This window comes from Danio aesculapii, chromosome 21 (genome assembly GCF_903798145.1).
Source record: "Danio aesculapii chromosome 21, fDanAes4.1, whole genome shotgun sequence".
In the NCBI taxonomy this organism is placed as follows: domain Eukaryota; kingdom Metazoa; phylum Chordata; class Actinopteri; order Cypriniformes; family Danionidae; genus Danio; species Danio aesculapii.
The window spans coordinates 24,666,573-24,810,751 of record NC_079455.1 but is presented as its reverse complement, the minus strand read 5'-3'; the positions used below and the strand labels follow the sequence as shown (position 1 = coordinate 24,810,751).

Genomic DNA, 144,179 nt, shown 5'->3' with positions numbered 1-144,179 from the left:
TCAATACAATGCTCTTTGAGTTTCGTTGCCAGTTCAAGATGGAGTTCAGACTTGATCGTTTAGTAGAAGTAGAAATGCTGCTCTCCAAAATGAACATTCATGTCCTTCCAGTGGCTGATGGAGCTGCTTTAATTTCACTGGAAAACTCTATTCCGGTTTAGTTATTCTGACATTCGTCAGTCAGTTTCTAGTTCATAAGTCTAACACATTTTCTCTGTAGGAAATTAGATTTTTGCAACCCAGGCTCATTCTGAAAACGTACCTCTATATACATCTTTAAAGACCTCGAAATACGTCCTAGGAGGTAGGGTTTTTTTTTTCTTTTTTTTCTGTTTCTTGTTTTTTTTTTGCAGTTTTTGCCATTTTTGTTCTTGCCTAAACCCACCAGAGGCCATTGTTGACTGGCTGTTTGACTGACTGAATGACTGACTGACTTACTGACCAATCCACTGACCCACCCTTCTCCTTCCCTAAACCCAACCATTTTTAATGGATTGATCCGCCCACCCACTTTCCTAAACCCAACCAAAAATTTTCAAAAGCAATCCAGAAAAAGAAAAGCTCTCATCTGATTTTTACCACGTTTTCAGATTTTACCCCTTTTCTCATCCTGTTATTTACTTGTTTATTTTAGTTTTTGGATTCTGTTTTCGTCTAACCTGCTTTCTGGAACCGTTCTTCACCGGACTTGAACCCCATCGTCGTGATCAACTTCTCTCTGCATCTCAAGTCCAGCGAAGTACATGGCGAGCTAACTGGACAAACTGGTTACAGCGGGAAAGCTGTTCATACGGAGGCAAGCGGTAAGCCGGCAAGCGCAAAAAGCGTCATACCGCCCCATAGCTTTCGTTTAAAAATTGAAATTCAGCCATACGTACCTCTCCAGAAACGGAAATAGAACTGCGTTTTCAGAATGAGCCTGTGTTTCATTTTTAACAGTGACTTTTAATGGAATAGTTCACACAAAAACTGTCTGATTTTCTGTCTTCAACATATCTTTGTTGTGTTCAACAGAAGAAAGTTGTAACATATAACCATTGACTTCCATAATATTTTGTTTTTCCTACTATTGAAGTCAATTGTTACTGGTTTTCAGCTTTCTTCAAAATATCTTTTGTGTTCAACAGAAAAAAGAAACAAATAAATGTTTGGAATCACTTCAAGATGAGTAAGTAGTGTGTAAATGTTTATATTTGGGTGAACTATTCTTTTACAGACAAACTAGATGTCAGTCCGAAATAATTCACCTTATTTTTTAACAGTAGAATTTCTAAAGGAAATTTTGCATTGGGTATAATTCTACAAAGGGAATTTAGCCAGTTAGAGAACAGAACAAGAAAATTACACCATAATAAAATTCACTGCTTTAATTGCATTGTGTTGATTACCAGCAGCACTATTGAATACTTAAGAAGTGTTAACTATAGGTGTGATGAGCTGAAAAATGATATGTGAAGAGAATTAGCTGCACTATTAGAAAGTACACTCAAAAAGGCTGCTTGTTCAAACTACTTATTAAAATTTAGCTAAAAAACACAATTCTTGACTTTTTTGGGACAACTTAAGTGTTTTGTGTTAAATCCACTTCAAGTTCAATTCATTCCCTTATGTTGTCCCAGCACGAATCCATTGTTTGGAACCCAGCAATTTTTTTTACACACTGTAAAACCCAATAAGTTAAGGCAACTTAAACCGTTTTAGGCAACCGATTGCTACAAACCATTTGATTTAAAAAAATCTAATCTATATGAGTAGTGTGAACTTAATTTAAGTTGAATTGAGATATTTAGTTAACTCATTACCTTCAGCACTGAGTTCAAAACTCTTATCAAATGAGTAGAATTAACTTTAGTAAATTTTGAGTTAACTACACTCCTTTCATTTGATAAACTTGGCTGTTGGGTTGTACAGTGCAGTTTATGACAGTGTTTGTGTAAAGCTGCAGTCTCTGTAAATTATTACATATTAGGCTTTGAATTAAGTGTGGCTAGCTGTAACTATGTTGCCAAAATGCTGCCAAAATTTTAATATGATAAGTCACCAAAGAAGATTATCTTTGAAGCTTGGTTCTAGTTTTCCTAAATTATTTCTTAAGTAGTTGGGCTAGAGGGCTTATATTTTATTGAAAATTTGGCATGTAAATGTGTTGTGTTTAGTAATAACTTGTAATAACTAACTCATACCTGCGTATTTCAAACTTTTAATAGATTGTTTATTAATTTTTTAGATTGTCGTTCACCATGATTTTAAAAGTTTCAGTTCAGGCACATTTTAGGCACTGGTATGGTTTTAAAAACATTAATATGTCCGTGGTATTGAGGAGAAAATAAAAACCTTATTTGAGTCTCCAGCTTTATAACTCTTCAATAAAAACTTCTAATGAAAACAGCAATGTTTGAATTTACTTCTGGATCTAAAGCCACAGAAAAATTGGGCAGGGAGTAATGCAATTCATACTCCTGATTAATACACGTCTCTAAAAAACTTGATTCTAATTGGTCATCTTGTTGAATTCAATGGTCAGATATAGATATTTCAACTCAAACTCACTAGAAATTATATATCTTTTGGCAGAATAGTGGCTAATTCATGTAAAATAATACAAAAAAGCAACTCTAACTCTGTCCATAAACATAACTATTACTACAAAGAGTAGCTTCAAAACAGATAGTCAGATAATATAACAGTTTAAATGTTTTATTTGACATTTGCACCATAAATGTCATTCCTTTTTAGTTTTCAATTGCTAGTTATTGAGGCATAATAGCTGTTGGGTTCATTTCGTAGCATTTTTGAGCCACATCAAAACACACTTTAATACACTGGAAATGGATTTTCTTTCTTGCTTACTCAGTTCTCCAAATATTGAATTTAATTTACAATCATCAGGGAGCCACTGTCAATATACAGGCCTGGGCCTTCTGGGAGAAGTGACATGTCTGCTATTATCACATTTGAAATTTCTTTAATAAAAAATTAACATAATATTGTTGCAGTTTTCGTCTTGTTGCTGGAAGGTTGCTTTTTACATTTTTCTCTGAAATTAAGGAATTACTTTTTTTTCCAAGAGGTTGAGAATAAAGATACCAATCAGAAATTTGTATCGATATGTATTGTTGAACACAAATAAGGCCTTTAATGTATGTTTTTGGTTTATTTTTCTGTGACTGGTTACATTTCAGACACTACACTGGCCTGGATGTGTTTTTGTAATTACAGATTATTCACATTAGAGTTGAACAATACACTACCTGACAAAAGTCTTGTTGTCGATCAGTTGTAAAAGAATAAGTAATAACTTGAGTTCTACTTGATAATTTGGAAAAGTGCCTGAAGGTCTTTTTTTTTTTTTTTTCCCTCCAATAAATCATCTGATGAACTGCATCCCAATCATCACAAATACTGCAGAAGACTTACTGGAACCCGCATGGACCCAAGATTCTCAGAGAAATCAGTCAAGTTTGGTGAAGGAAAAATCATGGTTTGGGGTTACATTCAGTATGGGGTCATGCAAGAGATCTGCAGAGTGGATGGAAACATCAACAGCCTGAGGTATCAAGACATTTGTGCTGCCCTATTACATTATAAACCACAGGAGAGGGCAAATTCTTCATCAGGATTCTCATATTCTTTTCATACTTCAGCCTTCACAAGTTCCTGAAAGCAAAGATGGTCAAGGTGCTCTAGGATTGGCAACCCCAGTCACCAGATATGAACATTATTGAGCATGTCTGGGGTAAGATGGAGGAGGCATTGAAGATGAAAACAAAGAATTTTTATGAACTTTGGAAGTCCTGCTTTCTTTGCCATTCCAGATGACTTCAGCAATAAGCTATTTGAGTCATTGCAGAGATGTATAGATGCAGTCCTCCAAGCTCATGGGAGTCATACACAATATTCATTCTTTTTCCACTGCACCATGACTTTATATTTTATAATGTACATTATTTCTGTTAAGTGACAAGACTTTTGTCTAAGCAAAGTCAGACCTTACTGTCCTAATTAAATCATTAAAAATCAAGGCATGATCATATTTAATTTTGGTAAAATAAGCATAGAGGCCTTTGCCTTTCATATAAGCCACTTCTGAAACCAAATGATCAACTAGAAGTCAAGTGATTATTTGTTTTTCCTAAAACTTGGATCGGTGACGAGGCTTTTGTCAGGTAGTGTACATCGTTTTGAGCATTGATATTGTGATGTATCCACAATAGTCACATCACATGATTAAATTGTTTATTAAGTATTACATTATTAAATATTAATTTTTTATTATTGTAAAAAAATATTTAAACAATGATGACCATGTTATTTTACATTCAATTGTTTTTTTTTTTATGCTCTTAGATTCCACAGAAAATCTGTTTGCTCTGTCATATTTAGATATCATTGTAATTTATTATATTTTATAAAGATCACGCCAGTCGATCTAAATTATTGAAATATTTTCATATAAAGCTATTCAAATCATCTGGTGAGATTATATTCATATCACAATATATATAGAAGCAAAACAAAAAAAACACAATGTCAGATTTTTTTTCAATATCATGCAGCCCTAACTCGCATTAGCATTGAACTGCAGATATCATCAGATGCTGTTCATAAAACGTTTGTAATTAGAATTTATACATAAGTATTTATGTATATTAAACATCTTTTTAGTGAAAAGTCTGAGAAGTTCTTCTAACATGCGGTATGAATGACCTCTATGGCTTTATTCTTCAAACGAGAATGACTTTGGCTGCAGCTTTCTGTTGTACTACACACAAAACAAACAAAGTTGATCAATATAGGTTAAACCTATATATATATATATATATATATATATATATATATATATATATATATAGACTGTAGCAGAGTACAGTACTGTGTGTGTGTGTGTGTGTGTGTGTGTGTGTGTGTATATATATATATATATATATATATATATATATATATATATATATATATATATATATACAGTAAAGCAGATATGTTAGGCTCAGTGCAGTTTTGTCAATGCAATTCTCTCATTAGCCCATCAAAATGATCTAATCACTTTCTCGTGTATTTTACAGATGTTCACGTGTACTTAAATTGAGTGGTAATAAATTTCACACTCAAGCCTTTATTGCCTTAAGGGTCTCCGAAGAATTATGATGTAATGCAAGACTAAAAACTCTTATTTGGGATTTTATCACGGCCCTCGCTGCGTGCACCTCACCCCCCACTGCGTCTCGTGTGAATGTGTGAGTAATTTATGATGCCCAGGCTTTAAAAACATTCCTCACTGTAAATGAACGGATAGATTTCAGCACGGTAATAATGGACCATCAGCATATCGTTTATCGGAATATGAAATATGCAACAAGTTTGCATTTGTTTTGCTTCCATTTGTCACCGGTGACACATTGTGGCGCTCGGAGCTCTTGAATATATTAACAAAGCAAAATGTTGGGAATAATGGCAATGCGTTTTTAATGCTCGACTCCTCAGGCAAACGCAGTATTGAGTGCACTGTGATGAATTAGGAGCAACAAGATGATAAAACAGTATTGTTACGATTCTGCTGGCAATTGTGATATGCAAGTTGGATAGCGAATCATTTCAGCAAGCACATAAAAACAAATGAGGCTATTAAGTTTCTCTTTATTAGTTTCCTCCTAAATGCTGAAATTTTAAAGCCGCATACAATATTTGTAGATTACACAACAGGTCAAAGCGTTGTTTTCTCCATGTTTGCACTTCAAACGCCCGCTTCTAAAAGCCTCTTGTGAAAATCAAATTAACATTCATCAAAGTTTTCCTTGCAGTTCAGAACCATTGACTTTTAAATGTCTCTAATCAAGCTTATAAACGCTGCCGTTTTGGCGGCCTCATTAGACAACCTGACCTCTGTGATGTCAGACATTTGCTTCAGGACAGAAAGAAGTCATCAGGCTTTATTTATTTCATCATTTAGGAAGCGGATGCTTTTGCGACCCCCTCTTTGCATAATTTGCTGGTAACATTATTAGCTCACATTATGTGCATAATCATTTTCTTTTGGTCCAATGAGGCATCTGGCATGGCCATGACATTCTCAAGGGTTTGCTCGTGGGCTAACTTGCTTGATTATGCGTAACATGTTTGAGTGTAGATGTGGATTAGCAAATATGACTTCACTTCATCACTATTATAGATTCGTATACAAGTTAGCTTTTAAACAGCAGCAGTTTTAGATGTTTGTTACAGCGCCCAGCAAACAATTTTGTGTTTAATAGACATCTAAACATAGACAGCTTGGCTAAAACAAGGCTAAACTTGGGGTGTCAGTGAAAATCTAATAGACATCTAAGAATAGCCCAAAACTAGATTTGTCGTCAAATAGACAGATTAGACAGACTTTAAATGTCAGTAATTTCTGTTTATTTGATGACTGGTCTAGTTTTGAGCTATTCTTAGTCTTCTATAAGATTTTCACTGACAGCCCAAATTTAGCCTTGTTTTAACCAAGACGTCTATTAGACATCTATTGCACATCTACTAAAAACCATAAGACCCAGAAACCAAAGTTAGCTTCTTAAAGGGCATTTTGGTTTACTTAACTGCACCACAATGAGCTTGAACAGAGTATCAGCAAAGAGACGTGGGTTTCTTCTTTTGAAAGTCTTATGGAAAGCAGCTGTTGTTAGTCGTCTTTAAAATTGATTGTGTCAACATGCACAGTACTGGCTGCACAATATATTGTTTCAGCATCGATACTGCAATGTGTGCGTCCGCTATTCACATCGCTGGATCTGCCATATCAAATATGGATTATTGTTGACCAGGAGCTTGTAGATTAATGGCAATATGTGGATTTAAAGTTTATTATCTGCATTTGTTTGGGTTGGTTTCTGTTAAACATACACATGTAAAAGGCGATTCGTTGATTTTGCTCAAAAAAGTGAGTAAACACATTGCCTTAAAATTATTAGGTAAACAAACTATTGTGTATGTGTAATTGTGTAAGCTAAATTGTCCGTAGTGTATGTGTGTGAATGTGAGAGTGTATAGGTGTTTCCAAGTGATGGGTTGCAGATGGAAGGGTGTCCGCTGTGTAAAACATATGCTGGATAAGTTGGCGGTTCATTCCGCTGTGGTGACCCCTGATTAATAAAGGGACTAGGCTGAAAAGAAAATGAATAAATGATAGTATCATTTTAAATTAGATTTTTAAATATCTGTGTGCAACTGTCATTTAGACTTAATAGACAAATATAAAGAACTTTTATCCTCTAATTTGTTTTCCATCCTAAAAATTTTAGTTTAACGTTAATTTAAATAAATTATGTAGATGCACTCCCCTATAAAAATCACCGCAAATGTTCTGAAATAGTGAAAAAAGTTATTCAGTTCATTTGGTGAAATATATTTCATATCGCAATGAATATCGCTAAAAAAACGAAATATTGCAATGTCTTTTTTTGCAATATCGTGCAGCCCTAATGCACAGTTTGACTGTAAATGGCATTTTTTTATATAAGACTATACTGTCTAATGCCAGTATACCATTATAATATCCTTGATGTGTAAACATGACATTGTTTTTGTTGAACTAAATTACATTTTCTTGTCAGCTTGACATAGATCAGTCAAATTAGCTTAATATTAAGCTAGAGTTTGTATCACTAAAATCAATTGTTGTAACCTGGTTAACGTATTAAAATTAATAGTATAAATAACAAAATGTTTTCTATGACACTTATTTTAGTAACAAATACATCAAAAGATCCTCCTCATTCTTCAGCCCAGTCCAGTCACCAGATATGAACATTATTAAGCATGTCTGGGGTAAGATGAAAGAGGCATTGAAGATGAATCCAAAAAATCTTGATGAACTCTGGGAGTCCTGCAAAATTGCTTTCTTTGCCATTCCCGATGACTTTATCAATAAGTTATTTGAGTCATTGCAGAGATGTATGGATGCAGTCCTACAAGCTCATGGGAATCATACACAATATTCATTCTTTTTCCACTGCAGCATGACTTTTTATTCTATACTGGACATTATTTCTGTTAAGTGACAAGACTTTTGTCTAAGCAAGTCAGACCTTACTGTCCTAATTAAATCATTAAAAGTATATCACATTCTGTTAGCCTTCAATTGTATTTAATTGCAATAAAGACTATACACTGATGTTTTAATGATTCAATTTGTGTACCAGAATACTGCTAGACTTCCAGAAAACCATAAAGCCCTGTTTATTCAACACAATTCCACAGTAATTTGTAACATTTTTATTTAGTAGCTTATTCATATTAATTTGTATAGTATCATTTGTACATTGTAGTAAGATTCGCTCATCCCGCAATCAGGGGTAGGTTTAGGGGGTGGGATTTGGGTGTAAAAAAATAGCTTGTTTTCATATGAAAGAAGTCGTATGAATTCGTACAAATTAACCCCTTTTGTGACAATCCGTAAAATTGTTACGTTTTCTTGTGAGATAAACTGGTTTATTTCATTTTTATCTTATTGCTCTGTTGTATTTATCAATGCTTGTGATTGGTTTCTAATATTTTATGCAGATCCACACCCCTATCTCAATCTAAGATGGTGAATTCTTTTCAAATAGAGCTATTCATTTCATCTTCTTCAATCCAGATTTCGTTTAAAGACTGTCAGCCCCCATTGCCCTCCAGAAAGGTCTTTCTAGTTGGAAAATGTAATGCGTATATAAATTCTCCTCCCTTTCACGCCTGTCATGGAAAATTTATGTTTGGAATTTGCAATTTAAATAAACTGTATATCTCACATAGTACAGCATGGAGTCTTTATTAAATATATATTATGGATTTCTTAATAAAGCTTCAATAAGGCAGATCTCTTGAATGCATCTGATGACTTTAAGTTATATTTCTATATGCAAATAAGTTTCCCTTAGATCATCTACTCGTTCTCTTCTCTGTGCATCCTTAGCTCCACTATTCTGGAATGTGAGGAGCGAAGAATGTTTTTAGGCTTTATTTATGAGTGCTTTAGTTGTATTTTGGAAAAAAAGTGATGCAACAGTCTCACCATCTTATTGATGTAGGCTGTATTTCAGCCTTAAGCTTTTGTTCAAAAGTAAATGTCATGAGACAAGGCAACACGCAGAGTGAAACTGTATTCTTAATAGCATGCATAGATGAAAGCAAAAATCATTTCAATGCAAGGAATGCATGAAAAAAAAATATTTACACATTCGAAATGCATGACATTTATGATGTCACACATATCTGGACACTCATCATTCCAGATGCCCTTGTTCCCGTCTGATCCACTGCCCTGAAAACATAGCTTTACCGCTAGATTTGCTTTTTTTATAGCCGACGTCATCCAGAAATGAAAGATGATAATTTTCAGCAGGCTGCAGTGGTACGATAGCTGTGGTCCATGTGTACTCCCACACTCAGCTTCAATACAGCACACCACAAGAATTCATTTGATCTGCTGCTCCATCAAGGGAGTCTGATCGGCTGCTTTGGGATTTGAGGCTTGGATCATAGCCAGTTCTGGCAGAATTCTTCAGTTTGTTGGTTAAAAGGAACAAAAAAATAAATAAATCATGAACAAAAATCTCAGCAAATCAGGAAATTTCATTTAATGAGCAATGAACTCATGATCTCATTCATAAGCTTTGTATGTTCTCTGAAGGACTGAGCAACAACAGGGTTGTCAAAACCTTAATCTTAAAAATAAAGGTCCCACTAAAGGTGTTTTTGTGGTGACGCCATAGAAGAACCATTTTTCTCTTCCAAAAGTCCCTTTCAATGAACAGATCTTGCCTTAATTACACTTTTGAAGGTTTTTAATTTCGGTATGGACTTCTTGTACAAAAGCTTTACATCTATCAGTGTCAAAAGAGTCTCTCGGTGTCTGAAAGGTTCCTGCTTCTCCAAGTCCCTCCTTTGTGAGACTATGCTCTGCTCTGATTGGTCAGATGAAGCTCAGTCTGTTTGCTTACAGTGCATTTATTCATTCATTTTCTTTTTGGCTTAGTCCCAGTGGTCGCCACTGGAGAATGAAATGCCAACTGACCCAGTCGAGGCTTGAACTAGTGACCTTTTTGCTGTGAGGCGACAGCGCTACCCACTGTGCCACCGTGCTGCCCACATACAGTGCATGTTCCAGAAAAAAAAGTCAATTACATTATCTGAATTTCAACTTCAGAGGTTTCCTCGGCACCTGTAAACGCTAATGATGCCGTTGGTTTTACCCATGTTGTTTTTTTCTATAGAAATACGCAAGCTGAGTAGTGCCGCAAGCTGCCTATTTGCTCTCAAAGAAGCTTAAAAAGGATAGTTCACCAAAAATGAAAATGCTGCTCACCCTTCTTGTCACAAACCTGTTTGAGTTCCCTTTTTCTGTTGAACACAAAACTAGGAAACCTGTAGCCATTGACTTCCATTGTATTTTTCCTACTGTGGGTGTCAGTGGTTACTGGTGTCCAACATTCTTCAAAATATCACCTTTCAACCAAAAAAAACTCCAATTTGACAGAATCTTTAGAGAAAATGATGACAGATGAACTCCCCTTTAATGGTTGTGCGACAGACAGAATTTAGTTTCATGATTTTGGGTTTCATTGGGTTCATTTTTCATTCTTCTACTAGAGTACTTCCAGTCTAACCTTCAAATAATGTAATGTTACATGACTGTTGGACGTGTACTGTAAAATAAAAAAAGATCAAAGACTTGTTCACAGAAGAAGTGAACAAGAAGTTGAGGGTCAAAGAACATGCTCACTGGCAGTCAGTGAATACCATAGGTGGGAATTACATAAATCTTTTATATATTATGTGTTTGTGCGGGCAACACATACTGAAGACTCATCTCAAGCAGTTGAAACTAAATCTGTTTGTTTTGGGGGAGACATTAATGCCATTTATCAAATACTTTAATCTTTAAAAGTTTCACATTCACTATATTACATGGAAGGAATAAATGAAAAAAAAACCATAATGGTGCCCCTTAAAATAACATTTTAATGAGACAAGAAATGTTTCAAAAATCTAAAAAGACTTGAAATGAAAAATTTTCATGGATTTTGAAGGTTCAGCTGGGATTACATATGAAAATACTGAGCCATTATTTTAGGAGAGTATATTAACTATATATTTTTCTGTTTTAGTGTGGCATTAGCATGACATAACAGGTTACCACTATGATTTAATCTGTTCACACATGTGAATTTTTTCTATGGTTGAGTTTCAGGGAACTCTGTGGTTAGCTGCAGTGTTTTTGTAAACATGTTGGCATATAATAAAGGCGATGGTTAAGTTTGACTACCATGTAATCATTCGGACTAGCTGGACCACACAGTCTGAAAGATACCACGAGGTTACTGTATTGAGTGGCTTACAGTGGCCTAAAGTAACCACTAGATGGAGACATCAATACAGACATCAACATTCTGCTCTCTTTCTTTACTATATTCATTCATCAATTTTCTTTTTGACTTAGTCCCTTTATTAATATGGGGTCGCCACAGCATAATGAACCACCAACTTATCCAGCATATGTTTTACGCAGCGGATGCCCTTCCAGCTGCAGCCCATCACTGACACTGGGAAACACCCATACTCTCATTCACACACTTACACTACGTACAATTCAGCTTAGCCAATTCACCTCTAGCACATGTCTTTGGACTTGTGGGTGAAACCCACGCCAACACGGGTTGATCATGCAAACTCCACACAGAAATGCCAACTGACCCAGCCGAGGCTCAAACCGATACCCGCTGCGCCACCACGCCGCCCTTTACTATATTTCCCATAATGTTATTTTTTTATGTAACATTATGGGAACTAACATTATGCTCTTATGTTGTTTAATTTTTTATTACATTATTTTAATGTGCACAACTCATATTTTAATTATTTCAGGGTAAATGCTGTTGTGAAATATGTTTATGTTTTTATTGTACAATTATTCTAGCAGCCACAGCTGCCTTTTGTCTGTAAAAAAGCACATATTTACTGTGTATTTATGCATCAATTACATGCAGTAAATTAAGTTTTAAAGTACCACGAGAGGGCGCCCTAAGTACATCTTTATATGTGTAGATCAGGGGTACCCAAACATTTTTTTTTTATGAAGGGCCAAAACCCAAACTTGATTGAGGCTTTTGAGCCACAGGTAAACATAGTTGCCATAGATAATTTTATAATTTATTTACAATGTTTAATAATGAAAAAGAAAACATTGCTTTATAATAAATAGTACAGTAATTTTTGAAATTTTATAATGAACTTATTTCTGTAAAAACAAAACAATCTCATTTATAACAGAATTACACTAGTCGGTAGCACGTTGGTAGCAAGAAGGTCGCTGGTTCGAGCCTCGGCTGGCTCAGTTGGCGTTTCTGTGTGGAGTTTGCATGTTCTCCCCGTGTTGGTGTGGGTTTCTTCTGGGTGCTCCGGTTTCCCCAACAAATCCAAAGACATGTGGTACAGGTGAATTTAGTAGGCTTAAATTGTCTGTAGTGTAATTGTGTGAATAAGTGTATGAATGTTTCCCTGTGATGGGTTGCAGCTGGAAGGGCATCCGCTGTGTAAAACATATGCTGGATAAATTGGCGGTTCATTCCGCTGTGGCGACCCCAGATTAATAAAGGGACTAAGCCAAAAAGAAAATGAATATATGAATGAATGAATAGTAGTAGTAGTGGTGGTGGTGGTGATAACAATATTAAGTTTGTTATTGTTTATTTATTTATTAAATAAATGCTATAAGAGATTTATATTCCAAAATTTTTTTTGGCTATGTGATAATTCCACTAATAAATCACCCATCAAATCTGATTTAAAATGCACTTGTTGATTAAAATATGCATTTTATTTTAATAGACATGCAAATAACTGTATTTTACAGAAACACCACTAGATGGTGTACACTTTCTGCGTTTTTAATTAAACAAGATCTGACAAGCTTCTCAAAGGCGCTTTGGATTAATTATCATGGCCCTCTTTAAACTTTATCTCAAAATAGTGTTTTTGACTTTCTCCTACGCCCTCTCCAAAGCAAAGCATTATAAATGTGCTGCAGACTTTTCAATGAAGTATTGTTAAACTTGTTTGCACATTCCTGAAGTTCTGCTTATGTTATAAAGAACTCTTTTAAACCTAAATGCGTTCCCCTGATAAGAATATCAAAACTAAAGTCCTCTCAGCTGCACCCACTTTTGCATTGCACAAGTTTTCCTTTGAAGGGAAATAAACTCATAAATACCCCAAAGCTAAATATGAAGCCAAGTTCTTAGGGGTTGTTTAAGCCGTGATAAAAGCTACCGGTGATTTCCAGACAAAAGCAGAGGATCCTCTGCCCATATGGCTGCCCTGTGGGACTCTTTTGTGGAGTGATGGATATACTCACTTTAAAAGTTTTTTTTTTTAAAGACCACAACACCTTCCCCCTTTTCCTCCCCGCCTCTCTTCACTGCCACGAGATGCTCGTATCTCTAAAGTGTGCCTTTCGTTTGAACACAAATCCTCAATGCCCCTTGTCCTCTACATTACCCCCACCGGTTCCAGACTTTGTGTTTATGAAAGGAGGGCATCTCAAATGTCCTGTGCAGGCGCAGCAGCTGCCACTGCGACCACGCCATCCTTTTAGAAGTTCCACAAAGGGAGGGCAGCTTTTTCTCTCCTTTTTTCCCTTTTGACAAGAGGCTCTGTGCACTTTTGTGTTGAGCCCCCTCCTTCTCCTACTTTGAGGCTTTGAGTTTAGGAGGCTGCAGCTTTTGTGTGCTCCAGGATGGAGAGGGGGGCTCTGCACCTCCTTCTTTCAACCATCTGATACGGCTCTTCTGCAACCCTCGGGGCCCAAGCGGAGCCCGACAACACACAGCACAGCTGGCCACAGCAGACAAACTCCCTGACCCAAACCCCCTGCCATACACACATGCACGTACACACACAAAATAAAAAAGTAACCAGCCCTGAAAGTGTGACCAAAAGGGTGGCGAGCCTCCAGCGCTCTTCAAGAGCCATAACAATGTCTGGCAGATAGAGCTGCATTTTGTCAACAGTCGCAGACCCTTGATCTGGTGCTGATATGAGGCTGACATCTCTGTAATGACACAATGGGCTGCGTACACTTGCAAACACGCTTTATTATCAGCGCAAGTGGAGACGGAGACAGCTATGCAAATTAGCAGTCAGCACCTGTTTATGGGACGGTTTTATCTAAATCTGTCATTCCACACATTTTCTTTCATCTGTAGAACACGAAGGAAGATGTTTTGAAGATGGTGTTATTTTGATGATGCAAGGAAAGTGAATGAGGTGCAAAACCACACTGGAGCCTGTAGATTTAGTTAGATATATTAGATTAAGAGTGGGTTTTTTTTTTCACTCCTTTGGTTCATTTGGTTCGTATCAAGGGCAATCAATGATATATTATAGCAGATTTCTATGGTTTTGGTTTCTTTTCACACCACACTGATTGTTTTGATCTAAATCAGTTGAAACAAACCAAAATGCAGTCATGTGACAACATCCACATCATTTGTTGGCCAGATACGTCACCGAACGCATTTTCTAAACTGCTTTTCAATTGGTCAAAATTAACAAGTGCAAATATTCTTATGGAACTTCCAAAAGTAAACATGGAGAGGAAGAAAATCCAACTTGTTAGTGTCAAGAGTTGGCTTAGTTGGTAAAGAGTTGCTAGTTGGTTAGAGAGTTGTTAGCAAGTTGTTAGAAAGCTGCTGAAACATCTCAAGAATGATCAGTGGAAACAGAATGTACCTGAGCTCAGTTTAGAGCTTCACGGCAAAGGCTGTGAATTCTGATGGACATTTTATTTTTTATTTTTTATTTTATGTTTTTTATTTTTTTATAAATTTGCAACAATTTGGAAGAATCTTTTTTCACATTGTCATTATAGGGTATTGTGTGTAGAATTTTAGGAAATAAATTAATCCATTTTGGAATAAGGCTGTAATATAAAAAAAATGTGGAAAAAGTGAAGCGCTATGAATACTTTCCGGATGCACTGTAGTCCAAATACTGTACAGTACTATTTGCCTTCGAGTTTGGATCATGTTCTCATAACAAACAAACCTCTCCAGTGTTTGTTCGAGAGTGTACTGAGAGCACTTTTATAAGCAGGTTTCTGTACACTTGGTTGGTCTTCTTTTGGTTTGATTGCAATTGCTGCATTCACAACTGCCCAAACAAACAACACCAAACGGGAAAATGAACTGTAGTGCATTTCTACCAAATTAAATGAAGTGGTTTACAATTTGTGTAAGGGTAAATTTGAGAGGTGCTTGATGAATCAGGGAACAGTACCCAATGATTGTGATTGTAGATGACTGCACCTCGGTTTTCCAACGTCTGAATTTCTGTTGGAATAGGAGTTCCAACAGGGTCCGATGCTGGAGTAGTGTAGACACCAGGCATAACAGTTACGAAACTTAACATGGATACATTTTTTAAATGAAAACACACTAGTGTAAGCAGCACTTATAGACTGAAGCTACTTTTACACTAATGCCCTACATTTCAACAGCAAATTGAATACTTTTAATGTATTTGTTGTCAATTACTTGACAACTGCAAATTTGGGGGCCTTGGATAAACATTTAAAAAATGATTGCACACTGTCTCAGAGATGGGTTGCAGCTGGAAGGGCATCCGCTGCGTAAAACATGTGCTGGATAAGTTGGCGGTTCATTCCGCTGTGGCGACGCCAGATTGATAAAGGGACTAATCCGAAAAGAAAATGAAATGAATGAATGAAAATGATTGCACAGTATATTAACGTCTCAAGTGAAAACAACGATGTCTTGTGCATTTGAATTAAGTGTTTGACCTGTACGCACGCATGAAAACAATAATAGTGGACTATGCAGCGGTTCCCAAAAGGGTGGACCGGGCCCACAAGGGTGCCTTAGCGAGCTCTATGGGGGGGGCACGTCATATTTTGAAACCATTTTATCAGTGGACAATTAGGAGAACGATTATGTTGACTTTTTTAATACTATTTAGGATGAATAGTATGCAAATTGGGACACAGCAATAGTAATAAACATACTGTTTGTTTGAAAACAACATTTTTTGTCATAGGCTACCTACTGCAAACTTATATGAGCGATAATATCATTAAACAGGGAAAAAGGGGGTCTCAGGCAAAAAAAGATTGGAAACCACTGCACAACAGGATCCTACATTGTGTTTCTTTACACAAGTGACCTTGCCACTTGCCTCTACTGGCTTGGCATGAATAATGCAGTGCCGTAAATCCCCATTATTTTTAACCTATTGTTTTCTCAAATGTTTTACCTTCGCTACAAACAGCATATTATTTCTGTTAATATAACAGCATCTATCACTATTTGCACTTAATGTAAACAAGATGCCATACAATTTGCATTTATACTTTGATGCAAAGAGAATCAACCATATAAGATTGTCAAGCTAGCATCCTTATTCCTTTTTTACACCTAAACTGCATTCAAATGTCTACAGTTGTTTTCTTGCAACTGAGAAACATTTCTGTACGCATATTTCACTCATATTCAGGATAGTCACTCAATATTGCTTTTCTGATGGACATTATTTGGAAAGTGACTTCATTTGATTACACAAAATTCTATTAAAGAAAATAACAACTACTATAATGCTGATGCAACAAACCGAAAGCTAAATACTGAAGATACGAAGCTAAACTTTGAAATCTGCTTCATCTTCAGCCATATAAATCAAGCCAAGACTCTGAATTGGCTGCTAATGAAAGTGAGCTGTGCTGAGTGTAAATCTGCGCGTGTTTGAGCAGGTGATGTGGAGGCCCTGGCGCTCGTGCAGGACTGTCAGTATTAGGCAGGAGCCTCTGACCCTCTGACCCTGTTCATACAGACAGCTGGCTCACATAATGACTGATTAGCATACACTGCAGACTGGAGCCTCTGCTAGCGCACACATTGTCATCTGCAGGCCTGCTCTACAGCCTGCCAGAGCAACAAGGCAACACACACCACCACAATCAACTGTCAAAGTAATTTACACTCACAAAAGAAATCATTTTCCCTCAGAAAGTGTTATTATAATTAATCTACAAGTAACCGTGGATCAAACATGACAAATTTGAGCTTCATGAACGGTATATTTGTCTTTCTTTTCATTTGATTTGTATGGCTTGTATCACTTCCTAATGTAAAAAACATGCAGTGCAATTGTGGCTATTTAAATTGTTTTTGAACAGTATGCAACTCCATATATTTCCTGTTAGCATCTACATGTACACTGTAAAACAATAGCTGCTTATTAACCCATAACTTGTGATTGATGGGTGTTTTCCATTTATTTTTTAATTATGCATATACTGTATGTGTATGCATTATCCTTGACCTTTGTTCCATCTACTAGATGTAAAAAATTTAGCTCTGCAGTTTAACTAAGTGATTTGTCATATTTTTAATGGTTTGAAACAGGGCAACACAGTGGAACAGTGGTTAGCACTGTTGCCTCACAGCAAGAAGGTCGCTGGCTAGGTCAGTTGCATAGACTGTAAAAGATATGGCTGGAGTATCCGTGACGTCACCCATAGGTTTCTGAAGAAAGCAAAAGCAGCTACAAGTAGGCGTGGCCAACTATCGCCATTTTGTTTACGCGTCATTGCACCAACCGCGGGATACCAAACAAGGGCAAAGAGGCGGAGCGTGAGCGGAGCTACAGACGCCTGCTAGCATTTTGCTTAGACAGGCTTTTCTTTGGGAGAAACGCTTAATACTTCATTACCTGCGACTCGTTTGTATTCTGATCACATGTGCTTGGTTTTATACTATATCAATAAAGTGTTTAGACTTTAAAAAACACTGTTGTAATACACTGAGCCACTAAGCATTGTTCTTATGATGTTTTTCTAATGGAGGAAAGCGCAAATTACTTCCAAACACTCAAAATATAGTCTGTGTTAGTAAATGCAAGGCTATTGATGAAATCCAGGCAAAAAACTGTATGACAACGTTTCAGATGACTGTTCTAGAGCCTACAGCTAATCAATCTGTCAGATTCTGGAGTGCATTACAGCTCTAAAGTAAAATATAAATGATCTTAAATAAAACAAATACATTTATAGAGATGGTGTATAAGTATATAATTTCACTCACCTGGGAAATGGAGGCCACGTGAATGGTTTGTGAGGCTGTGAACAGAATTAAGTGCACACAGCATGCCATATCATCTCGTAATTGTAAGAGATAATTCCAGAAAGCAACTGACTGTGTAAAGCCACATAAAACAAAACAAAAGTACGATGTGTATGCTGAGCTCACAGGTGAAGTGACGGCGACCAGCGAGACCTAGCTGTCAGTCAAGTGGCCACGCCCTTAATTATGCAGACTTAATATAACAATATAAACTAAACAAATGAGTTATAAAAACTTCCACCCCCTCACAGTTGTCATGAAGGGTAATATTAGCTGTATGAACCAAAATCCTTCTTTGAATTAGGTTGTAAACACCTTTTTTTCTGCTGTAAAGTTGGCCATTTTAACAGTGGGCTCAATAGAAATTTGCTCTATTATGGAGCCAGGACTAGCGGAATTTTGATGAATTGCAGTTTCAGTTACTTCCGTATTTGCTTCACGAGGGAGAGTGGGAGGTTGCCGCTTTGCCAGTCGGCATTTCTGTGTGGAGTTTGCATGTTATTCCCGTAGCGCTGGACGATATTGCAAAAATGCAGTCTCGATAATTATTTTCCTTATTGAATGATAGCGATATATATTTTGATACAAGTTGTTAATGCTTCCAGATTTAAAAGAGTATCCCAACAATGACTGAATCCACAAAAATTAGAGGGTCCACTAAATGACTAAATCGTCGACCAATAAATTTTCGGTGGCTGAAAATTCGGTGCATGTCTAATATCAACACACTTTCAGATTCCTATTGTTGCACATTTCTGCTGTTTGATTAGCTTTTAGATCAATATAGAGTAAAAAAAGTCCAGAGATTATCATTATCAACATAAAATTTTATCACAATTCGATATAATATCGTGTATCGGCCCAGCCCTATCTCCCCGTGTTCACTGACTATCTCCCCCAGTCCACTGACATGCACTTTAGGTGAATTTAATAAGCTAAATTGGCCATAGTGTATGTGTAAAAAAAAGTGTATGGATGTTTCCCAGTACTTGGTTGCAGCTGAGGGGCATTCGCTGTGTAAAACATATGCTGGATAAGTTGGCGGTTCATTCCACTGTGGCGACCCCTGGTGAATAAAGGGACTAAGCCAAAGAAAAATGAATGAATGAATGGTTTGAAACAGCATTGTCTAGGTTGGTCATGTAAGGTTTGGGACAAAAATCTATAATTATAATTACCTGTAATATAATACAATAATGGCGATGTAGTGGCGCAGTAGGTAATGCTGTCGCCTCACAGCAAGAAGGTCGCTGGTTCGTCAGTTGGCGTTTCTGTGTGGAGTTTGCATGTTTTCCCTGCATTCGCGTGAGTTTCCCCTGGGTGCTCCAGTTTCCCCCACAGTCCAAAGACATGTGGTACAGGTGAATTGAATAGGCTAAATTGTCCGTAGTGTATGTGTGTGCGAATAAGTGTGTATGTGTTTCCCAGTGATGGGTTGCAGCTGGAAGGGCATCCACTGCATAAAAACCCCAGATTAATAAAGGGACTAAGCCGAAAAGAAAATGAATGAATGAAAATACAATAATGAAGTCATAATTTAAACCACTTTGTTAAACTGTAAAGTAAAAATTTCAAAAATTCATATTACGATGAAAAAATATGCCTATTTTGATATGTTGTAATTGTATTTAGGCATGGGATATAACAATTTTCGAGGTTTTAAAACCACCAAAACTTTTCTGCTATATCATTCCTAAGGTAAATGTAAGATTTTTTTTTATTTAATTTTTTTAGGACAACAGTATCTGCAGCAGAAATGATATCCAAAGATGCCATTTTAAATTGTTAAGAAATCAGTGTTTTTGAATCTAATGAAGACAGCAGAAGTCAATGATTTATTTGAATTATTCAACCTGACATGTTTACTGCTCCAAAATATTCTAAAAGTTTCTCAAAATTAAATGTATTGTGTTCAAAGGGGAAAAAAGTTTTAGTTTTTAACCCAGACATTTAAAAAGAATATATTTTAGAGCATTAAGCACAATACGTCATCCCGTGAAACAGGAACATCTGATATTTTTATCCAATGATTATGATACCGTCATAATCTTAATCTTTTTGTCTTTTGTCTTCTTTAAACTGATGAAGCAATGCACAAAAATATGCAAAAAAACTTAATTAAAACAAATTAAACTAAGCTATTTAAAGCGTATTGTATCCACATCGTTATATTGTTCTCCAGTGTAGTACAAGCACATGACAGTGTTTACCAGCATGCACAACACTGTAGCTTATCAAAAATCATGTTGACACCACAATCACAACATTCCTGCGTTCGCTTGTCCCCTCATCGTTTTGCAGCACCCCAGGGTCAATTCTTGATAAGTGGTGTTTGTTGGGACAACAGAAATACCAATAACAGTAACCTGGGCAACAGGAGACCCTCCTCAATTCAGCCTTCACCACCATCTGCTGCTCCTGGGGCGTCTCTGGTTCGGGAGGAGGGAACGAAGGCCCACTCAAAACCATTTGATAGGACCACCGCCATAATGTAATATTTTAATATGGCAGTTAAAGCGCCTTCCAAGCGGGCCAGCTGGGGGGGAGGATGCAGAGCTGTCCTCATACACGTAGACAGCATGCTCTTATATCAATCAGTGTCCGGCCGGGACAGCGGACCTCATCTCCGGGACATGTGTAGACCCTCGAACGTGGTCCATTGGTAGAACACGCCTCCACTGGGGGTCTTTGTGAGGCGAGAGGCACATGTCCCAGGGGGGAAATGGTTGTATTGGGACAGGCTTGTGCCGGGCACAGGGCCGCCCCGTCCCTCTTCCTCTCCTCCCCCTGCTGTAGGCTCCTTCACTCCAGCTCATTATGCAGCGGAGCAGATGGAGAGGCTTTTTGTGGCCTGGTCTCTGGATAGGTTTTAGGTTTTAGGGCTTGGCTTTATTTGTATTCTGCAGGCACTGGCTGCCTGAAAGAGCACAATGAAGCCCGCCTGCATGCTGACGTATTGTTCTGCTGGGGATTATTTGATTGCTTCTTTACCCTTTTGGTGATTTAAAACAAAGAGTGAGTTGCAGGGCTGATGCAGGTTCAGATGCACTGTGTTTAAAGTCATATGATGCTGCAACAAAAGTTCACTGAAAAGTATTAAATGCAGAGTTTAATGTGATGAAAACTTATGGGTTCAAAAAATGTTGCTTATAAGTTTTAGTAGTATTTTATATAACTTCTGCAGTCATGTGTGGTTCCTTAAAGTATTATCCATGACAATTTATGCTACACAATCATGCCACAGAAGAGCTAAAAGACATTTTCATTGATTTCAGTAAGCTTCTTAAAAGTTAGGAAAGATTATATGGAAAGATTATAAGATACATATATGTATATATATATATGTGATATTTTAGATTTCATAGGGTATTTATATATTTGCTATTTTTGTTGCATATTTTCATTTTCAAAGCACATTATGTTAGTTGTCTATATAATTACATGCACTAAACTTCAGGCTGAAATACTGAACTTCTTATTCTGTTTCTATCAACAGTCAGAAGTTTGTGATGGGGGAAGTGTGAGAGGGCCACCAGATGGCACTCTCTTAGCCAATCAGATGCTGTTGTCAGGAAGGTTCTGTCATCTGATCTGAGTGGAGGAAATCAGGCTTCACAAAGGCAAGGAGGAAGTACATCGGTGAATCATAATACAGTAATTGTTGCTGATCATTGATTATAAGTTTGCCAGATTTGTCTTTAATTAGACAGCTTTTCTTAGAAGCTACAGCAATATATTACTGTGCTTTTTGGTTTGAATGTTATATTTCAAATCCAGTGGTAATTTTTAATTACCTAAATTTGTGTTCAACAACCCTTATATTTTTTGAGTGAATGGTCACAAAAACAGTGGTGGTTTGTTTATTCATTTAATGGACCCTTTATGAGGCATTTAACAGTCATCAGCATCTTAAATCCTTAAAAGTGTTTATAGTTAGATTTTTAAAAAAATAAATGAACAATTATACGCATGGCGGCACGGTGGCTCAGTGGTAAGCACTGTCGCAAGAAGGTCGCTGGTTCGAGTCCCGGCTGGGCTAGTTGCCGTTTCTGTGTGGAGTGTGCATGTTCTCCAGGTGCTCCGGTGATAGGTGCTATAGGTGAATTGAATAAACTAAATTGGCCATAGTGTATGAGTGTGTTGGTGTGTGTGAATGAGGTGTTTGGGTGTTTCCCAGTACTGGGTTGCAGTTGAAAGGGCATCCGCTGTGTAAAACATATGCTGGAATAGTTGGTGGTTCATTCCACTGTGGTGACCTCTGAAATAGAGACTAGGCTGAAGGAAAATGAGCGAATGAATGAATGATATGCATGTATTATATCATCTTTGATTGATTGCTCACAGCCGGTCCCGCATTATTCAATTTATGATTCACCAATCAGAGGATTCCTAAGCCACTATAAATACCCTTAGTTCCACATAACAGCCATCTTCGTTTTGAAGAATCCCCCTTTCCACCCCTACTCCTCCTCCTTTCCTAGATGGGTGGCACGGTGGCCAAGTGGTTAGCACTGTTGCCTCATAGCAAGAACATCACTGGTTTTAGTCCTTACCAAGCCAGCTGACATTACTGTGTGGAGTTTGCACTTTCTCCCTGTGCTCACGTGGGTTTCCCCCGGGTTCCCCGGTTTTCTCCCACCATCCAAAAACATGCAGCTTAAGTTAATTGACTAATCTAAATTAGCATCTAATTAATCTAATCTTAATTAAATTAATCTAATCTCTTAAGAGCAATCACTATCTGTTCATTAGCAACTACAGTAGGGGAGTTCTCGAGATCTACCTGAGCTCAAACTCCCCTCTCGCCTTGCAAATGGGAGGGAGCCTCGGGCTCGAGGATCTTATGAGCTCAGAGCTCTCTCCCGGGACAGCATGCCAAACAAGCTTTATAATCAATCATCAGTTTTTATACTATTTATGTATTGATTTATATGGCGTATATTAAGCTTTAAAGTGGTCCAATTAAGTCTGTATTTGTTAAAATGTTTACTTAGAGTTTACTTACAGCTGTGCACATTGTCTTGTCAAGTTTGCTTTTTTTAGATGACAACCTTTGCATTTTCACCATGTTTATAAATGAGACCTCATAACTTTTTGATCAGTTGGACTAGTTTAAATAAGTTTAACTTTCAATTTAGAATTTTTCTGGCACAGTTTGCCTAAGGTGAAACTGTTGTGAAATATCCTCTATAACATTTTTAAGCTTGAATAAATAAAGCCTAAAATGTTGAATGTGTTAAAAAAATGCTAGATGTACATAGCTTCAAACCCATGTGGAAAGTGAAAAGTTTTCATCAGTGCAGTTAAATTCAATTGCCAGTCCACAACCATTGGATGAATAACAGATTTTAGTTTACAGGCTGAATTATAATGAAAAGCTTTTACTTTACTAAAATGACCTACTCTGCTTTTCTTCACAGTGGCATTGTGACACTTTTCTGTGGCTTTAATGTGACTGAACAGCCACTTGTACCCATGTATAGCCATCCATACTGCACATCAAAAGACTGACAGAGAGATATTAGCCTGAAATGTGGGTTATATTATGATCCAAATAATGAAATGCCTAACTAGGGTCTGTTGATTGTATACGTCTTTAGGGTTAAAGGGATAGTTCACCCAAAAATGTTCACTTGTTTCAAACTTTTATCTGATTCTTTCTTTTGTATTTCTTTTCTACTGTGGAATTTAGTGTTTACAGGTTTTCTTCAATACCTTTTGTGTTCAGAAGAAAAACTTATAAAGGTTTGGGACCAATTAAGGGTGAGTACATTTTTGGTTGAACTCTCCCTTTAACATGAAAGGCCTGTGATTTAGTCAATAACTAAATGCAGTTGTTTTTATTCCACTTTTAATTAAACTGAATGCTTTAGTGAGTTAATTATAATTCTAAAATAAGCTTTATCATCCATTAAAGATTAATTTGGAGCCATAATGATTTTTATCAGTTGTTTTCTTGAGCACATTTCAATATAAAAGTACATTCATTTCAACATCTTAATATGTTCTGGTTATAAAAGGTTTCCATCTCACTCACAATTACCTCACGCTCCACCAGTCTGATAAAATATGGCATTTAGTGATTTACAATGTAGACTTAAGTTTTTCGTCCTTTGGAGAAGAATCACTCTATCAAGTTTAGTAAGTCAGCAAAACCAGAGAACACCCACATAGTGCTTCCAGTTATCTGTATCTAAAGTTTGTGTTAGTATAAATGATATGACAATAATCCACTAGTATATTATTCTGTTTCCTCAAGAACTGTAAGGAATAAAGGAATGATAAACATTGTTGCTGTGTTTGTAAATCAAACAATGTTTGACATGTACAAAAAAGTTGCAAAACAAACAAGTTTCATTCAAACTATTTTTATTTATCTCATACAAAATATCAATAGTGGAACTTGTACAAAAGTAATCATTTTCACATTTTCTATCATGGTCTACCAAATGGTTCATTTTCTTTACATCAGATATTCTCAAGTTAAACCTTTGAAAATTTTAAGTTATTTTTCTTTTTTTCTTTTTTTTTCCTCTTTTTTTGTCATATGAATATGTCTAAAGTGAAACCTTTAGACATTTTTAAGCTATTATTTTAAGTTAGTTTTTTTTTCTTTTTTCTCTTTTTTGTCAAATGAAAATTTCTAAAGTGAAACCTTTAGACATTTTTAAGTTATTATTTTAAGTTAGTTTTTTTTTTTTTTTTTGTCATGAATATGTCTAAAGTGAAACCTTTAGACATTTATGTGTTATTATTTTAAGATATTTCTTTTTTCTTTTTTTCTCTTTTTTTGTCATATGAATATTTCTAAAGTGAAACCTTTAGAGAATAAGACAACTCTGGAAAGTGGAAAGCACATTGCCGACAATAAGCTACGTTATATTGTGCAGCAATGACATTTTTAAAAACGTCCGTGATGTTAAAGTCCATTTTTAAAAACGCTGCTCCGACGCACCGCCGCGTCCTCTGCGTGTCCAACGCATGCGATATTTGCTCTGTGAAACAGAAACAAACTCGCTTCTCCATCTTCTCCAAACCTCATCCGCACAAAGAATGAGGGCCATTGTGTCGCTCTCGTGGCATACCTGACCTCGTTCACATAAAGAATGAGGGTCATCTTGGCATGGACGGGACGAGGAACGACGTAGAACCGCGAGGGCCACTCGGGCCTGCCTCGCGCTGCCTGGACGGTTCAGCCTCCTCAGGAGCATCCAGGGATGTGAAAACATCATCATCCTCGCTTCAAGGATGAGCAGAGTATTCCTCAAGGTTTACAGCATCTCAGCAGAGAAGAGTAAAGCTCCAGATCAACGCTCGGGCAGAGTGATCTCAGGAACCCACTCGTTATAGCTGCGACTCTCTTCACAGAACAGGTGCAGCTTCTCCAGAGCTGGATCCTCCCAGGAGTCCTCAGTTGGGTTCTGTTTAAAGAGAGCAGGTGGGGATTAAAACCAAATCTTGGGACAAATGAACATGCCTCTGCACTTTTAATATGGTGTATGCATTCTGTAAGCATTCTCACCGTTATAAGCACACAGTGAGCCTCCTCAAGTTGACCTTTTCCACCAACGAGAGCGTTGAGTCTCTTCAGGTCGTTGACTCTGACGATGCTGATGTCGTTGTCAAAGCAAAACGCCTGAATGAGAGTGAAGTGGATCTGCAGAGCAATGTCGCACTCGAAGTCATCAGTGGCCAAAAGGCAGAAGGACACACTGTCAGGGTCCCTGTGAAAACAAAGGAAGTTTTAAGATGAGTTAACATGCACAGTATAGCATTATATTGATAAATAACTTGATGTGATGTTACATAGGTACTGAACTTACTCATTCATGATTTTTGCGCATTCATAGACGCCAACAGTGAGGCGACCCTCCGCCTTGGCAGACAGCAGGGCTTCGGAGAGGGCTTTTCCTTCATTAACCATCTTGGTTTGGATGAATGTAGGCTCTAGCTGTTTGAAATAAAGTAGTGGCTCGAGCAGAGCGATGTATGTGGAGAGTGAGTTTCCTCTTGACACGCGACCAGTATTTATAGCGGGATGGTGGCACGCGTTTGCACCGCGCGTTATGATTGGCTATTAGGGACAAAAAAGAATCGGACGTATCCAAGGCGCGTGCCTTTAGATATGCGTGACATCTATAGAACTTTAAGAAAGGATCAAACTCTGATCCTTTCACTTCTGTCCCTAATTAAATAGGGCAACTTTTTTGAAGTCTAAAGACATGACATAACTTCAACAAGCTGATTAATGCAAGTAGATAGCTGGCACTGTAAAAATCATGATCGTTATTTATTGCATTAAAAAGTATTTGAAATGAACAGAAATGTACTATTTTGGTAACATTTAATTGTAAAGTAAACATTTAATAATCTGACTTGACAATTTTAACGAATAAAACTTGATTTTAAGAATGTAGTAAATATTATTTAGCCTAACAGAAAGAGTTGAAACAAGAACTAATGTTAAAAAAGATCAATGATAAATTATGTTATAAACACAAAAGAAAATGCTGGTTGTATGAGTTGATGAAATAGTCCTAAGTAATGAACCGTATTGTGAACATTTGTACTGTTTATATGGAATTGGGAAATGTAAAAAGATGGTTAAAATAAAAATAAACTTTCAGAACCTATAATTTCACTTATGGTTGTATACAAAACATGACCTCAAATATTTAAGTTGATTAAAACAATCAACCAACATGCAATGCGAATAGTTAGGCATGTGTTTTAGTTTTTGCAGTGGGATAAAAATTATTTAAAAGTTAATATAAATAAAAAGTGAAGAGGAGGCTTATGTAGAATTGTTTTAATACACTATCAAGTATTTTATATGTAAATTGTGCTTTAAATAGCACAGATGGATGAATTCGTCAGGCATTTTTTCGTGGTTGATTTTATGAGCTAAATGTTATTTATTAGCCTACCAATTGCTGAACGCATCACATGCGCGTGGCTAATTTGCATACCCAAAGAAGACCGGACTTACGGCGCGTGGCATCTGGACGTGCTTCTCTTTTGCTATGGAAACACTCTCCATCTGCTGATGGGGGAAGATAAAGCATCAGCTGAGCAAATTTCATCTGTATTTAGCTATGCCTGCAGACATTTTTTTAGATCTCATTTAACTTATAGGCATGCTATAAATATTCTTAACTGCGTTTAAAACCTGTTTCGTTTATGTAGGGAATGCATTTGATTAGTTTTCATGTTTGAAACCAGTATTAAAATTAGCAAAGCAAACTTTTGCGTGAGTTTTCTTCCTCTGTTGACAGCTAGAGAAAGTCAAAATGGCTTTATAATATGAAAGTCCTAATCTGCAGCTGCAGGAGGAACTGAGTAAAAGCAATTGTTCGATTAGTCTGCTTTGCGCTCGAGCAGGTTTGTCTTGAAACACCTGTCACTCTTGTGCGCTTTAAAGAAAGGGGGGCAGGGACGAGATGCCCGGACTGCAGATGTGATACTAGAACAATGCATCTTTACTCTTTACAAGATGCTTTGCTATTTGAAACTAGTTCTTTCTCTTTCTTTTGCTTTTCAAAATTAGTTTTACGTTTACATTTTTAAAATAAGAGCATGCACATTTTGCACATTTTAATTCATATTTCACATTATTTGCACGCATTAAAACTCTGCAACATATCAAACATGCAAAAAATATTATTTCACATTTTGTCTAATTTTTCCATTTGTGCAATTTCACAATAATAAAACGTTCGACCAAATTTGCTTATGCATATTAAAGCTGACACACAGACAAAAAAAACTTGCAAACAATAGTCATGTGCTGCTGGGGGGCGAGGGGCCAGTGGGGGCATCCTAAAGTGAGGCCTCTCCATCTGCTCCTGTTCTGCAGAGTAACAATAGACCTGCATCAGTCATCGTCAACCTGTTATCTTGAGCCTCTCGAATAACCAGCAAACCTTCATAAATTCCTTCCATTTACGCATGCATTCAGTTTGATCTGTGATTCCTATTTAGATTTTTCTTCACGTTTAGTTTATAATTCTGTATTTTAGAATAGATTTATGCAAATTTAAAACCACCTGTCCACAAAAAGACTGTAGGCTAAACGACACGCGTATAAACAAATAGTATACGCGCACATATTGAACACTTTAAAATTGTTAAGCTTCTGCACACTGAGATTATATGGAATATAAACTTTGCTAAATTTTCAGGGTGGCCTACATTTGTAAATCTGCCCCTCGTCACGTGGTCTGTGGCTCGAGCAGCAGGCCAGATTGGGCAGCGGGGCGTCATGGCACGCGCATCTTATTTGCATTTGTAAAGACCTCTAATAATAGAAGTTTCTGAACTCACAATAGGCCGTTTCAGTGTGTCCACAGATGGCCACACTCCACCTGTCTTTTGCGCTGAGGGAGGGGGATCTCTCCCCCACATTTGCTCACTTTCACTATTAAATTATAAACTAAGCGAAATCTTTATATTACTGCTGCTATTACGAATACATTTTACAAATATGTAGAAATCAAGTTGATTGTGTTTGCATATCCTTTTTAGTTCAGTAGCATTTAATAATACTTTTTAAAAAAGATCCTGAAAAGAAGTATATAAAATTAGCCTAGTTAAATGTAATATTGGGGTTGTTTACCAACTTGTTGCAGAGAAAAATTATTTAAAAAAAAATTAGGTGATTAAAAAAACTGCTGCAACTTTATAAAGTATTTTCTTTTAAATAAGTGAAATAATCTAAATAATTAGTTTGAGTCTGCAGCAAGTCGTAAAAAGTTCAGCCATCATCAATCTGCCACGAGCCGAAGTGTGACAAAAGCATTAGCATACCAATGCTCCATTCAGAGGAGCCAATCAGAGGAGGCTTCTTTCACAGCCACCACGAGCCGAGCGGTATAAAAGCCGAGAGCGCACGACGCTTGATCACCAATCCTTTCGGATTACATCCAGCTTCAGTTCTGCTATCTGCTCCCTGTGGAATAACAACCAGCATCACCATGACTCTTGAGGAGGTTCTCATCCAGAAGCCCAGCGAGAGAGCTCAGTGCTCTGCGGGGAAAGCTCTGGAAGAAGTCCTGGTTTCTGCCAAAGCGAACGACTCCCTCACCATCGGGGTGTACGAGTCTGCAAAAGTTATGAATGTGTGAGTATGCGATCTTTTCTCTCTCGTTCTTCACGCAACATTATTTACCAGACGTTATCCGCATACTTTCATGTGAGACTTACATTTGTGATTTTCTTATATTTCAGTGACCCAGACAGTGTGTCTTTCTGCGTCCTGGCGGTGGATGAGGAGTTCGACTGCGATATCGCTCTGCAGATCCACTTTACTCTCATCCAAGCCTTCTGTTTCGACAACGACATCAGCATCGTCAGAGTCAACGACATGCAGCGCCTTTCTGACATTGTTGGTGACAAAGCTGAAGAATTTGAAGATGCTCACTGCGTGCTTATCACGGTATGTATATATGATCAACAAAATAGTTTCTCTAATTGTCAAAGGCGAGATCTGTTTATTCATTTTACGCATTTGGTCGCCTAAATTAATTTCTCTCTTCCTTCGGCATTACAGAAACCTGCTGAGGACTCCTGGGAGGATCCAGCTCTGGAGAAGCTGCACCTGTTCTGTGAAGAGAGTCGCAGCTATAACGAGTGGGTTCCTGAGATCACTCTGCCCGAGCGTTGATCTGGAGCTTTACTCTTCTCTGCTGAGATGCTGTAAACCTTGAGGAATACTCTGCTCATCCTTGAAGCGAGGATGATGATGTTTCCACATCCCTGGATGCTCCTGAGGAGGCTGAACCGTCCAGGCAGCGCGAGGCAGGCCCGAGTGGCCCTCGCGGTTCTACGTCGTTCCTCGTCCCGTCCATGCCAAGATGACCCTCATTCTTTATGTGAACGAGGTCAGGTATGCCACGAGAGCGACACAATGGCCCTCATTCTTTGTGCGGATGAGGTTTGGAGAAGATGGAGAAGCGAGTTTGTTTCTGTTTCACAGAGCAAATATCGCATGCGTTGGACACGCAGAGGACGCGGCGGTGCGTCGGAGCAGCGTTTTTAAAAATGGACTTTAACATCACGGACGTTTTTAAAAATGTCATTGCTGCACAATATAACGTAGCTTATTGTCGGCAATGTGCTTTCCACTTTCCAGAGTTGTCTTATTCTCTAAAGGTTTCACTTTAGAAATATTCATATGACAAAAAAGAAAAAATAACTTAAAATATTAACTTAAACATTTCTAAAGGTTTCACTTTAGAATATTTGATATTTGAAAATAATGTTTTTAAATGTTTTAACTTTTTTGTGGACCATAATAAAAGAAAAATGTGAAAATTGTTACTTTTTAAGTTTTAACATGTTATAAAAATAATAAATATTTAAATATGCTGTTTCATATTTTGCATTGTAAAATTGAAGCTATGATGCATGAAAACAATAAATGTTTTAAAAATAATTACTGTCTTGTGTTCTCTTTGCATTCTCCACGCACTCACTCACCACATATGGATTTAAATGCCATATTAATATTTCGTGAATGAAAACAAAGCTGTGCTATCAGCAACCATTTGGCGAAGTAGTGGCTTGCATAAATCGATGACATTAGGGCCTGGTGTTATAGGCTACAATAAATCTCGTATTGAGACCCGTGAAACGTGTTGAAATGATAGCCTACGCGATATATTCACTTTCATTGGCAAAAAATAAAATGAGCCAGTGCTGAACAATCCACTCGTAAAGTTTTCATTGTTAAGTGACTGTGGATTGGGGGCAGCTGCCATCTGCAGCCGCTGGTGATCTGCATGTGTAAAGCTGCAGCACAAAAGCAGCGCGCTGTCCCGTTAAATTGGGGGCCCGGCATGCACAAGGAACTCATTGTTTTATCGGCAGATGTCCGAGCCACGACGCTCCTCCATCTGCCAGGCGGCGCAGATGGGAGGTGAAGGCGGTGTGGCGGGGGCGAGTGTCGGGCTGCCGCTCGTATGGCTGCCTGTCAGTTGCTGTATTGTTTACAAACCGCCCGTGGCTTCAGCACGGATTGCTGGAGCTCTCCAAGTCAAGAGAGAGAAAGGGGGGCCTCAATAAAGGCACAGCGAACCCGTAAAATGATTATAAAATAAGAACATTAACACAACCAGAAGAGTCCGACAAATCTTAAGCTTTTTTTATTAGCAAAAATAGAAAATAGCTGGCTGATACAATACTGAAAAGTGAATATTGCATAAGCTACTGAGAGAAGATAAATCTAAAAGTATACTGTGAACGTTGAATAATATGAATAACAGTTGGTGGATTAAAATAGTTTGTGCAACAATTAAACTTGAATACTTATAAAACCGTTATGCCAAAACGCCAACAAATTTAGGCAGATTAACTCATGTGTTCACCCTCATATTATTACCGAATTGTGGACATTGGAACATGTTTATGCAACAATGTAGTAAAAGTTTTTTCATTTTACGTTCTTGTAGTTTTGCCACCAGACAACAACATTGTCCAAAAAATGACCCCCCATTTACATCAGTTTCTCAAAATGAATAAAATGCTGCATTGTGCATGCTAGACCAGTAGATGGTGATGTTGCTTTGTAAAAAATAAGTAAATAAATAAAATAAATATATATACACATACATGCATATAGATGTCCCTAAACAGTCCTAGAAAATAAACCAGTCAACTAAATTGTGAATTGTTATTTTAATATCTCAAAGGAAAGGTGTGTTGTATAACTCCATTATACCAGCCAATAGTTGTTTGACCCCTGTTAGTTAACAAACAAATCTAAAAGGCTATTTAAAACAAATTTAATTATTGTTCACTTACATGCACTTAAGTTAATACTATATATATATATATATATATATATATATATATATATATATATATATATATATATATATACACACACACACACAGTTAAAGTCAGAATTATTAGCCCCCCTTTGATTTTTTTTTTTCTTTTTTTAAATATTTCCCAAATGATGTTTAACAGAGCAAGGACATTTTCACAGCATGTCTGATAATATTTTTTTCTTCTGGAGAAAGTCTAAAAGCAGTTTTTAATTAAAAAAAAAAACATTTTAAGGTCGAAATTATTAGCCCCTTTACCCTATATATTTTTTCAATAGTCTACAGAACAAACCATCATTAAACAATAACTTTTCTAATTACCATAACCTGCCTAGTAACCCTAATTATTAAATATTATTAATTATTAAAATTATTATGTTTAGAAATGTGTTAAAAAAATCTCTCCATTAAACAGAAATTGGGGAAAAAAAACGGGGGTTAATAATTCAGGGGGGGCTGATAATTCTGACTATATATATATATATATATATATATATATATATATATATATTCTCAATTATGTTTCATTACATTCTATAATTATACACTAATAATATCAAAAAGTTTTTTATTTAAAATGGAAGGTTTACATTTTCAACACATAGTGGCAAACAGTAGTTGGCTTATTTGCCATTTACACTCCCTATAAGTTATTTTCACATTTTTGTAATTATATCACATTTTGTTAGAACTGAACAGAGCTTTAAGTATTAAGTATTAAGTAGTTTAAGTAGTATTTTTTAGAATACTCAAAATCAGAATGAACCGATTCCTTATCGGGCCTCACTTACAAACAGAAATTCTCATTTGAATGCATTGCTTTTCTGTTCTGTGCCCCGGAGTTTCCCCCAATTGATCATTTTGGTCATGTGCTTCTGTCTGTGACTTCCCAAAATAAATATAGTTTTGAGTACATTTAACAACATTGTACATTGTAATTTAAAAAGTTAAATTACAAAAAAACTGTTTAGGTCCAACCCCAATCAGACACACGTGGGCTAGCTAATCAAGCTCTTACTAGGCCAGGGGTGTCCAGACTCAGTCCCGGAGGGCTAGTGTCCTGCATAGTTTAGTTCCAACCCCAACTAAACACACCCGGACCAGCTAATCAAGCTCTTTCTAGGTGTCCTAGCAACTTCCAGGCAGGTGTGTTAAAGGAATTTGGAGCTAAACTGTGCAGTTTAGACACCACTGTACTAGGCTCTCTAGTAACATCCATGCAGGTGTTTTGAGGCAAGTTGGAGCTAAAATCTGCAGGACACCGGCCCTCCAGGACTGAGTTTGGACACCCTTGGTCTATAAAGTCTTGTTTGTTCTGGATCCCGCTGACTGTCATTGTAATGAGAACCAAAAAGAAGCACCAAAGAAAATCAACAGCACACAGAGTTTAGAGGACTGTGGCAGGTTCCTGTAGGCTCTGCCTCTTTTAGGCTCTTTGAGCTGATAGTTGACGCAAACTGAATTTAATCCTATTTAGTGACAAAAATATTTGCATCATTGTAAATTATTAAAAAACATGTAAAACAAAACAATATACTATGCTTATATTCATTAAAAATCAACACTGTTTGCAATTTAATTTTTAGTAATATTTATGAGTAATATTTTAGAATTAGGATTTTAAAATGAATCATTTGCTATGTCCTTCATTTGTAAGTTGCTTTTAATAAAACAAAATCTGCTAAATTAATATTTGTATATGAATATCAGTACTTTGACTTAATTGCTTGACTTGTGTTCTTCATCCACTGCTGGTAACTGAAAGGAACACTCCACTTTATTAAAAATAGGCTCAACTCCCCTAGAGATAAACAGTTGATTTGTCCCATTTTTGAATCCATTCAGCCAGTCTCTGGGTCTGGTGGGTTAGCACAGATCCTTGAATCAGGTTAGACCAGTTTTATAAAGTTGTTCTTGAAAGCATTGTTAGACATGGTCTCACAGTGTGGTTGGCAACCTCTCTGTTCAGTGTAAGGCCCAATCCCAATTCTACCCCTTAGCCCTTCCCCTTACCCCTACCCCTCGTTTTGCGCGTTCCCGTGAAGGGGTAGGGGTGTCCCAATTCTCTTTAGCTTGAAGGCGTAGGGCTAAGGGCAGGGGTGAATAGCCCTTCGAACGAAGATTTTTCAGGACCACACTTGAAACCAAGGGGTAAGAAAATTTTCCAGAATACACCAGCTACAATGGCAGGATAGTTACACCCGGAAGTAAGGAGAGCCAATTTTTAAAACAATCAAGCATATGTTATAATATATTCATAACCGTGTTCATGTTTTACCATCATACTTAAAAAAGAAAAAACGCTTAAATAAAAAACGCTAAATTTGGCGATCTATAATCCATAATAATAACTCCTGTATAGCAGTTCCACAACATTCTGACACTCAATGACACTGGAATATCCTGTCAGAAAAGTCTAGTGGCTGGGAATGAGCTGTTTACAGTCTCTGCTATAATGTTAATGTTGTTTTTTTGTGTTTACAGAGATGAATATGGCCACTGTGTAAATGCACAGTACAGTTACGATCTTATCCACATTATATCGTTATGATAACATAATATATGCCTTCAGTGATTTCCTGAAGATAAATACTAAAAAATAAAACAACTTGAATAACTACAGCAGTCGCCATCGTCTCATATGAAGCAAGAGATCGCGATGACATGTGATGACTTGTGCAGGTGCTGTACCATTTCTTTGGGGTAAATTTTGAAGCCCTTCCCCTTCACACCTGGTTTTAAGGGCCAAGGGGAAGGGGTAGGGGTACAAAAATAGAATTGGGATTGGGCCTAAATCTCAGTTGATGCATCTCTTATAGACAGGAAGGAAAATTGTTGGGCACGATGAATATTTTAATCCTCAAGTTTTATATGAGAATTGCGCCCTCAATCAGGTGGAAAGGATTCTGAACGATCCAACTCATTTCTTGTTTCCACATTATGAACTGCTTCCCTCTGGTAGGAGATATAGAGTCCCAAAGTGTAGGTTGAACCGTTATAAGAAATCCTTTGTACCTCCTTCAGTGGGTTTATTTAATAAGACTTTATCCTAATTAGCATCATAAATTTTGTAACTACTGTAATTTTGTATTGTTTTTATTGCTTGTTTTTATGAATGTCTGCAGCAATATGGTGATGCCCATAACAAATTTCCTGTCAAGGACAATAACGTTTACCACCACTACTACTACTACTACTACTACTAGACCATTAGCATCTCCCTCAAAAATGAAAGAAAAAAAAAAGTGTTGATAATTTTCCTATTTAAAGCTTGACTAATTAGTAGGGCCAGACGGAATCTGCGGACGTTTTTTTGCTATTTCAGCCGAGAATTTAGATAAAAATCTGCTGATATCTGCTGAATTATTTTGGGAGTATCATAACTAAAACCTTAATATGTGAAATAAAAAATAATATCTTTTTAACTTTTATTTAATCTTTAAAATGCAAATCCAATTAGATTCACTTTATTTTGTAAACAAAGGAAGTCTCTCATATATTATCTATACTAAAACACAGAAAATATTACTGCACAAACTGCATTGTAAATAAATCAGATGAATATTTTCATATTAGTCAATAATATAACTGTAATTTAAAAACTGAATAAATATAGATTTACACATATTTACTCAAGTAAATAAACAGAATTAATGATGGGCTAAAAATCTGAGGAATTCTGCGCGTGCACATTCCGTGTGGGCCTACTAATTAGTAGTTGCATCGTGTGCTAAGAGAGACAATTAAATATTTTTTTACAGGTCAATATGGCTAGAAACTAAACTCCACTTCTGGCATACCCTGTTTAAATTTTTGGAGCGAGATGCTAATGGCTGGGTTGGGTAAAATTACATTGAAAAGTATTTTAAAATAAATTACCAAATACCTCAATTTTACATGTATCAAAATAAACCATAAAATAAAGCAACCGCAACAAGTATCAAAGTAAAATACTGTATTTTAAACATGCTATAAAATACTTTTATATGGCAGTATAACATTTCCTCGCAAACCTTCTATCAATAGGTCTATTGGATCAATCCCTTCACCATTAAACTGAATTAGTGAAGTAAACAATGTTTGATAATAACTGCTTTTCTCTGAGCAAGTTTAAGTCAGCCACTGTAAGACTTATTTTAATGTTGTTTGTCTTCTTGGCTTCTACATCAGCAATTCATCCAAAACTACTATTATATAGTTTATGCATTCTCTCAAGATTTATTTCCGTTCTAACTGGAAGAGTCTCAGTTTACCCCTTAGAGAACACTGTACACAATCATTAGGTGTTTTGTATTTCCTCTGCATTTCCACCTGCAGCACTGAGACTGAGAATGATTATGTGCTGTATAGGCTTCGCATTCAGTTCTTAAGAAATGATATTTTATTTCAACTAATTTCTTAAGCAAAGATGCTGATGCTGAATTGTACACTATACTGCCATTATATATTACTGGTCTAGGCATTGTGCAGTATACTATTTTCAATGATTGTTGACTTGTACCCATGCTTTTATTATTATTATTATTATTATTATTATTATTATTATTATTATTATTGATATTTCAATATCAATTTCAATTTTCTGTTCTGATCTCAAGCTTAGGCAAATAACTGAGAAAGCACCAATCAGAGGTCCCATTTTTATGATTTCATCATGTAGATTTCTTACAAAGTATTTTACAGTATTTTTGATACAAATTTGATTGGGTGATGGAACCCATTTCTATCAACCCTATCAAATACAAATGACAAAATACTATTTTGTATTTAAAATACGTATTTGAAATACTTGTATCCTAAATACTGCCCATCCCTGGCTAATGGTCTAATCCAATTCAATGATTTAAGCTAAGCTAAATGTGCTACCACCAAACCTGGAGATTGGCTAAATGGATTGAAAAATAGTAATAGGGTAATACAGTGCATTCCATTCCAGTGTAACAATTTTTTTCAGATTTGTCTATATCTGTTCCAAACTTGGCTTACCCAATAGTTTTTAGAAGCAAACAAAGTGATCTTTCAGCTGACAAGTTTTTTCAAAAACTCCCTCATGTTTGCAAGTCTTGAGTTTAAAAGATTACATGATCTAAAACCTTAAAATAGACTAGAGGTCTTTCCCTCAGCACATGGTTTCATCTGTGTTTCACTGAATAAGGTCCACTTGGTCCCAATATATTTGTGAACCCCATTGACTTTCCCTCTACTAAGGAGCAAAAAGAAGGTAAATGCGCAGTCTCTTCAAGAAAGTGCACAGAGTTTCGAGGAGTGTCGTAGGTTCCTGTAGGCACGCAGACTGTCTCTTTTAGGATCTTTGACTACTCCGCTGATTGATGGCACAGACTCGGCTCCTCTGTTTCTTTTAACTCTGTGCAATAATATACGATAAACCCCATTAATAGGACTCCGAATACGCTTTCCTTGATTATTGAGAATATGCTCCGGAGTAACTCCTAGTTTCTCCAGGATACCTTTGACCTCCTCCTGGTCTCTGTCCAGCTCTCCTGGTCCGGCCTCCAGCAGGTGGATGGGGTTGAGCTGGTATAATGGAGGAATTGGGCGAAAGAGTTCGACTGGCAGCAGCCACTCACAGCCCAGCATCTGGTCCAGGGCGCATCGCTCTGACGGTTCAGGTTTCAGGATCCCCCGGATGAGCCGCTGACATGGAGCAGAGACCCATATTGGCAGGAGATAAGCACCCTCCAGGACACTTTGGCGTAATTTGGGCACAGTGTCGGCACGGAAGGGTAGGCTGCCAGTAACCATGAAGAATAGGAGGACACCCATCGCCCACACGTCTACTGGTGGTCCGATGTAGGAGTCGTCTTTGAAGAGTTCTGGAGCTGCGTAAGGAGGTGAGCCGCAAAATGTGTCCAGAGCTTGGTTGCGGTTGTTGACCTTTGTGCTGAAGCCAAAGTCAGCTACTTTTATGCAGCCATTGGTTGTGTAAAGAACATTTTCAGCCTTCAGATCTCGATGGATTATGTTGTTTTCGTGCTGGAATCAACAAACATGTAGATATATTTAGTTGGGGTAAAATTCAGCATTATCATCAGAGACTATCATTTCTTGAAATAAGATAGATAGATAGATAGATAGATAGATAGATAGATAGATAGATAGATATATAGATAGATAGATAGATAGATAGATAGATAGATAGATAGATAGATAGATAGATAGATAGATAGATAGATAGATAGATAGATAGATAGATAGATAGTACAAGGTTATTAAATATTAAGATATGTTTATATATTAAGATATATAAATAGGTTATATATGTATATATATATATATAGAGAGAGAGAGAGAGATTTATTTATATTTAATGTATAAATACTTCAAATTAAATTAGAATATTTATGTTTAGAATTAACAAATTATACATATCAATACTTTGTGTTGTAAAATATTAAGATTTATTTCTGAAACAATAATAATTTTTTTTTTCATTATTGGTATTATTGGTCACGTTATTGACCCATTTAACAGATTTGCAGTACTGACTATTGATGTGTGCTCTATAATCTATACTGTAACATATGTTATGATATTGCTATAGAGGGTCTGACCATGTATTTGACAGCTGACAGGATTTGTGCGAAGACAATCTTGCTCTCTAGGTCGGTCAGTTTTCCTCCAGAGCTGATTCTGGTGTGCAGGTCTCCTCCTCCAGCAAACTCCAGGATCAGGTAGAGTCGGCTCGGCGTCTCCAGCACCTCATAGAGCTGCAGCAGGTTTGGATGATATAAGCTCTCCATGTTGGAGATCTCTCTCGTCAACATTCTCTGAGTCTGCACATCCAGCCGCATCTTGTCCATAATCTTCACTGCAACCTTGTCTGTGTAAAATCAGGATTGCGTCATTGCACATTAATCCGGTTACTTAATTTAACTCTTACCATTTCCAAACCTTAATCCGAAAAAGCAAAAGCTGCATCCCAAATCGCCTATTTATACGACTCCCTAAATGTACTGTATATACTCTTTTTGTGAAGAAAAAGTATATTTTTGAGTGCGTAACTGAAGAGTTTATATGTGCTGTAAGTATTTGATTCTCCTAAATCATAAAAATAACATGTCTACAAATATTTAAGAAACATTCTACATTGTACAATGCTGATCAGCTTACAATGTAAGACTCAATCGTCAGGCATTTGACATGTTGGTGTCATCAATCTGGCAACCTGCATGTGCTTCATGTGGCAGAGAAGGGGCTAAGGTGAAAAAACCCAATCCAATATTTTGAATTTGGACCACAATACCCAATTCAACCAATAGGTGTCAATCCTACATGCCACACCTTTAAGCTTTGGGACATAAGTTGTTTAAGATCGCACACTACAGTATAAACTACTCTGCACAGTTTTGTAGTATAAAAAGGGATGATGTACTTTTTCAATAGATAAAATGAAGTGCAGAGTGTTGATTTTTGATTTAGATTTGATTTTGAAATGTAAAAAATTTCGTTAAAGAATTCCAGACTCGATGTGGAGGCACCTTTAGAGTGTGCATGGATGATTATTTCTGCAAAAAATAGTAGTTTGTCCATCCAGGTCACTTTGGAATATTTATTTAAACATTAAAAATTTTGGATACACATTTTTTTTCAAATACTATTTAGGACAGATAGTACGAAATGCAGCAACTGTTTATTCTGTGTTTATAGTAAGCTCCATACCTTTGGTGAGGGCATGAGTGGCCAGTTTGACTTTGGAAAAGTTGCCACAGCCGATCTGACCTCGCACTTTGTAGAAACCCACCCGTTTGCCCACCGTCAGCTCCTTTACTGTGTTTTCGTCTTTGCACATTTCCAGTGTTAACTTCTCCAGGGGTGTGAGGCGTTTGGATGGCTCTTCATCCTCCTCTTTCTCTGAGCTGCACTCAGAGCTGTCCGTCACGGTGTACAGATAGTGCTGATACACCTGTACAGACACCTGTCTGAACTTTTCAGGCATTCTGCTGCTCTTCAGGGCTGAAAAATCAGATTCCAGTTGGCAAATTAGCTACAGTTCAATGTATTTGTACACTTAAAGAATGGAAATGGATTGCAACACTTTATAGTATATCAATATATCTGTGACTTGCATGAATGTTCTTATTTGACATTTTAGTGGCAGAGCATTTACATTTATTTATTTAGCAGATATTTTTATCCAGAGCGATATATGAGGATAAAAGAAGCACTTAAAAAAATCAGAGAGCAGCAGTATATAAATGCTATGACATGTCTAAGTTAGTTTACACTAAGTTGGAGCACGCCAATTTTCACTGTAAGTGATGCCATAAAAGAGACTTTTTCTTAAAGAACCTTTCAGTAATCACTTTAAGTCAAGAACCATTTTGATTTATACTTTGACTTAAAATGTTTGAATTAAATTACAATTTTATATTATATAGATGTCCAAAGTTTATACAGTAATTGAACTACCCATTCTAAAGAAACTTGAACCTTTATTTTAAAAATCCAATTTATTGGTCAAAAACATTATTATGAAGAAAGTAAATTTGTACATTTCAGAGATTAAATAATTGTTGGATTTGTAGGAATTTATTTGGATGTGTCGCAACTCCAACAATCACTTTCAGAGATTTTATTAAGGTAACATATTTATTTATTTCTGTGATATTTACAAAGCCACTGAATACTTGTCCATAACACACCTTAGTGTCAAGCAACAAGTGGACACTAGTCCATATATACGCAATTACAATTCATAATTCATCTAATAAGACATTGATTATAGAATCTAATCACTATTGGTAAAAATGACTTTCTGTATTGTTCCTTATAACACCAGGATTGAATTAATCTTAAGCTAAAAGAGCTTGCATGGGCTTAGACTGTATCAAAAAGAGGATGACAATCATGGTTCATCATATACTGATAAATTTTATCCATCATTTGATCATCTCTTTTTAACCCTACAAGTTTAATTCAGTGATCACAATATGATGAACATATGATGTTGGGAATACAATAATACTAAACGTGGCCTACCCTTACCAAAATGAAATATACTTATGTAAACTTCCATTATATTTTGAAGTATATTTTAGGTTTATACTAATATTAACGTACTATAGTAGTAGGCATGGGCCAGTATAGGATTTGGATGGTATGATAACCTTGGCTAAAAATTTCACGGTTTTGTGATTACTGCTCTAAAATATGTTCATTTTAAATGTCTGGGTAAAAAACAAAAACTTTTTTCCCTTTAAAACACAATATATTTTATTTTTAGAAACATTTATCATATTTTGTTACAGTAAACATGTCAGGCTAAATAATTGAAATGTCAGGCTAAATAATTGAAATGAATCATAGACTTCTGCTGTCTTCATTAGATTCAAAAACAGATTTCTTTACAATTTAAAACGGCATCTTTGGATATCATTTCTGCTGCAGATATTGTTGTCCTAAAAAACATAAATAAATGAAAAAAATGTAAATAAAAAATCTTACACATACCTTAGGAACGGTATTACAGAAAATTTTGGTGGTTTTAAAACCTTGACTTTTCTAAACCGCGGTATACGGTTATCGTGCCATGCCTATATAGTAGTATACATGTAGGTATACGTTTTCAGTACTGCTTAGGACAAAACTGGCTTAGGTTTAAACTTTTAAGTATACTTTAACATCAGAAAATATTAAATATTTTTTGTTTATACAGTATACTAGTGAGCTTAACTATATACTGATAGTTGACAGTTAAATAGTTAATTGCAAATAGTTAAATAGCCATATTACTATTAGTTAAATACTTCTAGCACATTCATTTGTATCTGAAAGTGACTTTGAAGACTAGTAAACTAATCATTTTACAACAAAAACACTCAATGCTTTCTTTAGACATAGCATTATAATTTACTATTTATTTAAATATATTACTGTTCAAATGTACTCTCCTATAGGACCAATTTATGATTTATTTAGTTATTTATTTAGTTATGTTTGAGTAAAACTTTTGTTTTTGTTTAATACTATAATGTAAACTACTAATAGTTTTCACATATACTTATGTTCATTTTCCAGTTGCCATTTTCTGCAAAGAAAAAACAATCTTGAAACTTGGAGGAAATGTAAACATACTTTTAAAAGAAGAATAAAACTAATGCAACATTATACTCAAACCCATACCCTTACCTTTTTTCCATTACTGTACATGCCAATCAAGATTTGTTCATTTGAGCACAAGTGAATATAAAAAAATCTTACCGTTGGGCTCTTGCAGTAAACCAAAGCATAGCTGCTTTTCTTTTTTATGGGATTGGAAGTCAATGAAGATGTCCACATGTTATCTTTTTTGAAAGATCCGAATCCTGCATCCGAATCCTAATCTTTGTTTTAGAGATTAAAAACATTTACCCACATCAGAGTGTATGACCAGCATGCAAACATTGCCTTGAACTGTCCTGTCCTGAATCTGCACTCACTGATGTGGTTTCCCTCAGACGCTCTTCCATCACTCTGCCAAAGTGAAACAGAACATGCCAGTATCATGTTTCCTAATCTGCCAGCTTTATTTAGAGCTACCTTAATCCCTTCCACCGTCCGGGACGGTGCCTGTGATCAACAAAGGACAAAAACGTCAGCAAAAAAAGGGTGAATAACCATCATCGTGGACTCTTTTGAAGCACTCTCAAGAAGTGTTGTCCAACTTGTTCTGGTGAGATTCAGTCAAACAGGAGGTCTGAAGACCCTAAAACACATGATGGTCAGTTAATGAGGTTGATCTCTGACAGGAGAGCGTAGGATCAGACGTTATGTAACAGCCTGGTTAATGAGATTACCGAACGCCCTGCTTGACACATAAAGGGTTTGGCTGATAATATGATTATTACTAGTCCGCCGGTTTTCATTCTGAAGAGCATGTGTGACACTCGTGATGGAGGATAGCATGTGCATGGTGAACTGAGTGGGTTTTCTTTAATAGAAAGTGACTGGGAATTTAAAAATTTCACAAAATTGTCAGGGTTGTTATTATTGTTAATAATAAGTAACACTAAACTATTTAAATTATATATTTTTAAAAATAAAAACCACTGCCAAAGACAAAACACTTCGTAATACTATTACTAAAATTTAACTGAAAATGTATGTTCATTCAAAATAGAAGTAAAAATGTAATTGTGTGTTAAAATACTAGCACCAACAAAATAAAAATGTAACTAACATAGAAACAAGAAAAAAACTAATAAAAATAGTCTTTAAAAAAAGACAAGACAAAAGCTAAAATTTATTTATTTACGGCTAAAACTAATGTCATGTATAAACTCAAACTGTCAAAAGCAAATTATACAAGTAAACATTTTTAAAAAATGCAATATAAATCTGATGAAATATAAGATAATTAATAAACTAAATACTAATAAACCTACAATAGTGCATGTAAAACATTGGCAATGGCATAATGGCAATGACAAATGCACTTAGAATTACTCAGAATAAAACTAAAATGAAAAACTTAAAAGCTCATTCAAAACACACACACACACACACACACACACACACACACACACACACACACACACACTAAATACAAAATAGGACACTAATGTAATAGAATGTTGCATGTAATTAAGTGTGCACTGAAAAATTATGATTTTTAAATATGAGTTTTTCCTTTTCAGTAAGCTGAGTGATTTACTCTGTAATTAAACACTTGTTTATTTCAATAGTCTCTGAATGAACTAGCATTTTCCTGGTATCTGATGTCATGAGTGAAGCACTTGCTATGTATATTGGTACACATGTGCATGTGTGTGTGCTTGAAGAAGCACCAAATTACTAGGCGTCTCTATTGATAAGATTACGAGCTTTATCTGGAACATGGAGGTTGTGTTTACAGGTGTGTGAACTCCACGAAGAGCTGTAATCTCCCAGAAGCCCATGTCACCTGCCAAATCCTCCCCTTCTCAATGACCTCTCATGCAGCAGCTATAGTTTCATGAATGCTTAATTATTAGGCAAATACACTGTACACTGAAACAGAGAATTTATTATTGACAAACTAAAATGATTAAAAATACAATTAAAATGAAATATTACAGTATTAAAGTATTCAATATTAGAGTATAAACTGATAAAATTAACCTAAAACTATTACAAAGATTTTTATAAATAAAATGTACTGACAGACAAAAGCACAAAACTGGAAATATCAAATAATGATTTATAATAATATATGATAATTATGGCTGACAAAAGCATGTAAGAAATACAAAAAAAATGTAGTAAAACTGTAATAATAATTCAATAAAACAACACTTTCTAAACTCTAAATTTCTAAACTAGAAATTTCATAAATACAAAAATGTAACTAAAATTAAAATACAACTTGAAAAATACATTGAATCTGAACTGAATTGGCAAAATATTTGAGAAATCTATATTGAATGAAATTTACTGTGAAATGCAAGCAGTGTGAAATTCTGCTCCAGCCAGCAGATGAACAGTAGTGTCAGTTTCTCCTTCTCTTTAATCCATGAAGGCTGTGGTGTTCCAGCTCTCTCACCCGCTGACGCAGAGCCTCGATCTCTTTGTTTTTCTCCTCCTGAATGAACTGCAGCTTCTGAAACATCAATAGAAATCCAGGTGTGATGAGAAAGCTGGCTGTCCTTTATGTCATGAGGTGTTTTTGTCGACTCACTCTTTTAAAGATGTTCTGTGGTCGAGGAGCAGATGCTTGCGTTTGAGTCTGAGTCTTTGCAGACATGCTCTGGGCCCTTGCAAGTTTAGCACCAAACTATAAAGAATAAAACATTTTTATGACTATGAAACTGCACAACAAACAAAATGAGTTATATATGTTTTTTCACCAAACATAAAAGGCTATTTTTACAAGCATAGTTCATCCAAAAATGAAAACTTGCTCTTACTTTACTCCCTCTAAGGCACAGGGCCGCAGCTCTGCACAGTTTAGTTCCAACCCTAATTAAACACACCTGATCAAACTAATTGAGTCCTTCAGGCTTGTTTGAAACCTAAAAGCTTGTTGAAAGTAAAGCTGAGTTCACATGAGTTTGAGCATGCGAAATTCTGTCATACTGCACTGCGAAAAGGGATGGGATTAAACAAGATGATTAGAGTGATTAAAGCCAGCGATTGCTCTATATTATACATTTCTGTCCAGAGAGGTCATGTTTTGATCTTCGATTGGTCATACACAATCACGTGATGCGATTTTGCAGGTCAGTGTTCACTGAAACTTGTTGCACGAGCTTGCGCTTCCGGTATGCCGCATTAGCATGCGTTTGAATGGAAGTCTATGGGGCGAAAAGTGCAGTGTTGACCGTAGCTTGAGTGTGTTGAAGCAGGGTCGAAACTAAACTGTGCAGGGGTACATTTCCGAAAACCATAGTTAGCCAACCATGGTCGCAATTTCCATCATTACAAACATAGTTAGTTTATTTGCCGTTTTCCAAATCCATCGTTACAACGATTATTCACAAACTGCATCGCAAATGTGTATGCTAGCAACTACATCTCTAGAGCTGTAGTTAGAAGCATAGTTCATGACAGTGTTCTAATCCCAGTTATCCCCCCTATGCCCTATTAGTTCAGAATCAGTTTTATTGCCAAGTGTGCTTCACACACACAAGGAATTTGTTTTGGCTACAGAAGCTTCCAGCGTACATAAAGTGACAAGTGACAACACAAAATAAATATGAAAAAATAAATAAATCTAAAAACGTTCTAACATTTAAACATTTCAATTTGGAATAATTAAACAAGAAGCACTTTAAAACCATTTATGCCATTTTGAACACAGCCTGGGCTCATGGCGAAAGCTATGGGTGGCCTGTTATTTAAAAGCAGAATTTACGTTACATGTATGTTACAAAAATATATAGCATACATTAATTGTTTTAATTTATAGTAGGTTATTTATTAATCTGTATATGACATGGGCCTGTTGGTTAGACGATTTCTGCAGTGGTCTGAATGTGTCAAATTGTAAAAGTAGACTTTTCCAAAAAAAAACAAAAAAAAAGATATATATATATATATATATATATATATATATATATATATATATATATATATATATATATATATATAATTAATGATAATTATTATTAATGATAATTACTATTATTATTAGGTAGGATTTTTTTTTCATTTCTCAATACATAGCCAAGCCTACTGTAAATTAGGCCTACAACCATTAACAATTTATATGGTTTATGTATGAGATTAGAAAAATGTTAGCTTAGTGATATTTTATGGAATATTCCTAATAATATTTGTAAAGGAAAATTGTTATGGGTCCTATTTGTGTTGGTTACATATATTTCAGTTAATATGAAAAACTATGGGGGTTTTCTCTAAAGAAGTAGTTACTCTGCCCTGTTTAGAGTGTCATTATGGACGTTTTACGTTATAACTATCATGGTTCAAATGATGGATCTGCGACAGAGAAACGATGGTTTTGGGAAACACTCCTCACTACTTAGTTCTTTTTCCAAACGATACATCATACAATGATAGTTCAGCCGCGAGTTATGTCGTTGTTTGGGAAATGCACCCCAGGACTGTGGCCCTTTTAGTTTATAACAGTAAATGATTGAATGATTTTATCAAATCTGAACTGAGTCTCGTTCAGCAAAACTAACAAATATTTTGTGAGTCATTGTGTTTCTTTGGGCAGAATTTATTTGAACACATTTACTATTTTAACAGAATTTATTATTTAACACACTTTAAATAAAAATTAAATGTACGTGAAAATAGTTCTAAATCGTCTCTCGTTGTCTCCATGGATGCAAGATTTCAGGCATACTGTAATACCATTGCACCTACATTCTTTGGTTACAAAGATTTCCAGAATGAAAGTACAGTTCCTAGACATATCAAAAATAAAGCAACTTTTAATTTTTCGTTTGTCTTAGTACACTACAGTAGAGTCATGCTTTAAATAGGAAAATTATGAAAACTCTTTGGTCATTTATGAGCAAGATGCTAATGGTCTAATCTGATTTAATGACCTATGCTAAGCTAAGCTAAAAGTTCTTCCGCCAGACTCCAGATTGGTTGAATGAATTAAAAAAATGTTAAAACACTAATATTTAACTCTAGAGGAGCTGTAAAATTAGTGGATTGTTCCTTTATCCTATGCAGTTTTAGCTGCAATTGATTTGTTTATGTCTCAACTCATCAGTCGGATGTTGAGTGATCCATTCATCACTTGAAAGACTGTATAAAATTAAAATGATTAGTTCATCTCCATCATGTGAATATACTTTAAAATGTTGACCAAAAACTGTTCATTACCACATTCAGTATTATAGAAAAGAACCATCATGACAAAAAGTCACATTTAGAATGGAGGTACAGTCTAAAATCAGAAATACATCACAGAAATGCACATAATAATAATAAAAATAACTATGTTTCCGTTTCTAAGGAAGATTCTGAATAGTTTAGGAATTTCAATTTACTCAAATTTCTGAGGAATGGAGAAATAGGATAAAATAACTTTCAATTTTGGATAATTTGTTTTCTTTAAATCTATTGAAGTTTGTTTATTTGCATAACAATCAAGCTGCTAAAATGAAACTTTTACCTCCATTTGAAGTTTAATGATTTGTGTTTGCTTTTCTTTCTCCTTCTCCGTCATCTGTCTTCTCATTTCCTCCAGAGTGCATTCATATCTCTCATGAGCCACTTTCAGTTCAGAATCTTTAGCTTTTACTTTAAAGACAAGGTGGAAAGATTTGCTTTTTGAGTACTGCAAATATCTTCGTATCTATACAGCATAGTTGTGATTTGGGTTTATTCCTGTTGATACTGTTAAGATGTGGAATAATTTGACTCACATTTTCTTTGTGTTTCTTTATCACAGTCCTTCAACTCCCTCTGGTGTTGATCTCGCAGCACTTTCATCTCTGCTGTAAGTCTCTGAAGCTGAATCTTGCTTTCCTGCAACCCCAAGAGGGCAAAATGAAACATAAATGACAAATTTGCTCTCTTACAACTGATTTAATCTTACAGTATCTGTACACACACTGTAGTACAAAACAACGTATTAGGGATAGCAGTCTTTTAAGATATATAAGAAAAACATACTTTATAATAAACCGCATAAAATAAATACTGTGTGCAATGTAATAAACAGTATTAAGGCAAGCCACTGCAGGTGAATGAAGTAAAAAATACATTCAGTTTATTGAATACATTAAAAAAAGGCATTTTCCTTTCAAAAATGTTATTTTTATTTTATTATTTATGTTAAATGAGTGCTAATTTGCATATATCTGAACTTTAGAATAAGTCAGGTTCAATATTCACTCTAATTAAATGTATATAATCAATAGTCAACTTATGTAAAACACTTTAGAATACAGATATGAATAAAGCTGTGAAGTAAGATGTAAGGCCTGCTGAATTTATAGCTCAGTGCAGGAGAAAAAATATTCTGAGGAAAAATATCTTAATTATAAGTATTGCAGTTGAAATCTCTAAACAAAAATGTATAAAGTGCAACTATTAAAACACTTCAAATATATTTTGGATGTTTTCTTTAGATTAAACTGAAAAAGTACTTCATAAAAAGCTTTAAAAACTGTGTCAGTAAACAATTCGACTCTATTTAAGTTTATTTGAACTTTATATCTGAACAGACTCATCTCACCTCTAATTGAGCCTCGTTTTCTTTCTTCATCTGAAGAGCTGCATTTTTCAGCCTTTCATTTTCAGCTGGATTGATTTGTGATGAATGCAGGTATGTTTTAATTTGGTTAGGGAGATACAATGTAATGTAGTGAGTTATATCGACTGAACTAAATGACCCTAAAATAATTTCTCTACCTCTGAGATCACACTGCTGCTGTATGGTGTTTTGTAGACTTTTGACACTTTCCAAAAGTCCATGTCTCTCTGAAAAAAAGCACAAAAATAAGGCATTATAATAACTGGCTAATAACCTTTTCATCCTCATTCAAGCTTAATTACTAAACCTTAACATAAGACACTAATGATGAAAAAAATTTGTCATTTTTAGAATTTTGAACTATTCAAAGATATCAAACAAAATGCATTAAACACTAATATAGGACAGACAGAACCAAAATATTAATATAGAAATATAATCTAACAAAAATATAGAACAGAATATATCTTAACCCAGAGGGTAATTAACTTTGTTGCGGCAGCTCCATAAATTCATTATTTATCTAAGTAATTGTACATATTGAATTCAATATCCACAAGTGAAAAAGATTTCCTGTGTTGCTCTGTGAAGCATCTACCTAGGTAAAATAAGTCTTTGACTGAACGTGCTCCTGTATTTCCCAAGTATACAGGGGACAGTGGCAACAAGACGTATTCCTCCATTCAGGATTGAGCTAGAGTGATGATATTAATACTACATATTGTAAGTTGGACCCTCCTTCAGTCTGTGAAAAATCAGCCATATGTGACCATTCATAAAACTCATTTTTAATGAGTTCACACAGTAATTTTTTTTAATGTTCAGAAAAGTTCTCATCCTGTCTAATCTGTTTTTGTAAACATTGTTTATTCATATAATTTAAATCACTGTTTTCTTAGCTTTAAAAAGGTATAGTTATCAAGTGTAAAAGCTATTGTATCTCCCTAGCATGAACAGCATCAGGGTTGACAGAGCAGGGACAGTTGCAACATGCCCAATTACAAAATCCATTTAAAAGCTTGCTATATTAACAATGTACAATTTTAATTTTATCACAACTTTAATGTAATTTAATAAAAAAGATATATATTCTTTGATTACTTAACTCAACTAAACTAAAGGAAATGCAAAAAGTGTTGCAACTGTCCCCACTCTCCCCTAAATCTCGCTTGATTTTCTCCTGATTTGTTTCATTGCCCTCAGTAATCTTACCAAATTTCAGATTTCAGAAAAGATTTCAGATTTTTCAGTAGAGATTTCAGAAGAAATTAACTTCCCAAAAAACACCATATATGAAGCAAACTTGGCAACACAAAAGAAACATGAATTTAAATGAAAGAAGATAATTTGAAGAATGTTGAAAACTGGTAGCCATTGACTTCTATAGTAGGGGAAAAATACTATGGATGTTGATGACTACTGGCTTTCCAAAATATTTCAAATAACTTCTTGTTTTTATCAGAAAAAATAAACAAAAATCTTTGAAACCACTTCAATTGGGAGTAAATGATACTATCCTACTGACAACATCCAGATATTATGTAATTATGTAATATTATGGTGGGAAAAGTATAAGATATAATATGACAACAAATAATTGACAGATATTTAGTTGGTAGACTAAATTTTTTGTATGGTAAAGAAGTCTCTTGTGTGCATTTATTTGACCAGATATTCATTAAAATTCATATGGTGAAGTAACTGTTTATATATGAATAAATAACGTTCAGAAATGGATTTTCAACATCATTAAGGATTATATAATAGGGGAGATAACGGGCCTTGTTTATAATTATATTGTATACAATTGCATTCTGATCAATTTTAATGAAGCAAACTTGGCATAACAAAAGATACGTGAATTAAGATGACAGAGGATAATTTAAAAAATGTTGTTGATGACTGCTGGTTTTCCAAAGTATTTAAAATAACTTCATATACGAAAAAATATCAGAAAAAAATAAACAAAAAATGTTTGGAACCACTTCAATTGGGAGTAAATTGTAATTTCAGGTAAACTATCCTACTAACAACATCCAGCAAATAATGTAATTATGTAATATTATGAGATTTAATTGATATTTAGATAATTAATCGGTGGCGAAAGTATATAAAAATGACAATAAATATTAGTCATTACATTATTAATTGAGTGAGAGAGGTGTTGTCCGAAATAGACAAAACACAACATCCTTCTTTCAGACAGCAGTGAGAGAATCCAATTCAACCCCCACAATCGAATCAGCCTTGCGATTAAATTTGTTCAATCTACGAGTACCAGTTTCTCTCAGCAGCTTTTGATCCGCCTGAAATGGTCATTATTGGGTACTGACGTTTAAGGACTTACTAGATAATCGCTAGATGGCGGCAAAAAACAGTCTAAAATGTTAGCGACGGTGTTATTTTATGTTTTTTTTTACCTCATAATCTTACCTTCAATTAACAGCTTCTCTTTGTTTTGTGCAAGTTTTAAAATTCTGCCAGTCTCGTCCAGTTGTATTTCAAGAGTACTATTTTCCCCTTTCATCTCTGTAATTTTCTTAATCACACAAGAAAGCCGTTTACCTCAGAACACATTCATAGCTTTAACAACACTGTTCTTAACAAGTTATTTTTTTTTATTATCAAAAATACACTTAATGATCTTACATTCTCCAGGTGGATGAAATCTTTTGCAAGTTTAGTCAAGTCGACGGCAGAATGCTTTTTCATCTTGACTAGCCTCTAAACCTCGGCGGCAAACGATAAATATCTGACGCTAGTCTTCAATTAGGATAAATATATTAAATTATGTATGGTAAACGACTTTCACGCTGTGTTTGTTTCCAAAATCAACACCAGGAATTAAGCTGGAAAATCCTTTGTAGGTCGTTCCACCGTTTCTTCGAAACATCAAGCACGTGACCACTTGAAGTAACGATAAGGTTAGTTTATATGGGAGCGGCAGGCAGGTCACAGAGTGCAAAATCAGGATATCAGAGTTCAAACGCTGCTGTTTTATTTAGCGATACATGGTTACAAAGCATATTGTTTGATTTATACTGGTAAACAGTATTGATACATGCCCAAGCACATCATTAAATGTACAAACCTGCTAAAAAAAATAACTAGCAGGTTTGCTGGACTTTAGACGGTTTTACAGTCTGTCAGTTATCTGGTCTCAACGGAAAAGTGTCTCAAACCACTCGAAAACCAATTAGAGAGACAGATAAACCAGTTTAGCCTGGTTTATTTGGTATTTTACAAGCAAGGACGGCTTGTCATGAAAACAAAATTCACCATATTTACCCCATTGAGTCACAAAAACATGTCAGTCATTTATGGAAGAAAAGCATAACACTGAGGAAGAAAAGACTACCAGGTAACAAACAAAGGAAGTCCCTCTTGAATGAATTGAGCAACATTTTTTAACACTGATGTTTAAATTTAAAGTAGGCACTTTTTACAGACACATACTGGTGGTTAGTTCACTGAAAATGAACAATAAAAGTACACAAATGTATATCAACAGGTATAGCTGTCTTATGACTAAATGTGAGAGCATAACAATTCAGTTGTTATCTTTTTATGGCATCAAACAACCAGCTAATAAAAATCAGTTGTTATCTTTTTATGGCATCAAACAACAGGCTAATATACTTATGCTCCATATCTGCTCAAAATAACCTCTGAACCTGTTAACCTTTCAAATTAGAAAGGAAAAACTCCAGGCCATATACAGCCATTTATTAGCTTGCCAATAGATTTGGTTCATGACGTCCATTCCACTGGAGAAGGCTTGAGAACTGGCTTTGCTTCAAGATTCCCTCCTTGTGGATCACACCTCATGTTTGGTGTTGGCTAACCAGTCAGACATCTGACAAAGAGCAAACATACTCCACTTTTAGTTAAGGTGTAATGTTGTCCAGAAGGTCAGGAGTCAGGTATCCTACAGGAGTAAACGAAGTCTTCGCTGCTGCTTTCTGTGGGGCTGTTGGTGTATTTGGTTTCAAGAGGAGACCATTTGTCCAGTCCACCGCATCAACCATTGTGTAATCTGGGCTGGGAGGCTTTGCAAGAATAGGAAAAGCACTGGACCAAGGGGATGTTTCTGTGTCTCTGTATTCACTGTGCTGTTCTTGATCAGTCTTGGGTGGGTTTGGTTTATTGTGATGGGCGCTGATCGTACTGGCCACAATCTCAGAGGTGTAGCCTCTTTCGTCAGGAATCATCGCTAACCGTTGGATTTCTTTGTTCTTATTTATGTCTTTGTCCTGCAGAGCCGCCATTTCTTGTTCTTCTGGACTCAGCACGAACTCACCACGCTGAGTGATGTCACTAACCTGTGAGTAAAGATTGTTTGACCAGGTTGTTTCTTGTGGCCTGGTGGCTGCAGAGTGTGCACGCGACAGCGGGAGGAAACCATCGTGGCAACTGCTGGAAGCTTGTTTTAGATCTGTTTGATCGTGATCTGACAGGTCTGGATCACAGCAGCTCGCCCATCCCGAATCATCATCCTTGAAACTACTAGGCATCTGTGGAGAGTCCGAGGCCGATGAGTCAGCGATGAGGAGCTCCTGCTGGCTCTCATGTGGTTCGTCAATGTCCACCTCTATGAACTCGACCCATGGATCGTTGCTGTACAGCTCTGGCCTCAAGTCTGGGTGGGTCCCTAAGATTTTGAAGTCACTTGCCTGGCCTTTCTGTGGACAAACCAACAAAATAGAAATTTTATTACTTGGAAAAAAAAAAAATTGGTCACACTTTATTTTGATGGTCCGTTTGTTGAATTTAAGTTACATGTCAACTTATTCTCATTAGATTTTAAGTAGACTGTTAGGTTGGGGTTAGTGTAAGTTGACACGTTCTTGCAAGGTTTCTTACATTCAGTTAAATGTCAGTTGAAGGAGCAGTATCAACAGATATTAAGAAGACAGTCTACTAATACTCAAATGGACCATCAAAATAAAGGGTTACCAAAAATTCCATAAGTGTAAATATGAATGTAGTGTCAAATACCTTAAAATTCAAAGGGTCAATGCCTTCGATTTTTGGTCCAGGAACGGGTGGCAAGAAAATCACCATTATCCTACACAAAATTCACATCAAACTGGTGTCAATTATGCAGGTTTTTTTGTATATTACATAAGATAAATGAGAAAATAACCATTTAAAACTATCATAAAGCAATTCCTGCTTCAGACTAAACAATATTTCTGTTTTACAAGCTAATAGTCAAAGCAGTCACAGTTACAGTATAAGGGTTTCATTAAATGCCCATTTTCCAGAAGTTTATTCATACATTTATTCATTTTTTCCTCCACTTAATTCATCAGGGGTCACCACAGCGGAATGAACCGGCAACTTATCCAGCATATGTTTTACACAGCGGATGCCCTTCCAGCTGCAACCCAACAATGGGAAACACCTATATACACTCATTCACACACTCATACACTACAGCCAATTTGGTTAATTCAATTCCCCGCATGCCTTTCGACTGTTGGGGAAACCAGAGGAAACCTATGCGAACACTGGGAGAATATGAAAACTCCACACAGAAATGCCAACTGACCCAGCCGGGACTCGAACCAGCAACCTTCTTGCTGTGAGGCGACAGTGCTAACCACTGGTGCTAACCGTCTTCCAGAAGATCACATGATTTTTTTTATGAAGTCTATAACATTCATTCATTCATTTTCTTTTTGGCTTAGTCCTTTTATTAATCTGGGGTTGCCACAGTAGAATGAACTGCCAAAGTCTAAAACAAACTTAAAACCCTTTAAACGATTAAAATTTCGAACAGTTAAAATGGTAGTGTGAAAAACACTCTATTTACATAGCCAAAATCAGCTCTGTTTATAGAAACTTTTTTAATCTTCAAAACAATTGACTCAGGGTGAGTCTATACCAAAACGCCAGTGTCAGTCAACAGATGTGGGAGGGGCCTGGACCTGAGTGACATCACTTTGCCAAGAATCTGAGATCAGCTTGATCTCAGAAAGTGCTTATGATTTAGGGATTAAAAAAGCACTGGGTGGATTTTAATCATTGGCCACGTTCACACAGCAGCGGATTATGGTTGTCTATCTCGTACTTAAATCCTTAATACGGTTGCGTTCACACACAATACCGTTATTTACAAGTTTGATAACTGCATTCTATAACTGAATACGCACCTGTACATTTTTAGGACTCACAAACACATTCTTGCAACACATGCTGTGTGAACGAAATAGTGCTGGGCAACTACTAGTAGGTCACGTCACCTCACATATGCACATATTGCATTTAAAGGTTTTGCGGAATAAGAGTGGTCTGTAAATAATGGCAAAAAAGGGCTGTTGTAGAGTATAGATGTGACTGTATATGGATATAGAATTGCTTGCAATGGCATGCACAGCCGATCTTCTGGCCAAAGTTATTTTAGTAAATAAAAGGAAGCGCATGCGCTTTGTAAAATATTTGCTGGAGTAGTTGGCGGTTCATTCCACGGTGGCGACCTCTGAAATAGAGACTAAGCCGAAGGAAAATAAATGACACATGGATATGGCATTTTTACAGACGCACACATTTTCTTTATTTGCCAAAAATCTAAACTAGGCATGTTTAACTACATAAATGATCTTTAATATGAAGATGTTTGTCCTGATACTTCAAACTTTTTTACTTCTATTAATTTAAGTTGCATTTGTGTGGTTTTGGGTTTAGTGTCTGTGCAAAATATAATTTTACCTTTATTACTAAGAGGTTTGAACAAGAGCTAATGTAAACTGTGCAAACACTATGCTTTTCAAAAATTAGCTTTGGTCGACACTTGGAGTGTTATTAACTAACTGATGAATTAAAACTACTAAAACTAAAACTGAAAATATATAAAAACGAAATTTAGCGGCATGGTGGGACAGTGGGTAGCACTGTCACCTCACAGCAAGAAGGTCGCTGGTTCGAGCCTCGGCTTGGGTCAGTTGGCATTTCTGTGTGGAGTTTGCATGTTCTCCCCGTGTTAGCGGGGGTTTCCTCTGAGATTCCCTTACAGTCCAAAGATATGTGCTATAGGTAAATTGGGTAAGGTGAATTGTCCGTAGTGTATGTGTGTGAATGAGAGTGTGTGGGTGTTTCCCAGTGCTGGAAGGACATCCGCTGCGTAAAACATATGCTGGATAAGTTAGTGGTTCATACCGCTGTGGCGACCCCTGATTACTAAAGGGACTAAGCTAAAAATAAAATGAATGAATCAAATATAAATGCATTCACAAAATTAAAACTAACAAAACCATTAATAAAACAAACTAAATCTAAATAGAAAATTACTGCAAATGCAAAAATAGTAATAATAAAATAAATTAATTAAAAAACTCAAAACTATAATAATCTTGCTTCCGACACCAAATAGATGTGCTTCTGTGTGATATATTATACAAGCTGTCCTTAATGCCACTGAACAATTCGGACCCTCTTCTGTACACATACTGCTTGTAACATATGAGTGAGGAGTTTGTGTGGGGTTCCAGCAATTCACAGAGATGGAGATACGAAATGTGTATCATCTGTAGTTTTTCTATCCATCGCTCTCTTTCCCCCCACCTCTTTCCCCCCGCCAGTTACTCCCACCAGAATTGCAATCTAAATGTTGCACTCAACAGTAAGTGCTGTGTTTAGGAACAAAATGTTTGCAAGTAAAAAAAGCCACTGTCAGTGTTGGTTTACAACATAATTGCAGATAAAATCTTTCCTTCTGTTGTTGAACAACGTTAAATCCAATGCAAAGAACAGTATTTTTGTTAACATAAGTGCCATAATAATCTTTGATGTTTTGCATTCATCATAAAGATGCCATCTTTGACGTTTTGCATTCATCATTATGGTTATACAGGCTTGACTCCCATTGCATGTTTATATCAGCACCAATTGAAACCCTGCTGTAAGCTGCTGTGTGGATTTTGAGACTCACAGCTGTTAGGAAATGTGGTTGTCAATCCCCAAATCTTACAGTGTGTACATGGCTATAATAGCGAGGTTGTCTACACACTGCCAAGACACATTTAAATTCCAAAAACATGTAAAAGTGAACTTTGCATCCGATGACCCATTTAAAGCTGCAGCAGGAAAGGGAAAGGGTAGAGGAACCTAATAAGTGCTTAAACAGGAATAGCCCAGGAAATCATTGTATTCATACAAACTGTTCACAGATCATTTACGCATACATTTTTACACATATTTTAATATAACAGAGCAGGTACTCACTTTTGTTGACGTGAAACTACAATCAGCATCAAGATAATGGTGACACTGACAGCAGTAAAGACCAGCACAGCCGTAATCGAAATTCTTGATTCTGAAATTAAAACAGGACATTATAAAAATAATGCAACTTCACAACAAAAACATACCAACATAGGCTCATTCTGAAAACGTAGCCCTATTTATGATTCTGGAGATCGCGAAGTATGTAGCCAGAAGTACGTATGGCTGCATTTCATTTTTAAAATGAACGCTACAGGGTGGTATGACGCTTTTTCGCACTTACCAGCTGACCACTTTCCTCCATGTGGACAACTTTCCCGCTGTTACCAGTTTGTCAAGTTAGCTCGCCATGTATGTCGGTGGACTTGATACGCAGAGAGGAGTTGACCACGACGACTGGGTTCAAGTCCAGGGGTCTGTTCTTCGTACCTCGCTTAAATGATCAAAGATGATTTGGCAGATCCTGGATCTATTATTCTTGATAACTGATCTCTGGCTAATTTGGTTCTTCAAACAAGTTCGTGAATCCAATTAAAATGTCTGGATGAACTGATCTGCGATCACTCCGTGTGTTGTGAAGGACAGATCTATTGATCCTCAAAATCATGATCAGCAATGCAATGACTGGCTGACAGCACATCAGCGTAATGACATCATCTGATTAATATTTTATTATCCATGTAAGCAAAATTACATAAGATTCATAGTAAACGGTTTGTTAAATATGACACGCAATAACTTTCCACATTTGTTGTGGGCTGCAGGCTTCAAACTTTCATGTGTCAAGAGTATTTAGCAATTTATTTAGTTTTACTTTTAGAGCGGATTTTCTTCCACCATCATATTAACTGTCAAAACATGTTCATGACTGCTTAGATGTATTATTTATTTTTAGAAATGTGCATATTGTGAATGTCTATTATCATACACAAATTGTACTAAAGCGATTGTACGCATTTGTATCTAAAAAGATCATATTAATAAATTTTCCCTTTGAACCACCAGGGGGCAGTCTTTGTACTTTTATTTCGGAGTGTAGTTTGCGTAAGTTTTATCAATATATATTTTTTTACTTTATATATATAATATATATAAAATAGTAAATATATATTTTAACTATATATATATATATATATATATATATATATATATATATATATATATATATATATATATATATATATAGTTAAAATATACATTTACTATTTTCCCAAGTGTATATAAGTACTACAGTAAGAAAATATCAGAATTCGGTACATACTTTCAGTATTATCTTTGCTTGAAAAAACCTGATCTAATCCTGTTTATGTTAAATGAGCCTGCTCTCGAGCACAAAGAATGGACCCCAGTGAGGAACGGTTAAAAAAAAAACAAAATAAACAAGTAAATATCAGGGTGAGAATGTGGTAAAATCTGAAAACGTGGTAAAAATCAGGGGGCTTTTCTTTTTCTTTTTTGAAAATATTATTGGTTGGGTTTAGGGAAGAAGGAGGGTCAGTTGATCGGTCAGGCAATCAGTCAGGCAATCCTCTAGTGGATGTACACGAGAACAGCAGGTGTGAATGGCACTCGGAAGAGAAATTTGAGATTTAAAAAAGCATACACAGCAGCCTCTGGTGGATTCGTGAAAACAAAAAACAAAAAAACGTAGCCCCTGGGATGTATTTGCCGCTCTCCAGAAATGTATATAGAGGTACTTTTTCAGAATGAGCCTGGATTAAAACATACAGACTAGCAAATCTTAAATCAAACCTTTGTTAGGAACAAGTATCAAGATGGAGTCACTGAAGTCTCCAAAGTGGAAGCCTCTCATTTTTGCCCGGACTCTGAGTTCATATTCAGTATTGCTTTCCAGACCGTAGATAAATGCCTGTGTGTTTTTGTCATTTTCCAGCTGTAGAGAAACAAACAAGGCTGAGAAACATCAGAACGCATCCGACCTTGGAGATAACAAGCTCCAAACATGGTCTTAATTAAGTCTGCAAGATCCAGGTCAGCTAGATGGCTTCACCATGGTGACTCAAACGTTATGACTCGCAAGCTTTCTTGGAAATAATAAAGCATCTGAGGAGCTCTTCAAGAAACTCATTTAACGTCAGGTCTGTTTTTTATTACCAGCGTATTAGAAATCTGGATGTGCAGATTGCAGAGTGTTGCATAAGACTCACTGTGTTCCACTGGTCTGAATCCTTTTCTCTGTACTGTGTCTCGTAAACCAGTGAGATCCATCCATCTGACAGAGGCACTCCAGCGGACGGAGGTGGATCCCAGCTTAAAACCACATCACAGTGTAAACCGCTGGAGGCCATTTTTAAAAGAGTCCAGTTCAGACGTACAGGTGGGTCTGGAAACACTGCAGAAATAATAAGCGCTTATAAATTATTGTAACATGCCATAAAAAATGCTTATGATTTTTATTATTTGTTATGTTTATTAGGTATGGGTTAAAGTCAAATGTTCTATTAAAAAAGACAATCCTTCCACATTAGAAAACATCCATAAAATGACAATTGTTGACAAATGCAAATGTTTTCACTCTTTGTGGGAGAAATTTTGTGGTATTCCACCAAAACACTTCTGAAGTGAAAACATTGGTATTTTGTTGTCTAAAAGCAAAAATCTAAAAAAAACAGCACTTTTTTTTAAACATAAAATAAAAAAAGTGCTGTGGTTTTCTTCCACCAGTAGTTTACAGAATAAATCAAATAAATGAATGACAAATATAAATTGTTAGTGATCATTTTAATGTGATCACTTAACTTTTTTTATAGCTTTAGGTATATACATGCAGTAGGGGACATAAGTATTGAACATGTCACCATTTTTCTCAGAAAACATATTACTAAAGGTGCCGTTGACTTGAAAATTTCACAGGATGTTGGCAACAACCAAAGAAATCCATATATGCAAAACAAACAAATCTAATTAGTTTCTAAATTAAGTTATGTGTCATAAAATAAAACGATGCATTGAAAAAAGTATTGAACACATGAAGAAAGGGATGTATAGTAATTCAGTAAAAGCCCAGACAACAGCTGAAATCTCTCAATAGTTCTTCAGCAACCCTCTGCCATTCGCAGGATTCATACACATTTTTACTACTAAAACTGATTTGACATGATTTTTACATCAAACATAAACATGATTTTTACATGACTTTTCCAGGACATTCAAGTAAATTTTCATGACCTAAAGTTTAATGTAATGTCTATGTATACATGGTAAATAATAATGAAAAACCATACATGTTTAAATGTATTATAACATATCATAAAACACACAAAAATCTATTTAGTTTGAATTAATTTATTATTTTATTTATTTGAATTTTATTTTATATCTATCTATCTATATATATATATATATATATGCATGTAAGATTTATTTAGATGCTTACACATTGTGGATTTTTTCCGCTGTGCCACTTCTGAAATTGAGACTAAGCCAAAGGAAAATGAACGAATGCTTACACAGCATTCATAATGTGAGACCATGTTTTTGGCCAAAGACAGAAAAGAAGTAAAGACAACTAACCTATATTCATATTTACAGATATTTGTTAAACTAATTTCCATGACTTTTCCTAAACTTTGAGGGTTTTTCTGTTTTTTCAAAACTTTCCCAGGCCTGGAAAATGCCATGTCAGAATTCCATGACTTTTCCAGGTTTTCCATGACCGTATGAACCCTGTCTTCGTCAGTGGACATTAATATTAGCTGCTTCAGTCCAACATCTACATTACCAGGATGTTGAAGATGAAACCCGAGTGTACATTTCAGCAAGACAGTGATCTAAATCACAGCAAAAGAAACTCTCAAATGGTTTCAGAGAAAGAAATTCAAGCTGTAGAATGGCCCAGGCAATCACCTGACTTGAATTTAATAGAAAATACCAAATAAAGCTTTGATAGACGAGACCAACAGAACCATCAAGATTTTTATACTCTGTTAAAGACTGTGAAAAAAAAAACTCACACCTGAGCAATTCATGTGACTTCATTCTCCATACGAGAGGCGACTTTAAGCTGCTATCACAAAAAAAAGCCTTTTATATAAAGTATTACAAACACTTCAGTAGTTTCTCCTTGTGTTATTCCATTATTATATCAAGATTTTTCTTTTGTTTTGTTTTATGTTTATGCTTGTATTGTTTGGGTATTTGTCAACAGCTCCTTTAGTAATATTATGCTCAGCAAAAAAACATGACGTGTTTAATACTCCTTTCCCCCACTGTATATACGACAGACAAAATGTGTTACAGAAAACATTTTTGCACAATATAAATATTTCACACAATTATATTTATAGAAAAAACATTTAAACAATGGAGAAAAACATTAAATATGTTATTAATTTGTGCTGAAAAATATATTTACCAATGGTAAAATATAGTTTCTATAATATAAAACATTTAAATATATATATGTGAAAATAAAATTAAAAAATGACCACTTGAAGCATTCTAAGGAAAAGGAAATATGTTTTTGAAAAGAGTGTGTGTTTAACACATGACTTACCAATGTTTTCTATGTTAAAAGACATTTCCTCATAAACATTCTCAACAGAGCGCAGCTGGATCACATAAGTATACCATACAAAGGTATGACTGGCATCAAAGTAGCATTCATTCCTCAAGGAGTTGTAACTTGGACATTCAATCCATTTTCCATAAGTTTTCTTAGGATCCCTGCAGACATGCGAGAAATTATAGATCATTAATAAGCGGACAAGTCATTCAACTGAACAGCTTCACACTTATGGTAACTTATTGTGCATAATAATTTTTTTACTTGAAGGTGAAGGTGTACATTTTTTCTGACATATCAGGACACAAATCTGTATCATGACATATGTATGGCACAGGTGTTACAAGAAGGTGGTGAAACATGTGGACATTGTTGATGTCCTAATTTCTCAAAAAGCTTATAAATCCCACAGAAAGAGTTGTTTTCAGAAAGTAAAACTGTCCAGTTTTCTGTGATGGTTGGGTTCAGGGGTAGGGTGGGGTTAGGGTAATAGAAAATACTGTTTGTACAGTTTAAAAACAATGAAAACCTACAGTGCATCCGAAAAGTATTCATAGCGCTTCACTTTTTCCACATTTTTTTATGTTACAGTCTTATCTAAAATGGATTAAATTAATTAATTTCCTCAAAATTCTACACACAATACCCCATAATGACAATGTGAAAAAAAGATTTTTTTTAATTGTTGCAAATTTATTAAAAATAAAAACCTGAAAAATGTCATGTACATACAGTAAGCATTCACAGCCTTTGCTCAATACTTTGTTGATGCACCTTTGGCAGCAATTACAGCCTCAAGTCTTTTTGAATATGATGCCACAAGCTTGGCACACCCTTTGGAAATTTCTGCCCATTCCTGGATGGGAAGCGACAGTTTACAGCCATTTTCAGATGTCTCCAGATATGTTCAATAGGATTTAGATCTGGGCTCTGGCTGGGCCACTCAAGGACATTCACAGAGTTGTTGTGAAGCCACTCCATTGATATTTTGGCAGCGTGCTTTGGGTCATTGTCCTGCTGGAAGATGAACCGTCGCCCCAGTCTGAGGTCAAGAGCACTCTGAAGCAGAACCCTGGGACCATATATAGACAGATGTATGCCTTTTCAAATCATGTCCAATCAACTGAATTTACCACAGATGAACTCCAATAAAGCTGCTGAAACATCTCAAGAATGATCAGTGGAAACAGAATGTAGCTTAATTTAGAGCTTCGAGGCAAAGGCTGTTAATACTTATGTACATCAGATTTTTCATACATTTTATTTTTACTAAATTTGCAACAATTTCAAAAAATCTTTTTTCACATTGTCATTATGGGGTATTGTATGTAGAATTTTGAGGGAAAGAATGAATTTAATCCATTTTGAAATAAGGCTGTAACATAAAAAAATGTGGAACAAGTGAAGCGCTATGAATACTTTCCGCATGCACTGTATGTAATGTGCCCACAATTCACAAAAACAAACTGTGTGTATCCTCCATTTTAGTCTAAGAGATTATGTGTTACTATTTACTTTTCTAACATGTAGAAAAAGCTCAGATCCTCGAGTTCTGTGTGGTTTTGGAAAGATCCAGTATCCCATTGACAGCGGAAAGTTATCATATCTCGAGAAAAACAGCCAGTCAGATGAGGCCGAGATGAAGTCTGACCTGAAAAAAAAAAGGAAAAAATAGGACTATAAAAATCATGAGATAATAACCTTACCCTAACCCTAGCCAAAGGTTTCCAAGTAGTGTGACAGAATGGAGAATACGACAGAAATGTGTTTTTAATTACACTTTTAATAAGAATTATCATAGGCTTCTCTGTATCGGCTGCTTTTGCAGTATAAAAATACATATAAATATGGCAATAATGCAGTTTTATATTTGTCTGCCTTTTTTAGCTTAAAGCGATCAACCAAAGCTGAAAATTCTGTCATCATTTACACAACCTTGCTACACTCATCACAAACTTGTTTAAGTTAACTTTTTTAGTCAAACACAAAATAAGTTACTTCGAAAAATGTTTTTTTTTTATGTTTATGTTTTTTTTCTCTACTATGGAAGTCAATGGTTACAGGTTTACAAGTTAACATTCTTCAAAACATCTTCTTTTGTGTTCAACATAAAAAAGCTAACTCATAAAGGTTTGGGAGCACGTAAATGGGGTAAATAGCGTGTAATCTTTTATTTTTGGGAGAACTATCCCTTTAAGTTTAAAAATGTGCGCAGCTGTGATTGATCAAACAGCCCAAATAATATTCTGAAAAGGCCAAAAATTCAGTGAATGTCCTTCAGTTTAAACCAGCTTAGGAGTAACAGGATGTAACATAAATCCCAGTTGAGCTATAACTGTCAGCTGTGTTTTCCTGGAAATGTGTGCTGGCATTTTTCACATGTAGAAGCGTTTGAGTGGCAGAGCACTGTTACAGCTTGCAAGCTCTTTTGAAAGGCTCTACTCATGCATTTAGATAGCAATATTAAAAAAAAAAAAGTTGATGATTTGAGATAACTGATATATTGAAGCATAGTTCCCAAAGCCATGATTAATATGGATGGAACAATCATTAGTTTAATTTATAGGCCAGAATAACACATTCCCTATGGCCTTGTTACTTACTCTTCCTGTAATTTTGGATGCAATTATGCTTGATGTAACTCCTCTTAAGTTTCTCTTTCCAGGAAAAACAAGCTTGGACAAATTTCTCTGCTTTTGTTTGGGGTAATTGTTGTATTAATATTAGTCTCCAGTGTTCAAGATTTGCAAACATGTAGTCTCTTGTTTGCGGGCTTGGTTCAGACATTTTGCAATAATACTCTCACACTTGACCAGAATTCAAGCTATTATAAAACTATTAAAATGAGGTAGATTTGTCTTCGTACAGATCACAACTCACTCCTGAAACTGGAATGGTTGGCAACATGGTAAACACAATCCTCTTGCATGTTTGCAATTAAAGAGCGTCTGAGCATCCAAAGACTCGTTACTGTTGTCTACTTTATTATTACGCTGAAAATGCTCTTTAAGTGTTGCCAGGTCCACTAATTAGATGCAATGATCGGGTTAGTTTACCCAAAAGTGAAAAATGTACTCACTATTTACTCACCCACAAGGGGTTCCAAACCTTTATGGGTTTCTTTTAACTGTTGAACACAAAAGAAGACATTTTGAAGAAAGCTGAAGACCTGTCACTTCCATAGAAGGAAAAATAAAAAATGTTATGGAAGTCAACAGTTACAAGTTTCCAGCTTTTTTTCAAACTATATTCTTTTATGTTCAACAGAAAAAAAGAAAGTTTTAAAACAAGTAAAAAGGTGAATAAATAATGACAGAATTTTTATTTAGGGGCTAAACCCTCAATTTAACGCTCGATTCACACAGGGCTTCAGCGTCAACGCTTGTCGGAGGGCGTGTCGGAAGTTGGGGCTGACGTGATCGTCATAGTGGTGTTAGCCAATGAAATTAGTCCGCAATCGGCTACTGTCTAAAATGGGGTATTTGCATAAATCGATCTGAGGTGTTGCTTCCCAAACAACGACATAGCTCGCGGCTGAACTATCATAGTATGATGCATCGTTTGGAAAAAGAACGATCCAGTGAGGAGTGTTTCTCAAAACTGTAGTTGCGTTGACGCACAACCATCATTTGAACAACGTTATACCAGTTATAACATAAAACGTCCATAATGACGCTCTAAATAGGGTGGAGTAACTACTTCTTTAGAAAAAAAACACAAATTTTTGTGCAAATTATTTGGTTTTACATGCTCTTAAAAAAAATCCAATATTAGTTTTAGTGAAAACATGCACTCGTTGTCCATATTATTTGAAATATATGTTAACGACACACATAGGACCCTATATATGTTTGCTTTATAAATATTATTGAGAATATTCCAAATAAAATCACTAAGCTAACACTTATTCTAATCTCATATGTAAATCATATAAATCATTAATGGTTGTAGGCCTAATTTACAGTATAGGCTATTTGTTTATTTATTTTTGTTTTCACAAGCTTTGGAGACGTAATGTAAATTCCGCTTTTAAATAATAGGTCACATATAGCTTTCGTCATGAGCCATGGCTGTGCTCAAAATGGCATAAATGTTTTCAAAGTGCACTACGAAGGCAACACAATTGCCAATATGAAGATCGCTAAAACTCTAAAAAATACTTTGAAAGCATTAAATGTTAAAATGTTTATACTATTATGTTTTTAATAAATGTTAATTAAAAATTAAAATGTTATACATGAATAGGGCATAGGGTGGATAACTGGAAATATAACACATCCAGGCACTTTGCTTCTAACTACAGCTCTAGAGATGAAGTTGCAAGCGTACAAGTTTGCGATGCAGTTTGCGAATGTTCGTTGGAACGATGGATTTGGGAAATGCCAAATCAACAAATTAACAACAAATGTCAACAAATGTGACTTTAGTTAGCCAACGATGGTTTTAGGAAAAGCACCCCGATTGGCTGACACTTCCGTAGGCGCTTGAAAATTGAGAAATTATCCACTTCTGTAGCTAACAATGTTGCTGAAGTGGCGTCGACAGATCCACAATTCAGTTCAGCAAACGCTTGACGTCACACGCCAGCATTCACACTGAGGCTCCGTGTGAATGGGACATAATAAATCTTAGTTTTTGGAGTTTATTAATTAGGCAGATACAGGCAGGATGCAATAGTCTGTGATGCATCTTATTTTTTAGACTGAGTTTAAAGTTGGCTTGTGTTTTCTAGTAAGATCTGGCAATCCTTCTGCACACTGCATTCATAAGAGAAAAACATCCATATTTCAATACACCATTAACAACTAGTTTTTCAGCTTCTATAAACACTACAAAACTTTTTTCAAAATTTTATCTTTAACTTTGTGTGAACGGAACATAATTAAAATGTTTAGTGTCTAAATCAAAACATCAGAAACCAAATCAAAACATCACAAAAGTAGTAACAGAGTTTCACTATGCAAATTCAGTGTTTCTGCACAATAACTGACCTTGCGGCTTCCTGTATATTTCTTTTTAGAGAAGTTGTTTGTAAATATAGGATTAACAATAGGAATGAATCAGAGCTGTCAATGCAGTAGAATATGTTCCCATAGAAACTAATGTACAGCACAAACAGGATCTGCAGAGTGATGTTGTGAAGCTACCAACCATTTCATATATCCACTATCCACTCTCTCCCACTTACAGCAGCCCACCTTTAGTGCATTCTACAGAAAATGTCACATTCGACTGATGGCCAGACCTGTTCAAAGGGACAGCACTTCCAAGCGAACGCATTTAGAAATGGTCTTGGAAAGAACCACGTATGGCCATATGAAAGCTGAAAGGAAATTATTCAATGTACTTCATTAAATGCATACATCCATTTCAGCTTCTTGATACTTTCTCTGGGTGCTTTTGATAGGGAATATTTCTTAATTGGCTTAACCAAAATGTATGTTTCTGTAGCCTGCATATACAGTCGTTTTAAAATCTGTTTTACTTCAGAATTGATTGTATTTCTTGTGTATGCAGAGGTCAAGAAAACCAAATAACAAGCCTAGTGTTACACAATAGCACCCCACTAATGAGAAACAGTAAGCAATGGGTGGCTTCCTAAAGAAAACATCCTGTTTTCTTGTTGTATGGTTGGAATGCTCTATTACAGGCTCTTTAAAGACTTGGAAAGAAAAAATAAATGGCTGCTGAAAGTGGCAATTATTGCTGTTGTATCCAGTTAAATGCTCAACTATAGCTTCAAACTATTCGAGCAACACATCATAAAACACTAGCAAAAAAAATCAACAAACTGCATACCCTGTGTTGTAGGAAGCATGTTTTGTGTTGCCACAGCACCGGTGAACAAGATACAGATGAAAAGGACTTTCTCCATGGTGTAGTTCCTGTGAAAACCAAAGAGAAAAGCTACATGTGAACACTGTTAACAGTAACAAAAGCAGGCGAGGTGATAGTTAATGTTTATGATAATTGTTGTTTAAACAGTGTGCAAGCTGACATTTTCATGTCACTCATCTTGCAATAAAAACACAACTCAAGAGTCCACAGGCATTCACTCAATGATGATGAAGCTTATTAAAATGATGTTAGAATGTTGCTAAAAGTTATCCCAGTTTTTTTTTTCATATTAACAATAGCTATGTTTTCATCCAAATTTACAAATTAACTTCATGCAAAAAACTGGATTATCGCATAAAAGACGTGCAAATAAAGTAGCATTTCTATCCAACGAGTCAAAGAGAACAAAATCGCCATTTCCTAAATAACTGGCGCCAAATATCAACAGTAAAAATGGAATTTGATGCAGTAGGAGAACTACGTGAATCGCATGGTGGTGTTTGAAGGCGTGAGACGCAGAGCACAGACACTCTTGACAGTTCTGGAGGTAATTAATAATATAATAACACTAATGCTGAAATGGTTAAGGTGTTTTAGAATGACCAAAACAGTGTTTCAGATGGTTTACAGCATGTTCAGCCTGCTGGCTTGTCCAATCACACACATTTTTATTAACATATGATCTTGTATAACAAAATTACATGACTTTTTTTAATGCGCATAGTGGAATTTGTTTGGTAAAAGTGGTTTCATCGTTTTTATGCGCATTTTCAAAACTTATGCACAGAAAATAAATATATCCATAAATGCTCATAAAAAAAGGTGGATGGAAACGTAGCTAATATCACACAAGCAAGAGCGATGTTTGTCGGTATGTAAGCACTATTGCAAATCTATTCTCAGAAAACATATTTCTAAAAGTGCTGTTGACTCGAAATTTTCACCGGATGTTGGTAACAACCAAAGAAATCCATGGAAAACAAATCCAATTAGTTTACACATGAAGTTATGCATTCCAAAATGAAATGACACAGGGAAAGGTATTGAACACATGAAGAAAGAAAGGTGTAGAAAGGCATTGAAAGCCCAGACAGCAGCTGAAATCTCTCAGTAGTTATTCAGCAACCCTCTGGCTTTCGTCACTGTAAATTAATATTCGCTGCTTCAGTCCAACATCTACATTAGCAGGATGAGGAAGATAAAACCAGAGTGGACATTTCAGCAAGACAATGATCCAAAACACAGCAAGGAAATGCTTTCAAAGAAAGAAAATCAAGCTGTAGATTGGCCCAGCCAATCACCTGACTTGAATCCAATAGAAAATACAAACTAAAGATCAGATTTGACCAACAGAACCATCACAATTTTTACACTCTGTTGAAGTCTATGAAAAACTCACACCTGAGCAATTCATGTGACTTCATTCTCCATATGAGAGGCGTCTGTAAGCTACCATCACCAAAAAAACTATTTTTATATAAAGTAATAAATGCATTTCAGTAGTTCAGTACTTTCTCCTTGTGTCATTCAATTCTTATTACACATAACAAATATTTGAGATGTTATTGTTTTATTTTTATGTTTGTATTGTTTGGGGTTTTACCAAAATCTGGTTCAATTCCATGTCAACAGCTCCTTTAGAAATAATATTCCCAGGAAAAAAAAAACATGACATGTTCAATACTTATTTTCCCTGCTGTATATACAATTTTAGATGTAACATTGTCTATTTTTTTCAGAGGGGGGGGGGGGGGGGGTCGAAAATTAATATAATTTTTAGGGAAAAACAGTCGACTGTTTCAGTACCATTTCAAAATGAATCTATTTTTTAATTAATAATTGGAGTCATTTAAGCCGCATTCATAAAAGCAGGCACGTGCTTTGTTCCTAATTGAATCAGCTCTTTTGAATAAATCATTTGAATGAATGATTGAGGGGTAGTGGTTTTACCTTAGTATCATATTTATTTCTCCAAGACAGGTCTAATCCATTCAAGTATCGTATTTTACACTCATAAATACAAGCAAACACCAGCTAACAGTCCTAAATAGTTTTTCTGTTAATTCAGTTTACTCTCCATTAGGCCATTACTTTTCCATTAGAATAAACAATTCAGATTATTCATTTGTTTCATTGTGGAAAGCAATCTATCCATGATACTGACAGGATTACGAAATCACAGTAAACAGTCCTCTGACATCCATTTTAAGCCAAAGGCTCTAGGCAGCGGTTGTGAAATATATCCTCACTGCAACATGGCTTGACTCCAATCTGCTTCTGGAAAACATCTTCTAGGGAAACATCTTCTGAGAAATCCTTGCATTGACCTGACTGTGTATCTCAGCACTTCTCTATTAGATTGAAACGGCCTTCACACCTAGTGCTGCAGTACAAAGATAACAAAGTCTCGCTGAGGGTGAAGGGCTTGGTCCTTGATAAAGTGGGTACAGGCTGTTCTCCCATGTCAAAATGCATTATTAGGAAGTCGATAACAGAAGTGCTGTGTTTGATATGGAGCTTCCTGAAAAGTGTCCAAGACAGTCAAGAGTCATTAATTTAACATGACAGTTCAACTAAACACCACAATACCACCAGGAACTATTGATTAAAACCAAGAGTGTGCCACTGACATGGTAAAAAGCACTTGTTTGTATACAAGACGTGTGTTAAAATCAAAAGACCGGTCATCTTTATAGTCTTTGGAGGCGCTATGGCTGAGACTGTGTGTGGATTTTGTAAGATGTCATTTTTGAATGCATTTGACCACAAGAGCGGAAAATAATCCACTCAAATATATTTTCAACCAACACAGGAAGTAATCAAAAGCTCAAAACCTCATTTATAACTGTAATAAGTGCTGTCCGCTTGATGTGATTAAAGCGTGTGTAAACATGGCATTAGTAGTGAATGTCATAGTGGCAGAACAGGTAAGTTAAGAGTATTTATTTGCCATGTTTTAATAAATGAATAATGATAAATGAATTAATTTGAATAAACTAATTTGTTCAAACAAGTTAAATTGTCAACATTTTGTATCATTTGTTGCCTTGTTTTATTAAATATTCACCATAATGTAATTAATGTAATAATATTTGTTCATTTTCTTGATGAATCATGAGTCTAATTAGAATTAATTAGTTCAACATGTCCACAATTTCTCAGTAAAATTTGAAAACTGGGCAAGATTTAGCAAAAATGAGTAAGTGACCTAGTAATATTCAATCACAATTTAACAAAAATGAGCAAATAAATTAGTAACTTGTGTACAATTACAAATACAAAACAAATTCTTCCTAACTACTAGCGTAGGGCTAACGTTCATCAATCTCGATTCGACCAACACATGATCTTAATTTAGTATTTCTACGATTCAGCCAAATATATTTTTAAGGTCAGGAGAGAAGTGTCAATGCGGACGCACAAGTCTTGTTTTTTTTTTACATTTTTTTATACACGTTGCTCAGCAACATGGACGCCTCCAAATGGTGTTAAAAGTGTCACATGCTGTATTTATAAGGTATAATTCAAAAATATTTGAATATTTCTGTCTTAATGTAATGACATATTTGCGGCCGCAAAACCATGCATGAGCTGACCCACTGTTTGTTTACTACTTTAGTGAAGAGAATAACAGGTAATAAAGTTTTAAATAACTCAATTTGTTGCACAGAGCGATCATTTGGTAGCCAAACGGAAAGTATGATTTGCATGTGTTTTTTCTCTCAAAGTGACGACAGCCATGACATGAACCGCACTCGGCAGTGAAAGTGAAACCGAAAGCACGCAGAGGCATTTTAAAGTTATGATTACGACAAGCATTTGCAGTTTTTTTTCTTTCATAGAGAACACAGAGTGTTGTGCTTGAAAATAAATGTTAAATATGATGCAGGTGGAAATATGACAATGACAATTTAAAGTCTATTCAAGTCCACCAATCAAGGTCTATAAAAATGTTTGCTTTTTAACCACCTTAGACCTACACATAGACCTAATATTATTATTGTTGTTTTACCATATGTTTGAGAAATATTAATAGCCTACTCATATTAACCTTTATTTTACATCTACAGAATCGTGAGGAAATCATGATCTTGATTTCAAGCAAAAAAATCGTGATTCCCATTTGGCCAGAATCGTGCAGCCCTATACTAATGGTGAAACTTTTTTCAGTAACGAGTAATAAAACGAAATACCGTTTCCCCCGTTACAATGCCGTTACCATTACTGCCAATAAAATTCACACTACTATAATTGAGAACACTGAAGCAGTTTTCATGTGAGCAGAGTCTCTTTCTCTGGGTGTGTGTGTTTGGGGCTGGGGCGGGACAAATAACCAACCAGTAATGATGATTGGTGTGTCTGTGAACGTGGCATAACTGAGACCGTGATGATTGGCTTAGTATACATTTCCATCAGAGGCAGAGTTCAAAGGTAATGTTTGCAAACTGGAAAAATAAGCACTACTTTTCCCTCGTTCATGTGAAAGGCAAGAATGTTTATGTATTGTGTGTATTGTGCACTGGTAACAAGTCATTCTAACCAAATGAAGCAGCTCACGTCGTCACATGAGCCCCCAAATTTAGTGGCTACGCAGGTGATAATGTGAGCTCTGATTCACCAAGGAAGAAGACAAAGCCACAATGTCAAAGCAAATAAAACTAAATTTTTCTCTACCGCAAGCACTTATCACTGAGTCAGAATTAAACAAAATAATATTTAGATATATAGTTGAGGACATGCTGACGTCTCTCATATTGTCCCACAAAATTAAAATAGCATAGATTATTGTACAGCGTTTTATATTTATTTGATAGTCATTTGATAAATTAGGTTTTCTTTAAAGTAACGAAATAGTTACTTTTCCTAGTAATTAGTTACTTTTCTAATTATGTAACTCAGTTACTATTTGTAACTAGTAACTATAGCTAATTACTCTTTTAAAGGAACGTGCCCAGCACACATCCACACACATGAATCCAGTCGGCTTTAATTCTGAATGTTGCAAGCTGACACTAAAAGCTTTTTTTTAAACTGTTTTTGTAGGCTGAAAAGAAATGTTTAAACTAACTGCCAAAAAAATACTGAAACACACTTTCCGTAACTGTGTGATAGAAATATCACAATTGCAATCATTCAAAAAACATAACTGATGACATGCTGATATTTAGTTACACTGCTGCATATTGCCTAACTAAAAATGAGTGTATTGTATAGTCTATAATTAAACACATCTGCACACCATATGACGTGAACACATTTCAGCTATGCTGTAAACAATCCTTGTAAGTCAGCATGCACACAAAACATGATGATAAAAGTATTGCAAACGTGATACGGAAATTTTTTTTAAAAATAAATGTGACAATTAACGCTTATTTTGCTCTATTTGTATAATAAAAACCGTTTTACATGCAAAACTGCATTATGACTTCCCATAAACATCGTTTAAATTCTACGTGAATCTGTCACGTACTGAACTCACCTTTTCCAAGAGTGCGATTTCAGATTTGTTAATCTTGAACTTGTCTTCCTCGAGAAGCCTCTTCGTATGATCCTCTCAACGAAGCTTTTAAACGTGTATCTATTATAAGTGTTTTAGAAAAGCGTCAAAATAGCTCGTTTTTTCTCTTCAGCAGCTTATCCTAAAACGCGTCCTGTGCTTGTGTGACAGGACCTTTCCTTACACTCTCTCTGTTGGCTCCCGCATCCGTGCTACTTCTTTTTTCTAGGGCACATTCGAAGAAAGGCGCCACTTTTCCTTGAAGCACCCTGCGAAGTGAGCTTACTAAGTAGACCTTATACAGCATGGCACTCTTAAGCGGTTTACTGCATGCAGACTTTCGCATGCTAAAAAATAAATGGACCGGGACTCCGCCCAAACAGTCGTCACAGTGTTTTCCTACAACTAGTCTTTGAGGAAAAATGGCACGCGCATTACTTATTTCACTGCTCGCGCGCGTGCTATCTTTATAAACCTGCGCCATTAAATGAATATAGCGGAATATAACAATTGGATAGCGGAGATTAACTTCCTCCGCGTCTGAGCTGCAATATTGATGTTCATTTTTAGATCAGTGCTGTATACTTGTGCCCTAGCAAAGCCCATAAAATCATTCCCATTCCGAATGGCTGACTGTTTGGAGATTTTATGCTTTCCATATATAGTCTCTCACTAGCACATATGATAAACAATGCAGAACTGAATGGTACACGTGACCGGAGTGGGGCACGTGTTTAGGGGTCTTGCAGTACAAAATTTCAGAGACCCAACAAGAACAAATGCACGTAGGCTACGAAGAAACAGTTAGTGGGGCAAAGTGGAGGATTGAAAAGTTAGGCTTTCTGTCAGATCCTTGCAGATTTAATGTCGGGGGGGGGGGGGGGGGGGGGGGTATTGATAATGGAAAAGAGTTCATTTTTAAGTTGTTTTTTTACTATTTAAATTTTATTTCAACAAGTTGGAAAATGTGAAAGTTAGCCTATGTCATAAAACACTAACTGGAACTTGAAGATATTAAAAAACACCTAAATGTTTTTTCATTCATTAATTTTCTTTTCGGCTTAGTCCCTTTATTAATCAGGGGTCGCCACAGCGGAATGAACTGCCAACTTATCCAGCAAGTGTTATATGTGGTGAATGCCCTTCCAACTGCAACCCATCACTGGGAAATATCCAAACACACTCATTCACACACATACACTATACGGACAATTTAGCCGATCAAATTCACCTATAGCGCATGTCTTTGGACTTGTGGGGGAAACTGGAACACCCGGAGGAAACCCACACGAACACAGGGAGTAAATGTTTTTTAACCTTCTAAATTAGGACGTGTTAGGACTATTCTAAGGGCCCGCGCATTTTGGGGGCACCCTGAAACATTATCAGGGGCCCACATCCAGCACAATCATTCTTAATAATTATTTGTTGAATTTGTAGACATCATCATGTATTCATCCCATTTCTTGTTTTTCTGTTGAACACAAAAGAAGATATTTAGAAATACATTGGAAACTACCATAGTATTTGTTTTTCCTGCTTTGAAAGTTTATAAGAATGTTTACAGGGTTTTTTCATATCTTCTTTTGTGTTCAAAAGACAGAAGCTCATAAAGGAAAGCACTTAAAAGCACCTAAATTCCTATTTTGGGGTTAAACATCTTATGCTTAATGGCGTTGGAGAAATGATCTAACAAAAATGTTTACTTTTTCACAAAAGTTATTTGAAACATTAACTCTTCCACTTCACTTGCATTTATTATTGTTTCTACATAATTTAATTTGACGTGAACACTAACGTTACATGTACATACAAAACCTCAAGTGTTCATTTACATTCGCATTGTTTATGCAGCCTAATGAGAAGCAAAGAAAACATTAAAGACATATGGCTCATTCCAGACTTGAGGGTGTATTTCAAGCATTTCCAACTCATTTTCCTTGAGCTGGAATGATATACAACAAATGTACAATTCCTAGTAAACTGCATCCACTATTAAAGTTTCCGTGAAATTAAAACAAAGTTTTATAGATGTTCATGTTAGTATGTTAGTCTTAAGGATGTCTGTAATATAATGTGTTCTAAAACAGAGGAAAAAAATTGTAATTAGAAAATATAAATATCAAAAGCTTGCAGTTTGTCACTTCCACCTAAATGGCCACGTCATACTTCAGCTTCTCATCAAAGCTTGACCATTCAAATTGATTCTGTTCAAAGATTTGATTCTGTTATTAATTGTTGTTTAACTTATTATTAAACTTTTTAAACTCCCAACAGTTTGAATTGACAATAACAGAGTGGACGTTTTATTTAATCTATTCAAAATGACAATTAGACTTATTATAAATTCATTAATTTTCCTTCAGCTTAGGTCGCCAGCTATTTCAGCATGTTTTTTTACATGCTGAAATACATGATTACCCAATTCACCTATACCCAATGTCTTCCCAGGTAGCAAAGAATTCTGGCCCAGATTTGGCATAAATCTGGCACAGCAGGCATTCATCCGGCACTGGGATACAGCATGTGGGCCAAACGTGGGCCTGGTTTGGCAGAGGTGGCACCGTCTTTAAGGCGGCACACAATACTTGTGCCAGATGTTAATAATTGATATATGGGCCATGTGAGTCTGGCCTATCTTGACCCACATTTAAAATACATTTTTATTATTTTCAAATAAAAATAAAAAATTCTACCAATCAGGTCGCTTTGAGGAAAAGCACGCCCATAGCACGCCTAAAGTGCAATGATTCATGAGTTTATCAATTTCATTGCAGTCGTGACACACCAACATATCTGGCCCAGTTCAGGCTCAGTTATGGGTTATTATCTTGGCTAAGACTTGGCCCAGATTTGGTCCATGTTTGGCCCTTGTCTGGAAGCCAGACTTGGTCCAGTCATGTACCGTAATTCACTGCGGCATGTGGGCCAAGCAAAAGCTGATTGTGTGGGCCAGAGCTGGGCCAGCGATATGTTGCTATGTGGGTTTGAAAGTTTGGGGAAGCCGGAGCAGGTCGCACACCAGAATCGCGGCTGGGACGCCCAGCGTCGCGCCACGCAGCGCTATGCATTTTAGAATTCTAAACATAGGTTTCTATCAGGGTACACACACAGGCGCCGCAAGTCGGCGGCTGTCCGCCGCACCCAGCCACGACTCAGTACACTGTTCATATTTCTGCCACGCCACAGAGCGCCATCTGAATAGTTTCATTTTAAATAGCATGCAAATGTGTGCATCTGGTGTGCGATACTTCCAACTGTCATGTGTGCGCCGTGGCGTGTCGCCGAGCGGCGCACCAGTGTGTGACCTGCTTTAGACTTATTCTTTCATGACAACTTTTTACATTTATTTAAACTTTATTTTACCAGGATGTAATCTCTTTTTCAAGCATGTCATCGATAATCAAAGCTGAATTTATGATTCAGGAGGCAAAACAGCCAAAAAAAAATAGATACACTCTCAGAAATAAATGTACAAAATCTGTCACTGGGGTGGTACCATTTTAAAAGGTAAATTTTTGTTCCTAACAGGTCTTTAACGGTACATATTAGTACCTAAAAAGTACAAATGTGTATCTCGTAGTACCTTGAAGGTACAAAAGTGAACCATAATTCCCATGACACATTACAACAATCAACACCCACTACAGACAGCTGTTAACAATCTGTACTCTGCCGCACCCACACACACAGACATGCACACACAGCTGAAGATCATTAACACTGATTCACTATATGTAATTTCCATTTACAAAGCATCGCTCAGTCTTGTTTTTTGAACTTTACTCAGTGTTTCTTTGTTCATGTTATGCCTTGTCTGTTCTGTTGACCTTGTACTGTTTTTGGATTGTATCATTGTTTTCTGCCTGCCCTGACCTTTTGCCTGTCTCTTTGATTAGTCTTTGTGGATATGGCTTATGCTCTTGTTTGTGCCTGTTTTGACCCCTGCATGTTGGACCACCCTCTTAAATAAATAAAATGAGCTGAGAAATAAAACTTGAAAATGAAAATGTTGACATGAAACTTCACCCCTGTTGTTCATAACCCATACCCTTTTTGTTACTGTATTTTCATTTTAAATATAAAAGTTCTTTATTGGCATTGAGGATCCCATGAAGAACTTTTAACATTCAAAGAACCTTTTTTTTCACATATAAAAATGGTTCACTCTGGGACCCTAACTTGTTCTCCTATGGCAAGAATAGGCAAACTCAGTCCTGGAGGGCCTGTCAGAGTTTTGTTCCAACACATTTGAACATGCTAAATATAGCCAGTGTCTTCAAGATCACTAGAAAGCTACAAGCAGGTGTGTTTGATTGGGCTCTCCAGAACCGAGTTTGCTCATCCCTGTTCTATGGCATAATCTGTGAAAACATTTGAAACCTTTATTTTTAAAGGTGTACGTTTTACCAAAATGCACAAACCCATTTCTATGTTTGTTAATGAATGTTTGATTTCCTGGGGACCTTTGAAATATAAATCATATAACAGTGTAATTTCAGATTCATAATTGTATACATTTAGTCTCGAGTCTCGAGATGCAGTCTCAATCTGAGGATGAAAGACTCACAGCACATCTAGCTGAGGTTATTTGGCCTGCGGTGTTCGGTGTCAGGATCTAACTGTTCTGTTTCCAAGTGTTGTTATTGTGGTAGTCTGGAAATTTCTCCGCAGCTGTCAAACTTCTCAAAAGGGAATGACCTTTAACCCTGCTCTTCAGTAGCTTTGCAGTGTAATTTGGTATGGTCTTTACAGCTTGCTTTGCACAAGTGGGGAGCATATTCTTTAACCCTTGTTCTCTGTTCAAACGTACTACCCTTTTGTTATGTTAGTGATGAAAACATCAGCTGAATTAAACTGCTGTAAAATGCACCAGATGAATATTTTTTTTTACTTTGTCTTCCATAAATCTGTTAATCAACCTCAGTCCTGATCAAAACTGCTGAATTGTTTATAAACTTACAGTATTTTAATTCTTTAATTGCCAAATTCACAAATGATGTCACTGATTTGGTGAAAAAAAACACACAAAATGAAGTATTTTCAACATAAAAAGTAATTGTAGATTGTATTTTTTTAACCTTTTATCACAGTCTTGGACATGTGAATGATTAGTAACAACATTGCTTTTGATGCATTGTTAAATTTTCATTTTTTCTCCATAATTTACCGTTGGTGGCTGTTTTTGCCCCATTGACTTCCATTATAACCACATTTGGTGGTGCATAAATACACAGTCTTTGTTTTTATTAACTCCATGTAGTTCTGAGAGCTGGGCGATGCAGTGGTGCAGTAGGTAGTGGTCACGGATTCGAGCCTCGGCTGGGTCAGTTGGCATTTCTGTGAGGAGTTTGCATGTTCTCCCTGTGTTCGCATGGGTTTCCTCTGGGTGCTCTGACATGCAAAGACATGCAGTACAGGTGAGTTGGGTAGGCAAAATTGTCCGTAGTGTATGTATGAGTGTATGGATGTTTCCCAGAGATGGGTTGCGGCTGGAAGGGCATCCGCTGCGTAAAAACGTGCTGGATAAGTTGGCGGTTCATTCTGAGAGCTGGGATGCATATTTTGATTTACTCAGACAAAACAAGGTAAGTGCGCAAATGTCACTCTCACACTCACAAACACACTTTAATTTTCTGTTATACTCCATATAAAATCCAGAAACTAAGCCTTTTTTGCACTGGCGTATCTAAAGGGTTAATAGTGCCAACTGATGATCAACAGTAAAAATTACAAATTTGACCTCTTCCCAACAGGGAAAACAACCAACAATCAAAAATGCATGATTATATGGTGTCATGGTTTTGTAATCAAAAATGTGGTTATAATGGAAGTAAAAGGGGCAAAAACAGCCACCAACAGCAAACTAGTGAGAATTTTTTTTTAAATGAATCAAAAACAATGCATCAAAGGCAATATTGGTTCATATGACTTTGATAAAAGTAAAAAAAAGTCCACAATTACTTTTTATACTGAAAATACATCTTTTTTTGTTTTTGTTTTTTACCAAAAAACTAAAATTAAAGAGTTAAAATCCAGTAATTTTCTAAATTTAGTAGTTTTGATCAGGACTGAGGTTGATTTACAGATTTATGCAAAACATGAGAAAAAAATATTAATCTGATGCATTTCAGCAGTTTAATTTGGATGTTTTCTTCCCTAACATAACAAAAGGGTAAAATAATAAATAATTTTTAAAAAATTTTTACAAATTTTTTTTACCATAAATCATTGTGCTAGCTGACAGAAAAAGTTATGGCCAAATTAAGACTCCAAATCACCACAGAAAACATTCCCAACAGCACATAAGGGTTAAAAGAAAGTTCCTTTATTAGCAATGATAGTTCTGAACGAACCACCCAACAATAACAAATATTTCATTAGACTATTAAAGTTCTTCTTTTAAAATTCTTTATGAAACCCGAAATGGTTTTTTTGGCATTAACATTGATAAGCTTTGTCTTTAAGAGTATAGTGGGGCGTCATTGAGCGAAGAGTGAATGAATTGCTGTATTTGAATGTTTGTGTTATTAGGGGGTTCATTGATCTATAATGACACAGTCCAAAAGTACACCTCAAACTGTCCCGAAAACCCACCCTTTGCCCTATTTTAAAAGTGAGCAGGATCAATCCAGATCCTGTAGTAGACAGTGATTACTTTCCTGTAAAAAAGTTTAAAGTGTTCTGAAAATGTCATTTCAAAGATTTCTGTCTAGGTCAAATACTCTTCTCAGAGGAAGACTAATATCATTAAGCCCTCAGGGATGTATTTATATGCGGCATGGTAAGGTAAGTAACAGAGGTTTCATTTTGGAAAACAATCATATTTAATCTGTAAAGTAAACAAAAAAAAAAAAGAGTAATCGTATTCATTCAGGTTTCAGACATTCATTTTGAGTTTGAATGAGGTTTATTTGATTATGTATTCATTGTATTTTTTTTATAATAAACTGAAATCAAAATTTGGCAATCTTTGTCTTAATATCTTTCAATAAATTGGTAGATAATACAAATTAACCTGTTTTTTCAAATCTGTATGTACAGAGTATACACAGAGGAACAGATTAAAAATAGTTATATACATAATTAAATTAATTTATAGCTTTTAAATACACTAATTCCATTGCATCGATTTATTGTTTGAACTGCAGTGATGTTTGCACAGAATATCAGCATGTCCTTATGTCCACGTTGCGCTGACGGTTTGTTTGTGAGGCATGAATCTTGCCAATACGCTCATTTTATTGATCAGAAATAAAATCTGAAAATGTCTTTCGACCTTTCGGCATTTTTTATGTGTCTCTTTAAAGACTGAATAGCACGACATGTAAAATGAATGAATGATGAAAGAGTTTAAAATGAACATGAGGAATATTATATAATTCACTTTTAACTTTCAAACGTGACATTGAAGTTTGCTTTGAACTTCCTTTCAAAGAACTAAAGTTTTGCCAGATGCAAACAGCAATACTGTACTTACAGCACCGTGAGCATCAACACAGGTTCAAAGAGACATTACACAGTTAATATTTTATAAAGATACTCTGGTTAAAGTAGAACACAACATGCTTTTTTACTATAAGTACATCATGCTCTCACTGTCGCTTTGCTCCACAGGAATCCAACAGTGCTCATTTCTCAACATCCCAGTCATGGAGAGCCTGTTTTTATTCAGACCCTGTGGAGACCATCCAGGACATTCCTAATGGCTCCAAGCTTCTTGTTGGAGGTATAAGTGGGAGCTTAAAGGGATAGTTCACCTAAAGACATAAATGTACTCACTCTGAACTGGTTCCAACCCTTTATGAATTTCTTTCTGTTAAACACAAAAGAAGATAATTTGAAGAATGTTAAAGTTGATGCATTGACTTCCATAGTAGGAAAAACAAATGCAGAAGTAAAAGGTTACCGATTTCCAACTTAAAAAAAAAATAATCTTTGAAACTCAAACAGATTTGTGACTGAGTATGGCAGAATTTTGAGTTAATGCAGGTGACAAACAAAAAATACGCTCCACAAATGTGTCTCTTATACAGAGATAAGCACAAATAGTTCAAAACACACAGCAATGGAAATAATTGACAGACCAGAAAAAGTTATTATTGGTTGTACTGATTTTCCATTAGCATGTACATGCTTTAAGAAAAATGTTGATTTGTGCTTTACTAAAACTACCTACAGCATGTCTTCTAAACTTCAATCAAGAATATTATCATTTAGAGCTTTATTATTTTTTTTTTTTCTGGTCTGAAAACATGAACTATTTTATATTGATCTATTGTCTTTTACTGAAAATGACTGCTCTAATTTATAACTTTAAAGGCCCATTAATATATAAATTAAACATTTTAATCAAAACACGCCTATTAATGGCAAACCAAGTGCTCTTTCTTTATTTTTTCAAGCAGTGTAGTTTGGTACAAACTAAAATAATTGCTAAACAAATGTATGCAAATAAACTAAAGACATGCAGGTTTCACAAAGATATTTTAAGACCATAAAGAATGAAATTTCATGCTTCTATAGGGCTATGCTAAGGATATTTTAACGGTCCAGCTGAAAAAAAAAAATCTAATTAGGCATTTCTTAACTATGTCAAAACAAGCAGACCTTAGTTGTAAATATATATTTTTTTCAAAATAACATTAAAAACTCTTTATAAACTAAATGTATACACAGCAGACTGTTATAATATTAGTTATGAATAGTTTTGTTAAAAGTTTTATTGAGCTGTGTTGTTGGTGATTGGATGTGCGTTGGATCGATTGGGTAGCTTTACATGAACAAAGGAAAATAAGACCCATTTAAAATTATTTAAGACCTACAGGACAATATTTCAGTGAATTTAAGACTTTTTATGGCTTCAAGTTTTGTTTTCAAAATGTAAGACATTTTAAGAGTTTTCAAGACCCCGCGGATACCCTGAAAGAGATCATTTATTTGTAAACAGAAAAGAAGTGAAGTAAATAGAACTTAAGTCAATTTCAATTTCATTATACAAAAATATACACAATTAACAAGAAGAAGGAGAGTACAGTGCTGCAACATTTTTATTTTTATTTGTCTGTATAATAAAAATGAAAGATATTAAGCAATTGGTATGGGTTTTTTAATTGCTGTCACATTAATGTAAATGCACAGATCCAATGTTTCGATTCCTTATTCTCACAATTATTTGTGTTCACTTGAGACAAAACTGACTGCATTTTACATGAATATTCAACAAGACAGTTTTTTAAAATATAAAAATAGAGCAAAAAGAAAGTCAGATAAACAAAGCATATATCTAGTAGCTAAAATAATATTGTCAATAGAAAATGGTGTCGCGGACGCCGCCCTCTCTATGGACTCGCCGGCCCTGGATGCCAGCCACAGCACAACGGCTCCAGTGCTCTCACCACACACCAGAGCCAATTCTGTGAATGGGTATAATTGGGAGGTCATAATTGGTCAGGGCTGATGGAGCGAATTTGACCAGGACACCGGGGTTACACCCCTACTCTTTGCCGTGGGATTTTTAATGACCACAGAGGGTCAGGACCTCGGTTTAACTTCTCACCCTAAAAACGGTGACAGTATAGTGTTCCCTTCACTTTACTGGGGTGTTAGGACTCACACAGACCACAGGTTGAGTGCCCCCTGCTGGCCTTACAAAGACCACTTCCAACAGCAACTTAGTTGTCCCATGTGGTCTCCCATATAGGTACTAACCAGGTTCAGCCCTGCTTAGCTTCATTGAATAACCTGTCTTGGGCTGCAGAGTGATTTGGCTGTGGCATACAGCTGTAGCTAGCAAGTTAATGTCCCTAGCTTTTTTTCTGACCGCTCTATTCTTTTGTCCTATAACAACATTCTGTGAGCATATTTTCCTACATTAGCCTTATTAGTTTGACCTGGGCACTTTATTTTTAATGTTCACAACAAGCGCAGTGGACCCAACATGATGTACCAAGTCACTTATAAGCCAAAATATATATTTAGTAGTTCTATTAATAAAAGTAGCTATATTATTAAAAGAACATTTGGTTAAGTATATCACATAGAAATTACTCAAAGTGTTTTAATCAAAACACTGTCCGCCTCTGCCTTTCTGTGTTTACATTTGTGCACAGTCCTATCTGATCAGTTGTTCATACAGCTAAGTGGTATTTCCTTTGTTGTATAGATAGAACATAATGTGTCCCCAAGCGATGTTGTTGTGTGTGCGTTTAATTTCCCCCTTTTCTCTCCCAGGCTTTGGTTTGTGTGGGATCCCGGAGAATCTAATCAGCAGCCTGCTGAAAACAGGAGTAAAAGGCATCACGGCTGTGAGCAACAATGCTGGGTGAGAGAGATTCCTAGTGAACATGTCAATAAGGGGATGTAATTCTTCCAGACAATTCCCTGATGTGCTCGATGTTGACAAAACTTTCCTGTCTTGTACTATTAAACTCAAAAAAGGGCTGGTAAATAATCTGATGAGGTCAAAAGACAGGAATACTGCACACTTGGGAATCCAGTTTTAGAGTAACACAAGCGTATTATGTGATTTCATGTGTGACTGATATAACTAAGAGAGTGTTTGTGATTTCAGGGTTGACAACTTTGGCCTGGGCATGCTTCTGAAAAGCAAACAGATAAAGCGCATGATATCGTCATATGTTGGGGAAAACGCAGAGTTTGAGAGGCAATATCTTTCAGGCGAGCTGGAACTAGAGCTTACACCTCAGGTAGATCAATTCACTTATCATTGTTTACATGCTCCATGTCTTTTTAGTTTAGGTAAGTCTGTAGATTAGAATGTCCGCTTTACTTAACTTTTTTTTTAGCAAAACAAAAAACAAACAAACAAAAAAAAAAACAGATTACCAGAAGAAATCCACTGAAATAGAATCTTGTCAACACAAAACATTTTGTGACACATTAAAAGATCTGATTTAAGGATCACAGGCAAAAAATACTAACTTATTATCATTTTGAATCTTTATGCTTTCTTACTAGCCATCTAAATTGGTTTTACCTATTTGTTTTTACTTGCACTTAAAGGGATAGTTCAACCAAAAGTGAAAATACTATCATCATCCAATCACCCTCAAGTGGTCCTAAACCTTATGGGGTTTTTTTGATACTGTGAAACACAAAAGATGATATTTTGAAGAAAGCTGGAAACCTGTAACCATTGATCTCCATAGTATTTATTATTTCTACTATGAAAGTCAATAGTTACAGGTTTTCAGCATTCTTCAAAATATCTTTTTTTTTGCGTTCAACAGCAAAACCCCTTGAGGATGAGGAAATAGAATGTAACTTTTAATTTTTGTGTAAAATAAATCTCTTGAATATGCATCATTTTGTAGATGTAATATGACGCAGGCGCCTTTGACCTTCATGTACCTGCAGTCTAAACAATCTTCAAAATCGTTCATTGCAAACTACAATTCATGGTGACTTTTGATATTATTTGTTCATACAACTACAAGTACAAATAAAATATTCACAATGCTGTCATTGACCAAATAAGTTGTTGACTGTAAATATAAACTTTTTTTTTTTTTTTTCAAATTACTGCAGCAGACTTTTAAAAAGACAGAAGGCACCAACTTTCCTTTTCATTCAAATGTATAATGGTTTGGGAATTGATGACACAAGGCTAAGGTTTTCTAGCAGATTTTTGCCTAATCTGACATAATAACTTGAACTGAATTAAACTTGAACAGTCAGTGTTTGTTGTAGCACATGTAGACTTGATTCAGCCCACAGACTTAGAATGAAAAGCTTAATCTCGATGGCACCCCCATATAAAACACAACAGAGGTTTGCTTATCAGTCAATCATGAAATGACTGGTTTTTGAGAACACAGTGTCCATCTTTGCATGCATAAACTTGTCTTTCATGAAGGGAAAACACTGCAAATATTTTATTTGTAGGCTACTTTTTTACCAATTAAAGTAAATAGTTAATGAAGAAATAATTACTACTGTGTCTAGTAGTATTTGTAATAAACTAAGCTGACATTAGAAAGTATGTAGGCCTTGTTTAATGGCAGTTGATACAATGTAAACCTTTTTATTTGAACCTTATAATGTTAACCTTAATTTTGGTCAATTGGTCAATCACGAGTTAATTTTGAGGTATGTAAACAAAAACAATGGTCCCAATTTATTTCCTGTTTTACATTTTTAATTTCTACAGCTTCCGAGAATCCAAAAAGAGCCACATAATGATAAATAATGTTATGATAGATATTTTAACATTATGACTGAATTGCCTCTTGCTACAGTAATGAAATAGTTTGATAACAAGCGAGAAATGTTCATGGGCCACACTTAAATGGTCTTCAATGTTTGGCGCCATCTTGTGACTCAAAAAAAAAAACATTTAATTAAGGGCTTCACGCCAGGCTGTCTGCTGGTAGGCTTGAAGGATGTGCATTACTCCTTACGTAAAGTGTTACTAACTGTTGTATGGCAGGGCACATTAGCAGAGCGGATCCGGGCAGGTGGTGCAGGAATCCCAGCGTTTTTTACTCCCACCGGATACGGCACTCTCATCCAAGAGGGCGGCTCACCCATTAAATACAACAAAGATGGCAGCATTGCCATTGCAAGTGAAAGAAGAGAGGTGTGGTAAAACATATTACTTTCTAAAACATACTGTCTCCGCAAAAAAATTATATGTGCCCCTAACATCTTTTGTTTGTTTGGCCCAGGTTCGAGAGTTTAATGGCAGGCATTATGTCATGGAAAAGGCCATCACTGGTGACTTTGCTTTGGTAAAGGCCTGGAAATGTGACAGAGCAGGAAATCTTATTTTCAGGTAAAATATTCATATTAAAATAATTTAATTTATGAAGCGTTAAAATCATGTTCTTTTCTTAGCATTGCTGTAATATTTAGTCTTTTCCGCAATAGAGATCTTAAATAAGCCTACTGTCCACAAGGGGTCAGGCTTCATCTGCTTATAAAGTAGTCATTTAGGCATTTCTCCGTGTCTTCCACTTATTTTGGCAAAATGTACTTGACTTTACTGGTGGAAGTGTTGATTGATTGATTCATTTTTGATTTGATTGATTCAGCACTTCATTGAAATGCTGTCAGGGACATTGTTTTAGTTATTGTCTTCATGTTGGAGTTTATTTATTTATTTATATACTTTTTTAATGTAATGTATTATCTTTTTTAAGCTGTCACTATTATTTATTTATTATTATAATTTCTATCTATTACTATTTTCTATTTATTTTTTGTGAATGTAAATATTCTAAGTAAATGTTATATGTTTACAGTGCATCCAGAAAGTATTCATATCGCTTCACTTTTTCCACATTTCCACAAGGCTGTGAATACTTTTGTACATGTGATTTTTCAGGGTTTTTATTTTTAATAAATTTGTAACAATTTAAACAAATCCCTTTTTACATTGTCATTATGGGGTATTGTGTGTAAAAAATTGTGGAAAAAGTGAAGCGCTATGAATACTTTCCGGATGCATTGTATACTATGTTTATAAAACCTTTAATAAAAACACAGTTTAAAAAAAAGGAGAGAGAGAGAGAGATAATGTTTTGATTTGGATAAATAGTTCATAATCAATACATTATAAAGCAGTGCTGCTATTGCATTATGACTGTTGTTATTTTTATACAGGAAAACAACCCGCAATTTCAATCAGCCTATGTGTAAAGCAGCCAAAGTCACCATAGTGGAGGTTTGTGACCTTTCAGTTTGATATGAGCTGTGCAACATTTACTGGAATACTGTAAACTCATCTAAAAAAAAACGATAATGCTTTTTTACCTTGTAGGTCGAGGAAATTGTTGATATTGGAAGTTTTAATGCAGAAGACATTCACATTCCTGGCATCTATGTAGATCGCGTGGTGAAAGGAGCCAGCTATGAAAAAAGAATCGAGGTGAGAAAGACTGAATAATCTGTCTAATAAACATCTTTTAAACAATCCAATGTGATAGATTGACAAAAGATAATAATAATAAAGGGATCACTTAAACAAAACAATGTAACTCCAAGTGTTCCCTTTATTTTTTGAGCACATTAGATATTACACATGTATATACGTGTTACATTACATTAACATTAACCCTATTGGTAAACAACTTCAAATTCAGAAAGTCATTATTTGAGAATATTTACAAATAAAGTAAATTAAATATTGCCCAAAGTAATGTACAATAACATATTTGATTACACAGCATATAATGGAAAAATACACCATTTCTAACAGCAAGAAATTATTTTCAGCTATGTAAGATGAACATATTAAAATTTTGCTGAACATATTAAATTGTTATGGCCTAAAAAATGTTGTGATCCATGATGATGAAGAGTAGCACATTAAAATAACTAAAAATGCAACCTTTTGGGGAAAGAAAACCTAAAAAGACAATGACTTTTGTCACCAAATGCACCTGCAATTGTTTTCAAACATTTTTTTTTTCAGAAAAGGTTGGTTCAGTCAGGCAAGGAGGAGAAGCCTAAAGTGAAACAGGAGTCAGACATAACCCGGGAGAGAATCATCCGGCGAGCTGCACTGGAGTTTCAGGATGGCATGTATGGTATCCTTCAGTAGCCAGACAACATACTGTATATCACTGTCGAAATTATCAATAATAATATAATAGATTAGACTGTTTTTAACAGTCTTGTTAACACACACCTTGACAAAGTTCCCAGCTAATCTTGGCATTGGGATCCCTATGCTGGCCAGCAATTACATTAGTCCCGATATCACTGTGCACTTGCAGAGTGAGAATGGAATTTTAGGACTGGTGAGATTTTTTTTTTAATAGATATCATGAGTGAGTAAATTTATATCACATTCAATCCCCAATACCACCATTATTTTTGCTCATTTAGGGTCCTTATCCAACAGAGAGTGAAGTGGATCCTGATTTAATTAATGCTGGTACAGTGACTAATTCTTTTATGTGACTAATTCAGTGACTAAATCTTTTATGTGTATCATATTTAATAGTCTTAATATATATAAGACACACAGTCAACACCATATTTGTTATCTTTGATTTACTATTAAGATCTTCATTCAGAAATAAACAGTCAAGTTTCAAAAAACTACCTATAATATAATATAAATATGATCTTACAACATTAGAATGTTAAAATTAAATTAAATATTACGATTAAAATGTCGGATATTAAAATTAATTTGTTTAATTCTTTTAAAATTTGAGTAAAGAATAATGATAATAACAATAAACCCTGTGAACATATTTTCATATCTCTTAATATGTTATTCAGGTAAGGAGACAGTAACCGTTTATCCAGGAGCTGCATACTTCTCCAGTGATGAATCCTTTGCCATGATCAGAGGGTGAGTGTTCAAATACATCTGTCAACAAAGATTACAGACCCAACTACAATAACTTTAGCTTCTGCCTCTTTTACACCCTTTTGTTTAGCGGTCACATTGATCTGACCATGCTGGGAGCAATGCAGGTTTCCAAGTATGGAGATCTGGCAAACTGGATGATCCCAGTATGAGTTTCATACTCGATTTTGTCTTATCATTCAGTGTGTTTTCGCTTGCTTAGTCTGACATGTATGTGTTTCACTAGGGTAAAATGGTGAAGGGGATGGGCGGAGCGATGGATCTGGTGTCTAGTGATGCAACAAAAGTAGTAGTCACTATGGAACATTCTGCCAAGGTAAACAGCCTAAATCTGTACTCTCTCATGCTTACCGATATAAAGGGATAGTTCACACAGGAATTAAACTTTTGTCATTTTTTACTCACTTTCTACTTGTTTCAAACCTGTTTTGAGTTTTGGTATTCTGTTGAACACAAAAGAAGATATTTTGAACAATGTTAAAAACCAACCGCCATTGACTTCCATAGAATTTTATCCTACAATGGATGTCAGTGGCTACCAGTTTCCACCATTCATTTAACAGAAAAAAATTAACTCATAAAGACCTGGAATTACCTAAGGGTGAATAAATATGTTATGTTAAATCTTTTTGTCACTAAAATGTGTTTTCTTATATTTAAAGGGTGGGAAGCATAAAATCTTAGACAAGTGCACACTTCCTCTGACTGGAAAACAGTGCGTTGACCGTATAATCACTGAAAAGGTCAGTAAAACGTATTTCTGAGATATATGCTGTCTTTTATAGTAATGACAGACAGTGTGATGTTTCTTGTTTTAGGCGGTGTTTGATGTAGATAAGAGCAAGGGTTTGACTCTCATTGAGATTCTGGAAGGATTGACACCAGATGACATCAGAGCCTGTACCGGGACAGAGTTTGAGGTGAGGCTCACAGGCTCTGTTTATTATTAAATAGGGCGACTGCTATTACGATACCAGTTAGAGTGAAAACCAGATAAAGTTAGTCAAAACCAGATAGAGGGTTTTTGATGATCTTATCGCAATTGTATGACACTTAATATAAATGTAAACAAAAGGCAGTTGAAGATGCAATCAATTGAATGTGGTTGAAAATTTTCAAAAGGTCAAAAAAGACCAGCAACTCTCTGTCTTACCGATCTAATACTTAAAGTGCTCATTAAATCAGAATTTACAATGTTTATTTTTCTAGTCTGAGTTAATCCACTGGAGAAAAAAGGATTTGGTAATCTTAAATGAAAATCTGACCATTGCTTCCACTATGGAATGGCAGTCTTTCTCTGATGATGTCAGTTTGACGGCTTGGATTATAAATTCTAAGCTACACCCCTTTAACCATTAGTTTGTTGCGAGCGAAAGGTAAGAGGAGAACTAGTGGCCTGTCACAATAATCAATATATCGACTTATTGCACAACACATGGACATGACCTCAATCATTTTTAATGATGCAATATATATCGCCCATACATAAAAAACAATTCTAGGAACATTTTAGCCAATTGTGCAACATCTCTATTGGAGATGTCAGTATGGTTAAAGAAACACTATAGTATTTAGTAGTAGATATCGCAGCCTCTGTTACCTTTTTACCTTGCACTTTTTTTGTTAACATTTATTATTATTTATTTAGGATTTGCGTTTTCACATTCTGATTCCAATGACTTATTATTAAACTGTTAAAATGACTTAAATATTCTTAAGAATGAAATATTATGTGTTTGAAAGAGTGTATTTGCATTGTGATGATATTATATTGTCATTCTGGCATTATATAATGAACGGCATAAAATGAAATTAAAATGACAATAATATTGTTTATCAATATATATTAGTGCAATATATCGTACAACAAAAAATAGATATTGTGACACACCTAGGAGTACAAAATGAAACTCAGCCCCCTACTCAATATTTAGTTGAATTTAGAAATATTTCATCATATTTAAATAAAAGTCTGCAGCAACTTTCGATTCACACATCAGCCTATCCACGGGGTCTCAAAGTCTTCCATTTCAAAAACAATATTTTAGGCCTTTAAGACTTAAAATCACTTAAATATTGTGTTGTAGGTCTTCAATTGTTTTAATCAGCTCTTAAATTTCCCATTTCCATCTAAAGCTACACCTATCCAATCACCAATAGTCCATCTTAAATCTTTGTTTAAAGTTACCTATTGAGGACACTGACCTTTACAGACTGCTGTGACTGCATTTACTTTATCAGTTTTTAGAGGCTGCATGATGGCGCAGTGGGTAGCACGTTCGCCTCACAGCAAGAAGGTTGCTGGTTCGAGCCTCGGCTGGGTCAGTTGGCATTTCTGTGTGGAGTTGCATGTTCTCCCCGTGTTCACGTGGGTTTCCTCCGGGTTTTCCAGCTTCCCCCACAAGTCCAAAAACATGTGATATAGGTGAATTGGGTAGGCTAAATTGCCCATAGTGTATGTGTGTGAATGAGTATGTGTGGATGTTTACCAGTGATGAGTTGCAGCTGGAAGGGCATCCGCTGTGTAAAACAAATGCTGGATAAGTTGGCGGTTCGTTCTGCTGTGGTGACCCAAGATTCATTAAGGGACTAAAGCGAAAAGAAAATGAATGAATATAGTTTTTAGAGCTTGACCATTTTTTATGTTGAAAAAAAAGTGTTTGTGTACAACTAAAGTTAGCTTGTTTGACTTATTATTTGTAAATTATGAGTACAAATATCTAAATTTGATTTTCTTTTATGAGAAAAGTACAAATCTTTTCCACTGGTCATTTGGATCAAACCTTTTAAAAAGCCCTGTAAAAGTCTGACATTTAATTCTTAATGGTCTTGAAAATGTCTTGACTTGGTGAAACCTGCCGCAAGCCTGATTATGTTTAATTGTTGAAGCACACTAGACAGATGGGATTTAAACTTTGCTGTCATTTTAGTTTGAAAGGATGGATGGATGGATGGATGGATGGATGGATGGATGGATAGATGAATGGATAGTCTCCTACCAGTTCTAACGAACACAAACCCACTGCTGCTACACTTTATATAATTTTATGTTGTCCCCTTTCATGTTCATATGTAAATTGGGCAAGCTTATATTTCAGTAGCTATTAGAAAAAAAAAAAAAGACCGTCAGAATACAACAGCAATAAACAGAAATGTTTTCCTGGTTCATGTGTCGCCCACTAAAATGCATTAAAGGTGCAAACCAGGCTACAATTACTAAAGCACAACATGTTTACTAAACTGATGAAGTGTGTTCATTTTAAATATTGTTTTTCTGGGAATGTGTTAGTCATAACTGTTGAATTACTTCAGTAGGAGCTATGCTGAAGAGGTAAATGTGATTAAAAATGAGTCATCCTGTAAACGAGTGTGTGCATTTGAAACGGTGTTTCGTAACCCTCTCACATCAGCAAAATGAATGATGTGTGCAAAGTATCTAGTAAGTCAACATCACATTTACATGTTTCATTTTATACATCTTACATGTAATTTCATTTGGCATTTTACATTCATATAATCTTTGATTTCCATACTAAATCATAAGCATTAGCCATTAAAAGCAAGTAAATGAAAACACATGATCAGGGCTGATTATATCCTGTTGATCCGTTAAAAGTGGAAAAAAACAAACAAACTGGGTGACAATCATGGCAAAACTGCAGTTTGCAACATCTGCACTGCGGATATTATTAACTTAGAAAATTTTGCTCAAGCGCTACAATTTACTAATCAGACTAATTAATAACACAGTGCATTGAAAATATTAAAAGTTTTACTCCAAACTATTCTTTCTCACTTTAACCAAATATTTAGTTGAAAATGTTTGTGTACAGTATATCTGTTATTCTGGTGTTTTTCAGGTGTCTCAAAACCTACGACCGATGCAGCAGATATGAGGATTTGTAGCGCTGGGCTTCTGTCAGTCTGCTGAGACACAGCCAGATGGAGACAGAGGGCTGGACTGCACACCTTTGAAAAATGTTTTTGTATTTCTGAATGTGGTATAAAAATTGTTATATGTCACAGTGATTAAAATAGGATATTCGTGTACCACATTGCTTTAAAAATACAAAGGGAAAGAAAAGATATTTGTTCTTTGTTTTGGTCCACTAAATATTATATTAGGGTTTGTGAATTCATGAGAAGAAAAATAGCAGTCAAAATAAAATACTTTAAAAAATGTTTTTATTCTTTTTGGCCTCTTGATTTTTGAGCATACATAAACAATAGATATTCTTAAACACAGTGTATTAAATAATACAAAATAACCATATTATGAGTATTTTAAAACATAAGTATTAACAATACAAGTATAATTAATAAGTTGAATTTTTGGAATCTGATTGCATAATCAAGATTATATATAACTAATGGTCAAACCTAATGGTACTTGCATGGAAAGAAATGATACTTTACAATAAGGTCGTATTAATGTGTTAATGCGTTAATGCCTTAGGACATGAATTAACAATGAACAACACATCTGTTTAGCTTTATCCTAATAGCATTCTTAATGTTACAGTAGCTTACACATATTCTAATCTATCTCTTTACTTTAATGTCTACTTACATTAATGTTTACACATACATACATTTTTTATTAATGGATTAGATAACATGAACTAACAATGAACACGTTTATTAAGCAATACAAAATCTTCGTTAATGTAAACTAACGTACATAAATTGTAATGTGCTAGTTAATACATTAGTTTACATAAATAATGAACAATGACTAGTGAGTTCAGCACTATACAATCTTCTGGAAAGCTAAATTAAAAAAAAATTAGGATGAAAGTTATGAGAACTAGAAAAATTAAGTTATAAGAACTAGACAAATTAAATTGGGGCAACGAGAAACATTTTATTGTGTTAAGTAGAAACAAATAAGTTGAGCTAGCTACAAAATATTAGTTGGAGCAACTACAAAGCTGATAATGTAAAGAGATGTATTAGAATATGAGCGTTAACTCTAACAAATTAAAATATTCATTATATAGAGGTCTGATAACATTTTATCCAAATTTTAAATAAAATATGTAAATAAATAAAGCATTTACTAAACAATGAATGTTTTTGATCCAAGACTTGAACATGGTAACCTTAAAATAAAGACAAACCAAACATTTTCAATGTTTATACTGAATACTGTATATCTCTAAATGTCAGTTTCTTTTAATTGTTCAAAACAAAAGTTAATCAGCACTAAATAACGCAGCTGTGCTATTAATATACTTGATTTGTTTACTTCTATATCACAACTTGTAATACAGTCATTTGCCTTGTCAGCACAGTCCTTTCTTTCACTACTATATAGGATGCTGCTCACTATTATGTAAACAGCAATCCCATGGACGTCCTGAATCACAGAACAAAGCTGTATTATGACAAACATACAGAGCATTCAGTGGATGTTTTGACCCCATGTTAGTCAGTGATTGGTCAACGACCTGAACAACAAACATTGCACAATTCAAAAAAACAGAGGACAAACCAGTTTCACCATCCTCATTACAATGCAAAATAAACCCCATTTATTTCCCAGAATAACAGCAACAAGAACATACTCTCACTGCTTACTGAAATCAAGCAATTTATCGCATATTGTGAAAGGCTGGCAGCAGAAATAAAACTGGCACAGTAAGCATGAGGAGGCGGCAGTGAATGTCCAGCAGTTGAGTCACACTGGGAATTCCTTTCTGTGCTATAATGACGTCAAAATCAATGTAAGAGCCCCAGTATATGAGCAGGACCATCATTGCTGACCTGTACATTCTGCAGCATCTACAACATTAGGGTAAGGAGCTGTTTATGCAGAAATTTAATATATTCGAGATGTAGAGAATTAAAGTCATGGCCAGATTTAGTTTTTAATGTTAATAGTTTTAATATATTTTTGGAAGTTGACCTAAAAATTCAAAAGAAATCTATTTAAAATTAATAGAAATGACTAAAGCTCATGTCAAAATAACTAAGACCTAATGTGAAATTGAAACTGAAAGTGAGTCTGTGACATAACACAAAAAAATTCAATTTCCGTGTAGTTGAAACAACTATTAGCCTATTATTGTTGTTTAACAGAGCAAAGACGTTTTACACAGTATTTTTTATTGTATTTTGTTTCTGAAGAAAGTTGTCTTTAATTTAGATTGGCAAAAAGAAAAATTATAATTATAAAAGTCTACATTCTAGATTCTTAAGACAAACAGAACAAACCACTGTTGTTTAATGACTTGCCTAATTAAGCTTAGCCTTTAATTGAACATTCTTCTTGCAAAATAACTAGTAAAATATTATGTGCTAATTAGTTATTAGAAATTAGTTATTAAACCTATTATGTCTGAAAATGTGTTGAGAGAAAAACTTCCCCCCTTTAAACAGCACTAGATAAATAGCAAGAAAGCTGTTTCAAGCAGCTTTTGTGAAAACCAAAAATGTTAAAATATGTTTATATGCAATATAAATGTTTTTTCATCATGTTACAGAATTTTTCCTAAAACATTCATGTAAAATGACTGTAAATTAAAGTAAGTATTGTACTTATTAAAATATTCCAAAGAATAAGTAACACTAAATGTTGTTTTACAAAACTTCTTGCTGACAAATATAGGTAAATCTTAGTGTTTTGAAGAATAATGACTAGGAATAAATATTTGTAATGACAAATATTTACAAATATTTACAAGTTTAAAATTGCACTATGATCCTTAAATAGCATTTTAATATGTCATCAAATTATTATTTTTTTTTTTTTGGTATGCTTACTATTGCTAAACTTATATTGTTTTTTGTTTTTTAGGGTTTTCTAAAAGTCGTGCTTAAAATGTATGAGTTATAGTCATTAACAGACAGCATTATTGTAAAGACTCCCTTGAAAACTCCCTTTCTCACATGTAAAAAATTGAAATCTATTTAATAACATTAACAAATACTTTAATAAAATATTATTAATATATAACACTGGTGTTTTTCAGATGTACCCTCAGTCCACTTTAATATTTCTTCTCACGTTTCTGCCTTACATTTGGTGAGTTCTGCTTGAAAACATCATTGTCTGCATAGGTTATGCTGGATACTTTGCATCTATTTAACTTGGCATACTGTTGTTGTGAAAGGTGTGAGCAGCCATTAAACTGTAGGTGGGGACCGTATGGAGACTGGTCAGAGTGTGACGGTTGTACCAAAACACAGGTACAAAAAAAGAACCTTATTTATACCTTTTGAAGATGCTGCAGGTGAATAGAGTAATTTTTTTTTGTTTGTTTTAATATGCAAATGAGGCATCATTTAATTATTACCACTAATTTAAATTTGGAAACATTTAAAGACCAAAATCTGGATGATGTCAGGTTCATTTGTATGGGTTTATTTTTTTGACATAGAGTCAATAATCTTTACAGAATGCATTTTGGGAATTTCTCTTTATCATTATTCAGATAGTACTCGAATAGCCAGAAGAAAAGCAATGTCATAAATTTGGATATTAAGAAAAAGTACATAATTATATAGATTCTTAATAAATAATCTCTAAGTTAAAACCTTCAGAATATAAATATCTATAAAATTGTCAAGTTTGCGGCATGTAAGTGCTGCTAAATAGAGATTTATGGCTCGATGCTTTTCTTGAGGACAAAAAAAATTATGATTCTAAGAAACAGCTGTATGTATGAAATTGAAATTAAAGGTATAGTTCACCCATAAGTAAACATTTACTCACTATAAAGTGGTTTCAAACTGTTATGCCGTTTGTGGTAAATACAAAATAAGATATATTAAAATATTTTGTAAACCTGTAATACTTGAATTCTGCAGTAGGAAAAAATACTATGGAAGTCAATGGTTACATACAGGGGCAGATTTAACCAATAAGCAATGTACGCGGCCGCTATAGGGCCAAAGGAAATCTGAGGGTCCCAAAATAAATACCTAGAAGTATAAAATTATTCATTCATTTTCCTTCGGCTTAGTCCCTTATTTATCAGGGGTCACCACAGCAGAATGAATCGCCAACTATTCCGGCATATATTTTACTCAGTGGATGCCCTTCCAGCCACAACCCAGTACTGGGAAAAGTATAAATTATACCTATATAACAAAGTTTTCTATCGCATTTTGTACAGCGGGGGTATAAAAGATTTAATTTGAACGTAATTATTACATCTGTGCAAATGTGTCCCCCGCCCTCAATCATGGAGCAGTCCAGCAGTCAAATCAGTTTTAAAAACCTAAGGAAGAAAATAACATTTATTTTCAGTTTAAGAAAACACATAATTTAAAAAGTCTTACAAGATGCTATACATCTCATTATTTAACATTAAGATCAAATGTAAGAAGATTGAGTGACATAAAAAAACAGCATAATAAATTAAAGTACAAAAGGTGCATTTTTTGTGCCCCAGTGACCGGAATTGCTTAAGGCCTCCAAATTACTAAATCCACCCCTGGTTATGTTTCCAACATATTTCATATCTTCATTTGTTGTTGTTGTTGTTGTTTGCTTTTGGGGGAGGGGGTGAAATATTGCTCAGAAATTAAAACGTTTAGCATACTGTAATTGAATTTTACAGACAACTATAACTAAGTGGGTTTTGGATGTTGTCTGTACACGAAGAAAATAGTAAAACATTTTATGAAAAGCCTAAAAAAAGCTTTAATACTGACAAATACATGTTTTTATCTTCAGGAACTAGCGTGCTAGCCACAACTACATGACTTGCCGTGATTTTTTCGTCTCTCAGGTTCGAGTGCGTCAAGTAGAGACGTTCCCTCAGTTTGGCGGGAAGCCTTGTACAGGCGAGGCCATTCAGAAACAAGCCTGTTTACCGAAGAAAAGCTGCCCTCTACAGGCAGGATGCGGAAATAGATTTCGCTGCACGTCTGGTGAGTCTGTGCTGTGATATTTAGAAGGCCTATTTGTGGACGAAAGCCAAGTCAGTTTAGAGCAGGGCTGTCCAAACTCGGTCCTAGAGGGCCTTTGTCCCGCAAAGTTTAGTTCCAACCTTTATCAGATACACCTGAACCAGCTAATCCAGCTCTTAATAGGCTTTCTAGAAACATTCTTGCAGGTGTGTTAAAGCAGTTGGAGCTCAAATCTGCAGGACATCGGCCCTTTTGGGCACCTCTGGTTTAGAGTTTTGATTGTTGGTTTGTTTGTTCATAGGTCAGTGCATTAACCCCTCTCTGGTGTGCAATGGAGATCATGACTGTGAAGATGGTTTGGATGAACAAGGCTGTAGTGGCTTTATAGTGTGTGATAAGCAAAAGCCACCACCAAACTCAGACCTCACAGGAAGAGGGTACATTATATGTGTTTTATGCTGGCTGTACGTTACTGTAAATGATGATATAATGCCATATAGTGACTATATTTGGCTTCCAATAGGTTTGATGTGTTGACGGGTGAGCTGAGAGCCGGTGTCATTAACACTCGTAGCTTTGGTGGACAATGCAGGAAGGTTTTCAGTGGAGACCACAGATTTCTTCAGACTTCCACAAAATCTTCTCAGATACAGCTTTCAGGTGAACATTTTGAGCATGTGTATAATCATAGAAAGGTTTTTCTGGATTTTTTCACCTCAATCATATTATTCAGGTCATAATAATGCAGAGGAAAAAAAGTCTAAAGGTAAAAGTTAAAAACTGCCAGATTTTTAGTTTATGTTACACATTTCTTATTTGAATTTTATTCCCAACATTGCTAGAAAAGTAACAATTGTGGGATATAAACTCAATCAACAAAGTCAACATTAATATAGAATAATAATAGTCACAACTGTGAGGAATAAAGCCAGATTTATGATAAAAATGTCACAAATTATGAGAAGTAATAATTTACTCACTATTTACTCATCCCATAGTGGTTATAAAAATGTATTAGTTTCTTTCTTTAGTTGACACAAAATAAGATATTTTGAAGAAAGCTGAAAACCTGTGATTCCATAATAGGAAAAAACAAATACTTAAAGTCAGTGGTTACAGTTTTCAACTTTCTTCAAAACTATCTTCTTTTGTGTTCAACAGAAGACATAAAAAATGTCAGAATTGTGGGATACAAACTTGTATATCTATTTCTAATAGAAATATGCAATTCTGCGCAATCTATAATAATGACTTTCCATCTTAGAACTCGATCCTGCAAATTTATCGTACAATTTTTCAATTTATATCACACAATTTAATGTCCAAACTAGAAGAATGTAAATTTCACAATTGTGCAGTACACACTCAGAATCTTTAGGAAAATGCTGGACAAAAGAGCGATTCTGACCGAGTGGAAGTCCACGACACCTCTTAAGTTGTTTTAAATGGTTAGCTGAAATGGTTCTTTATGGTATTCTAATGGTTATGATTCTCTAGATTCGGCAAACACAACATGTATTATAAAATATGGGGCCCCTCTTTAGATGTATATGATAATAATGTCTCTGTAATTATTTTTTTTCTGTAATATTTTTTTCTCTTTTCTTTTTACATGTCATTTTATTTTGTTTCTCATTCCATTAGTCTGGCTGATATTTATTTTTGATGGTGCTGTATAATTGCTGTATTGTTTGCTAGTGTTTTGGTGCATGTTTTAGTTGGTATCAGGTAATAACACTGAGATAATTTTGTTAACATATATACATGATGTTCTCTATAGGGTGTTGTGTTTCATAAAAACTTCTATAAATAAAGTAAAAATAAATAAATAAAAAAGAATTGTGAGAAAAAAGTGTACATATGTTGCAATTACTTAATTTACTATTAATATTTAATTATCCCCCCCTCTCCCTCCCCCTATAATATAAACTTTTTTTTCTTTCAGGTCAGTGTTGAAAATGATTTCACTGATGACTACTATGACAGTTCCTGGTCCTACATGAGGGATGAAAAGCAAAGAAGGATCATTAGGGGAGGCCATGATCATAAAACCTTTCATAACCAACTAAAACAGGACAAGGTAGCAATGCATCCATTATATTAAACAGTATAAAAAGCTTGCTATAAGGATATATTTAAAGTGTTTGTTCTGTTTTAAAGACCTATCACCTGTTGATAATAAGAAATGAGGTAGAAGTGGCTCAGTTCCAGAACAACGCTCCTGAATACCTGCCTCTGTCTGAAGATTTCTGGAAGGATCTATCAGCTCTGCCCATCACATATGAGCCGTCAGCCTATCGACTATTCATACAACGATTTGGTACTCACTATATGGAGGAAGGATCTCTGGGAGGCCAGTATAGGGCACTGCTGGAGCTGGACGCAAATTATATGATGGAAATGAGTATGTGTTAACTTTCTTTTTTTCTCTGGTAATATTAATTGTGAAATAATAGGGTATATAAACTGCATTACAAGTAGCGCGAGTTACACAATATTACTTTCAAAATTAATAATATTTGAGTATTTTTTGAAAATGTAATGCAAGTTACTTTTTAGTTTAATTAATTGGCTTTTTAAAAAATTGATTTCTGTCAGCACCAGTGATGTAGTGGTTGATGCGTCAACACGTGGACTCCAGTGCTCACGGCGACCAGACATTAATTTTCGCCACGCGCTCCTGTGCCGATCCTTCTCTTCTCTCTACTCCCCATGCTTTCCTGTCAAAACTCTCTACTGTCCTATCCATTAAATGTGAAAACCCCAAAAAAATAATTATTAAATAAAAATTGATGAATTAAAATTAAAGTCGTCGCGATGAAGCATGCAGTCAATGAGAGAATGTGTTCATTATTGGGAACGCATCAAAGAAAAAGAAAAGGGGATTGTCTCAATAAGACAGTGATTTTACTTAGGACAAATAGTGCAAAAGCAGCAAACACATTGCTTTAAACTGTCATTAATCTGTATGTAGAGCATGTATAGCTCTGGGGTCAGGAAGGTTTCAGATACCATAATCCTAAAAAAAATAGTTTTTTTTAAGTTAAATGGAGGTGTAGGTTAGACAGTGTTTTGTTCATTGCAGAGCTCCTGTATTTAAAAAAAAAAAAAAACTTTTGAAAGAGATCAAGCCTCAGCCAGGTAATAAAAAATTATGCTAAAGTAACTCAAAAGTAACATAATGCATTACTTACAATAACAAGTAACGCAACTAGTTCCTTTTTGGGGGAGTAACTCAATACTAATGCATCACTTTCAAAAGGAACTTTCCCCAACACTGGTGGTTAATATGTGTTAGAATGATGAACTTGAGGGACTTGATGTGCTTACAAAAATGTATCTTTATCAGTCCAATCCATCTCTTGCATGTATTAGGTTTTATAAGCTTAGGTTTTGTTTGATGAATGCCCTTAATGTTTTTATCTATTCCATAATTTATATTTAATCCTTTTCTGTTTCATATTTGATTAGAATTTAGGCTTCTGAATTATGAACACTCACAACTTTTATAAAACCATCTACTGGGTCAAAGATGAAAAGGGGGTTATATACAAAAATGAAAGATATATAGGCAAATTTGAACAATAATCATTTATAAGTTACTCTATTAATAGACTCCATTTAAGGGTCACAATTCAGCTCCAAATGACTAAATTGTAATTTTAAATATTTATATTTTGCTAGCATATTTCAAATCGTTGGACTTTACTTATTTATCAGCATAAAATTTTTATATTATTTAAAATATAAATTTAGTGGTATGATCACTTATGGGATATGTTTTAATGACAGGCCCCATAAATATATCTACAATACATAATGCTGACAGCATTATATCATAACATTATTTCATCTTTTTTGACATTTTATTTTATTCAAGTGATTTAATGCATTAACATTTCTTGCATAATATATGCTTTTTTGTATATAAAATAATTTTATGAACATATTTTGATTCAGAGATAAATATCTTACCATTGACCCTTCTGTCATCTAAGTCAGTGGTTCCCAAAGTGTGGGAATGGGTCGCTTGATGATTTCCAAAAATCTAATTAATTTGATTAAACTATTAGAATTACTATAATTTATCCATAACCTACTGAATAAAAAAAATAGCAGTTTATAGTTTTATTAAAAAACAACATGCAAATAAAAAGCCATCAACCTTTCAATTTTTTTTTTTTTGTGACCCCTGGGGTGATTACGTTATATTAAAGACACAGGGATTTAACAATTGATTTTATGGCACCAGGTTAAACTTCCTGACAACTTTATGGCACTCATGTACATTAAAAATAAACAACTAAACACAGAGGATAGTCTCCGAGTGGCGGTCTCCAAAATTAAACAATTAATAGACTTGGGCCTATTGGTATGTGTAGGCCGCTCTGTGCAAGGCTTATATATTTATAACCTCAGAAAATATTGAGGGTCACGAGTTACTGGCATTGTTATTTTGGAGGTTGCGGGCTGAAAATTTCTTTATACTTTTCTATATCATGTCAATATCCTTTCGGTGTAATTGTTAGACCTTGTACTGTGAGGCATTTGTGTATGTTTCATTCTGCTTAACTTAATGTCCTTTTTAATGCAGGTAGAACAGAGACGGATTTCCACCAGTGTATTACCCGTGTGAAGCGGCGTCTCTTCTATAAGAAGAAAACAACCAAGTGTGTGAAACTGATGAAGACCATTGAGAATTTCAGTGGTTAGTAGTACAATATTACTGATGCTCTGAAAAATTATTATCAGTAAGGTTGTTTATGAATTTAGATTTGAACGTGGAACCCTTTAAATTGTGTTACAGAAAACAGAAACCATAAGATGCCAATAAAAACAGACATTATAGGAGGAAATAGCGCTTTTATCGCTGGCCTTAGTCTCCTAGACTTGGAAAACCCTGACAATAACAAACAGATGTACACAAAGTGGTCTGGGTCAGTGAAGGAGTTCCCTAAAGTAATAAAACAGAAGGTATGTCAGACCCAAGGCATTAGAAATATGTACTTACAAGTATAGAGTAAGTATTTATACTATGGTGTGTCCATTTGTTAGTTGAGGCCGCTGCATGAATTGGTCAAAGAAGTGGCATGTGCAGGACTGAAGAAAGTCCACCTGAAGAGGGCACTAGAGGCCTATCTGGTGGAGCAGAGTCCCTGTCACTGCAGACCCTGTCAGAATAACGGCATGGCTGTGCTCAGTGAAGGGGTTTGTACATGTGTGTGCAGGCCGGGAACCAGTGGTAATGCCTGCCAGAATGGCCATGTGCTTGGAGAACAACCAGGTAGGAGTTAATAAACTTTTGAAGTCCGTATGAAAGTAAAATGAAAGTTTTTTTGGTGTTGGTATCAATATTAGTATTAGTATTAAGATTATCCAATATCTACAGTGCTCCGAAACAAAGACACAATTATCATTAGAAGATTTAGTGTTCCTCACCTTTGTCATTATGGGTCAGTGATTTTAATGACATCACTTTTGCACTTCAGCTAATGGTGGTCATATGTTTCAGCAAATCAAATGCCCTGTTAGTATTATAATTATCCATTAGGTTATTCATCTGTTAGTATTAAGGTTATTCTTTAGCTATTGTGCCAAAACAAATGCAAAATTCTCATTAGAAGATTTAGTGAGATACAGTTCCTCACTGCCGTCATCACTTTTGCACTTCAGCTTATGCTCATGTTTTGACAAATCATATGCCCACTAGTATTTAAAGCGTCCCGCCCCTACAAGATAAAATGGGCCACTTATTATAAGAAACTCGCATTTTAAGTGAGTCAGTAATTGATTTAAGAACATCTGAAGTGATTCAAACTAGTCATTAATTGCTTATAGGAGCTTTTTAAATGGTCAAATATATATTATCTTTTTTTTTTTCTTATATTTGACTATTAGATTTGTTCAGGAATCAAAATCACTGGTTGTGCTTCTTGACTTCGATTTTCTTCAAAGATCTGGTTTGAAAGAGTCGTATGTTCGGGAATCAGAGAAACTGATTCAGAAATAATGAGTGCAGTTAAATTGTTGAACATAACCTGCCTGTTCATTGTGTCTGAAATGTGTCATGCTTTACAGGAGTGATTGAAGGAGGCTGGAGCTGCTGGTCTGCCTGGAGCAGCTGCTCTCACGGTCAAAAGTCAAGGACGCGTTCATGCAACAATCCTATGCCAAGGAATGGAGGCAAAAATTGCATTGGAGAAACCATAGAGCGCCGAAGCTGTGAGGAGCCTGATTTCGAACACCTCAAGTGAGGATGACAATCTATATAAAAAAGAAATATATATAAAAAAGGAAGACTAAAAATTCTGACTTCAACTGCATATATTAGTGTACATTCATGACCCTTTTTCTTCTCCATACTCAAGAGTCTTGGAGCCCCATTGCTTTGATCCCACACTGACACCAGTGAAGACATGTAAAACTCCCCCTCCTTTGGTTAATGGGTTTGTTTTGGTAAGTATCTCTCTATTCAAGGCAAATGAAGAGGGTGTGGGAATACACACTCTAATGAAACCTCTTCAATACACAAAACTCACATCAAGCATGCATTCCATCATGTATGCAGGACCCAAGAGACATCTATACAGTGGGCAAAAAGATTGAGTACACCTGCGCAGACGGATACGATCACATTGGCAATCCATTCGCTGAATGTACAGAAAACCTGACCTGGAGGATATCTCCAATGGAGTGCAAAAGTAATTGAAATTGCTCAATGTATTATTTATGTTGACAAAATTTTCTGGGTAGTTGCCAAATAAAAAAAATTGTTAAGGCATTTGCTAGGAGAATAATTATTAAATCAGGGTTATACATGCAATTCATAAAGCCTCTTTTTTAGCAACATTAGGTTAATCAGAATGGCCACAGTAGAGTTTAGTTCAAAGTCTTACTAATGAAATATTAAATATGTTCAGTTCTAACAGTTCAGAAAAGTATTATTATCCATTAGTAAGGTGTAATAACTAATTAGACATATAGATATAAAATGATAAATGTACTTTTGTCTAATAAGAGCTAGTATTTAATAAATACTAAATAATTGGCATAAGAGTATAAATACTAATTTAATAATTAAGTAGCTTTTCACTGGGATTAGTATCTGAAAAATGAATACTAGTGAAAAATCGGAGATGTACCAGTCAATACTGAATAGTTGATATTAAGGAATTTAGTTAAGAAAGTATCTGATCAAGATCTGCTATTCACCAGCATCATGTCGACAAACTAGGCAATTCAAATGACACTATTATCATAGTTAAATTATAAAGAATATCTGAGACTAATAGAGATCTGGTTATACAAATTATTACATATAACCCATTTAATGCAATTCTGTGTTTTTAAATCATTAAATTAGGCAATTGTTGTGAAGTTTTTTTTTTTGTGTTTGTATATTTACCAGAATCAGAGTGTGATCCTCCAGCTGTTCTCAGCAATGTGATTGTCGCGCCCTTAAAACAATCATATCGTATCGGTGATAGTGTGACCCTCTCATGTCCAAGCGGGATGCAGAAAGATGGTGAAGGAGAATTCAGATGCCGACTTGGTCTCAGCTGGTATCCAGATCCTAAGAGTGTCCGTTGCAACCCAGGTAAACTCCTATTAAAAAGCAAACAAATGCAGTGCCCAACATATTGGCACCCTTGGTAAATAAGATCAAAGAAGGCTGTGAAAACTTTAATATTATTGAACATTTTGGTCTTTAGCACAATCTGTTATATGTATAATTTAATCTAATCATTTGAATCCATTATTAATGCGACATAATGCAAAATACCTGATAGGGAGTATTTGATTTTGTTACTAATTGTTGTTTAATTTAAAACAACATTTAAAGTTTAAGCTACTTTAAACTTAATATTACTTTTAAACCTTAAGCTATGTAAAACTAAGAACTAAATAAAACTACTTTTAAACTTTAAGCTTCTTAAAACTTTAAAACTTTCTTAAAAACTACTTTAAACCTTCAGTCTAAGCTTTCTCGAGCCAGCCTAAAAATTGTCTTGAACATTTTAATTGTTACTAAAATAAACTATTTACGATATTTTGTGCAGTTTTGTCATATTATTCTTTTTAAAAAGTAAATGAGAAATTCACAGTAACAGTTGATAAATAATTAGCCTATATTTTTTTTTTTACAAATTAATAAGAATAATATCATGCCTCAGTGCCTTCCAGAGTTTCCCGGCAGAGCAAGTGAAATCAAGTTACATGCTTTTTCTATCAGTACTTTAAAGGTTGTTATACCCAATGTCTTTTTATAAATGATGTAACAGAGTTGACCAGAACATAGGGACAGAAACAAAGTTTAAGGATTTACCTAAAGCCTAGAAGAGGACATGTGCTAAATATTTAACAAGACACAGTTCAAGTGGACAAAAAATCTCCAAAAAAATCACAACTGGAGAACTGCAAAGGTTAGATGGGTCATGGGATTAGAACATAGGTCTCAAACTCAATTGAACTTGATGTGTCTTGATTCTAGAATACCTTGATTAGTTGGATCAGTTGTTTTTGTTTAGGTTTGGAGAAAACCAAGGGCTGCAGCCATCCAGTAATTAAGATTGAGACCTATGGATTAGAAAGTCTCACCACAAACATCTGCAAGCTTCTTCAATTTTTTTGAAAATGTATTGATCAAAAGATCCAGCTTCACAGTCTTCTTTCTCATATTTATCAAACTAGTGGAGTGCCCTAAATATGGCTTTAATTATGGCTAATATAATATTTTTCATTAGTGGAAGCAGTGCCCACCCAACCAGGCCTCCTCTGCAAACCATGGGAAAAACCAGGGACTGGTCAGTGTGTTTGCAAAATGCCTTTTGAATGCAAGTAAGTGCATTAATTATGGTATTAAATATATGAAAAAAATCACACGAAAGCAGCATGTATTAATGTCACATCTCTGACCAGGACGTCTCTCCACGTTTGTGTCTCTGTGCGTCCGGGCCGGGTCAACCGAATGAGTGTCTGCCAGCTTGGGGCTCTGCAGTGTCTGGGGCAAACCTTTACTTTGCTGCAGGATAGTGCATGTACTTGGCCAGAAACCAAATTCACATCCTGTCAGGACTGCCATCAGTGGGAGACATGCGATGGTAACACAAAAAACAATAACAACTTTCTCATATTGATCATTGACACAGTGCACTTTGTGTGCAACTATAATAATTACTTTACACTAATACCGTACATAATGTGTTGAATGCTCAAATTGTATGATAATTAAACATTTCCTAACTAAAATGTCTATCAATAAAAATATCCAGAGACTTCAGTGTTGACAGACGAAAAAGGGAATAAAAAATCGAATACAAGAAGAATATTTGTAAATATTGCGACCATATTTTCCACAGTTAATCATTTGTTTTTCTCATACATAAGTAATTAAGTAGAAGTTTTTTGCTTCAGAGATTACAGTGTATGTAAAACTGTATTTAAATGTGTCCCCAGGTTCGAAATGTGACTGTAAGGACCCTGAGGACTGCTCTGATGACTCCGCCCATGTGTGTGTCTCTCTGATGGGCAGAGCTCCTGAGATGATGTCAGAATGTGAGACAGGAGCTTGGAGATGCAGAGGGAAAGAGATGAAAGTGCTCAGAATTGGAGACTGTCAGTCATAAAGTATTTTTTTCTATTGTTTGGTGCAGCTCTATGATGTTTTTTACTATAATATATAAAAGACATGTTTTCACTTTACAAATAAATATTGTAAATAAGTGCACATTTGTTACATAAAGTGTTCTTAGATTGTGGGCAATGACAAACAGCAAAACATTTCAGTATAATTAACAGAAATAGCTTATTTATAGTTATTTCTGACATGCCAGAAAGTAATTATTTTAACGTTCAACTTTAACAGATGAAAGAGTGTTTAAAAACAAGCAGGCATCCGAATGTCCGATTATATTTTATTGTGCTGTTCCAGATCAATACAAAATTGCCTATATGCACAAAAAAATAACCGTATAGCATGCTGTGATTGATTTTAAGATGACAATGTATTATCAATATAAATCAATGATGGCTGCAAATCTGTGAGCATTTCAACTGTGAACATTTCTACAGCTAAAGTGGAGCACAATTAAGAACCTGCGCAAGGGCCTTCATGCTGAAGCTCAAACTCTATACTGCTGCACTTCATTGCAGCCATAAAGCACAGGTTCATGCTTCTTGTGGTTTGCGTTCTCACGATTTTCAGGCAGTATATTTGCTTCCCTTCTTTTGGACATTCTCTGGGGATCTTGCACTCGCATGTTTTGGACACTGAGAAAAAAAGTCAATGAAACAGTTTCTATTATTTCAGTTGAATATAATGAAAGAATGCATTATGTAAGGATTCGTGATTCGCTCTGTACCTGAGCAGGTCTCCCACTCGTAACAGGTGTCTGAACCGCAGGGCTCCTGCACTGAGCTCTGCTCAGATACACTGGCCCTGAATTTGGCCCAGTCCAGACTGCGTGCGTCACTTTTGCACGGTCCATTATTCATAAAGTATAATCTGTCTCCATGACAACGGTCAGCATGAAAAGCACAGAGGGACATCATACTGGCAGTTTCCTTACCAGAGTCATAAACGCACACGTCTTCTCTGTAGCCTCTGCAGGATACACAAATACATGGTGTTTAATGGTCAAGCTTCCCACCAGACTGGAAATAGCACTGCATCAAGGCAGCGATCTTATATTTGAATATATACGATTTTATATGATGAAGCCAAGTTAAGCTGTTAGATTTTCTAAAAGGCCTTTCATAAAATTGATTTAGTATTTTGCTTTTAAAAGCTAAAAGAATTGGGATATAGTGATAACGCATGTGAAGGCATATCAATGAGTGAAATTGTGGATTTAAAAAAGGTGTTTTTGGATTGCGACATGGTGGCGCAGTGGGTAGCACGATCGACTCACAGCAAAAAGGTCTCTGGTTCGAGCCCCAGCTGGATCAGTTAGCATTTCTGTGTGGAGTTAGTATGTTCTCCCTGTGTTCGCATGGGTTTCCTCTGGGTGATCCGGTTTCCCCCAAAGTCCAAAGACAGTCACTGTAGGTGAATTGAATAAGCTAAATTGGCCATAGTGTATTTGGTGAATGAGAGTGCATGGATGTTTCCCAGTGGAAGGGCATCCGCTGCGTAAAACATATGCTGGATAAGTTGGTGGTTCATTTCACTGTGGAAAATGAATGAATGGATGTTTTTGGATTAATTATTTGCCCATTTCATGCGGTGTTCCACAGGGGAGGGTTTTAGGTCCATTACTACTTTTGTTAGGAGTGTAACGAATCATAACCCACGATTCGAAACACGTATGTGACCCACAGATTAATACTTTTTTTCTTTGTAGATTGATCCTAAATTTGTAACAATGGCAGAGAGATCGCCTCTAGAGTCATTCAAATCACATGTCTGAAAGCAATCCTGAATACCCTACCACAACTTTTTCCTTTATCGTTTTGTTTTACAGGAGAGCCCAAGGTTATTAAAGGTGTTTTCTGGCACTACTTGTTTAGCCTGCATCAATGCATTCAGTGTAAGCTGCACGATTAATCATTAAAAGATCGGGATCTCAACACCCACGCAACATAAATAATAATATTAATAATGAATGATGGTGATTTGCATATGTTAATTAATCTTTCCAATCACTGCATTCAAATCTGTGTTTGAAAAACACAAAAATCAAGAAAGAGATTCAGTCTTAGTCTTTTGATTTAGTTGTGAAGTTACAAACAGTCAAATAACAGAAGTACTGGGAGAACAGTTTAGAGTTTAGATAAAAGCACTGATGTTTATGGTAAAGATTAAAATCACCATCATGTGCATTTAACAATGCCCAAAAATGAGAGTTGTAGGCAGCAATTACATTATAATAACTGAATCATTTATTGAAAATGAGACCAAAAATAAATATGGTTTGTACAAATGATAATTTTAGATTTCTACATTTAGCGTTATCAGCAACAGTGTTAACAGTAAATTTTTTACACTTCTGAATATTTTACTATTTGCTTTTATTTAGCTGATTATTTCTTCATTTTATTTTTAATATAATTACAGGTTCTAAGTTCTGTTTGTTAAAAACCAAAAGAGTCTTGCAGTGCTGTTTTTGTAATAAACGGAATGCAAATTTAAGTTGTCTCCTTCCTTTTTGGCTGAAAAATGATCCGATCTGTGACTAAAAAACCATTATGTGATGCGAACAGTGAGATTTGTGATCCGTTACACCACTAACTTTTATTATATTTCTAATGATTCAAAAATTCTAATGACTTTTAATATTGTTTCTCATGAGAAGGAAAACTTTGAAAATAAGTAAAGAGATGGAAATGGTCTCCAATTAGTTTTGTCATAATAGGTTTTCATTACATTTGTGCAAAAAAAATCTAGCTTCATAATTTAGTTTGACTGTTAAATTGAAAAAAAAAAAAGATTAGAGGTAACAACATTCACAACATGGTGAAATAAACCGTCACAAACAGGATCACTTCATACCTGCATCTTTCTTTAGTCATGCAAACACATTTAGTCCCATCATTGATCTCTCCAGGTTTACAGCTGCTGTCTGGTACATAGGGTTTATCTGTGAACAGAATGCACTGTTACGCTTTTACAAATATTTAATGTAGTGTGTAATACAGTATATCTGTATATGAATGCTAAAGCTCTGCCAATTTTCAGTGGTCAAAGTTCACAATAAATAGAGTTGTAAACTCCCTGAAACAAGTCGTCAGTAATTACACCTTTACTTTCTGCACAAACTTAGTAGATTTATATAAAATTAGCAAAATTCCCTCAATTATGATGTTTCTTGTGAACTTTGTCAAATTTGACCCTTAAGCTTGATTTGTGTTGTTAAGAACGTGGAGAAAATACACTTTCAAAGTTTTCAGATATGGTAATGGGTGTTTTCTTTACGATGTGCTATAAGCTGTAGAACAATCGCTACAAACTGGGCCTTGATCTAGCCTAACAGAACAAGCTCTCTAAAAGCTTTGGAGAGACTAGATAGTTGAATGAACCATTATGGACTCTGATAAAGGAGAGGATGCTACAATGTAAAAACATTTTTTTTACAATTTATAAATTTAGTATTATTCTGTAAACAACTTGCAACTCTTCTTCTCAATTTGAGCTTTTTTCCACATTTGTGATCTATTACACCACTTACTTGTATTATATTTGTAATGATTAAAAATTCTAATGACTTTTCATATTGTTATTCATGAGAAGGAGAATTTTGGAAATAAGTAAAGAGATGGAAGTGGTCTCCAATTAGTTTTGTCATTATAGATTTTCATTGCATGGTAACACTTTACAATAAGGTTCCTTAGTTAATGCCTTTACTAACATGTCATGAAGTAATCATGAACAACACTTGTACAGCATTTATTAATCATAAATGTACATTTACTAATGCATTATTAACATCCAAGTCCATGCTTGTTAACATTAGTTAATGCACCATGAGTTAACAATGAACAACTGTATTTTCATTAACTAACGTTAACTAACGTGAACAAATACTGTAGTAAATGTATTGTTCATTGTTTGTTCATGTTAGTAAATGCATTAATTAACATTAACTAATGAACCTTATTGTAAAGTGCGACCCATTACATTTGTGCAAAAAATCTAGCTACATAATTTAGCTTGACTGTTAAATTGAAAAAAAAAAAACAGATTAGAAGTAAAGATTGGAAGTGTAATAATTATATCCAAAGAATGATGTAACGCATCTTGGGAATGTCTTTATGGGCTTGTTTGTATTATATTTGAATTGAATTTTTAATCAAACTAACTGTTCGTTCACAACATGATAAAATTAACGTGTATAATAAAAAGTGTATATTACCTTATATTGTTACTTATAATGCATATAATAACAAAAAAGTGCATTCTTTAGACAACACAATACCAATGTTTAAATTCAGAAGAGTTTAAAGAACTAATATTGTGAAATAATCCAGATTTTTAAATCACAACAAATGAAAACTTTTCTTATTCTGTCCAATTTTCATTCTCTGAGAAACAAAATAGAAAATTGAAAAGATTTTTTATCAAACAAAACAAATATAAACATTTTACTAAAATCCAAACAAATTGAAGATTTTTAAACAGTCACATTTTTTTCCATTGCTAAATATTATAAGGGATGGTATATAATTGGTACATAATGGTATATAAATATATGATTGATGGTTCTAAACCTGTTTTAAGACACCTCCAAAACAAACCTTTAAAAGGTCACAATAGAGGCATCATATTTGCATCTCAGAAGCTAAAGCTGTGAATCTAAATCAAACTTAAGGAAGCAAGTTCGGCATTTATTCTGTATAAGTGCCTACTTTGGGGCAGCATGGTGGCTCAGTGGTTAGCAATGTCGCCTAACAGCAAGAAGGCCGCTGGTTCGAGTCCCGGCTGGGCAAGATGGCATTTCTGTGTGGAGTTTGCATGTTCTCCCCGTGTTGGCATGTGTTTCCTCCGGGTGCTCCACAGTCCAAAGACATGTGGTATAGGTGAATTGGGTGAGCTAAATTGTCCATACATATGTGTAAATGAGAGAGTGTTTCCCAGTACTGGGCTGCAGCTGGAAGGGCATCCGCTGTGTAAAACATATGCTGGATAAGTTGGCGGCTCATTCCGCTGTGGTGACCCCTAGTGAATAAAGGGACTAAGCCGAAGAAAAATGAATGAATAAATGTCCATAGTGTATGAGTGTGTGTGTGTGTGTGTATGGGTGTTTTCCAGTACTGGGTTGGGGCTGGAAGGGCATCCGCTGCGTAAAACATATGCCAGAGTAGTTGGCAGTTCATTCCGCTGTGGTGACCTCTAAAAATAGTGACTAAGCCGAAGCCGAAGGAAAATGAATGAGTACCTATTTTGCAGTATATGTCCTTTGGAATGCTCGGCTCCCAGACAAGACTTTTTCCACAAGAGTAAGACAGGCGTCCTGAAGGACTCGTGCCGCTCTCTAAACAAACCAGCATGATGTCACTTCCTACTTTATACTCCATTCTGTCTGGATTAATCGTCATGCCATCGGGCGCTGTGGGTTTGGAGCAAACGCTTTCTGGAACGAAATGAAACGCCATCGGTTACAAAGTGTGTTAAGGACAAAATGAGCTTTCAGATGACAAGGTGTGTTATTCTGATATTAAACAAGCATTTGTATGTCTTACTAATACACTGTCCCTTTGGTTTCTCCCAGGTACCGTCCTGCAAACAATGAATGAGCTGGTATCCCTGCAACTCAAATCCAGTGAAGCAAATAAACTCTTCGTGATCTCCGTAATTGTACTGACGCTTGTTGATCTGGACATATAAGAGATATGAAAGGTATTAAAAGACAGTGTAAAAGTGTAAAACAGTTTAGCAAAAGATTGTGATGTGTTTTTTGCGCACTCTTAAGTGGCTGTTGGCTGGTGGACGAGGTTTTGCACAGCCAGAAGCTCCAGGAGGTAACCGGCTCTCACTGGAATCTTCAGTCACAAAGTCGTCATCATTAATGCAAACGTTTTGCCTGTGAAAGATGGACAAATAAGAAAAGTGGGTCTCGTTTGCAAATAATTCAGTAGATTTTCATATATGGGTGCTTTTTTCTTTGTAAAACACAATTTTTAAAGGAAATGTGTTATATTTATGTAGTTTGAAGTCTGATGTTTGACAAGATATAAGTGGTCACAAAGTTTACCAATTCTTTCACTGTTTTTAATTATTTTATTTTTTTGTGATCAAATTTTTATTGAACAGTTGGAAATAATCTAACATACACTGTTATAGACAAGGATAGCAACCAACTGCATTTTCTATTAATTCTCCACCCCACACCACCCACCCCTGGCAAAAAAAGAATAATTAACCAAAAAAGGAAACAAATCAGAGCCAAAAACAAGAAGAGAGAATAATAATAATAATAATTTTAATAATAATAATAATAATAATAAAAGGTTACAATCAAATAAATAAATAACTAAATTAAATACATTTCCCTTTGCATTTAACTTCTTACAAGAACACTTTTACACATAGAGTTGAAGTCAGAATTATTAGCTCCCCCTTGAATTTACCAAATGATGTTTAACAGAGCAAGGAAATTTTCACAGTATGTCTGATAATATTTTTTCTTCTGGAGAAAGTCTTATTTGTTTTATTTCGGCTAAAATAAAAGCAGTTTTAAGTTTTTTCAAATCCATTTTAAAGTCAAAATTATTAGCCCCTTTAAGCCTCTTTTTTTGATAGTATTCAGAACAAACCATCGTTATACAATAACTTGCCTAATTACCCTAACCTGCCTAGTTAACCTGAATAACCTGGTTAAGCCTTTAAATGTCACTTTAAGCTGTATAGAAGTGTAGTGAAAAATATCTAGTCAAATATTATTTACTGTCATCATGACAAAGATAAAATAAATAAGTTATTAGAGATGAGTTATTAAAACTATTATGTTTAGAAATGTGTTAAAGAAATCTTCTCTCCGTTAAACAGAAATTGGGAAAAAAATAAACAGGGGGCTAATAATTCTGACTTCAACTTGAATTGAATGGGGTCTTTTGTCAATCAAAATTTGCCACATGTTTCCTGTGAGGGTTAGGTTTAGGGGTATGGGTGGGGTAAGACAATATAATAAGCGTGTTTTACTGTATAAAATACATTACTCCGATTACTCCGGTAAACCACCAATACCAACATGTGTGTGAGATACTGTATGGACAGACTGTAAACTGTATGGACAGACTGAATGTAAATGACTAGCTTCAGGCACATACTCTCCAATTTAGAACAATTCACATTCATCAACGTAACAATGACAGAACAAGCCTGCTTGTAGCCTGCAGGGTAAATCAGGGCACTTACTCCTGGAAAATGGAGATGGTACATTCCTCCACCTGTTTCTCGAGGCCTGGGCAGGGTTTGCCGCCTCGCTCTGGTGCAGGGTTGCTGCAGGTACGAGAGCGATGCTTCTTTAAGGTGGCATCGCAAGGACTCCAAGAGCTCCAGCAGCTCCAGTGCCCATCAACTTCAACTGTGAGATGTGGACAGATGGTGTCAAAATTGGTTCAAATACAAACCAATGAGGTTTGTTCCTGCTCGTCAAGCTGAGATGCTGTTCATTTTTGCTGATCAATGTTTATATGTGAATAAAGGCCAATGTAATCTTCATATATAACAATCATATCTCTTCTGAAGACTTTTTAAGGATTAAACTGCTTAAATAGTTTAGATTTAAAATGTTTTAAAGTGTACATTTAAAAATAATAGATTTTTTAAATGTGAAATCTCTGATTTCATAAAAATATCTTCATTTGTGTTCTGAACATGAACAAAAGTCTTCATAAGGGTAAATTAACAATGTTTTAAATATAATAAACAGATCACTCAGATCATTAGGATTAAGTAAACTAGAAATTCCAAGAGTTCAGTCCAAACAGTATGAATCCGCCTTCAGGTACTGCACCCCCCGCTGCTGGAATCAGCTTCCAGAAATGATCAGATGTGCTCCAACATTAGGTAAATTCAAATCAAGACTTAAACACATCTGTTTAGCTGTGCCTTTTACTGAATGAGCACTGTGCTCTGTCTGACAGATCACACTATTATGTCTTTAACACATTTTAATCTATTTTTATTGGATTTTAATAATTTTTATTCTTTGTTGTTTTTATTTCTTATTCTTGTTTCTTTTACTTGTCCGTCTTCTTCATGTAAAGCACTTTGAATTACCATAGCATATGAAATTGCTATATAAATAAACTTGCTTTGCCTACAATGGTATTTATATTTTATGCCAATACCACCTATGGATATTTAAAGGCATGCATGTAAACCTGAGGTGTAGTCCGGGGCTCGTTTCTCGCAGTTTGATCCATAGGTTCCGGTCTGGCAGATACAAATGCACTCGGTTCCAGAAAGAGCCGGCCGAGCATTGTTCGGACAGGGGGCACATTTGCAGGAGTCAAATTCGGTCTGGTACTCCTCCAGTGCCCGGTGAAAGTGCTGTCTCTTTGTCACAGCACAAGAGATGCCCCGCACCAAATTCACTAAAGGCAAAAGCTGAATAAGACACGAACAAATTAAAATCGGAGTGCATTTATTGATGCTGGTTTGCTATTCTTTTCTTTCTTTTTTAGATGAAAGGTTGTCAGAATGTTTAGCAGGTTAATCCACAACCATTTTCAAACAACAGAAACCATCACACTACTAAAAACCATGGTAACACTTTATAATAACTACACACTATGAATCATTTACTAGGCATTAGCATCTAGTGAATTCATTACAACTCATTTATAACTGCAGATACAAATGCTGTATTATTGACTTATAACCACATTTATAATGTGCTTAATAATGGCACATTCATACTTTGTTAATGATTTATTTTTCATTACTAAATGAAGAATTGCATTATTTACAAACCATTTGTATTTAAGAGTAGTTGGAGGTTTTTAATATAATTCAGAATGAGTTAGTAAATGATTAATAAACTATTGAAATCAAAGTTTATATACCTTATTATTCAGGCATACAATAATGGTTACTATGTATGTTAATAAATGCTTTATTAACTCAACTTCATGCCGTTTTGTGACCTAATTTACAGTGAGGACTATGAATGCTTTATAAATCCCTTATAAATGACAATTAAAGGCTTGGTATCAAATAAACAATAATCTTTACAAACTTATCTAAAAAGTAAAATTACTGTAAAGATCAAACATTGCTGAATATCAGTGTCAAAATACAACATATAAAACTGGATAAAACAACAACAAAACTAATAATATAAAAATATAATAAGATGCTATGCTTAAACTGTACAGTAATTCTATTTTAGAAAAGGTTGCAAAGATTTATTTTCCATTTGAAGTACAGTTTCATTTGTGTATCTTCAAATGAACAGACATAAATAATGTTGTTTATGTTCTTTTTTTCCTGTTTAGAATATAACTGAGCCTTTAATTGTCATTTATAAGAGATTTATAAAGCATAAATAGTCCTCACTTTAGATTAGCTCACAAAACTGGATGAAGTTGAGTTAATAAAGCATCATTAACACACAAATGAACTATTAGTATACGCCTGAATAATAAGAACTGTAAATGTTATTTTAATAGTTTATTAATCATTTACTTGCACATTCTGAATAATCTTAAAAAACAACCAACAATGTTTAAATAACTGATCTGTAAATAATGCAATAATTTAGTAATGAAAAATAAATCAATAACAAAGCATGAAAGTGCAATCATGCAGCACATTATAAATGTGGTAGTAAGTCAAGAATACAGCATTTGTATCTGCAGTTACAAACTGCTTACTAACACGTATTAATGTAGAGTTAATGCTTAACTGATAATATATTTTCTATTTGCTATTGCTTAATAAATGGTTCATAGTGTGTAGTTATTATAAAGTGTTACCAAAACCATTACAACACCACAAACCTTACGATTTTTTACCATTAAAGTTAGGACGTTGATGATTTCAAGTGTGTTTTGGGACACATTACATTAGGATTTATTGATTTTAACATGTCACCAATAAAAGACAAATATAGTTTCCATTAAAGCCAGTATAATTTCTATTATAACCATTAAACATCACAGATTCTATGATGATCTCTTGTTTTTTCAGAAAGGACGTTTAAGTTTGTTGCTCCTTCTAACCTCAAAATTAATAACCACTGGATTTTCTATAGTAGACTTGATCCAGTCTGTGTATACAGTGCTATCTGGCGAAACGCCATTCTTCTGCCAGGCCAGCGCTGCTGCAAATTCTGCTCGTCCTCCTTGTACAGATGTGATACACCTCTCTGATGCTTTTGTCATTGACCCTGGAGTAGACACGCATTTATATAACTAAAAACATAAGCCTTATATGATTTAAATGATACATTTGTATGTCTGTTACCTTCATATTTGGTTTTCATAGAAATATTCCCACAAGTGTTTCTTCGTGAATGTCTATTATAAAAAAATGTGACGAGTGTGGAATCATGAGACAAGCAGTACTCTGAGTCGCTTTCTTTAAGTCCTAAAAAGTGTAAAGAGGTTCGGCTGATTTTAATAGCAAGAAATGAAAGGGAAACTATACAAAAAATTCATGTGAGCACTAATAGTGTGCCACAAACGCTTCCTATTCAAGAATAATATCTACTTACCAAAGGTTTTCAGTTCTTCTCGATCATATTGGAAAAGGAGGTCATACTTTCCTCCTAATGTCCCAGAGCTGAAATAATGTGTTCCAAACAGCTCGAAGATATGCCTGTAAAGGGCGTAGTTGTATTCCAATGGTAGGCTGTTTAGAAACTGTAGGAACTGATCTGATAAATAGAGGTCGGAGGATTTTACTTTGAATGTTGATGTTGCGATAACTTGATGCACGCGGTAAAACACAGAGTCCTGATAAAAAAGCGAGGAGATCTTTGTTTTAGATGTGAACACATTAACAGGGCATAAAAACATCATAGTTTAAGAACCTTCACCTTTTGTTGAGATGCTTTCACTGCCTCCCTGTAAAGGGGTTCTTTGGCCAGATTGATTTTTTGGGATTTGGTTTCTTTTTGTTGAAAATCCTCAAGAGTTTCGACCTGGAAATACCATCAAATGAGAAAATCCAATCATTAAAGGGTTCATTTGAAATCAAAATTCTGTCCTAATTTAATCAAACTTGAGTCATTCCAAAACTATACTATTTTTGTTCTGAAAATAAAAGAAATTTAATCAAATCTGAGAGATTCCTGTCAATCTACTAAGGTCAAAAAATAAATCTATATATGCATCAAGTGGGTTTAATCTTTAGTCTTTAAACCATAGGTCTCGAACTCGATTCCTGGAGGGCTGCAGCTCTGCACTGTTTTGCTTCAACCCTAATCAAACACAGCTGATCCAAATAATCAAGGTGTTCAGGAATACTATAGACTATTAAGCAGGTGTGAGTTGAAGGTGGTTGGAGCGAAACTATGTAAAACTGTGGCCCTCCAGGAATTGAGTTTGAGACCACTGCTTTAAACACTGACAAGTGAACGTAAAGAGATGTTTAACTAAGTCTGCTTGACATGTGAACAGACTTCATTGGTTCTTGTTGAAGCTCTAATGTGCTGTGCAACATGCTTGAACCTCATTGGTCCTTACGTGTCAAGCAAGCATGTTAGAGCTGTGACCAATAATGGACCCTTTTCACAAGACTGTTATGACACGTATAACGGTCATCATAATCTTAAATCCTTAAAAGTTTTTAATATTAATTTTTTTTTTTAAGTATGAACATTTATATGCATTTATGAATGTATTATATCATCTTGCATCAAATTACAAAAAATGAACTACTGCTTATGCGATGTGTTTCTAATGCAGCGTCTATGGGGCTGAGAGTGAATTTGACGTTGTTCTCTCCTCTGGCTCTGGTCTCACACTATTTTTCACCTTTTTCTGAAAGTCTTGATAACATCATTGTGGAGTTTTTCTTTTATTATTTGAACAAATAAGATTGTAAAAAAAATATTAGTTGTATTCTCCCATTGACTAAGCTCAAAGTTTACCCAACTATGACGATCTCCGCTGCTGAGAAACCCGGAAATGTGAAAAGGGTCTATACATTTTAATCTGTTATTGTTATAAAGCATGTATTTGCAGAAGACATTAATTAAAACATTTGGAATGAATAGACATCAACAAAAGGACAGAAATCTCTCAGATTCAAAATCTTTTATTTGACATCCAAAGATAAACAGAATTCTTATGAGTTTGGAAAGAAAATACGACTGAATTTTAATTTGTGGTAATATTTTTGTGACAAAACAATAATGCACCAATATAAAAATTGTGCCCACTACTTATAAGAAGATTATTGTATTGACCAATAATTAAATATATTTATACAACAGTTAGAATCTCATTGGCTGATAGTCATGTGATATTCTGTAAATAACAGCATTCGTCCAACCTCTTCACCCTTCACCTGTGTGTATTACTACACCCATATACTGCGACAAGCAGAGGACACTACAGTTTGAAAAATATTACTGCTGTTGGACAACATGATGCACTTTTGAGCCTTTTTTAGTCAAGGATGTAGTAGTTTAGATTGCAACTATGCAGTTTATTTAAAGGAACAGTGCCTATTTTTAACTATTTATCATTTCGGAGCATCAGATTCAGTGCATCTGCCATCATCAGCCTGTATGAACAGACCAAAGAAAGTGATGGTAGACATCATAAGTCCTTAGCATAATAAGTCCTTATGGGAGAAAAACAGCATTTTCTCAGCATATGTTTCAAACTACAGCTGAACATATAATTATAAATCAGGTAAGTGACATTCTAGTGCTGTTTTTATACCACAGAAACTGGTAGTGTTTGCTTTGCTCTGGCTTTTTCGGGGTTAATCATTGTGAAATCCTGATCGCAACAGAGAAATACTGGGAAATCTCAGAAGATTGATGGCATTTCATGCCGTTCAGCCTTATTAACTTAAAACATGCGCAAAAATGACCTGTTTTGTCACCACTTTAGATTTTAAGCTAGAGAATCATTCAAATACAGTACTAGCTCTAAAGTGACGTTTGTGAACTGGTGTTCTGACGTCAGCTGCAGATTTGAATGAGTGGAGGAAAAGGGTTTTTGAGACTCTCCGTGTTTGATTTTCTTTTTTTATACACACAATTATGCAGTCGAACTGTTGTATAAACGCAATATCACACTCGTAGCATTTAGATATGGCTGTATATCGCACTGGTGGGAGCACTAAGGCACTCGGCCTGCAGCCTCAAGCCAACGCACGCCTCCCACCAGTATCAATATACAGCCATATAGCACTGCTTCTCATGTGATATTGCTCATATAAATGCATAAAATGAATTATTATCTATGCTACTTTGCTGTGAAATCTAAATAAATAGTCACCACACAAATTTGGCAGTGCAAGATGATAATATACTGTACAAAACACTATCAATTATTCCTTTTAAAATCATCTATAAGAATTATTAATAAAGATGTTTTGCAATTCTTATTAAATAACCCATATTAGTTAATATGTGTTTAAATCGATCAAAAATAATGACTATAAATGTGGTCCCAATATATTAAGCATCCCAGTTATGGGGTTGCAGTTATTTGAATATACTTACTCCAGACAACAAATACTTCAAGCATGAAATGAGTTTCTTTCTGACCTTGACTTCATATCTTTCAATGTTGGCTGAGATTCTGTAGAAGTTCCTCTTTTGTTTTTCCACAGTGCAATTACTTCCCATGAAGGAGTTGTCCAGAACAGCACCTCTCGTCTGCTCTGCTGAAGCATCAAATCTAATAAAAAAAAAAACATTATCAGTTTTAAATCAGGCACATTCTCAGATATCCAGAGATGGTTTGCAGACAACACCTTGAATGTTTTCCATTTAGCTGTTTTGCTGTCTCAGAAAGTAAATGATCTCAATCTGTAACTCACCCAAAACCAATCAGGTCTGCTCCAGGGATGAAAGCATACAACCGTTGATTTGAACACACACTTTTCATCCGCCCACAGTCTCTCTCATCGGAGTTGTCGCCACAGTCGTTCTGATTGTTGCACTGCAGATCAGCATTTATACATCTTCCTTTGGTGGCAATAAAACAAGTTGGTTGTCACGCAAGAGCTTTCTAGAACACTGCATTTAAGGACTGTATATATTTGCCAGATCAGTAGATTATGTAGCAGAAGTTGCTGAAGTACCAGTGCCACAGGTGAACTTGTCTTTACAGTCCATAGGCTCAATCCCGCATTCCTTGGAAGGATGACAGGCTCTTTCCTCCATAAGAGATTGACTGCAGTCGGCTCCTCCAAACTGAGATGGCCTCAACACAGACCTGATTCTGAACTAAATCACAACAGCACGATATTCAGAAAAACAACATGGTTTAGAGCAATGGTGGGGGCCTCCATCCTTATGGAGCAATTCACAAACAATGTGATTACGGGCAGCATGACAAGGGCTGTAAAATTTTAATATTGTCCAAGTTCGATTATGAAAAGAAAAGACATTTAAACAGCTGATGTAAACAGACATTTGCTTCTTTTATCCACTTGTGTTACAACAAAACAAAACACATCTTAAAGGGCACCTTTTTCACCCCTTTTTCAAGATTTAGGATAAGTCTTTTATGTCTCCAGAATGTATCTGTAAAGTTTAATCTCAAAACACTCATCAGATTATTTATTATAGCTTTTAGAATGTTAGAATTTACTGCTCTGAACACAATGAAGCTGTTTTTGTTGCCTGTGCCATTAATGATAGTTCTCCCCACCCATCGTTCTCAAGTGCCTGTCAGAGTGTGCCTCAATCTCCGTCTCGGCTATGTCAGATAAACAGCACTGTGACAAACACGAAGGAAGCAGAACTTTCCCAATGATTATTTGTTGTGAGTTAATTCAAGCCTTTCTGCAATGATGAGTCACACACAATGTCATTACAAAGTTCACTCACAGATACACACATAGCACATGCGTTTAACTTTGCACTGTTTTTGCATGGAAATGTGACAGTATAGACATTAATACACACTTCTGTATGGATACCTGTTATGTTAATGTAGAAAATAAACCTGATTTACGTCCACAACCCGGGATTGAAGCATCTTCTTTTATAATTGTACAGTACTGACATGCGGCTGTGGAGATAAAGACGGTAAAATCGCTACAATTCATCACAAACATGCCCTGTTTTTAAAACGTTTTAAACTATTAAAGCTTATTCTTGATCACATTTGATAATGAGTGATGATCACAGAGAGCTGAACAGATCTTTTAATCCCAGTTGGTTTGTACATGTCCTGTCTTGTTGATATTATGCGCGTTACTATGGAGACATGGTAATCCTCGACTGTCAATCAATACGGCGGGGAAACCACACTCCTACGTTTTTTTTGCCCACCCCCTGCATTGAAATGGGCCATCAAACTAGGTTTGAGCTTTATATTATGTGCCCGATGTCATGAGAAACGGAGTCCGCCTAGGACCCTGGGTGATCCTATTGGTTCACTGGAGTTGTAAGAGTTTGTAGCGCCTGATTAAAGTGCCCACTTAACATATCTAAGTGTATTTCTGTGGTTTGCCATACAAACAATTTTAAATCCTGCTACTTATATCAAATGTTATTTATTGAAAAAAAACAACAACAATACTGGAAAACTATACATATGTGTGAAGTGATGCACTTGTATGAGTAGGCCGAGTCAATGATGATAGTACTATACTACACATAACACAGACATAAAAGACACATACATATCCACACACTTTTGTCAATAAAAAGTGTCTATTTACATCTATCCAATTTAGTCTAACATTCAGCAATTTGATGAGATATATTTAGCGTTTTGCTTAGTACTTTATATTTAGTCTGCGTTTTATTTCGTAAAGAGGATTAACAAGGTATCGTGATAATAGATTTTGATCAGATATTCAACGTAGAAGATCCATTGGGGTCCTAAGCGGACTCGATTGCAGGGTGGGACTCGATTTCTCACCACACCGGAACTGCTGCAGTTGCACAAAAGGTATCATTCTGGTTAAAGTAGTTAAGCAGATCAGTTTTACTGATGCTTCTGGCCTTCTGCTTAATATTGATATGTGTGAGTTACTTCCAAATAAAAAGATGTTCTGCTACCTCTATTTACAATATTCCTGTCAAAGAGAATGTAAAATATTTAGGAATTAAAATAATAAATGTTTGGTTACTAAGAGATTTATCATTAAAGGGTAGAACTTTACTTACAAAAGCTGAAGGCATCTCTAGGTTATCCTATGCGACTCATTCTTTATTTGTAGATAAACCCACCTGTAAATTGCTTGATGTAATGTTGTTTAAATTTCTTTGGAAGAATAAAACATTAGAAAATCAGTTATTTTAAATTCCTATAATAAGGGTGGCTTAAACTTTATGGATTTTGATTCACTTAATAATACCTTAAAAATAAATTGGCTTAAACGCTTTCTCCACAATCAATCCTCTATTTGGAATGTAATCCCTCGTTATGTTTTTTCTCAATTAGGAGGCATTGACTTTCTATTAATGTGTAATTTCTCAATTAATAAACTTCCTATCAAACTTTCCAATTTTCAGCAGCAAATGCTTCAGGCTTGGAAACTTATTTATAAGCACAATTTCTCACCACACAATTTTTAAATTGGGAACATCTATAATATTTTACATATGATGAAAATTTTATTCTTTAATTACTGGTTCAGTAATGGGGTGATATTAGTGAACCAGTTATTTGACAGTAATGGTAATTTATTTACTTACTCTGATTTTACTGTAAGATATACTATACCCATATGTAAAAAAGAATTGAATATTGTTTGTAAGGCCATCTCCTCTGAAATTTGTATGCTTTTTAGAAATAATAATAACTCCTTGATTTCTGTATGTTCCCCCTAGTCCTGATTCTACTGTCGTTGGATCCATCTGTTTCTCCACTAAAAAATCCAATAAAATCAGGTCTTTACTTTTAGACCTTGTCATCTCAAATCCTTCTTCATATTTCTTATTAGATCAACCTTTTTGATGATCTTAATGGTATGTTTGGTCACCCCCATCCTCCCTCCCCCAGAATTTTTTTTTTAACAAATAAAGTTAAAGAAAATTCTTTTAAAATTATTCATAGATTTTATCCAGTTAAAAAAATTTTACAAAAATGTAAAAATGACATTGACATGTCTTGATCTTTCTGTGAGACTTCTGAGTCTCTCACTTGTTTTGGGAATGTCCCTTTGTTAAACAATCATTTCTGATGTGAATTCTCTAATTGTCCAAAAGGTTTATGTTGATTTTTCTTTAAGTTATAGACATGTTGTTTTAGGGGTTTTATATTAAAGAAAAACAATTCCTTAACTCAACTTTTTGTATTAACCTTGTTTTATTTTTACTGGTAAGTTTTTTTTTATACACAAATGCAAATATTCTCAATGTAAGCCAAATTTTTTATTTTTTAAATGAGAATTGGAACTGTACTTAAAAACCATCACAGAGTCTCATAACAAGAAAGCAATTAAAAATATATAAAACATGTGCTTTATTTAATATTCTGCATTAATTTGTTTTATTTTCTCTTGTGCCCTCATTTATTTATTTATTTTTGTTTCTTTTTCTTTCTCATTTTTGCTTTACATTTATTATTATTTACATTTCTTTAAAATTGTTACATTTCTCTTGTTGCAAAAAAGTAATATTTTTATTGCTTGTACTATACTTCAATCCGTTTGTATTTCTAACTGTTGTAAATGCCTGTTGTTATTGCAATTTAAAAAAAAAGGTAAGCAGATCAGCTCAATAGTGAGTTGTGACACCTAGTGTGCAGGAGTAAACTGTATTGTCGGTCAGTGTGAAAGAGCTGCTGATCTGCAGTTTGCATTATGCTTATTGCAGAAATGGCCTTGATGATCTGTACTGACCTTATTCTGCTCATGCGCTCTTATTCTGCAAATGTTTTGTTTTGATTTCTGATTCATTTCGCCTATATGACTATATTTTATGGCTATACATAATAACAACATACGAGTTTGTAACATAAAGCAGAATAATGTGCTGTTTCTTAAAGCTAAAAATCAATGTAAGTGAATAAGACCTGAAAATCTTGAGCCAACAAGGTTCCATTGACTGCACCCTCTTGAAAGTGAAAGAAAAAGGTCAATACAAAGCAAAAACTCAAACACTGAAAACTCAATGCTGTTGTACTATGTGAGCTCCCAGAACACCTCATTTAAATCTGTGTGTGTGTTTTACTCACTGATTTTTTGGCACAAGATGAACACTCTGACCAGGGTCCAAACTCAGTCAGCTGGCAGTGTATAGCACAGGCCTCAACATTACACTCTCTTTTATCATGTATCTGACACAGCTGAGAACAGCTGTTTTTGAACCAGTGATCATCATACTTGACATCCCTGCAACAGCAAATGTACTTACATCACAACATTAAGCTTTACACATCAGATAAATGCTCAATAGCTTAAGTGTTACCTTGAACGTGTTTGAGTACCAGAATCACAGGTTTTAGTGCATTGGGACCATGAACTCCATGGGTAATGATCACAGAAACAACCCATAGTGGGGCTTAATGAAGCCAGGGTGGAGAGCAGGACGAGGAGAATGCAAGTAGAATCCATAGAGAAGAAGGCCTGTTGGAACCTGATAGCTTATAAGGGAACACAGAGTTTGTTATACTTCCAATGACATAGATGAACAACTAGTGTCTGCAGCCAAACACAAATCATTATAAGGAATCTTTTAAACGGAAGCTAATTGTTTTTTGAAATTTTGTTATCTTTAAGTTAGGTCAGCAGATATCAGGGTTGAAGAACAGGATGTTTAGGTATGTATAAACTATGATGATGCTAAAGCATGTTTAGCATCATCATAGTCTGATTTAGCATGTTGCTAGCATGTTTATGTAGCACGGTTATGTAACACATTTTAGCATAAATTTGCATGCTTTTAGCCTTGTAAACATTTCAAACGGGAATTAACAATTTGCTAGCCTTTTTACACATTTAGACACTGCAAAACTATGGTTGAAAACAGAGATTGTGTTGAGAAATTTGATCTCAGAAGCAGCTTTTAATAAGTAAACCAGTATGTTGTATTTCCTGAGTAAACACAAAATAAAAAAGTGTCAAATGTAGATTGTTATCTTTAGTTTCAGTAGATATCTGGATTGAAGCAGTTTTTATAAAACCATATTATAATTTTAATATTTAAAATGTAAATAAAAGTGTTAAAATGCATGCTTAGCATAATTATAGTCTGAAGCACGTTATGTGGCATGGTTAACACATTGTTTGCATACATTAGCATGCTTTTAGCATTGTAAAATTGTCAGCATGAATTAACAATTTGCTAGCATAAGCTGCTGATGTTTGCTAACTTGTTTTTAAAATTTTTACACATTCAGACACTGAAAAAACTATGGTTGAATACAGGAACTGTAGAGAAATTTGATCTCAGAAACAGCTTTTAAATAGTAAATCAGTATGTTGTGAAGTAAACAGAGTAAAGTACTAAAAATCTACAATTATCTACGATTAAGAAAAACTTACTTAAGAAAGGAATGAAAACGATAAAATACGGACATTAAGCATTCAATTAAATCAACACATCTCCTCTTTAAGTTTTTGAGACAAATTGCAGAAAGCTAATAGTACCTGAGATTGAGTAATACTCACAGAATTTCAGACTCCTCCAAAAGTACCAATTAACATACAACTGTGTTCTCTTGCAATAAAGGTAAACATGAAAATGATCAAGAATCAGTTGCTCTGGAGCTTATTATGACCCTTGTGAATTGCCTGTGAGCACGCCTTCTTGACTCTCTGTCCAGAATTTGTCCATCCCCCTTTACTTCCAGTAAAGCCCTGCAGCTGCAACTCTTCACTTTGACATTTGGCTTCGCTTTAGACTATGGGAATGTGAACAGGGAGTACATGGAAAACATGTTATTACAGGACTAATTTATTGCCTTTCTACATGCCAAAATAGGGTTTGCTTTATTTTATTTTTTTTGTCTTTTAATGAACAAAATAAATAAAAATAAAAAAACAAATACAAATACAATATAAAGTAAATGCATCAGCTAATGTTCTTAGCTTGGACGTGTATGCTACAATAAAACAATTACATTAAAAACTTTATGATAAAATGATATATATATAGGAGCTATAACTATATGTTGATACCTGCACAGCGAAAAAAAAAGAGATTTTCTTAGAGTTTTTGACTTGTTTCTAGTCCTGATATCGAGAAGTATTGTTTTCATATATGCATACTGAACTACATGACTTGTTTTCAGAAATAATAAGTCATAATAACATTTTTTCATTAAAACAAGCAAAATGATCTGCCAGTGGGGTAAGTAAAAGAATGTTGTTTTCATTTTTAAATAAGCAAGAAGCATTTTCTAGACAAGTAAAAAATGTATATTAGTTTTTTTCCCAGAAATAATAAGTCAAAATTAAGTATTTTTCTCTTAAAGGGGTGATCCACTATGATATTATATTTTAAACTTCAGTTGATGTGTAATGTAGCTGTGTGAACATAAACATGTAATACCAAAGTCCCTTTAAGACAAGTAATTTCACTCGGCGGCCATCTTTGAAACGCCTCTCGGGCAGTATGCTTGGGCATTCTGTCTGAATGGGGAAACATCAAATTCTCCTAAACTACTTGCCAAGCTTATGATTAAATTTCATTAAATTCAGGAATCATCAATAAAACTAAACAACAACTGTCCCTTTAGTTTCATTTCTTAAAAGTCCAAATCACACAAAATCTGCAGAAACTCATGTCTGGTCTAAGCCCTTCCACCGGAGTATCGTAAGCAGTGTTGCTAGATGTAGCTGACTGATTCCAGCCCTAAAGCTGTCCAAAAACCACCGAAATGCAAAATGACCCGCCCAGTCATCTGGAACTCATGCTCAGTTGGGGGGGTGGGGGTAGGGGGTAGGGGGTGGGGGGGGGGGGGGGGAGATAATAATCGATTATTGGCTCCTGTACTAGAAGGCGGGCTTTATTCACCATATAGCAATCAATGATTGACTCCTGTACTAGTAGGCGGGTCTTTATAAGATACAAGTGACAAAGTTCAATGCAAAAGTAGACATTAGCTGCATCCCAAATGACACACTATACACTATGCACTTACACACTCTACAGCATAATGGTGTGTTGTAGCAAGGACGTAAACAAAGATGTAAACAATGGGAAATCCTGTTTGGCACCTTTAACAGTTTAGTTACAAATTCAAATTTATTAGTCAAACCGCTATAAACACAATTTTCACCAGCGCTGCAGTGTCTCTCTATGCAGATGCTTTCTCTGCGTTCTACATCTCAGATAACCAACTTGCAAAAGATATGTGACCGATTCATATTACTTACACATGCTTATTATGAATATATGTGAAGAGATTTTATTTTAGAGAGCAGGCGTGAGGTTCAGCTCTGTCCTTTTCATTGTCTGTCCTTTTCAGGCTGAAACTGATACGGCTAACAGCTAACGTTACTCTGATTGACAGTATTTACACAGTGCAAATCCGCGAGCTGGTAGAGGCTTGACGCTTTTCCTGGTGACATGGAGCTGACCCCCGAATCACAGCACATTATGTTAGCTGACCAATCAGAGCCTCTTGAGGGCAGGCATTTCGGAGGAACTAGGAAATACGACAGTCGTTTTCATGTTAGCTGAGTAGCTGTACGTAATCAAAGTAAGATATTTGAAAAAATAACATAATTATTTATAAATGAAGAATAAGCATTATTGCTTTGCATCTTATAAACACAACCAAGCCTTAAAAATGCACTCTGGACCACCCCTTTAAAACAAGCAAAGTAAAATTATCTTATTTAAAAAGAATTTACCCCACTGGCAGATTATTTTGCTTGTTTTATATAAAAAAAACATAATTCTGACTTATAATTTCTGCTTTTTTTTATATTTGCCTAAAAAATTTGTTTAATTTAAGAATCTTTAGATATCTGGACTAGACATAAGAAATAATAAACTAGAGACACAAACTCTAAATAAGAAAAGCATTTTTTGCAGACACAAAAATCAAATCCTAAGAAAAAGATGTGAATTCACACAAACCAGATGTCTCGAATGTAAAAACGAAAAATAAATCCTTTATAGTAAATACAATGTTTTATTTACAATTATTGGTATTATGTACATAGTGAAATTTTATTGTGTTATATTTGTTTCAAGCTTAGAATGAGAAAGCAATGGCTTTAGTGCAGAGCGCTCTTGTGCCCTTTAAAATGACTAATATCCATTAATTTTAACAACAATTCCCCTTTATGGAAGACTAAATTAAAAGCATTGCACAGTGAGTAAATTCATATATAAAAGAATAAAAAGAAGCAATCTGATGAAAAACAGTGCACATCTTACAATTAAACCTGCCCTTCATTTCACTGACAACTAGCTCTGACTATGAGAAAACAAAATCAGATACAGATGTTATTATTTTACTTCATTCACTTGCTTTTTTTTATACAATCAAATGGTTTCACAGCACAAAACAAACGAATCTCTGGGTAACTCAAATTAGACAATTGACTTAGCTTAGGTATTCAATAGGCAGGGATTTGAGTCAAGGGGATTCTGTCGTCCAACGACTGATTAAGCAGTTCTGACACTGTCCAGAGACAAGTTACATTAGCGAAACGGTTCCAGGACATAAAGGAGACGAGTGAAGCACTAACTGATCAGAAATGAAGACTGGAGAGTTTTGAAGGGTCAGCCAGACACAAGGCAGCAAAGCCCCGAGAATCGCCTCTTCCTCTGCCTCACCAGCGGATAAGGAGTCAGATTCAGCAAACTGCTGTCATCTACACACATGAAAACAGAGAATTAAACAAAACAATTCTGGTCATATGAACATATTGTAAGAACACATAATAAATCTCTCACAAATTAAGCATAAAATTCTAAGAGCGTTTGAGACTGACCTTGATTTTTCAATGGCAAAGGCATTGTCTCCCTGAGTTTGCTAAGAAGGTTTCTCATTTCTCGCATGTCACTGGAAGACAATTCACAATGTAGGACATCAATTAAGATAACAGACAAAAAGGATCTATAGTTGAATTGATTTACAAGCATGCAGTATTTTGGGGTAAGGGGGCTCTGGATCTCTCTGCTAATGATCAACATTGACTGAAAATTATTTCTTAATACTCAATGGGTGATCTCTCAAATTAATTACATTCTTGTTATTTAAAAGTACATTCATTAATTTTCCTTCGGCTTTCTGCCTTATTTATCAGGGGTCACCACAACGGAATGAACCGCCAACTATTCCGGCATGAGTCAGAATCCAACAGCACTGAAATATATTGATATATTCACTGGCCACTTTATTAGGTACATCGTACTAGTACCAGTTTGGACCCCCTTTTGCCTTCAGAACTGCCTTAATCCTTCGTGGCATAGATTCAACAAGGTTCTGGAAAATTACTTAGATATTTTGGTCCATATTGACAAGATCATGCAGTACATCCATGATGCGAATCTCCTGTTCCACCACATCCCAAAGGTGCTTGTTTGGATTGAGATCTGGTGACTGTGGAGGCCATTTGAGTACAGTGAACTCATTGTCATGTTCAAAAAACTAGTTTGAGATGATTCACGCTTTATGACATGGCGCGTTGTTCTTCTGGAAGTAGCCATCGGAAAATGGGTACACTGTTGTCATAAAGTGATGGACATGGTCAGCAAAATATCCCCCACACCATTACACCACCACCAGCCTGTTCCGTTGATACAAGACAGAATGGATCCATGCTCTTATGTTATTGATGCCAAATTCTGACCCTACCACGCTAATGTCGCAGCAGAAATTGAGACTTATCAGATCAGGAATTTTTCCAATCTTCTATTGACTGATTTTGGTGAGCCTGTGCAAACTGTAGCCTCAGTTTCCTGTACTTAGTTGATTCTGCAGCTGTAGCCCATCTGTCTCAAGGTTGGATGTGTTTTGCAATCAGAGATGCTCTTCTGCATACCTCGGTTGTAACAAGTGGTTATTTAAGTTACTGTTGCCTTTCTATCAGCTTAAACCAGTCTGACCTTTCCCCTGTAGAAACTGTAAACCCTAGAGATGGTTGTGCGTGAAAATCCCAGTAGATCAGCAGTTTCTGAAATACTCAGACCAGCCCGTCTGACACCAACAGCCATGCCACGTTCAAAGTCACTTAAATCACCTTTCTTCCTCATTCTGATGCTTAGTTTGAACTGCAGCAGATCGTCTTGACCATGTCTACATGCCTAAATGCATTAAGTCGCTGCCATGTGATTGGCTGATTAGAAATTTTGCGTTAACAAGCAATTGGACCTAATAAAGTGGCCAGTGAGTGTATAAAATTTTACAAATTTAAAGGGGATTCATAGTAAAAAATGTTAAACTTGTTGTTCTTACACTCATAATTACTGATTATAAACCATTACTATTATATTTGGCCATTGTTTTTATTATTAGTATTAGCCACTCTGATCATATATATCACATTTTAAATACGTGCTACTTTAAATCAAAGTTTGTCCTTTCAGGAAAGATTGACTAGGCTATTGGTATAAGCCAGACAGAATGGGCTAAGATAACAATGTGCAATTTTGGGCATGGTTTGGTCATGATCTCAGACCTCTGATTAATGACCGCTGCAATCGAATTTCACCTCAGTGTCAGACGATTTGAGGCACAGATTTGAGATTTGACAAGCATCAAATCAATATCCAATATTCTGGAGAACAGAACCTGATTATGCAATGAGTGATAACAACAATCCAACACTTGCTCTACACATATCTTCTTTGTTTTGTTTCATATTTTCTTTTGAAAACAAGACATGATCAAAATAACACTAGAGATTGCTTCTATTGCAAGAGAACTGACACTGACGAACACTGAGATTTCAAAGTGTGAGGTCAGTCTGGCAAGCCACAAATGCTTGACTATTAAAATTGCACTGGTTGAATCTGGTTTTAGACTTCCTTGTTGAGAAACTGCTCGAAATCACTACTGAAAAAATGACCAGAGAAAAAAGTCATTGCTTTTCTTAATCCGCTGATGTTTTTCATACCTCTCTATGTTCTCAATGTCTGCGCACACCACCCAGGAATCCTGTGGAAAATCTACCGGTGACGAAGATCGATCTTCCAGCATGGGCACATCAGAGCTTTCGTCTACCCTGCAGTCCATGTTTGGTTCAGGACACACATCATTTCCTGAAACAAAGGCGCTTTTAAGTTATGCTTTGTTGTGACGTCCCAAAGGAGCTGCTTTGTGTAATTGTTGTGCAATCCCTGCCACCTTAAAACTGACAGTAGTATTTCGGCATGCAGTACATTAGCCCTATGTACTCATGTCTGCTTATGTAAAGAATCTGCTGTCCTCTGCTGGCTGTCATTGACACAACACCTTTCCTATGGAGCTGCAGAACACCCAACAGACACAGCGACTTGAGCATCTCTGTAATGTACATCTCCAGACAGCACTGAAGCTGGATGAAGAGCCTGCATATTTCTGGGTGGATTTCGCCATCCTCTGGCCTACGAGAGATAAACAGACACAACATCAGAGATATCCTACAGACACATATTTACAAGTGCATGTCAATTTTAAGATGAATGCCTACCCAGAGATTGCAATGAGGTTTTGATAGGCAGCCTGGGCCACGGCGCATCCTTTGACGCGAGTCTTGTGCATCTGTGCCCTTAAAGAAGGACAGTCGGTTGTATTCTCTCCTATGGAGATGACCTGCTCACGATGAAGAGCCACAAGAGTGTTGAACTCCTGAACCGTCTAAAAAAATGAGAAAATCCTTCTTAGTCTATTTTTAGACAACGAACATGTATATCTTTGCTGGAAAATCCAGTTTTAGAACATGGAGGTTGCCTTGGTACACCAGTGGACCAGTACCAAAACAGTTAACTGGTTGTCAAGCTTAAAGCATATCTGGTTGAACATTTTGAACTAGCTGCCATGTTCCAAAACACACAGCTTAAACTGGATTTTCCAGCAGGGTAAGCAGGAGTTTAGCTGCCATTATCTAGATGCCACATAGCAACACATGGGATTGTGGAGAGGAATGTAATTTCTAAACAATGGTGCAATATGAAAAACGCCAACGAGCAACAAATACACTTAAAAAAGCATAAAATGTTATTCTTCCACACAGGGAGTCAACAATTAATACAACGACATTACAGTATTTCATTAACGTCACGTGTTAATATATCAGCCTACTGCAATTGTCCATGATTAGTATTAAACAAAGTATTTCAATGTGAAGACACCAACGACAGCTTAGCATCCACGGTGGAGTGAAAGCGGTTGTTCTACAGTGCGCTCACCGTTCGACAGTCATCCATCGCCCGCTGAGCTCTCCGCGCGCTCTCGGTGCTCTCCCGCCGCTCCGGATCCCTCACCGAGGACTTGCCGATCTGAAAAATGTTGGCTGCGGATCTGGGGCGGTTCTTTCGCCCGTTCGGTGCAGAACACATGCATACGCATCCACGAATAAAACCCCTTCACTTAGAAAATGTCTTTAATCCGTGTGTCCTAGAGGAGAGGGTGAGGTCGATGCGGGTTGTCGATGATTAGAGTGATTTTAGGGAGCGGAGCGAGTGTCCGCGACGCTTCCTCTGCATCTCCCGCACCAACAGGCGAGTCACCTTCACCCCTGTCCAGGCCGAGCGCGGCTTCTGGAGCTCCACAGATCCACTATAGTGATGGACGAGATCGTCGAAAAATACAATAGTATGAGTAATCAGAAAAAAATAAAGATTTTGTTAGTAAGCGGCGCCTGAACCATGCGGATTCGTTGCTTGTATATTTTATTGTTGGCAAAACAACTGCTGTCTATCAAAACCTCTCCGAAACGTTGCAGGAACGTTATTATTTGGTTAATGGAATGTATTAGAAAAAATCTGTTCAGGTTCTTTTGTTGCAACACCCTCTCGGGAGGTTCATGTAGAATGAGGTGTCACACACAAATTTCAATATTTTAGTAACATATATATATATATATATATATAATATATATATATATATATATATATATATATATATATATATATATATGTGTGTGTGTGTATATATTCTTTTAATTATTATTATTTTTTTCCAAAACAGCATTTCATTTATTGGCTAAGATTTAATTCAACTCAGTTTTTACTTAAGTATAACAATCTTTAAAAAAAAATGACAATTTGATAATGCATGGTATTTTAAAATGTCCATGAAGTTTACAGTGTCTAGAATAGTTGTCCAATACTGTAGGAATCTTGGTTGTTCAATGAAGTTGGGAGTTCATAAAAAAATGAATATAACTATTTAACATTTTTAGAAGTCTTGGATATTTTATGTTTTGCTTTGTTAGATTTTATGTCATTTTAAGTCCTCCTATCATTGAACGTTGAGTAACAAACTTTCTCTTTGCTTTGAGAAATGGGACTTGGCAGTGATTTTAGATTACCTCCAAAGCATTACTTAATTGACCCACTCATTTCAACAAAAACAACAAATGTTCTCAAACATTTTACTGTGTAAAACAAGTCGTTAAATATATTGCACAGCAGTTTTTAATAATAACCATGGGTTCTAGCATTAGACAAGCATCTAAAAAGCTCAAATTACAGCAACAAAAATACAGGCAACTTATTAAAAAAGTGTACAAACAGATTAAGCACTATGTCCTGAATTATTGCTTATTTGGTTTTTACCGCATTATAATACTGTTTACAGTTCAAGTAAGCATATGATATTAGGCAACAACTGAAACGTGATATCAATGAATTGCACAAACCCCGTAAAACCTAAACCGCAAACACACAAAGGATTCCCACAGGAAGAAGAACGTCTTAATAACAGTTCATCAATTTGAAGCTACATTTGAAATAAAAGTATGAGGCACTTGATGCGATGTCAACAATCGTTTGTCCAGCAACAGAAAAGAGTGAGATCGAATGCTCCACATATCAGAGGAGGAGAAAGTAGCAGAGGCCACAGAAGATGATGAAGGCCATCACCCAGTGCAGAGAGTAAACAGAGATGATCACAAAGTCAATGTCAAACGGCCAGCCCCACATGTCTCCCCAATCCAATGCGTCCAGGCCAAACGCTCTGTGGGGAAACTGCCAGCGATTGGCAGGGCCTCCATGTCTCTGAAACCCTGAAATAACACAGAAAATATATATGCTTGTTGACGTGATGTTGCATTTTGAATACAATTAGTATTGTCATCATTTAAAATGCAGTAAATTATTAAACATTTCTTTGTCTACCATGGACCTCTTTATAAAAACTGCAACGTTTTTACATTTTTAAATCTCTAAACTGTCCTATGGTGTGACTGTCTTAAGCAGAGTTAAAAAATTACAACTCTAATAATCTAAAAAGAAAATCATTATAAATGCATCCCAGTGGCTATTTTAGCAAATATTATCTCCACACATTCTAAAACAGGGAACTCGATACATTTTGTCACTGAAAACCATGTCCTTGCTCTGTGACATATATAACATTTTAAATGAGCAATTCCATGGAAAACTTCAATAGTTTAAGGACCCATCGAACATCATGTGACACATATGACCTTGTGAAGCCCCCCCCTGACGTGCACATGCTATGTTTTTTGTCTCAGCATTTTTTACATCATTAGCTTTTTTTTTGGAACTACTATGTAACTAAGTTTGTTGTCCTTTGGAGTGACACCCGTTTATTGGAATCTTTAAGAAAACATTGAGAAAAAAATTGTTGATAATTTCAATACTAAAGTAACATAGAATTATTGACGACACACCAACCCAGCCACTTGTTAGGTACACCTGTCCAACTTTCTGTTAACGCAAATTTCTAATCAACCAATCACATGGCTTCAGCTCAATGCATTTAGGCATATGGACATGGTCAAGACGATCTGCTGCAGTTCAAACCGAGCATCAGAATGGCAAAGAAAGGCGATTTAAGTGACCTTAAACGTGGCATGGTTGTTGGTGCCAGACGAGCTGGTCTGAGTATTTCAGAAACTGTTGATTTACATTGATTTTCACGCACAACCATCTTGAGGGTTCTCAGAGAATGATCCGAAAAAGAGAAAATATTCAGTGAGCGGCAGTTTTGTGGGCACAAATGCCTTGTTGATGCTGGAGGTCAAAGGAGAATGGCCAGACTGGTTCAAGCTGATAGAAAGGCAACAGTAACTCAAATAACCACTTGTTACAACTGAGAGATGCAGAAGAGCGTCTCTGAATGCACAAAAGTCAAACCTTAAGGCGGATGGGCTACAGCAGCAGAAGACCACACCGGGTGCCACTCCTGTCAGCTAAGAACAGGAAACTGAGGCTACAATTCACACCGGCTCACCAAAATTGGACAATATAAGACTGGAAAAATGCCTGGTCTTATGAGTCTCAATTTCTGCTGCGACATTTGGATGGTAGCGTCAGAATTTGGCATCAACAACATGAAAGCATGGATCCATCCTGCCTTGTATAAACGGTTAAGGTCGGTGGTGGTGGTGTAATGGTGTGGGGGATATTTTCTTGGAACACTTTGGGCACATTAGCACCAATTGAGCATCGTGCCAACCCCACAGCCTATCAGAGTATTGTTGCTGACCATGTCCATCCCTTTATCACCACAGTGTACCTATCTTCGGATAGCTACTTCCAGCAGGATAACGCACTATGTCACAAAGGGCGAATCATCTCAGACTAAATTCTTAAACATGACAATGAGTTCACTGTACTGAAATGGCCTCCACAGTCACCAGATCTCGATCCAAAAGAGCACCTTTGGGATGTGGTGGAAGAGGAGATTCACATCATGGATATGCAGCCAACAAATCTACAGCAATTGTGTGATGCTATCATGTCAATATGGACCAAAATCTCTGAGGAATATTTCCAGTACCTTATTGAATCTATACCACAAAGGATTAAGGTAGTTATGAAGGCAAAAGAGAGTCCAACCTACTACTAGTAAGGTGTACCTGATAAAGTGGCCGGTGAGTGCAAGTGATAAATCACTCATGCTATTTGCAAATAATTTTAGTTTTAGTTAGTTTTTATGGTATAGTTCAGCAAAAAGTAAAACAGAAATGTGAAGGAATTAATAGTTAGTGACCCCTTATATTTTCTTAAACATCAAACTAAATAAATATAAATATTTATTCTTCATAAATGGTGTTTTACAAAAAGATAATTTTACTGCCTATTTGTACATTCTGCCATTTTACAACCCATATAAGTGGTAAGTGGGCAACATGAAATTACAAGTACGTTTAGGATGTGCAAATGCCATTTCACAAACCCCAAAAGATGCGAAAGCGTTTCGGACAGTTGGGCAGAGGCCATTTGGAATAGTTGATCTTCTGAAAGGTCTCATGTCTTGAACGGTACACTTTCGGGAAGCACATTTTTGTAGTTTCATTGAGCTCTGAATAAAAGAAGATCATCAGGAGGTTAGATAGATCTTCCAAACAATACAACAATAGAAAAAGAAAGTGAATATATCTGTTCTTCACCTTCTTGGAAGAGCACATGAGATATAAGGGTCCTACAAAGGGGACAGGGGGTATTGCTTGGCCTGTTCTTAGCCAGAGTTCTCAAACAGGGCTCACAGAACACATGACTGCAAGGATGGCACTTGTAGGGACTGTAATACACATCTAAACACACGGCACACGTGTATCCGTCTCTTTCCTCATCATCACTGCCAGTCAGGTCCCACTTCATTGCCTGCACATAAAACATCAATGAACTCATAAATTGTTTAAAATATAAAAAAGCTAATTCAAATTCTGAATGTAAAGGCTTACTTATGATCAAAACAAGAATAAAAAGCTAAATCCCCAATAAAACGACACCTGCTGAAGGAGCGATGTGCAGCTGTGAATGGCTTATTAAGATCCTCAGGATTCTTGCAGCAGCCTATTCAGCAGATTTATGCCTGTCTTGATCCACGGATCTATTATTGACATTTTGCCAGAACTCTTTTCAGTACAACACAGCTCTGTATTTAATAGCCCTCATCCATTCATAGCTTATCGGACACCTCGTGCATTAAACAAACTAGAGCTGTTCACCATTGTTACTATTAATAATAATACTTTACATTGGTATAGTGGTTTTCTCAGCACTCAAATAACTTTATATTCAGAACTGAGCGAGCAAACAGGATGCAGAACTGTAAATGAAATGCACAACACAATTTTTTTCACTTAAATAATTAAAAACCACTAGAACAGGGATATATATTTTGCTGATTTACGTACTTAGATTATCCCAATGTTTTGAAAAATGTTCAAATCCAGAGAAATAAACAATGCTTATGATGTCATAGTGGCACATAGCAGCATTAAAAGAGAAACTGAAAATGTTTTAGTATGATAACAGCACTGTTTCTGTGGAATAATAAAATCTCCATTGTTTTCAGGCTGCATCTCACATCAGCAATTTCTTCGGCTCTGATTTGGCTTTGAAAATCTCTTTCTGCCTTACGCTGCAAGCGAGCGAGTTCCGTCAACGCGATCGACAGCGAACATTCATGACAAGGTGGGCATGTCGAGCGACGCAAAGCTGTGAATCCTTCGACTTAGTGCAAATGAAGAGCGATTTTCTTCAGCGACAGCAATGGCTTTTGTGTATATACTTCATTACTTTAGTGAAGTAAAAGTACTTTAAAATACATTTACTAATTTTAAGTCGTAGCTGTTAACACTGCTTAATGAATGAAATAACAAATTATAATCAAAGTATTTTAAATGTATTTCATTTAAAAAGGAGAGCACATTTTTATAATAATGTTCAGCATTGTTTTGCCTGTAGTGTTATGTTTTTTTTCCCTTTTGGTATGATTTTTTATTGACTGACTGATTGATTGATTATTTGATTGATTAATTAATTGATTGATTAATTAATTGATTGATTAATTAATTGATTGATTGATTGATCGGTTATCAGCCTGTTTGGTCCCTCATTATTGGTTATAGAAAAATCCAGTCTCAGTCAACCCATTTGAAATCAATATGAGAATTTATTATTATTATTATTTTCTCCAAGCTAATGAACAATAAAAATGCTAACAGCAGATCAGATTAGAACTTCAGTTTTGAACATTTGAGTTAATATATTTGTCATTATAGCTGTTTTTATATTTATTAGTATTGGTGTGAACAGGTGCTTAAAATGGAATAAAACTCCATTGTATAACTGGGCGATATGGCTAAAAGCAATCTCGATAATTTTGATACAAGTTGTTAATGCTTCCAGATTTAAAAGAGTACCCCAACAATGACTGAAGCCACAAAAATTATAGGGTCAATTAAATAGCATACATTTTTGGCCGATAAATATTCGGTGCATCTCTAATATCAACACACTTTTAGATTCCCACTGTTGCACATTTCTGCTGTGTGACTGGCTTTTAGATCAACATAGAGTAAAAAGTCCAGAGCTTATCATTGTTATTAACAAAAAAATGTATCTCAATTTGATATAATATTGTTTATCAGCAGAGTATCACAGAGTTACTCCATTGTGGATTTGTTTTCAGTTAATTACCCATAAATGTATATAAAGTTAACAAACCTTAATATGTAAATTACTTTATATTGTTTTAGTATCATTTTAATTAGTTATACACAATAATAAACGTATGTTGGACAGTTTGTTGTTATGCATGTTTGTTGTTATGTTATGCAAAGAAAAAAAAGAAAAAGAATATATATATATATATATATATATATATATATATATATATATATATATATATATATGTTTATTATTTCCAATCATTTGTAAAGAATCAAATCAATAAATTGGAATAATTATTGAAAATTATTTTTTATTATTTTGGCTGTCGAACAAACTTTTTCTTGGATCAATGCAACGTCTATCAATGCAATTCCTCATCCTGCCAATTCTTAAATTCTGAACATTGACCAGAACTGCAAGGCAGCTGTTAAATTCACAAATTAGAAAAGGAAGCAATTCAGATTTTGGCACTGCTTATGACTTTAAAACATCTCACCAGATCTTTTGCCTCCTGCTGTCTCTGAACCCAGCGTTCCTTCTTCCTCTGCTTCCTTCTTAAGCTTTTCAGGCGGTTTTTCTCTCTCTTGGAAAGCTTTGGCTCTAGGTTGGGTGAGATGTTTCTTAATGGCTCCTCCATCACTCCAAGTCTGACCACTTCTTGATCTACTGTTCCATCCAGAGAGGTTCTGCTATCAAAATCCACATGCCGTTCCTCGATTCTCTCCTGATGATCAGACACTTGTGGTGGCAGTTCATAAAGTAAAGGAAGATCTGCACGCCTCTCTATAGTAATAGGAATCTGTTGCTCCTCACTTGACTCTCCAACTGTTTCAGCAGCAGAGACTACATGAGGTACAGTACAGGAGAAGCTGAAGGTTGAGGAAGTAGACGGAGAGGAGCTTATTGTTTGAGACTCGGCATCATTATTCCTCCTTTCCACATGCTCTCTAGTCCTTCCTGGTCTTGTCAACATCACTGGAGCTTTAAAATCCTGATCAACGCGACTCTTACTGAGATGCACAGTTGTATCAAGTCCACAGGTACATTTAGAGCAGTTTATGAAATTAAAACCTCCTAAGCGAGCCCTACAGATTTGACAGTTTAATTTCCCGACGGTCCAATTGGCCTTAAAAAAAAAGTGTACATTTATCAGAAGAATCACTCATTATTTTCAGATAGTCGTCAACAATGAATACTTACCTGATCAACACTTGCTAAAATCCAATCTGGCAAAAATTCAATGTTCAGATGCCACACATTGCATGTGGCTGCAGCCTCTGTTGATGTTACAACCTGTAATACAACAACACAACATGATTCTGTTGATCATTCATGTCCTTTATTGTTTAACTGTTCTCAAACCAGTATAATATGTAGAATTTAGCTACAAGTTAACTGTAATCCACTCACCTTAAGAAGGCTGCTTGTGTCTATTAAACATCTGCGGCACTTTCTGCAGCGAAGGTTTGTTGATCCTTCTACCGTTCCTGATTGATCCTGTTCTTCAGTCTGTTTGTGCATTAGAAATTATTTTATCTTATCTATATAAATGATTTGATAGCTTAATATTATATTTCAACCGGTTGACTGTTCTTATGTAAATGGTTCTCTTTGGTTGTCATCACTGTATGGTTTTCTAATCAGCCTTTTATTGCAAACAAAAAAGATTTTTTTCTTTAACATAAATAATGCAAGTAGGATGTCTTTGTAACAAACAACAACACTGGGAAAACACAAATTTTTGATGCATTTGCTAACTGAATGCACAGCAAGTCTGTGCCCAGACTTAAGCTGCAGTTTTCTTTAAATAGAACTTACGGCGACAGTTCTTGGCGTTTTTCTCGTTGTTGTTATTATAAACACACATTTCTTTTCGTCTGAGTTAACAATTGGTTCGCGAACGAACAAAAACAATACGTACCCCGAGCGAGGTAGCCATTTCCTTCTTCGGGATTTCTGTAGAGCACCTCAAGTTGTTTGGCTAAAAGGCTAAAAACAACAGGCTGGCTCTGTACTGCCCACAGTACAGTTTATTCCGCTACGGAAGCTGCGGAGGGCCAAAAAGGAGTCATGAAGAGAGAGAGTCCGCGGAGAGAGTCCTGAAGCCAATTGTTTATTTGTTTATCGTTCATAAAGTTAGTTCTTAATTTTTATTTAATCATTCTCCTTCTTCCAATAATGCAGACTTAAAAATACATATAAAAGGAAATATAATGTTAAAAAACACTTTAACGTTTTGTGGTATATATGTTGGGTACATTTATAATAGCCTACTAGCACAGCCTGATTGTAAGCAGTCTGGGATCATAGAGTAAATTGTTTATTTATTTCCAATGCATAAAATTGTTCATTTGTTTATTCGTTGATTTAGCTTCTTCAAACTTTGCAAACAGAGAAAAGTAAACTAATAAAAACACAGAAAAGTTAATATTATTTTAAAAACATATTAGCTAACTAAAGTCTTGTGATGTATTTGTGGTGTAAATGTATAATTCATTAATAAGTTATTGCTCCTCCAGAAAACACAGAATGTTCCCCTAATATTTATTTATTCATTTTAGATGCTGTAACTGGGGTTTCAGCCATAGTAGAGAAAAAGAGTGTCTTTGAATCCCTCAATAGTATCCACCAGCAGCAACATCTCTACTAATAGCATTTTTTTAACAATGGCTTTAACAAAGGCTTGAACCACAGTTAGTAATGCAGTTTTTAGGGAGAATAATTGTCTGTGTGCATCTCAATCAGCTCCCCATTCAGTAGACAGGACAGTGATCCGGAGCCAGCTTTTGCATCTGTGTAGTTCTTTTGTTTTGTTTTTAACAAATTGTCTGTCTGGCTGTTGTACTCTTTTAAGTAATTTAAAAATAAAATATGAAATAAACGGCTAGCGATGTGTAAATATAATGCATTCAAAACATAAGCTGAACGCTTTCCCTGAAAATAAATTGCACACCTTTAAAAAGTTCCTCAGTAATACTTAATAAAGCATTCGTCAGTACCTGTAATTTAAGCTGAATATAATTAAGAACCTTCTTAATGGTTACTTTTGGGTTATTATTGTATAACCAAAAAGGAAAGTGTCCAGAATGTTTGATTCCACCATAAAGCAAAACATTGTTACCTGTGTTGCAATACACACATTTTTAGCTCCAGCTGGAGTTTAAATTTTTGTATTCTGCAGGTTGCATAATTTTCAGTTAAAGTTCTGTATGTGTTAGGCTATGTAATTCTATTATATATGAGAAAATGTATATTCTTTTCTCATTAGCATTTAGAGTTTAAAGGAATAGTTCAATAGTTAAATATCCTGTTAATTTACTCACCCTCAGGTCATTTACAAGACGTAGAGTTTCTACATTAAAGAGGATTTTTAGCTAAATCTGTGGTCCTTGTAAACTCATATGGCAGTCAATGATAACATTTTTGTCCATTCACTGTTTGCCCATGCTGTGGATTACAGCTTCATAACATTTTTTTTTTACACAGACCGATCCGATTGCTTTACAAAACAATCAGTGTGTCACCAGGCACAGCCAGCTATAGGGGAATTACCAACCTACATCACACATCACGTCACACAGGTTCAATCACGCATACCGGTTGCAAAAAAGACAGTTGCAATAGCAAACATGTTGTGTTGTATTGGTAGGATGCCAAAGTCAAAAGTCCAAAAAAGTCCAGCAATGATTTTAGCAAAGACAGTTACATTTAGTTAATTAAACTGCAGACACTAAATGCTAAAAATGAAATGTAAAAATGTAAGTTCACATATCCTGCCGTACAGGTGCAGTTTGCTGTCAGAATGCAGTTGTTTTGCTTGTTGATGATTATCCCAGGCCTAGTATAGCTCCGTCTTCTTACCTTGTCTTTGGCTAGGCCAAAACCTCGGTTTTTAGCACTACAAAGTTTTGAATCTTGGTAATCATGGAACATTATTTCTTGCACATGTCCACGCAGAACAAACTTGTTGGCATCCAAAAATGTGTAGGCCTTTAACTTCTCTTATGTAAAAATCACTTTCAACGAGATGTATATTTGGGACTGGATGCTTGGCCATTTTGCCTTATCCAATGCTATCGCAAATGGACCTGTCAGACGAACGCTGCTCACAATCCATTAATTTTGGTGACAAGCTGTTATAATACGTTGAAAGCATTGTGTAACACAATATATATAATATTAATCAATATAACTTATCTCTAATACAACAACAAACTCTGTACCGCATCAGATGTTATTCCCTCACTGTAAAAGCTAGCGCTCCCGTTTTTTTTCTGCAAACCTTGCTGCGTGCACATCCTGAATGTTTATCAACTGATAATTAGTCTATTGATTTGAACTCATTGTCGTGTGTTTATTTTTTAATCTTAAAAATAAACTGTAACCATTGACTGCCAAAATAAAAATCACAAAAGGACCACACATTCAATAGAAAATCTTCTTTAGTGTTTACTAAAGATGACCTGATCTTGGATGACCCGAGGGGGTGTAATTAACAGGAAATGTGTATTTTTGGGTGAAATGTCCCTTTAATAAAATAGTTATAAATAATAAAAATTATTTTAATAAAACAAAACTATAACAATACAAGATACTTAGCAGGTTGATATCCATTTCATACTGCTTTAAGACCTTTTTTGACAAGCAGAATTGATAAGATTTTCCTGTTTGTGTGTCATTTAGCTGAAGGCATATGTTACACTGATACTACCAGTCCAAATGTTTTTGTTTCATGTTTTTTTTAAAGAAAATTATTCTGTTCATCAAGGCGGCATTTATTACATGTGAAAAATGTATTACAATTTTAAATAACTGCCTTTCTTATTGTATGTAGTTGCAATTAAATTATTACTCCAGTCATTATTGTTTATTACTATTACCATTAATAATGATAATAATAATAGGCAACGCAGTGGCGCATTAGGTAGTGCTGTAGCCTCACCACAAGAAGGTCGCTGGTTTGAGCCTCGGCTGGGTCAGTTGGTGTTTCTGTGTGGAGTTTTGCATATTTCTCCCTGCGTTCGCGTGGGTTTTCTCCAGTTTCCCTCACAGTCCAAAGACATGTGGTACAGGTTAATTGGGAGGGCTAAATTGTCCATAGTGTATGAGTGAGTGAGTGTATGGATGTTTCCCAGAGATGGGTTGCGGCTGAAAGGGCATCTGCTGCGTAAAACATGTGTTGGT

At 35.4% G+C, this 144,179-nt stretch overlaps 9 protein-coding genes across 9 annotated transcripts; 3 read left to right on the top strand and 6 right to left on the bottom strand.

Annotated features, from left to right (window-relative positions):
- Positions 1–24,905: 24,905 nt before the first annotated feature.
- Positions 24,906–26,282, bottom strand: LOC130214645 (growth arrest and DNA damage-inducible protein GADD45 gamma). The gene is given in 4 exon segments (XM_056446429.1): positions 24,906–25,567; positions 25,669–25,870; positions 25,970–26,222; positions 26,225–26,282. Coding segments are annotated over 4 exon segments (627 nt in total). The 3' UTR covers positions 24,906–25,453.
- A 2,605-nt stretch (positions 26,283–28,887) lies between these two features.
- gadd45gb.1 (growth arrest and DNA-damage-inducible, gamma b, tandem duplicate 1) lies at positions 28,888–30,426 on the top strand. The gene is made up of 3 exons (XM_056446342.1): positions 28,888–29,265; positions 29,373–29,580; positions 29,695–30,426. Exons 1-3 carry the CDS (start codon positions 28,955–28,957, stop codon positions 29,806–29,808), a joined length of 633 nt encoding a protein of 210 aa, XP_056302317.1. The 5' UTR covers positions 28,888–28,954; the 3' UTR covers positions 29,809–30,426.
- A 6,386-nt stretch (positions 30,427–36,812) lies between these two features.
- On the bottom strand, positions 36,813–39,930 carry nim1kb (NIM1 serine/threonine protein kinase). The gene is made up of 3 exons (XM_056446704.1): positions 39,654–39,930; positions 38,546–38,814; positions 36,813–37,967 (listed from the first exon to the last, which is right to left on the bottom strand). The coding sequence occupies exons 1-3, from the start codon at positions 39,928–39,930 to the stop codon at positions 37,212–37,214; spliced, it is 1,302 nt and encodes a 433-aa protein (XP_056302679.1). The 3' UTR covers positions 36,813–37,211.
- A 4,405-nt stretch (positions 39,931–44,335) lies between these two features.
- On the bottom strand, positions 44,336–51,524 carry LOC130214405 (coiled-coil domain-containing protein 152-like). The gene is made up of 8 exons (XM_056446078.1): positions 51,280–51,524; positions 51,064–51,169; positions 48,789–48,857; positions 48,613–48,677; positions 47,798–47,900; positions 47,545–47,672; positions 44,629–44,724; positions 44,336–44,550 (listed from the first exon to the last, which is right to left on the bottom strand). The coding sequence occupies exons 1-8, from the start codon at positions 51,340–51,342 to the stop codon at positions 44,440–44,442; spliced, it is 741 nt and encodes a 246-aa protein (XP_056302053.1). The 5' UTR covers positions 51,343–51,524; the 3' UTR covers positions 44,336–44,439.
- An 81-nt stretch (positions 51,525–51,605) lies between these two features.
- Positions 51,606–73,101, bottom strand: ghrb (growth hormone receptor b). The gene is made up of 9 exons (XM_056446077.1): positions 72,702–73,101; positions 67,181–67,266; positions 62,897–63,032; positions 61,373–61,542; positions 59,025–59,209; positions 58,609–58,750; positions 56,857–56,947; positions 53,629–53,698; positions 51,606–53,312 (listed from the first exon to the last, which is right to left on the bottom strand). Exons 2-9 carry the CDS (start codon positions 67,254–67,256, stop codon positions 52,518–52,520), a joined length of 1,665 nt encoding a protein of 554 aa, XP_056302052.1. The 5' UTR covers positions 67,257–67,266; positions 72,702–73,101; the 3' UTR covers positions 51,606–52,517.
- Positions 73,102–79,329: 6,228 nt separating this feature from the next.
- Positions 79,330–92,241, top strand: oxct1b (3-oxoacid CoA transferase 1b). Its single transcript, XM_056447131.1, has 17 exons — positions 79,330–79,508; positions 80,337–80,448; positions 82,953–83,043; positions 83,293–83,428; positions 85,171–85,320; positions 85,409–85,515; positions 86,346–86,406; positions 86,503–86,610; positions 87,157–87,271; positions 87,390–87,484; positions 87,573–87,621; positions 87,975–88,047; positions 88,136–88,211; positions 88,292–88,381; positions 88,728–88,808; positions 88,884–88,985; positions 91,926–92,241. The coding sequence occupies exons 1-17, from the start codon at positions 79,410–79,412 to the stop codon at positions 91,959–91,961; spliced, it is 1,581 nt and encodes a 526-aa protein (XP_056303106.1). The 5' UTR covers positions 79,330–79,409; the 3' UTR covers positions 91,962–92,241.
- Positions 92,242–93,591: 1,350 nt separating this feature from the next.
- c7b (complement component 7b) lies at positions 93,592–106,738 on the top strand. Its single transcript, XM_056447046.1, is given in 19 exon segments — positions 93,592–93,862; positions 95,040–95,092; positions 95,181–95,256; positions 96,804–96,945; positions 97,226–97,361; positions 97,448–97,540; positions 97,542–97,584; positions 98,870–99,004; positions 99,085–99,328; positions 101,519–101,632; positions 101,732–101,898; positions 101,980–102,208; positions 103,003–103,174; positions 103,293–103,380; positions 103,493–103,625; positions 104,333–104,521; positions 105,669–105,762; positions 105,844–106,025; positions 106,381–106,738. Coding segments are annotated over 18 exon segments (2,460 nt in total). The 5' UTR covers positions 93,592–93,862; the 3' UTR covers positions 106,551–106,738.
- An 82-nt stretch (positions 106,739–106,820) lies between these two features.
- c6 (complement component 6) lies at positions 106,821–133,303 on the bottom strand. The gene is given in 24 exon segments (XM_056446932.1): positions 106,821–107,193; positions 107,286–107,527; positions 109,415–109,502; positions 111,798–111,992; positions 112,102–112,234; positions 112,325–112,442; positions 113,777–113,945; positions 114,748–114,973; positions 116,590–116,756; positions 116,834–116,956; positions 117,084–117,438; positions 117,441–117,512; positions 120,099–120,231; positions 120,374–120,521; positions 120,638–120,782; positions 124,693–124,849; positions 124,926–125,100; positions 126,128–126,226; positions 129,203–129,289; positions 129,410–129,480; positions 131,537–131,681; positions 131,875–132,005; positions 132,092–132,258; positions 132,810–133,303. Coding segments are annotated over 24 exon segments (3,678 nt in total). The 5' UTR covers positions 132,960–133,303; the 3' UTR covers positions 106,821–107,011.
- Positions 133,304–134,005: 702 nt separating this feature from the next.
- rnf180b (ring finger protein 180b) lies at positions 134,006–141,017 on the bottom strand. Its single transcript, XM_056446235.1, has 7 exons — positions 140,917–141,017; positions 140,406–140,504; positions 140,196–140,288; positions 139,492–140,121; positions 136,985–137,198; positions 136,771–136,896; positions 134,006–134,629 (listed from the first exon to the last, which is right to left on the bottom strand). The coding sequence occupies exons 1-7, from the start codon at positions 140,932–140,934 to the stop codon at positions 134,436–134,438; spliced, it is 1,374 nt and encodes a 457-aa protein (XP_056302210.1). The 5' UTR covers positions 140,935–141,017; the 3' UTR covers positions 134,006–134,435.
- Positions 141,018–144,179: the final 3,162 nt, after the last annotated feature.

Coding starts and splice junctions, on each gene's coding strand:
- nim1kb (XM_056446704.1), bottom strand. CDS start 39,930: ATGCCTGAAAAGTTCAGACAGGTGTCTGTACAGGTGTATCAGCACTAT. Junction 38,815..39,653: donor CACTCATGCCCTCACCAAAG/GTATGGAGCTTA, acceptor GATTTTACACAG/ACAAGGTTGCAGTGAAGATT. Junction 37,968..38,545: donor TGTCAGCTGTCAAATACATG/GTCAGACCCTCT, acceptor TGTTGATTCCAG/CACGAAAACAACATAATCCA.
- gadd45gb.1 (XM_056446342.1), top strand. CDS start 28,955: ATGCTCCATTCAGAGGAGCCAATCAGAGGAGGCTTCTTTCACAGCCAC. Junction 29,266..29,372: donor TCTGCAAAAGTTATGAATGT/GTGAGTATGCGA, acceptor CTTATATTTCAG/TGACCCAGACAGTGTGTCTT. Junction 29,581..29,694: donor CTCACTGCGTGCTTATCACG/GTATGTATATAT, acceptor TCGGCATTACAG/AAACCTGCTGAGGACTCCTG.
- LOC130214405 (XM_056446078.1), bottom strand. CDS start 51,342: ATGAAAAAGCATTCTGCCGTCGACTTGACTAAACTTGCAAAAGATTTC. Junction 51,170..51,279: donor ATTTCATCCACCTGGAGAAT/GTAAGATCATTA, acceptor TGTGTGATTAAG/AAAATTACAGAGATGAAAGG. Junction 48,858..51,063: donor AGAGAAGCTGTTAATTGAAG/GTAAGATTATGA, acceptor GCTTTTTTTCAG/AGAGACATGGACTTTTGGAA.
- oxct1b (XM_056447131.1), top strand. CDS start 79,410: ATGTCATTTCAAAGATTTCTGTCTAGGTCAAATACTCTTCTCAGAGGA. Junction 80,449..82,952: donor CTCCAAGCTTCTTGTTGGAG/GTATAAGTGGGA, acceptor TTTCTCTCCCAG/GCTTTGGTTTGTGTGGGATC. Junction 88,986..91,925: donor GTACCGGGACAGAGTTTGAG/GTGAGGCTCACA, acceptor GGTGTTTTTCAG/GTGTCTCAAAACCTACGACC.
- rnf180b (XM_056446235.1), bottom strand. Junction 140,122..140,195: donor TTTTAGCAAGTGTTGATCAG/GTAAGTATTCAT, acceptor TTTTTTTTTAAG/GCCAATTGGACCGTCGGGAA. Junction 137,199..139,491: donor AGCAGGAGGCAAAAGATCTG/GTGAGATGTTTT, acceptor TTTTATGTGCAG/GCAATGAAGTGGGACCTGAC.
- ghrb (XM_056446077.1), bottom strand. CDS start 67,256: ATGGAGAAAGTCCTTTTCATCTGTATCTTGTTCACCGGTGCTGTGGCA. Junction 53,699..56,856: donor GTAGTTTCACGTCAACAAAA/GTGAGTACCTGC, acceptor AATTTTGTGTAG/GATAATGGTGATTTTCTTGC. Junction 53,313..53,628: donor TTGACCCTTTGAATTTTAAG/GTATTTGACACT, acceptor GTTTGTCCACAG/AAAGGCCAGGCAAGTGACTT.